General features: G+C 44.0%; 1 protein-coding gene across 1 annotated transcript; it reads right to left on the reverse strand.

The window, feature by feature from the left end:
* Window positions 1–44173: 44173 nt before the first annotated feature.
* LOC141097700 (nicotinamide N-methyltransferase-like) lies at window positions 44174–104020 on the reverse strand. Its single transcript, XM_073585079.1, has 4 exons — window positions 103863–104020; window positions 58151–58378; window positions 51839–52046; window positions 44174–46479 (listed from the first exon to the last, which is right to left on the reverse strand). Exons 2-4 carry the CDS (start codon window positions 58299–58301, stop codon window positions 46050–46052), a joined length of 789 nt encoding a protein of 262 aa, XP_073441180.1. The 5' UTR covers window positions 58302–58378; window positions 103863–104020; the 3' UTR covers window positions 44174–46049.
* Between the last annotated feature and the right edge of the window lie 40159 nt (window positions 104021–144179).

Consider the following 144179-nt stretch of genomic DNA (forward strand, 5'->3'; position numbering starts at 1 on the left):
GCAGGCTATTCCCGCTTGTTGATTGGCTATCTAACAGCAGCAACACATGAGAGACAGGGACTTGAACATTACGCTCGAGCACCCTGATACTTGACCAAGTAACGAGCGTGTCCGAGCACCCTAAAGCTCCAACGAGTAATGTGCAGTGACAAGCACGTTAACTCATCACTAGTCATAACTTGAAACTATGCCCCCATGGAAGAAGCATTTTGCGAAATGGCACTGTTGTGGTGAGAGCGCGTGGCAGCTGGGATTCACATAAGAAGCACTTTATAGGTATATTCTTTCACTTTATACATTCAGATTGACTTTCAGTTTGTATTTATTGGCACTGTTTGTATCATGAACTATTTAGCAGCCATTTCTTTATTCTTGCACTTTGCACTTTATTGTTTGGGCTGATTTTTCAATTGCACAGCTTGTATCATGAGCCAGTCAGTAGCCTTTCTTTACTAATGCACTTTGTGCTTTCTTATTGAGATTTGGCTTTTTCTTTAATATTCATTAATTTTGATGAATGTCTACATTATGCACTATGCACTTTATATGCCATTCATTATTTGATATTGATTTAATAGCCTGTTTTTTCTCAATTGAAGGTTGATTGTGATTATTTATTTATAATTTATTTGTTAAAAGAAATACTCACTTTGTGTTCCCATGCTCCCATAGTCTCTCTTCTTTTTTTGTTCCAGTAGTTTGATCCAATATTTTATTCAATTTTTTTATAATATATCAATAAAGATTAATTTTTTAATCTTCATACTTTGCAATTTATCGTCATACCTCCAGTGATATGTTGTTGAGGTTGTGTATGTAGATTTGCTAATAGACATTGTTGCTCCATTTTTCTATAAGTATAAGACCGTGTTAATATAACTTGAAACTAGTCTTATTCTGAATTAGGTTACAGTCTGTTTAGAAAGGATCGTAAAAATTAGAGAGGAGGAGGGGTTTCTCTTTATGTAAATAGTGAAAATAACTTGGCACTCAACTTGAGATGTTCTTAATCAGAAGACAAATTTTTATTAATGCAGTCTGTACAATGTTTCGGCCTATATGGCCTTCCTCAGTCCACCTGCTTAAAAATTGGTGGATAAGTAATGAAGCTTTGTATCGGCTCTTACTATAAATTCTGTAGTATGGAGTATAGAAAGTGTGTATTAAGACAGTTTCTGTGAATAGGCTTTGTTGCTATACATCAGGTCCCTGCCAATGTTAGGTTGGTGTGCTAATATATATAAGGCCCCTGTAATACATTGGTGATTCGTGGGTATGGGAACGCAGGACGCGGCTTCCACCGCCTGTCACGTCGCAGATATATAACAGAAATCATGGAAAGTCTACTACTAAGGCAGATAGCTGAAGCTGCAACCTATAATGATGTCCTTGTTATGGGGGACTTTAACTACCCGCATATTAACTGGGAAACAGAGACCTGCGAAACCCATAAAGGCAACAGGTTTCTGCTAATAGCCAAGAATAATTATCTTTCACAATTGGTGCAGAATCCAACCAGAGGAGCAGCACTTTTAGGTCATCGGTCATCTAGGAAATAGCAACCACAAATTGTACAGTTTCACTTGTCTTTCGCAAGAGGGACTTGTCAGGGAGTCACAAAAACACTGAACTTTAAGGCAAAGTTTTACCAGCTTAGAGATGCCCTTAATCTGGTTAACTTGGACAATGTCCTCAGAAATAAAAAAGAATGCAGATAATAAATGGGAAATGTTTAAGAGCATCCTAAATAGGCACTGTAAGCGGTTTCTGCCTTGTGGGAATAAAAGGACAAGAAATAGGAAAAACCCAATTAAGGGCGTAAACTCCTATTTTGGCCTCACTGGTGATCTGGCATATCTGACTCTGGGTCAGAACGAAAACAGCTACGACAGTTTTGGCGCCCTAACGTGGGACCGTGGAAACCAGCCTATTCGGAATCTGTATGTGGGAGTTTCCTGGGAGATTGGAACTGCAAAATCCAGCAGCTGCAGCAAGTGAGAAAATGTCTTCTTATATTGTTTTGCATTTGCAATCTCTCTCTGGGTCGCTACATATCTCTGGGTAAGGTGGTACAACACGGTTCAAAAGAACCTACATCACCAGTGAGCAGTGAGCATGTCTGTATAAGAGTTGAATAATAGAGTAATAAGATAATAATTGTCATCTGTATTATCTGTCAATCTGTTCTGGCAATATACTAATATACTAACTGGTTGTGTACTGGTGTACTGTGTAGCAAAGAGCCTGGGATAGACTCCGTGCAGTGTTGATTTTGGATTGGCAGTAAATCATATGAGGCTGAAAATTGTATAGGGCTTGTGGTTTTTGGTTTTTGTGGTTTTGTTGTTCTTGTTGTTTAAGAAGTTGGCTTTGGTGTTCTCAGAGTATCAGTGGCCACTGCTGTAGTTTCATAAGGTGTTAATTTTAAAGTGCAAAATAGGCAGGCTGTGTGAATCCTTGCATGTATGTCTATGAGAACCTCTGAATGAGATGAGAGATGAGTAATTGAGTATAAGGGATATAAATAAATCCCTGATCGATGAGGGGTTCCATTAGGTGTGGTACTCTGTATGTGACAGAGGACATTATTCAACTCACTTTGAGCTGAATTAGGCGGAGTGATTGAGATAAGGGATTTTTGTTCTCTTCTTTTTGTAAAATCAACTGACCACTGAAAAGTGAAAGAAAAAAAAAATCTCTGAATGAGCATGCATGAATGAATCATCACCATTCTGTGAAGGATGCAGAGGAGTTCTAGGGGTACTGAGTCAAGGGGCAGAGCCCTACAGAATTTTTTCATGGACTCCTAATATTGTTACCTTTCCAGTTCTTGTGGAAGGTCCAGGACTAGAGTTGAGCGACTTTTGGTTTTTTAGGGTCGCGTTTCGTTTCGTGAAACCCGACTTTTCTAAAAGTCGGGTCGAGCAAGATCGTCCGATTATAGGGAAAAGTCGGGGTCGTCCCGAAACACGAAACCCAATGTAAGTCAATGGGGAATAAAAGTCGGCAGTGAGAGGAGGACAGGAAACACACCTACAGTGCCCATTTGAATGCCAAAAGCATCAATTCTTCTTACTTAAGCTTGTCAACCTTAATTAACTTCATAATACAAGTTATGCACTGAAAAATGGGGGTTATTTGGCTAAAGTTGTGGGGGGGGAGGGCTGGCTGCAGGTTTTCATGTGCCCTGGGCGAAAGAGCGCCCCTTTAACACATACCACAACTCATCATGCTCCGATACAGCAGAGAAATAGCGGTATAGTACAATGAAAAATACCTCACTTTTTACATCTCATGACGAGGCCCATCTATTTCTCCATACAGAATCATTGGTCCCATATAATGTTTGAAACAGTATATGATGAGCTCCACATAATGCTACAGTATATGTTGGTCCCCATGGATGAAGCTCCACTGTCTTATGGGCCCAAATAATGCTCCAAACATAATGGGCCCCATTTCTAATGCTCTAGTGTATAATGGGCCCTGTAAATGCTGCTCCAGTGTCTGATGTCCACCTTTGGAATGTTCCAGTGTATGGTGGGCCCCATCTATCATTCTCCAGAGTATAGTGCTCCCCAAAAATTGCTGTCCCAACATTGAAAACAATCAAATAAGTCTCCTCGCTAGGGAATCCCTGTACTTCTTTGGATTCCTCGTCGTCCCCATCTTCCATCTCACTGCACAGTATTTCAACTTTGCAAGTGCTGTGATCCTGGGCAAGCAGGGGGGGCCCACTCGTTGGCGACGGCACTGGCACAGGGCCCATGATAGTACGGTGGTGTGTCTGATGGCGGGTGGGCCAAACCTGCACTTTCATCTGCAGCTTCCTCTTTGTCACCGTGTAAGATGGAACTGTATATGGGAAGGGTAACCTGAGTTTCATCAGGGTCAGATTCAGGCCGTGTAGCGTGCGAGGGGAATGTAGTGGTCTGGGTCAATGTACCAGCAGATTCATCGAGCAGTGGCTGGGCATCAGTGCACTTGTGTCGCCCCCAGGAGTACGGTCGCCACAGTGGCATTACCTTCCTCCTAGGGAGTGTGATGTCATGCTTGGGAGCAGCGAAGGATCTCTCTAGCAGGTTAACTGATTGGGCGGCGTTATTCCCACGAGTCATGACCCTCCAAACAGCGTTCATGAAGGGAAAGTGTTTGTTTTACGTGGGCAGTATGGTTGCAAAGCTGAACCTTAAAGGAATGTCCAGAAGGGCACCACCAGGAGTGGAGCCTACGGTTAAATTCGACTCCACCTGGGAAACCTCAACCATGCCAGCTACAGAAAAGATGCACACATTGCAAGCTTAATTCCGTTAACGAACGAGACTCCGTCATGCCCCGCGGTCCGAGTCCGGCTTACTAGAGGGACACATGAGGCTCTGGCACATGAGATTGGCCAATAACTGGTGTGTCATGCCCTTACATGTCCGTGGCTGCATGTGCGCTACACTGAAAAGGCCAGCGTTTGTCGCTTAGGCTGAGTTCACACGTGGCGTCTTTTTCGCGTTTCCGCGGCAGTTTTAACCGCGCGATTTTGCCGCGAAAACGCGAAAAATAAGCATCCCATGCATTCCTATGGGATTCCGCAATGCTGTGCTAATGCTGCGGTTTTTACCGCGGCGGAATCGCTTCGCGGTAAAAACCGCAGCATGCTCATTATTTTGCGGAATCGCGGCGATCCCGCACCCATAGGAATGCATTGTTCCGCTTACTTCCCGCATGTGGCTGTGCACACCATGCGGAAAGTAAGCAGAACAATTGTGGATGGTACCCACGGTCCGGAGGAGAGGAGACTGTCCTCCGGGCTTTGGGTACCATATCCCTGTAAAAAATAGAATTTAAAATAAAAAATATTGTTATTCTTACCCTCCGACGTCCCGCGCAGCCTTCCCGCCTCTCTCCACGCTCCCGTTCCCAGTAGTCCTTTGCGAAAATGTCCGCGATGGCGTCCAATCTCGCGGGATCGCGAAGTCTCGCGGTAATTCGCGCGACGTCATCGCGAATTACCGCGAGACGTCGCGTTCCCGCGAGAACTGACGTCATCGCGGGCATTTTCGCAAAGGTCTACTGGGAACGCCTGCGCGGGACGTCGGAAGGTAAGAATAAAAACACTATTTTTTATTTTTTTTACATTCTATCTTTTACTATTGATGCTGCATAGGCAGCCTCAGTAGTAAAAAGTTGGTCACACTCGTCAAACACTATGTTTGACGAGTGTGACCAACCTGTCAATCAGTTCTCCAAGCGATGCTACAGATCGCTTGGAGAACGCTAGCATTTTGCAAGCTAAATACGCTTGCACAATGCTAGTTTTCCGGCTTGAAAATCGCGGGAATTTAAAATGCGATTTTCCCGCGGACTGGAATTCCGGAATAATCGCGGTAATTTCCGCGAGAGTTCCGGTACGTGTGCACTTAGCCTTACAGGTGCAGATAACCCGCTGAACAACGTTAGTGATGGGGATCACTGATTACAATTATTACCCACGAACGATGATTTCCCAGTAAGTGCAGGTCAACCGCAGTTCCGGAATTAGGCCTAACCGTCATTCCTGAAAAAATGAAAAACTTACGTGTGCAAACCACAGGTGCTGTAGCTTGCTTAACAGCTCGCCAGCCGTTCTCACGCCCAGTATGGATTACACGTGATTGCACAAAGGTGAGAAAGGGTACCGTATCCCCAGATAACTTGTATGGATAGCGTACACATTCAAAATATATGTCTATACATCAGGAGGCAGGCTCAAATGGTGTCAGGCCCAGTATGGATTGCACGTGATTGCACAAAGGTGAGAAAGGGTACCGTATCCCCGGATAACATGTATGGATAGCGTACACATTCAAAATATATGTCTCGGGAGGCAGGCTCAGACGGTGTTAGGCCCAGTATGGATTGCACGTGATTGCACAAAGGTTAGAAAGGGTACCGTATCCCCGGATAACATGTATGGATAGCGTACACATTCAAAATATATGTCTCAGGAGGCAGGCTCAGACGGTGTTAGGCCCAGTATGGATTGCACGTGATTGCACAAAGGTTAGAAAGGGTACTGTATCCCCGGATAACATGTATGGATAGCGTACACATTCAAAATATATGTCTCAGGAGGCAGGCTCAGATGGTGTTAGGCCCAGTATGGATTGCACGTGATTGCACAAAGGTTAGAAAGGGTACCGTATCCCCAGATAACATGTATGGATAGCGTACACATTCAAAATATATGTCTCAGGAGGCAGGCTCAGACGGTGTTAGGCCCAGTATGGATTGCACGTGATTGCACAAAGGTTAGAAAGGGTACCGTATCCCCAGATAACATGTATGGATAGCGTACACATTCAAAATATATGTCTCAGGAGGCAGGCTCAGACGGTGTTAGGCCCAGTATGGATTGCACGTGATTGCACAAAGGTTAGAAAGGGTACCGTATCCCCAGATAACATGTATGGATAGCATACACATTCAAAATATATGTCTCAAGAGGCAGGCTCAGATGGTGTTAGGCTCAGTATGGATTGCACGTGATTGCACAAAGGTTTGAAAGGGTACCGTATCCCCAGATAACATGTATGGATAGCGTACACATTCAAAATATATGTCTCAGGAGGCAGGCTCAGACGGTGTTAGGCCCAGTATGGATTGCACGTGATTACACAAAGGTTAGAAAGGGTACCGTATCCCCAGATAACATGTATGGATAGCGTACACATTCAAAATATACACTCACTGGCCACTTTATTAGGTACACCATGCTAGTAAGGGGTTGGACCCCCTTTTGCCTTCAGAACTGCCTCAATTCTTCGTGGCAGAGATTCAACAAGGTGCTGGAAGCATTCCTCAGAGATTTTGGACCATATTGACATGATGGCATCACACAGTTGGCGCAGATTTGTCGGCTGCACATCCCTGATGCGAATCTCCCATTCCACCACATCCCAAAGATGCTCTATTGGATTGAGATCTGGTGACTGAGGAGGCCATTTGAGTACAGTAAACTCATTGTCATGTTCAAGAAACCAATCTGAGATGATTCGAGCTTTATGACATGGCGCATTATCCTGCTGAAAGTAGCCATCAGATGTTGGGTACATTGTGGTCATAAAGGGATGGACATGGTCAGCAACAATACTCAGGTAGGCTGTGGCGTTGCAACGATGCTCAATTGGTACCAAGGGGCCCAAAGAGTGCCCAGAAAAAATTCCCCACACCATGACACCACCACCACCAGCCTGAACCGTTGATACAAGGCAGGATGGATCCATGCTTTCATGTTGTTTACGCCAAATTCTGACCCTACCATCCGAATGTCGCAGCAGAAATCGAGACTCATCAGACCAGGCAACGTTTTTCCAATCTTCTACTGTCCAATTTCGATGAGCTTGTGCAAATTGTAGCCTCAGTTTCCTGTTCTTAGCTGAGAGGAGTGGTACCCAGTGTGGTCTTCTGCTGCTGTAGCCCATCTGCCTCAAAGTTCGACGCACTGTGCGTTCAGAGATGCTCTTCTGCCTACCTTGGTTGTAACGGGTGGCAATTTGAGTCACTGTTGCCTTTCTATCAGCTCGAACCAGTCTGCCCATTCTCCTCTGACCTCTGGCATCAACATGGCATTTCCGGCCACAGAACTGCCGCTCACTGGATTTTTTTTCTTTTTCGGACCATTCTCTGTAAACCCTAGAGATGGTTGTGCGTGAAAATCCCAGTAGATCAGCAGTTTCTGAAATTCTCAGACCAGCCCTTCTGGCACCAACAATCATGCCACATTCAAAGGCACTCAAATCACCTTTCTTCCCCATACTGATGCTCGGTTTGAACTGCAGGAGATTGTCTTGACCATGTCTACATGCATAAATGCACTGAGTTGCCGCCATGTGATTGGCTGATTAGAAATTAAGTCTTAACACACAGTTGGACAGGTGTACCTAATAAAGTGGCCAGTGAGTGTATGTCTCAGGAGGCAGGCTCAGACGGTGTTAGGCCCAGTATGGATTGCACGTGATTGCACAAAGGTTAGAAAGGGTACCGTATCCCCAGATAACATGTATGGATAGCGTACACATTCAAAATATATGTCTCAGGAGGCAGGCTCAGACGGTGTTAGGCTCAGTATGGATTGCACGTGATTGCACAAAGGTTTGAAAGGGTACCGTATCCCCAGATAACATGTATGGATAGCGTACACATTCAAAATATATGTCTCAGGAGGGAGGCTCAGACGGTGTTAGGCCCAGTATGGATTGCACGTGATTACACAAAGGTTAGAAAGGGTACCGTATCCCCAGATAACATGTATGGATAGCGTACACATTCAAAATATATGTCTCAGGAGGCAGGCTCAGACGGTGTTAGGCCCAGTATGGATTGCACGTGATTGCACAAAGGTTAGAAAGGGTACCGTATCCCCAGATAACATGAATGGATAGCGTACACATTCAAAATATATGTCTCAGGAGGCAGGCTAAGACGGTGTCAGGCACAGTATGGATTTGACGGCCCAGATTACACAGCGGAGGAGCAGGGAGAGGTAAAGATTGCAAATGCTGGGGCCCTGCCCAAGCAAGGGGGGCCCACTCGTGGGCGTCGGTACTGGCACTGGGCCCCTCATAGTACAGCGGTGTGTCTGACGGCGGGTGTGCACCACCACCGTCAGAGACACTTGATTGCACTATGAGGGACCCTGTGCCAGTGCCCGCGCCCAAGAGTCGGCATACCCACCTGTCCAGGGCAACGGCACTCGCACGGTGTCGTGCGCTAGGTGGTGACCCCGGCCATGGGGGGGGAGGCAGCACAGTTAGGGAGTTTTAGAAAGTGGCATATGTTGATGTTGGACATTCAGCTGATGCAAAAGGCGAAATAGGTCAAGTCCCAGGAAGAGGTGGACCAAAGCAAGCCATTTTTCTGTCACCCTATGTGTCATCAGGGGAAGGTGGGACAAAATCCTTGGAAACCCATGCATGGTTCATTTTAATGAAGGTTAGATCATCCACATTTTGGGTTGACAGACGGGTCCTTTTTTCTGTCAGGATTGATACAGCTGCACTGAAGACTCTTTCCGATAGCACACTTGCAGCTGGGCAAGCGAGCTCCTGTAAGGCATATTGGGCCAATTCAGGCCAGGTGTCCAGTTTAGCGGCCCAATAGTCAAAGGGGAATGACCTGTGTGGGAGAACATCGATATGGGAGGAAAAGTAGTTTGTTACCATAGTTGACAACTGCTGTCTCCTGTCACTTTCCATCGATGCAGTATTACCAGTTGTGTGAGCGGTATTTGAAAAATCAGTCCACAACATTGTCATGAAACCCCTGTCTCCAACGCCACTTCTGCTGTGTGCACCACGAACACCTCTGCCAAGCTGCCCCCGGCCCGTACGGCTCGTGTGAGAACCATCACCGCTGCTGTGTGCTGGGAATGCCTCAAGCAACCGATTTACCAGAGTTGCTTGTTTATTAGCCAATATTAGGTCAAGGTTCTCCTGTGGCATGATGTTTTGTAATTTGCCTTTATAGTGTGGATCCAGGATGCTGGCCAACCAGTAGTCGTCATCGTTCATCATTTTGGCAATGCGGGGGTCCCTTTTTAGGATCTGCAAGTCATAATCTGACATGTGGGCCAATGTTCCCGGTGTCAATGATTCACTGCGAGTGCTGGGTGGAGGAGCACTTTCTGGCAAATCCACATCCCTCCAGTCACGCACAAACCCTGTACCAGACCTTGCCACGCCAACATTTTCACTTGCCCCACGAGATGCATCCTCCTCCCCTAAGTAATCATCCCCATCATCATCCTCCTCCTCCTCTTCTTCCTCCACCTCGTCCAGGAGAGGTCCCTGAGCAGACAATGGCTGAATGTCATCAAGGATTCCCTCCTCCTCTTCCTCCTCATCAACATTGGCTGCAGACGCCTGCTCCTTAAGGTGCGTCAAAGTTTGCATGAGCAGACGCATAAGTGGGATGCTCATGCTTAGGATGGCGTCGTCTGCGCTTACCAGCCGTGTGCATTCCTCAAAACACTGAAGGACTTTACAGAGGTCTTTCAGCTTCGACCACTGCACACCTGTCAACTCCATGTCTGCTCTCAAAGTGCCTGGCCGTGTATCCTCCCACAAATGCATTATGGCCTGCCTCTGCTCGCACAGCCGCTCCACCATGTGCAGGGTGGAGTTCCACCTTGTTGCAATGTCGATAATGAGGCGGTGGTTGGGAAGGTGGAGCAATCGCTGCAGCTTCTGCATACGAACGGAGTGTACAGGCAACCGGCGGATGTGCGCGCACAGTCTTCGCACCTTCTGGAGCAGGGCTGTTAACTCCGGATAATTTTTGAGGAAGCACTGCACCACCAGGTTCAAGGTGTGAGCCAAGCAAGGTATGTGGCTGAGTTTTGAAAGGGCTATGGCTGCCACAAAATTACGGCCGTTATCACTAACTACCTTGCCTGCCTCAAGATGTACACTGCCCAGCCATGACTCAGTTTGTCGCTTCAAGTACTCGGCCAGCACCTCGGCGGTGTGTCTGTCGCCCAAACACATCATCTGCAACACAGCCTGCTGACGCTTTCCACTAGCTGCTCGATAGGGGGCCACATCGTGTGCAACAGTGGCAGCTGCAGATGGAGTGCTCGTACGACTGCGCTCTGTGGACGAGCTTTCGCTTCTGGAGGAGGAGGAGGAGGAGGAGGGTCGAACGCCTACAGCCAACTGTTTCCTATACCGTGGGCTAGGCAGCATTGTCCCACCACCGCTGTCCCCTGTGGACCCTGCATCCACCACATTAACCCAGTGCGCAGTGATGGACACGTAACGGCCCTGGCCATGGCGACTGGACCATGCATCAGTTGTGAGTTGCACCTTTCCGCTCACTGACTGCTTGAGTGCATGGACAATGCAGTCTTTCACATGATGGTGGAGGGCTGGGATGGCTTTGCGAGAGAAGAAGTGGCGACTGGGTAGGTCATAGCGTGGTACTGCATAGGCCATGAGTTCGCGGAAAGCTGTGCTTTCCACCAACCGAAAGGGCATCATCTCAAACGAGATTAGTTTGGCAATGTGGGCGTTCAAACCCAGTGTACGCGGATGAGAGACTGAGTATTTTCTTGACCTACTCATAGTGTCTGGGAGGGTGAGCTGGACTTGAGAGCTGCATATGGTGGAAGTAGCGGTGGACAGGGCGGACTGAGAGAGGGTTGATGATGGTGATGGAGTTGGTGTTCTTTCTGATGGCCTAGAATCAGTCTTTCGTTGATATAACAGTGGGATTCCCTGACTGCTGTGGCCTTGCAACGACACCTCAACATTTGCTGCTGTGCTAACCGGTGGGCTTACAGTGGGGGAAACAATGTAGCGTTGCTGACTACCTTCGTTGTGATCAGTTGCACATGTGGCACTTGAGGTTTGGTGTTGTGTCCACGCTTGCAAGTGCATGCTGGTTAAATGTCTAAGCATGCAACTGGTATTCAAATTTTTCAGATTTTTCCCTCGGCTAAAGGTCTTTGCGCACTTCTTACAGATAACCTTGGCCTGATCATGAGGATTTTGTTCAAAAAAGTGCCACACTGCACTCTTCCTACTTTGGCAGGCATTTTGCGGCCTAGCACGCTGTGATCTTTTGACCCTCTGGACAAGCTGTCCAGCAACTCTTTTTATGTTTGGAACCTGTCTTTGGAGTGCTACGGGCCTGCCAGATAACAGCTGTTGCGATGTCGATGTCTGCTGTGGATGCTCCTCATCTGAGCTATTGGAAGCAGCACCCTCTTCCCCCAATGGATGCCAATCTGGGTCAACAACTGGGTCATCCATCACCTCCTCTTCTATGTCATGTGCACCTTCCTCTGTGTCACCGTGTATGGTGGTATAGTGTGCGGGAAGGGGCACATGAGTCTCATCAGGGTCAGAATCTGGCTCTGTACACTGCGAGGACAATGTAGTGCTCTGAGTGAATGTACCAGCAGAATCATCCATCAGCGGCTGTGCATCAGTGCACTCCATGTCAGATTCATCTTGGCCTGGGTAATTCACCATTTCACTTGATAATCCAGGCATGGTATGTGAAAACAGCTCCATGGAGTAATCAGTAGTATGGCCTGCGTCATCCTTCAATCTTGGTTGGGGTGAAGGACACAAGGAAAGGTGTGGTTCATGAACATGAGCCTCCAATGACGACTCAGTGCTTTTACTTTTTACAACTGAAGAAGAGGAGGCGATAGAGCTGGAGTCAGCAATGTAAGACAAAACTTTTTCCTGATGCTCTGGCTTTAAAAGCGGTTTGCCAACTCCTAGAAAACTAAGCGTTCGAGGCCTTATGTAGCCAGACGATGACGCAGGCTCAACACCTCCTGCATTCGGTCCTATTTTGCTCTTGCCACTACCATCAGATCCACCACCAACACCATCATTACTAGCTGCCAACCCCCGCCCAATTCCACGGCCTCTTCCACCAGCCTTCCTCATTTTTGGTAGAAATGTAGACAAAATCCAACAAACTATATAGTAATGTAAAACAAGGTACAAGGTGTCTATAGGACAGGGGAGATTTTGAATCTCTGCGCACACTTTTGGACACTGGACACTTGTGGATTGTGTGAGGCCCAATGAATATCTGAGCGCTATGTGACAGGCTCGATGGCACAGCTGTGACCAAAGTGACGAGAGGATAAGGGAGATTTTGAATCTCTGCGCACACTTTTGGACACTGGACACTTGTGGATTGTGTGAGGCCCAATGAATATCTGAGCGCTATGTGACAGGCTCGATGGCACAGCTGTGACCAAAGTGACGAGAGGATAAGGGAGATTTTGAATCTCTGCGCACACTTTTGGACACTGGACACTTGTGGATTGTGTGAGGCCCAATGAATATCTGAGCGCTATGTGACAGGTTCGATGGCACAGCTGTGACCAAAGTGACGAGAGGATAAGGGAGATTTTGAATCTCTGCGCACCCTTTTGGACACTGGACACTTGTGGATTGTGTGAGGCCCAATGAATATCTGAGCGCTATGTGACAGGCTCGATGGCACAGCTGTGACCAAAGTGACTACAGGATAAGGGAGATTGGATTGCTTTAAAAAAAGCAGTTTGCGGAGCAGTGGGTAAACAGCAATGCCAGCCTGTCAGGAAGCCTTAAAAGGCAGCCCAACAACCAACACCACTGATACACCACAATATAGCCTCCCCTTGCACTGCACACACAGTGACTTGTGTGTTGTGCAGGCCAAATCGCTAGCAGCAGAAGCAGTTTTTTTGTCTTCTTCCCTGCCTAACGCTCTCCCTACAGAATCAGCAGCAACCTCTCCCTATACTGAGATCGGCAGAAGTAAGATGGCGGTCGGCGTGCACGCCCTTTTATACCCCCTGTGACGCCCACCAAAGCAAGCCAATCACTTGCATGCCCTTCTGAAAGATGGTGGTGACCCCTGCCTATGTCATCACGTTGCCCACAGTGTCGGTGGATCCTGGTTGGCTGTAAAAGAGTGCAAAACAAACTTTTGAAACGCGACTTTGGCGCGTAAGTCGCCGACCTCGTGGCCGACCTCATCCTAGGGTCGGGTTTCGTTTCATGAAACCCGACTTTGCTAAAAGTCGGCGACTTTTGAAATTTTTCGACCTGTTTCGCTCAACTCTATCCAGGACGGGTACGTTACAGATATTTCAATTTACATGTGAGATTGAATGAATTGAGTAATGATATAGCTCGTGTTATATGTGGTATGACATTGTAGAGTTTTCTGGAAGTATTTGGCCTGAAAAGGGCAAGGCGTGGTTACTCACATTATACAGTTATTTGCCCATACAGTGAAGTCCAATGGTCACCAGAGATTGATGAGGGTTTTGCAGAGATTGATTTTGATTAAGTCTAAAGAACTGCTGCATTCTATTACTGTGTAAAGGACACTATGTGGCGCCCCTGAGGCTTCAGTCACTACAGAGGTACTGCACCTTCTCCTAAGGTGTAGTGCCCCACCATCCAGGTAAGTTGGGGACTCCCTGCCACACTCCAACACCTGCATCCCACACACTGGATAGTTCAGCAGGGCCACATTGCAGCTTTAGGCTCGGGGCGTAGCAGAGCACCTTTCGTGGAACCCTGCTTCGTAACACGAGATGTGCTGGGAGGTGGGTGGAGTTAGTATAAAAGACTGGGAAAGATAGAATTACAAGTCAGTCCCTTCGGGGTCAGTCTGGGGTGAGTCCCAGAGAGTGAGTCGGACAGGAGGCCAGGCGGAGGAAAGACAGTCAGTCAGGAGAGGCTGAGGACTGGTCTTAGTGGAAGAGCCCCCGAGGAAAGGAACAGAGGAAGGAGTGCTGCAGCTGCCTCAGTGACCTGAGTCAGCTGGCACGGGAAAGGAAAGAGAAGGAGAGACATAGAACTGTAACCTGCATTTCCATAAGAGAGAGAAAGACAAGTGCGGAATGAAGTGGAGAGAGAACAGAGAGGAGGAGTGGGTTGGATAGGAACCCTGCCTATAAGTTCTCAGTGCAAGGCCGGGGCCCAGTCCCCGAGGTTGTATGGACACTTATGGTTCTGCAGCAGACACCGGTGGAGTAGTTGGCTGTAAATGCACTACTCCCAACCAAGACTTGGGACACAACAGCGAAATGGATAGAGAGCCGGGATTCAGGAGAAGGGAGTCTCTGAAGCAGGCTACAGCTGTCTGTCATACAAGTGAGAGAGTTGTTAGGGACATCTGAAAGGAGGAACTTCAGAGAACCATGGTACTGGAGCTCTTCACACTAAAAGGCGCTATAGAGGAGTCATTCAGGAAGGCACATGTTGGCGGGGTGCTGGCGGGGAGAGTCTTAACTTGCCTGGAGCTTGGCTGGGCCTCTGCCCCGGAGGACACGGTACCGAATCGGGCACCTGTGTGCACTACAAACTGTGAGTAAAGCTTTGAAACTGCAAGCTCTGGTGTCCTCCATTCATTCCAACACCAGCACCGCTACATCGGGGTATCAACATCTACACCATTCAGTGCCCCTTCTCCTCCATCGCACCTACACTGCCCTGGGGTTCCAGCTCTACCTGTGGGGAGCTATACCATCTAAGCTGCAATACACCATCAGCCCCAGAGGATCTTCAAGCAGCGTTGGCTTACCATCTTACTTGCCAAACACCACGGGTGGCGTCACAAACTTTCCATATAAACTAAATTACATACAAACATCACCGCCATTGATATTGGGGTCCAGGGCCACGGACCGGGTCACCGCTGCTGTGACACATCATTCCTCTGACAGCGGCCCGGTACCGAGTATCCCCACAGCCCTGGGTGAAGCCAGCGGGGGCGACCCAATTTTTGGCGTCACGAACAGGATGACGAGACCCGACACCATCGGGTTCTGTGTGCCTGAACTTTGTTGGACTTTGACTTTTTGAAAATGTGCAGAAGACCTGATTTAATAGACTGTAAAATGGACATTAGAAATGGCCTCTGGCACGGAGAAGAAGGGCGTGAAGAGATACGAGGCCCTAAGAAAAGACCGCAAAGAGTATTGGGCCTGCCCTGCCTGAATTACTATGTGACAGATACATGGCCCACCCCCCGAGGGGTTCGTATACTGGCTTGGTATGGAGGCGCTGGAAGAAGATGCCGCCCCCAGAAGGAGGGGCAGAAGAAGCCAGTGGCGGGAAAGGGGCCGAGGCAGGAAGAGGAATGCCAGAACACCATCTTGGAAAGCAAGGGAAGGAGGCCTGCGGAGCGCGGGGAAGTGCATATCCCCGGCGCCATGGCTGACGGCTCCAACCCTGACTTTAAAATGGACTGCCGGCAGCTAGCCGAAGAAATCATTGAACTGACTACCCGTCTGCAGCTGAGGCAGGAGGCCTTGAGGAAGCTGAGACGGCAGCACGCCCTGGAAGGGCCTACACTCGGGGAACCCCCTCCACCGGTACCTGCCGCTGTGGCACCGGACATTTTCTGGGCAGACCTTGCGGAGCTTGGAGCAGCTGCCATGCCCTCACCGGCGTACTCCGTCCCTTCTTTGCTGCTCGTACCGGAGGAGTTGTATGCAGCCCAGGGAGCTGAAGCGGGAGGAGAGGAGCCCCCGTCTGGACCTGGTGCGGCTGTGCAGGTCCCGCCAGCGACCCCCACAGAACCGCAACTGCTGTTGGCTCCTCCGCCATCCCCGGTATCTCACCGGGCGGTGCCTGCTAACACCACACCTGCACCGGAGCAGAGGCCACCCCGCCGGGAACTCCCAGATATATATCTCGGCCTTCCTAATGGGTTGATGGGGAGGAGGAAGACCCTGCTGCAGGGGGTACGGTTGGAGCCAGCGCGCCCGATCCGACATCTACAGGTCAGAGGGGGATCTGGATCATTTTGGGATGGTGATTTTGGGATTCCTTCACCGCTAAGTCCCCAGGCAGTTGCCTGTCAGAGCCGACAAGCTGCAGAGGCCCTAGGAGCTAGGCCGCGCACTGGAGCAGCGGGACTACCCATCCCCGAGGAACCGTGGGTGGGGATAGACATGCACCATGGGTTCCCTCTGCCCCAACTTGAGGGTCCTTTAACCAGAACCCGAAATCCAGATGAGGATCCCACGTCTGAAGACAGTTCGGTTTCCAGAACCCCAGGAGGGGACCACCATTAAAATATTTTTCATTTTCAAATCTCGTTGCCCAGGAGGGTTTGTTGCACCAGTTGTGCCTTTTGTTTGTTATGTTGCCTAGTTTTTGATTGGCAGCGTTATTTTCGAAATGGAACTAAGGAGATCATGAACGCTGAGTGATCCAAAACTTTATTGTAGATAGTTTGCACCTCTTTAGGTGCCCTTTCTTGGTTTTACATACAAAGACACTTTGCGATGATGTTTTTGCATGGACACTTTTCGAAGAGTGATGGCTACCTCAAAGGACACTGCAAGAGATCCTGGCTGGGAGCGGTGTCCAGCACTTACAAGAATATTTACAATGTTTTACTGAAAGAGTATTTGATAATGTGTTTTATGAGAAAGTTGATAATTAAGAAATGGCTTTTATGTAGTGAGAATTAGGAATGTCTGATATAGAGATGAGCAATGTAGATGAAGAATTGATAGAGACAGGTGACAGACCAGGTATTAGAGGTCAGTGTCTTGCATCTAGTAGAAAGAGAGAAAAATGAGAATAATGTGACAGAATAAGAGAAAAGTAATAAAGAAATGTGTTACAGAGAATAGCACTTTGAAAGTAAGAATTGCACTTAGAATTGAGAAATAATTGCACTGTTTTTTTTAGAATTTTAGATAGGATTGTTGGTAACGTTCAAGATGAGTACCTCCTATATTAGGAAGCTTAGAATAAGAAAAGTTTATTATGCAATATAAAATTTTTGTGGGTTTCTTTGCTGTATGCTGTGTTTTCTTGCAGCCCGCGGACGTGCTGTGTTTAACGGGGGGGTATGTGGCGCCCCTGAGGCTCAGTCGTCACAGAGGTACTGCACCTTCTCCTAAGCTGTAGTGCCCCACCATCCAGGTAAGTTGGGGACTCCCTGCCACACTCCAACACCTGCATCCCACACACAGGATAGTTCAGCAGGGCCACATTGCAGCTTTAGGCTCGGGGTGTAGCAGAGCACCTTTCGTGGAACCCTGCTTCGTAACACAAGATGTGCTGGGAGGTGGGTGGAGTTAGTATAAAAGACTGGGAAAGATAGAATTACAAGTCAGTCCCTTCGGGGTCAGTCTGGGGTGAGTCCCAGAGAGTGAGTCGGACGGGAGGCCAGGCAGAGGAAAGACAGTCAGTCAGGAGAGGCTGAGTACTGGTCTTAGTGGAAGAGCCCCCGAGGAAAGGAACAGAGGAAGGAGTGCTGCAGCTGCCTCAGTGACCTGAGTCAGCTGGCACGGGAAAGGAAAGAGAAGGAGAGACGTAGAACTGTAACCTGCATTTCCATAAGAGAGAGAAAGACAAGTACGGAACGAAGTGGAGAGAGAACAGAGAGGAGGAGTGGGTTGGATAGGAACCCTGCCTATAGATTCTCAGCACAAGGCCGGGGCCCGGTCCCCGAGGTTGTATGGACACTTATGGTTCTGCAGCAGACACCGGTGGAGTAGTTGGCTGTAAATGCACTACTTCCAAACAAGACTTGGGACACAACAGCAAAACGGATAGAGAGTCGGGATTCAGGAGAAGGGAGTCCCCGAAGCAGGCTACAGGTGTCTGTCATACAAGTGAGAGAGTTGTTAGGAACATCTGACAGATGGAACTTCAGAGAACCACGGTACTGGAGCTCTTCACACTAAAAGCCGCTAGAGAGGAGTCGTTCAGGAAGGCACATGTTGGCGGGGTGCTGGCGGGGAGAGTCTTAACTTGCCTGGAGGTTGGCTGGGCCTCTGCCCCGGAGGACACAGTACCGAAGCGGGCACCTGTGTGCACTACGAACTGTGAGTAAAGCTTTGAAACTGCAAGCTCTGGTGTCCTCCATTCATTCCCGCACCAGCACCGCTACATCGGGGTGTCAACTTCTACACCATTCAGTGCCCCTACTCCTCCATCGCACCTACACTGCCCTGGGGTTCCAGCTCTACCTGTGGGGAGCTATACCATCTAAGCTGCAATACACCATCAGCCCCAGAGGATCTGCAAGCAGCGTTGGCTTACCATCTTACTTGCCAAACACCACGTGTGGCGTCACGAACTTTCCATATAAACTAAATTACATACAAACATCACCGCCATTGATATTGGGGCCCAGGGCCACGGACCGGGTCACCGCTGCTGTGACACATCATTCCCCTGACACCGGCCCGGTACCGAGTATCCCCACAGCCCTGGGTGAAGTCAGCGGGGGCGACCCACACTATATTTCTTAAATTCTGATGGGAGGGATAAAGTATGCTGCTGTGCGATGGATGGCTTGTGTGATTCTCCTCTCCTATCTATGCTGAGTGTCTAATGGGAGGTGGCATGGAGCTGCGCTCAAAATTCTCTGTATTTCTATCCTTCGTGAGGTACTTGCTGAGAGATCTGTGGTTTATTTAAAGCAACAGTACTGTATAAAGAAAAAAGGGGAGAAAAGGAACTGTGCCTATTTTAAGGAAATTTGTGAAAGATTGTTTGATCTTTAGTGTGATTGAAAGATTGGTAAAAGATTCACCTGCTTCAAGTTGAGTGATTGATACGTAGCTAATTGTGGATCAACAAAGGAGGTAGCCGACTGTATGGCTGATAAAGTAGGTTAGAGGCCTATCACACCTGGGTCTTCTTCCTTTAGTCAGCAGGTTTTTTGTTGTGGGTGAGAGGCGAGGGCAAGGAGCCTTCTGGCTACACCTTGGCAGGCTCACTCTGACTTACTATGTGTGGCCTGTAAGACAAGGTCCAGGCACACTAGAAGAGCATTTCAGAACAGATGTGAGCTGTCTAAGTTGAAGCAGCCTTCCCACGTTCCATGGAGCTGGGCTGGAAGGAAAAAGGCCTATTCCTATTCTAGCCAGCTGATCTAATGGGTGAGAGGCAGAGAGCCTTCTCTTTACATCCTGTAGGTCTACCTGGTGAGAGGCAAGGAGCCTTCCCTCTACACCTTGGCAGGTTCGCTCTGACTTGCTACGTGTGGCCTGTAAGACAAGGTTCAGGCACACTAGAGAGGCATTTCAGATTAATGGTGATCTGTCAGGAGAAAAAGTTGAAGCCATGGGCAACTTTTTCTGTGTATAGTCGGTGCCCCCAATGGGATCCAAGACAGCTATGCAGATTGTAAAAGACAGAGAAGGAAATGAAGCAGTGAAAGATGTGGGACCAATATTGAAAAAGGCAAAAATGCCAGAGTGTGGATGTTTGGATGTACAGAAATGGCACAGTTTCAAAGAGGAGAATAGGAGTTGGATAAAAGATAAAAGGAATGAGCAGCAAGTGAATAAATGGTGTTGTGTGGCAGAGGAAATACAACAGTGTGGAAGTAAAGAGACTACAGTGGGACGTAAGGTGTATTATGAGTGTTTTGATGCACAAAAATCTATGACTGCTAGCGCCCCACCTCTGAATAATTAGAGATCGAGACAAGACAGTTGGACTTGAAAACACTGTGGTCAGCCAAACTTTAACTGGAGAAACACTTGTATGACCTGTGCTGCAACCCGACCTAAGCAAATTGCCCTAAATCCTGTCCGGACAAGATCACATGTAGTGACAGAGGAAGCTGACTTATTAGTGGGAGCATTGACCTTTGGGGAAGAACCTAGCAGTGGTCCTGAGGAAGAGGAAGCTGTGGAACAGCATGTCACCCCCACCAATCATCCAGTCACCTCCACTACCAGACCAATGACCAGAGAAACATCCACATCAAGACCGAGAAGGGTGACTAGAATAAGACAGATACAGGAGTATTATCCCTGGAGTCCCTCTGACCAGCTGGCTATGCTAAAACAGTTGCCTAACCCTGAAAACCAACCTTTCCCATTTTATAGACAAATAAAGGAAATACAGCGGGCATGGTACCTGGGCGGACCTAGAGAGCTTGGTGAGTTCAAAGGCAGGTGACGCACTAGGACACATAATTAAGGCACATGCAGATGTGGCAGAGGATCAAGCTCGGGGAATGGATGATAAATCTACACGTCTGGGGAGACATACTGTGAATCACTAAAACAATTGGCTATAGTGAAACAAATGGAGCAGTCTGTACTCTTGACTGAGGTGACACAGCAAAAAGGAGAGAGCGTAGAGATGTACTATGGATGGTTAAAACTGAAATGGACAGACATGGGGTACAGTCCCATAAACCCACTCGATGTTAAAATACTGGTAAATGCATTCATTGATGGTATGAGCAAATGCTTACGGGACGCAGTACAGCCAGCCAGACCTGAATGGAGAAATATAGATCCAAAAGATCTCCTGAAGGTGGCTAAAGGAGTTGAACAGACAAGGACAATAAGACGACCTGTCATGTATGCTGAAACACAAGGAAAACAGTGGAGACGTAGCAAGGGACCTAGGGACATAGAAACAGTGCTGGAATTGTGGTGAGAATGGGCACTACACCAACCATTGCAAAAACCCTATAAAGGAGAGTAAGCAGACCAATCTTCCACCTCCTCCACATACAGACTAGGAAACTGGCAACCCAGTGACAAATGTGTGCCCTGTTCTTGTCCCCTCCAGACCTGGTCCTGCCTTGATGACCACCATAACAATGCTGGGAGGGAAAGAGGCAGAATTTTTGATAGACACTGGGGCACCCGGGACTGTGGTACACAAAGATTTGATAATGCCAGGCATGATTACTAATGAGATTGTGGAATGAGTGGGGGTAGAAGTGACAGAAGCCCCTATGACTAAACAAATAAGACTAAAATTACTAGATAGCCAAGAGGTGCTTACAAAACTTATTGTTAGTGACAATACCCCTATGAATTTACTGGGAGCAGATGTGTTGAGTGCGATCCAGGCCACCATACAGTACTCTCCTGAGGGTATTACAGTCACAAGTCCCCTCTCAGATAAACATTTGTGTAAGATTGCAGCAATGGTGTATATGACAAAAGCAGTGAAACTAACACCTGACACCAAAATGTCTGAGGATGAGGAAATGGGACAAGTGCCAGACACTGTTTGGGCAAGGGGAAAAACTGATGTGGGTCAGCTGCCCATTCCCCCTGTCATGATTAAATTGAAAAAAGGAACCACTCATCCTTGTTCAAAGCAATACCCCTTGAGCCTAGCCAAATCAATGGCCCTGAGCAGAGATATTGAAGAGTATGTTAAGGCAGGAGTTCTGGTGCAAAGATCTTCCCCCTGCAACACCCCTTTGTATCCCATTAAAAAAAAAGAACCGAAGGGTTCCCCTGACACTTATAGAATGGTTCATGACTTAAGGGCTATTAATGATGTTACAGAAAGTGTGACCTCAATTGTCCCTAACCGACACACAATACTGTCACAGATCCCAGCAACGTCAACATGTTTCACAGTCATTGATTTGGCAAATGCATTTTTCTCTGTACCTCTGCACCCTGACTGTCAGTATCTTTTTTCCTTTACTCATGAAGGTAAACAATATTGTTGGACAGTCCTCCCACAAGGGGGAAAGAACTCCCCTACCATCTATTCAACAGCAATGGCAGGGGTCCTTGAGTAATGGCAACCACCTCACCCACAGATAGTACTTTTACAGTATGTGGATGACCTTTTGCTCTGCTGCCCGGACCAGATGTCCTGCAAGGAAGCTACAGTTTCCTTGCTATGTTTTTTAGCAGAAAAGGGCCGCAAGGTCTCACGTGACAAATTACAGTATTGCAAGCAAAATGTGACATTTTTGGGACATTATATTGCCGAAGGTACGAGACACCTGACTGAAGACAGAAAACAGGCAATTCAAAATCTCCCTCTACCCAGGTCACATCAGCATCTATGTACTTTCCTAGGCTTGGTGACCTACTGTAGGCCTTGGATAAGGTCTGCTTCACAAATGATGCAACCACTTTATGACTGCTTGTCATCAGACCCCTATGATCTCACTCAAGAAGCAATTGATTCCTTCCATTCTCTCAAACTGCTCATTGTGTCAGCCCCAGCTGTTATGAATGGGTCACCGAGGAGGACAACAAAACAAGCTAGTCACAGAAAACAAGAGAGGTTGGTAACTATGCAGATTGCAGATCCCTGATCCTAACCACACAGCTAGCAGCAGCCGTGGAGCGTACCTACAATGGTCCTAGACGCTTCGTCACAGCCGGAGGACTAAATAAGCCTGAAGCAAGAAAAGGGGAAAACTAACTGCCCCAGAGCAGACCCCAAAGGAAAGACAGCCCCCACACATGTATTGATGGTGAAACAAGATGAAAGCACAAACACTTGCAGGAAAATAGGCTGAGCAAATGATGGGGCCCAAACTAACTTGAAAGGACAGGAAAGGAAAGACACTGTCTGCAATCTGCAAAAAACCCTACAAAAATAAAGTCCAACACTTCTGATAGCAAAATTAACCCTGAAGTCACTAGACTTCTCCCACTTTATCAGCACTCTGAAATATTCTGAGACAGAGCAAAAAGAGGCCAATCTAATAAGGGACAAAAAGCAAATTGGCAAATACAGATAAATAAGAGTGGAAATTTAGTGCAGCCCCAGCTGGGGCTGGCTGACCGCACAAAAAACTGAATAGACCAACAAATTAAAGAGTGAACACTAGCAGAAAAACTTAGCTTTAGATGACTGGAGCAGGGCTGAAAACCAAGACCTGACAAGCCAGAAGGAATCACCAGCACCAGAATAGGGCGTCGGCTGTCTTAAATCCAGTCTGAGATTCCTGAGGTCCAATCGTCATCCTCATTATCAGGTGGCAGATCTCTACTGATTAAATCAGCCTCACTACCTCCCGTTACCACCAGAGGGAGCCCGGAAGGAGACCTCACAACTGGTGGAACAGAAAATGAACTCACAACACCCAGCCTTAGGCATTCCAAACTATGACCAGCCATTTTTCTTGTTTTGCACAGAGCAGGGAGGATATGCTACGGCAGTACTTACACAACAACATGGAGGGAAACAGAGACCAATAGCTTACTACTGAACACAATTAGACCCTGTGATCAGAGGGTCACCTACGTGTGTCCATGCAGTAGGAGCAGCTGCACTACTACTAGGAAAGGCATGTGAGATCACATTGACGTTTCCTTTGACAATTTATTCCCCACATGACATCCATTCCATACTCGTACAAGTTCAACCAAAACATCTGTCTATGGCCAGACAGCTCCGACTTGAATGCGCTCTACTAATTCTTGAGTATGTCACCCTCAAAAGGTGTAACGTTCTGAAACCCACCACCCTCCTGCCTGTGGATTCAGAAAAAGGGGAATTGGTGACCGTATTAGCAAGTGAGGAAGAATACTTTGACATGACGCATGAACATGACTGCATAGAACTGATGAGACAGGAGACAGTGGGTTTTGCACACGTTCATGAAAAACCTGTTCCTAATGCTTATTTTGAGTTTTTTGTAGATGGCTCCAGATACCACCAGGATGGACGATTCTACACTGGATATGCAGTAGTATCCTCACATGAGGTAATCCGAGCTGAACCACTCCCTCCTCACATGTCGGCACAGGAGGCAGAGTTGAAGGCACTCACTGAGGCGTGTAGAGCCGCTGCAGGTAAAGTCGCTAATATTTACACAGTTTTGAATTATGCATGGGGAATAGCCCATGATTATGGCCCTGTGATGGTCACGTGTGACTGGACACACCGCCTCCAGCAGGGTGAATTTCTCTGACACACGTAACCCTGGATACACCGCCTCCAGTAGGGCGAATTTAAATAACATAACGTGCAGCCGGATACACCGCCTCCAGCAGGCGAATTTCAGAATTACACGTGTAACTGGATACACTGCCTCCAGCAGGGCGAATTTAAATAATAAGGGGAAACACCAGGGAAAACAGTTACAATGGTGGGCCCTGCATTAGGGAACGGGGATGTGGAGACCTCCTGCACTCCCCTGAGCCAGTGTCCCTGCACTCCTAACGATCCCTAGGCCGGTTCCGCACCGGGCGCCGATCAGTATAACTTTAAACCCTAGCTCACCCTGCACCTAGCCCTTACTAGTGAGCTGGATGGTGCAGAGACTAATCCCACCGCTGCACTAATACACACATAAGGAAAAATTCACAAACAGGGATAACACCACTTAGCTTTGCTCTGTTGCTCTTGCTCCCAGCAACAGAGTCCACCTCCAGAATGCAGCTTTCCTCCAGAATCGCTGCTACTTCACCAAGCTTTGTCAGAGCTGCAAGGAACTCTCACTAGCTCCTTCCTCACTAGGACTCTGACTGAGCTGCCAGGAACTCTCTCTAGCTCCTCCACCAAGGATGGTTGAAATGACCAATATCACCAACAGTGATTGCAACACCTGACACTCTTTTATATGTAAGAGCCAGCAATCACACCTGCTTCATAATCACGGGCACTAAACTAAAGTAACCAGAGTGCAATGACCCTAACGGCCACCGGGGGCAAAACTAGAACTGAAACCACCACAGTGCAATGACCCTAATTGCCACTGGGGGCAAAACTAACCTTAAGCACACAGCTTAAGGTAAAAAAGGTTACTAGTGCTTTTATCTGTCATAATCCAACCTGGATCATGACAGTACCCTCCCTCAATGAGGGGCCTCTGGACCCTCAAGACCACTCCTCATCAGGGAACCATGTACAGCGGGGATGCCCAGATCCAGATTTCACCCCTGCAACTACCTGCATGTCAGGTTGATGACAAACGAGCACCGCTGGTATTGGCAATGTATGTTCTGGAGGCACCACACATCTCCGAAGCGCCGACCTGGGGAAAGAGTTGTGTATGTTTGGGGTTAATTCGAGATGGTAAGACTCCACAACACACTTCCACTGGATGTTTTTTGGTGGCCACCCATACATGCTCGTTCACACATAGGTCCGGACCTGAACGTTTATTGCCACACATTCGTTTGCCACAATTCGGTGAACTCTTTCTGGGATTGACAACAGAGGCGTCCCCCTGTGTCACCACACTCACACCCCCGCAATTCACCAAGGGGTACATCACCCTCCAACCCCTTCCACCATGAGGTCTGCGCCTCCCAGGGTTGGCTAATGGCGAGGGTTGAGCCTTGCCCCTACTCTCCTGCAGCACCTCAGCTGCTACCACTGGAGAGGAAGGGGACGTTTGTAGAGAGACGGCAGGGACAGTAGCCCCTAGGCAGCAGCCCTCACATGACTGCTCCCAGCTGACTACTTCCCTAGCCTGCCAATCTATTACCGGGTTGTGTTTTTTCAGCCAAGGGAGGCCTAAAACGATAGGTACTGGCATTCCCTCCAAGACATAGCATGACAAGGACTCCTCATGATGTCCTATACGCAGATGGATATTTTCTACGACTTGGGTCAAGCGCCCCTGGCTCAGTGGAACAGAGTTAATGGCCTGGACGCTTATTGGTTAGGCCGGCGTCCTACACCACAGACTATGAGTCTGGACAACCTGAGCATCCACTAGACTGACTTCTGCTCCACTGTCCACAAGCACAGGTATGCCCTCCGGTACCTCGCCAACAATCACCTCTGCTGACATAGTACCTTCTGAGGGCGAGGAGGAAATATACACTCCCAGGTCGTCTTCCTCCACACGACCAGGGGGACACGGCTTCTCTGACAGTACAGAAGTTTCGGCATCAGTGACAAGGACTAAATCATTAGTCTGCTCACTACAGGAATGTACCCCTTCACATTGGGGAACACCAGGCAGCACCATGGGGACCCCAACTCCACCCACCTGCCTGGGTACGTCCACCTGTATAAGCAAGTCCTGCTCCCCAGCAGGGACTCCATGGCACATCCTCTCCAAAGCCGTATATGGACCCTCTAGTTGAGGCAGAGGATAGACCTCAGACCCATAATTCTGCTGCAGGTGCTGCTGAAACACATCATTCAGCTCCTCACTAACCTCAGTGAGGGCCAGCAGCAACTGCTCACCGGTCTGCACCTGGCCCATGGCTCAACAGAGTAAAATGTTACGGTTGGTGATAATGTGATGGTCACGTGTGACTGGACACACCGCCTCCAGCAGGGCGAATTTCTCTGACACACATAACCCTTGATACACCGCCTCCAGTAGGGCGAATTTAAATAATATAACGTGCAGCCGGATACACCGCCTCCAGCAGGCGAATTTCAGAATTACACGTGTAACTGGATACACCGCCTCCAGCAGGGCGAATTTAAATAATAAAGGGAAACACCAGGGAAAACAGTTACAACGGTGGGTCCTGCACTAGGGAACAGGGATGTGGAGACCTCCTGCACTCCCCTGAGCCAGTGTCCCTGCACTCCTAACGATCCCTAGGCCAGTTCTGCACCGGGCACTAGGGATGGGCGAGTCTACTCGCTAGGACTCGTTACTCGGCGAATAGTAAGGGACTCGCTGGACTCGTTACTCGGCGAGTCTCCCAGTGATTACTCGCACAGTAACGAGTCCAATGCAAGTCAATGGCAATCCTAGTTTTGTCAGAGTTTTTTTTTCTCACTCGCTAGACTCGCTATATCACATCGCTGTCAACAGCGAGTCTGAGCGAGTCTACGAATCCCGAGTCCTGTATACTGGATTCGGGACTCGCAAATATAGAATCTGTTATGTTCCTACAAAGCTTCCGAGACAGCCTAGCATGTTAGGTCAGAAAAATTTTTAGATGGACAAGCATGTTAGCCAATCATATTCAGTAATGTTGGTTGTGGCAGGACTATGATTTGCTTCTGTCCATCGTGATGCCTATGTCATGTATGAGAGGCGAGGCTGTATATAAGCCTTTTCCACCGCCATTTCCTCTACATTCCTGAGAGATCTGAGATAGAGCAGGGTGAGGTAGATGCTTGAGCAGATCATAGGGATTGTCAGTTAGTGTAGGGAAACTTCAAGATTCCTTATATTAAACCCAAACAGCTCTTCTGAGAGCTACCAGGAGGACAGAGGAGTACTGTGTAGACTGTAGGCAGGCAGGCAGGGAGGATCAAGCCTTACAGTGCAGTGCACAGTGCAGGGACTAGTGTGCAGCTTCACTGCTAGGTGTCAGCACACACACTTACCCCGCCAGCAAGTGACGCCTACAGCACCACCTAACTCCATCTCGGTGACTGTGCATTTGTCAACAATGTCACAAAAACCACAATTTCCCAAAAAAGAGGTTGCAAAGGGACGAGGTCGTGGCCGTAGCAGTCGTGCCCAAGAAGGCACTGGTACAGGTAGACAGATGAGGATTGATAGAGCTACCTTTCTCCTGTCTAGAATTCCCAGTACTCAACAAAAACATGTCTTGAGGCCGGAAGAGCATGACCAGATAACATCTTGGATGGCTGATAAGACCTCGACCACTGGTTCTGGCAGTACACAATCGTCCTTGCCAACACAGTCTTTGTTTGTAAATCGCACATTACTCGCTAAGACTCGCTTCCCCATTCATTAACATTGGACTCGCTAGACTCGCAAAGAGTAGCGAGTCCCGGGCTCGGACTAACTAGAGTCAAGCGATTCCGAGTAATTTAGGACTCGCCCATCACTACCGGGCACCGATCAGGATACCTGTAAACCCTAGCTCACTCTGCACCTAGACCTTACTAGTGAGCTGGAAGGTGCAGAGACTAATCCCACAGCTTCACTAATACACACACAAGGAAAAATTCACAAACAGGGATAACACCACTTAGCTTTGCTCTGTTGCTCTTGCTTCCAGCAACAGAGTCCACCTCCAGAATGCAGCTTTCCTCCAGAATCGCTGCTACTTCACCAAGCTTTGTCAGAGCTGCAATGAACTCTCTCTAGCTCCTTCCACACAAGGACTCTGACTGAGCTGCCAGGAACTCTCTCTAGCTCCTCCACCAAGGATGGTTGAAATGACCAATATCACCAACAGTGATTGCAACACCTGACACTCTTATAGGTAAGAGCCAGCAATCAGACCTGCTTCATAATCACGGGCACTAAACTAAAGTAACCAGAGTGCAATGACCCTAACGGCCACCGGGGGCAAAACTAGAACTGAAACCACCACAGTGCAATAACCCTAATTGCCACTGGGGGCAAAACTAACCTTAAGCACACAGCTTAAGGAAAAAAAAGGTTACTAGTGCTTTTATCTGTCATAATCCAACCTGGATCATGACAGGCCCTATCTGGAGAAGCAGAGCGTTTCTTACATCAGCAAGTAAGCCCAATAAAAATGCAGAGCTGGTGAAACAATTGATGGAGGCATTGATGTTACCAGTCCAGGTTGGCATTGTCAAGGTAAAAGCACACCCAAAAGGTGACTCCGTGGAGGTAGAGGGCAACAGAAGGGCAGACAAGGCTGCTAAAGTAGCAGCAAGGTGGCCTAGGGAGCAGTGGACGGTGGCGAGGAGTCAGCATAGTTCAGCCACGTTGAGCCTAGATGTCCTGAAATCCCTCCAGTAACAGGCTTCCCAAACAGAGAAGGTACACTGGGGGAGACTGGGAGCTGAGCTGATCTCAAATGGAGTATGGGAGAATAAGGATAAATTGTGCCTACCAAAGTCCCTGTTCCCAATCATGGCACAAGCAACAAATGGCCCCACTCACGCCTCAAAAAGTCACATGTGTGCCATGGTAGATGCCTTCTGGATCTCTCCTGGTTTCAGTTACGCAGCCACGAAACTTGTACAATCATGCCTCATCTGTGCACAGCACAACCCAGGTAAAACAGTAAAAGTCACTAAGAAAGCGACACCTAGGCCTCTCTACCCATTTGAAGACTGCAGATTGACTACATACAGCTACCCAAGGTAGGAGTGTATGAATACATCCTAGTATGTGTAGATCTCTTCTCTGGTTGGCTGGAAGCCTATCCGGTAAAATGTGCAACTGCTAAAACGACTGCAGACAAACTGATGAAAGAACTGATGTGCAGGTATGGTGTCCCAGAAACCATAGAAAGCGATAGGGGTACACACTTCACGGGAGAAATAATGAGGGTAGTCATGCAGGTCCTGGGTGTACAGCAAGCAATTCATACACCATATAGGCCACAAAGTAGTGGGAAAGTGGAAAGACTAAATGGGACACTTAAACTGAAAATTCAAAAGGCCATGGCAGAGACAGGAAAGAGCTGGGTAGAGTGCTTGCCTCTTGCACTCTTTTCAGTCAGACACACTCCAAATAGAAATACAGGCTTGTCTCCTTTTGAAGTCCTGTTTGGTAGTGCACCAAAGACTGGTTTGTACTTACCACAGGTGCTACAAATGCAACACGAATCTATGACAGCCTATGTCCAGGCCTTACAGGAAAGACTTAATGTGGTACATAAACATGTGTTTTCATCCATTCCAGATCCTAATGTCAGTGCAGATGTGCATTAGCTGAATCCAGGCGATTCGGTGGTTATACGCAGACACATGAGAAGGAGCCTGGACTCACGATTTGACGGCCCCTTCCAAGTCCAGCTGACCACATCCACCTCAGTAAAACTTGAGGGAAAGCCCACCTGGATCCACGCCAGTCACTGCAAGAAGGTCCTTTCAACAGCAGAATGACTGTTCTCCTAATCACCTTGCTGGCAGTGACAGGATTACTGCACTCTACAGAGACACAGGATAAACTCTTAAATGCTGACTGGGACAGCAAACTTCTTTGACATCATGCTCTTCTCATAAAGGACATGGAAGGGCAAAAACCAAAAGACTGTTGGATCTGTATACACAGCCCAGTATCTGCAAGGACCATGCCGTACTTAGCCTTACCTCTGGAGTCATGAAAGGAATTAACCCCACACTGCATACACAATGAGACTTGGACTCAATCTAGGTTTTGGGGAAAAGATGTGCCCCGTGATATATCTGCCTCATTGGCTATAATCGGATGGGCTGATAATCCCTGGTTTCAGTTTAATATAACGCGGCCTAAGGTACAAATGTGGTGGTGGGAATATAATTCAGACATCAGAAATATGGTCGCCAGGAGGAGGACTGAAATCCCTCACTCAGACAACATTCTCAATGATGGACTGTGGTTCAGTCTTCAACACACTGGAGCAAATACCTGTGGTGAGGACAATAATTGCTTCCGTATATACACTCATGATCAAACCCAGGTTAATGAGACAGTGTACCAAGATGGTGTTGAAGGCTGTAAAGCATCTACGGGTAAAATAATAAGGAAAGAAAGGGGTAAATGTACATCTGGTATAAGTGGAAAACAAATGAATAATACTTGGTGTGCCCATAAGCCTATGTCAGGACTTTTGAGTTTATACCAATGTATACAAACCCCTGGCCACGTTTGTGTTCTCCCAGAAGGAGTATTCTTGGTTTGCGGACATCGTGCCTACAGGTGGGTGAGCCCAGACATAAGAGGAGTCTGCACTCTTGCCAAACTAACACCAGACACTTTCATAGTTCCTCATAGTAAAATAGACACAGCAGCAGTTTCAATTCATACTTTGTATAGAAGAGCTGCAGACAATAAGCCCAGGCCAAATGGTAGACATCTAGTAGAAATGGGGATAGCAAATAAAATATTCAGTAGTATGCTAATATACCCCTTCAATACAGATACAATTAATCATCGTTACTAACCAACATACTATAGTACTAGATTACCTGACAGCAAAAGAAGGAGGAATGTGTCAAATAATTGGTCCCACCTGTTGTAATTATATCGACCCTGCTGGAAATCTCCAGATCAGGGCCAGTATAGACAAAATAGGTGAACTTAGAGACCAATGGTTAAAACAACACAGTGCAAACAGAGACTCCTGGTGGGGTAACACATTCTCTTTTTTTAAATCCAGCAAATTGGTTTAATGGCCTAGCAGGATGGATTTTTGGCATTGTACAGACATGTATGCAAATTTTGTTGTTTTGCTTATTGTTTTATGTAGCCGTAAAAGCGCTAATATATGTATTACTTAAGCTACTGAATAATGTATGTGTGAAAAAGGAATCTAAGGCTGAACCTTCTGTAGTGTATCATAGACCCCATATAGCTATTGCTGATGGGGAAAGTGAGTGTCCACACTGAGGGTGGATGGGCGAAGCAGGTAGGAAGCCCGCTTATGGGTACTAGACCCATGAGACAGTAGTTCCTTTGTGGACATCAGCTGACCCTGTGGCAAAGGTTATACCATTTACAAAAGGGGGAAATTGATATAGAAGGGTTAATGGTTTGCCTTTATATCCCTTTAATTGGCTTTAATTCTTCAATTGCCTTTTGCCTTTCATTGCTATGTTTTTTATTCTGATGACACAGCAGACTATTAGTCTCTGCTTCAAGGACACTATACTTGTTATCATATATGTTCTCAATAGTCAGCAGCAACATGTTATGGGTACATGGTAAACATGGTATGACCCTGGGTTAAACGGTGGGGGCTACATGAGCTCCATAGAATTACATATTGTTGTAAATGGTCTAAAATATTTCATTACGTCAGATAAAGTGATTTGCCCATGGCCTGTGTGCAGTCTCTTTTGTCTCCAAGTGCTTGTAAATTAGGAGCGTTAACTCCTAATTTGGTCTCACTGGTGATCTGGCATATCTGACTCTGGGTCAGAACAAAAACAGCTACGACATGGCTAAACAAAGAAATAACGGGCAATTAACAGTAAAAAGAAAGCATTTAAACTACTAAAGCAGGATGGCACCGTTGAAGCTCTAAAAACTATAGGGAGAAAAATACTTTATCTAAAAAACTACCGTATATACTCGAGTATAAGCCAAACCCCCCCTAATTTTGTCTCAAAAATCTGGGAAAACTTATTGACTCATGTATAAGCCGAGGGTGGTGCTGCACAAGGGTTAATGGTGATCCAAAAAGATGGTCCATAGATAAATGCCCCCCATAAAATGCTGCACAAGGGTTAATGGTGGCCCAACAAGATGCTCCATGGATAAAAACCCACACAAAATGCTGCACAAGAGTTAATGGTGGCCCAACAAGATGCTCCATAGATAATTAACCCCCATAAAATGCTGCACAAGGGTTAATGGTGGCCCAACAAGATCCTCCATACATAAATACCCCCCTTATATTGCTGCAGAAGGGTTAATGGTGGCCAAACAAGATGCTCTATACATAAATACCCCCCATAAAATGCTGCACAAGGGTTAATGGTGGCCCAACAAGATGCTCCATACATAAATATCCCCCATAAAATGCTGCACAAGGGTTAATGGTGGCCCAACAAGAAGCTCCATACATAAATATCCCACGTAAAATGCTGCATAAGGGTTAATGGTGGCCTAAGAAGATGCTCCATACATAAATACCCCCATAAAATGCTGCACAAGGGTTAAGGGTGGCCCAACAAGAAGCTCCATAAATAGATGCCCCACATATGCTGCTGCTGCAATTAAAAAAAATAAAATGACATACTCACCTCTCTGTCGCTGGGGGCCAGGTGCTGGTGTCACAGCTTGCTCAGGCCCCTGGCACTGGCGAGACTTACCAGTCCCCGCTCCATCGCTGGGCGTCGCTCTGTCTCCTAGGTCTCTGAAGTGACGTTCAACAGAGGGCACGCACTGACTATGTTATCGCGTCCTCTGACCAGAATGTCACAGTCAGAGGATGCGGAGGACAGAGCGATGCACGACGGTGGAATGGGGACTGTTATGATTGGGTCACCAAGGAGGAGAGCAAGACCAAGCTAAGCCACAGAAAATCAGAGAGGTTGGTAACTAAGCGGATTTCTGACCCCTGATCCTGTCCACACATCCACACAACTAGCAGTAGCCATGGAGCGTACCTACGATGATCCTAGATGCCTCGACACAGCCGGAGAACTAAATAAGCCTAAAGCAAGAAAGGGGAAATCTAAACTGCCCCAGTGCAGACCCCAAAGGAATAGATAGCCCCCAAACATATATTGTCGGTGAGACAAGATGAAAACACAAATGCAGGTAGGAAAATAGACTGAGCAAACGATGGGGCCCACACTAACTAGACAGGACAGGAAAGGAAAGACACTGTCTGCAATCATGCAAAAAACCCTGCAAAATATGTCCAACATGTCTGATAGAAAAATACTGAAGTCACACGACTTCACCCACTATATCAGCACTCTGGTATATTCTGAAAGTAGAGCAAAAAGAGGCCAATCTAATAAGGGACAAAAACAAACTGGCGCAAGCAGTAACATAAGGATGGAAATTCAGCACAGCCCCAGCCGGAGCTGGCTGACCACACAAAACTGAAATAGACAAAACCAGATCAAATGTGAACAATAGCAAAAGAACACTGAGCTGAGAAACCAAGACCTCAGGAGGCAAGAAAAAATCACCAGCAGGGATAGAGGGAGTCAGCTGTCTTAAATCCAGTCAGAAACTCCAGATCTCCAATCGTCCTCCTCATTACCAGGTGGCAGGCTTCTGTTAATTAGATCAGCTCCATTACCTCCAGTAACCACCAGAGGGAGCCCGGAAAGAGAACTCGTGACCCCTCTGTCAATATAACCAGCTCCACTACCTTCACTAGTAACCAGAGGTAGGCCAGAAAGCGAATTCACAACATGGGACAGGTGAATATTGCTCTGCTCCTTGTCCTCCCCCGTCATACTCACCCCCTCCTGATGCATGGTCTCTTCAGCCCCTGCTTCTTTCATGGTCTTGGTGCCCCAGCTGTTCCTGCATTGAGCGGTCACGTGGTACCGCTCATTAAAGTCATGAATATGCGCATATTCATTAAATTAATGAGCGGTACCACGTGTCCTCTCAATGCAGGAACAGCTGGGGCGCCAAGATGATGGGGGAAGCAGGGGGTGCAGAGGCGTGCCAGGGGGGTGAGTATGATCTCTGACATCCCTGCTCCCTGTCCCCTGCCGTCCCCTGGTATATGACTCGTGTATAAGCCGAGAGGGGGACTTTCAGCCCAAAAAAATGGGCTGAAAATCTCGGCTTATACACAAGTTTATACGGTAATTAAAGCTGCCAAAAAGGAAATAGAGAAACACAGGAGATTAAAACTAATCCCAAACTGTTTTTCAACTATATCAATAGTAAAAGAATCAAAAGTGAAAGTGTTGGCCCCATAAAAAATTGTGAGGAAAGAATGGTTGCAGATGACGAGGAAAAAGCTAATATATTAAACACCTTCTTCTCCACGGTATTCACTGTGGAAAATAAAATGCTAGGTGAAATGCCGAGAGACAAAGAAAACCCTTTATTAAGGGTCACCAATCTAACCCAAGAAAAGGTGCGAAACCGGCTAAATAAGATGAAAATAGATAAATCTCTGGGTTCGGATAGCAAACACCCAGTAGTAAGAGAACTAAGAAATGTAATAAACAAACCATTATTTCTCATATTTACTGACTCTATAGCAGCGGGGTCTGTTCCACAGGACTATTGCATAGCAAATGTGGTTCCAATATTCAAAAAGGATCTAAAAGTGAACCTGGAAATTATAGGCCAGTAAGTCTAACATCTATTGTTGGTAAAATATTTGAAGGGTTTCTGAAGGATGTTATTCTTGATTATCTCATTGAGAGTAATTGAGTGCAATTTTGAGCCTGAGCGATCAATGGCTCATTGTTTTGGGCATGATGCAATATGAAAAATGTGTTGTTGGGGATTAGAGGTAATAGCGTCTTTCTGTGATGTGAGAAATGTACATTAATGCTGCTTAAGAACATTTAAATGATTGTGTATCTGTTCTGATTGATATCTTACCCCCTTTACTTGCAACTGCCTTTGCTAATGCACTATTATCCCGTACACTGTATACATCGGTTTGCAGATACATTTTTCTATTATTATTAAAACATTTTTTGTCTTTGGGGGGGATTTTTTCAGGGATAAATAAGTTATTACCCCTGTCTCCCGTGGCCATATGTTCTGACACCCTCTTTCCTCTTTCTGGGTGAGAAGTGTAGGGGTCAGTAAGGGTCAGCCAACGTGGAGCGGGGGCACCAGAGTAACGTAGGGTGTTAAAGCTCCGCTGTCAGGCAGGGAGACACCTAAATAGGGTTATTTAGACCCCTTTTCCTCCCAAAGCAAATGTTTACAAATCTGCCAAAAATTAGAGTTTTTTTCCAGTTACTATTCCTTACATTTTTGTCTTGGTGGTTTGTGGCATGGGGTTATTATCTATTATATTTTTGTCCCCGGCCATCTGTTGTACTCCAAGCTGATGTTATTTACATAGGAGTCAACAGGGTGATTAGGGAGAGCCGCCGAGGAGCGGTGGCGCCATTTGTGTATCAAGAGGGTTCCAACCTCCGCTGTCAGGTAGGAGAGAGATATAGGGCCCTATAGGGACAAATAGGTTTGTGACCCTCTACCTGACATTGGAATGACTCTCTAGTGTTTGTGGCTAGATCTTGAAAATCAGCAATAAGCCTATTTTTGTTTGCCTGTTTTTTGAAGTTTTGAAAACTTTTTAATGATTGGTCAATAAAGTATCTTTTAAGGATTGATTTTTTTTGTATATGAGCCGTTGAATAATTAATCCAGAATTATATTTATTAAGAATTTTTTTTCTTCACTGAGAAAATGTCAGTGACAAAGGCAGTCAATGAAGGCACAGAAGCTGTAATGAAAAGGGCTAGGATAGCCCTCTAGGTGAATAGATTCACAATCACAATTCACAATCTCGTGAACACAGCTACAGAACTGTATATGGTAAATAAGTCATCTTCAAGGACTTTTAAGATGTATAGGGATTTGTACACACTGTGCTGTGGATAAAGAAGGCAAGGGAAGCAGTTTCATCAGAGGCGTAGCTAGGGTTTTGGTTCGGGGGGGCAAAACTTTTGAGCGGGGCCCTAACCAGGTAACTTTGATTACAACTCAGTGACGCCCCCTAATAGTGGATGTAAGAGATGACTATGCTGTTACTGAAAATAATCTTTATATAAAGACCAGCATGGATATTACCGCCATATGGTCAGTGGTAAATACCAGTCCTACAGAACATATAAGTGATTACTGCACAGTTATAGTTGGTGTCTTACCGCTGACGTTCCTTCTCATGGAATCGTTCACTTTTCAGGTCTTTTCCATCTGGCCCAGACCGACATGATGACTCCTCCAGTCAGGACTTGGCTACAGAGATTACAACAAAGACACATTTCACTTCTCATATTCCAGCCCCATCACCATGTATCTCCAACCTGCACAAACCCCTCATCCTGCTGATACCCCAATACTGAGCCGCTGCTGCTATATGTGTCCCTATTACTGCACCTGATACCCCAATGCTGAGCCACTGCTGCCATATGTGTCCCTATTACTGCACCTGATACCCCAATGCTGAGCCGCTGCTGCTGTATGTGTCCCTATTACTGCACCTGATACCCCAATACTGAGCCGCTGCTGCTGTATGTGCCCCTATTACTGCACCTGATACCCCAATACTGAGCTGCTGCTGCCGTATGTGTCCCTATTACTGCACCTGATACCCCAATACTGAGCCGCTGCTGCCATATGTGTCCCTATTACTGCACCTGATACCCCAATACTGAGACGCTGCTGCCGTGTGTCCCTATTACTTCACCTATTGTGTGATTCTGTGTGACCTCTAAATTCTAAAGCAACCCTCTATAATATAGTAATGCTGGGTGCAAGTGCCCTAGAAAACAGTGCCCACATTTTGTCCCCTAGAAAGTAATATTGCCGTGTGAACCCCTTTGACAGTCACAGTTATCCGAGTTCCCCTATAACAATAAGTGCCCACTTTACATTTAATAATGTCCTGAGTCTCCCCCCTGTACAGCTCCCCTATACACAGTATAATGCCCCCTCACTGTATAGATACTGACCCCTTAGTATCCCCCAATGATGGATCCAACACAGTATAATGGCCCCCTCACTAATCTCCACATTGTATGATGACCCCCTCACTGTAACCTCCACACTGTATGATGGCCCCCTAGATAGCCTCCATATGCACCAGATAGTCCTCAATATAGTATAATGCAGCCCCCATAGGCAGACTCTACAGTGTAATTCAGCCCCCCATAGGCAGACTCAATAGTATATTGCAGCCCCCCATAAGCAGACTGTAATGTAAGGCACCCCCCTTATAGGCAGATTGTAATATAAGGCAGCACTCCCTTCATAGGCAGACTGTAGTATAAGGCAGCACTCCCCATCCCCTATTGGCAAACTGTAGTATAAGACAGCACCCCCCCATCCCTTTTAGAAACAGAGAGAGAAAGAACAGAGAAAGAAAGAAACAGAGAGAGAAAGAAAGATTCTATAAAGATACTATAGCAGCTCGGCTCCCATTGTAATGCCCACCCGAGTCTCCCGGTGCAGGACATATCATGATCCACTCACATGGCCGGCATCCCTGATTCCAAGGTGATCCTGCTGTCCGCGCTTTCAGAGGACATGGTGATGGATCTGAAGCATTCCCTGAAGTGCCTCCATGGTTTGGTCACAATCTCCTCCCGAAATTACCTCATTTCCACGTCCAGCACATCACTTCCGGTGGAACGTCATGTGCAAGTTTTAAAGTGCTCCTTGGGGCTCAGCCATGTACTCCTGTGTCCGTGGGAAAAGTAAGCTCCCGGCCGGGACAGCGTGACAGACTCTCAAAATCGGGACTGTCCCGCTGGATCCGGGACAGTTGGGAGGTATGAATGCTACCCACCATACACCTTGTACACGCATGGCTCCGCACACCTCATACACAAATGGTTCCGCTTTGTAGTCTTCATACACACGGCTCCGCTCCGTATACCTTGTACACACACAGCTCCACTCAGTACACACATGGTTCCACTCTGTAAACCTTGTACACACGCTGCTCTGCTCCACTCCGTACACAAACGTCTCAGCTCTGTAACACTTCGTACACACATGGTTCTGCTTCATAGACCCTGTACACACACGGCTCCTCTCCACACCCCCTATACACACATGGCTCTGCTCCATACACTTTGTACACACATGGCTCCGCTCCGCACACCCCATACACATGGCTCCACTCCACACACCCTGTACACACACGGCTCCGCCCTGGCACACCCCATACACACACGGCTCCGCACACCTCTTACACACATGGCTCTGCTACGCACACTCCTCACACACAGCTCTGCTCACCTCATTCACACAGGGCTCTGCTCTGCACACCCCATACACACGCAGCTCCACTCCGTACACCTCATACACACATCTCTGCTCTATACACCTTGTACACACACGGCTCCGCTCTGAACACTTCGTACACACATCTCTGCTCCGTACACCTTGTACACACATGGCTCTGCTCTGTACACCTCGTACACACATGGTTCTGCTCTGTACACCTTGTACACACACAGCTCCGCTCCGCACACCTTGTACACACACAGCTCCTCTCCATACACCTCGTACACATGGCTCTGATCCATACACCTCGTACACACACGGCTCCTCTCCGTACACCTCATACACATGGCTCCGCTCCGTACACCTCGTACACACATCTCTGCTCCGTACTCCTTGTACACACTTGGCTCCACTCTGTACACCTCGTACACACACAGCTCCGCTCCGTACACCTCGTACACACAGCTCCACTCCGTACACCTCGTACACACATCTCTGCTCCGTATACCTTGTACACACACAGCTCCGCTCTGTACACCTCGTACACACACGGCTCCGCTCCGTACACCTCGTACACACACGGCTCCACTCCATACACCTCGTACACACATCTCTGCTCCATACACCTTGTACACACATGGCTCCATTCCGTACACCTCATAAACACATCACAGCTCTGCTACATCCACACTGTAAACCCCTCCTGACCCCACACATAAACTTCACCTTATCCTTTACAAGCTCACATCACTGAAGCTACCAACACAGATGATGCCTATCTTCCCTCAAAGATCCATCCAGTGGACATCTTACATGTGTTATACTTTAATTATTTTTTCTGATCTGGCCCATCATGTAGCATGTACATAATGTTTTAGAGACATGGTGGCCCCCCAGAAGAAGCCATTGAAGGAGAAGTCCAAAGTTAGATTTGATGATCAGCATGTGTTTAACATTCTCTGAAAGGGGAAAAACTAAATTATCAATTTACACAGGAGCTCGGGCATTAAAGTAGTCCTGTAAAATGTTTCAGAAAGAAGAGGGGACGAAGTAGGAAAAAGAAGACGGTTCTGTGGATTCAAATGTAACATGTATTAGGGTTTGTTCTGTCAGGTCTCCTAGATTCTCTGGCTCCTCTCTGTTTTCGAGTCTGTGGCTGGAGTTATGGTGTTGTTGGAAAAACCTTCAGAGTGGTTTTCGGAGCACAGTGACAGCTCCTCGGAGGTGGCTATTCTGCTATTAATCTCTGAAAAGATTAGCTTTTTTTTCAGCTGGACATCCTGGCTTAACCACACTACAGTGGACAGCATAATTTGTTCCGGGTTGTAGGTTCTGATGCTGCCCAGGCGTCACTTCTGCAGAACAAACACTCCTATCATTACAGTGAATGAGATGATGTCTGAAGTGATCCATATGAGCAACTATTCATCTGGAGTCAGTAACCAGATGGGGAAAGGCACCTTACTGAGGATGTGAGAGGTGTCGGATGTGACTTTTAGGACTCATACTTCCTATAGGGGGCACTAGAGTTCTAGTCCTATTCCTCTCTGAAGAGAAAATTTGCATATATCTCAGAGGAGCATTGCAGCTTAAAGTCTGCTCATCTCGGCATGCTTAATATGTCACTCTCCGCAAGGAGAAATGTTACCGTTTGGTTTACTGTATAATGAATGCACTTGAATAATGCAAGGGGAAGGTTGATTTACAGCCTCACAAAATATGTTTTGGCTTTTTTGTCTGATTTATTTTCCTGATGTGTATAAAAAATTGTGTGCGTTTTTAACTTAAATTGGCAGTTTGGTAGGCATTTTGTGTTACAGACCAGTCTAGTGCTGCTTAATCCTTAAGAAGCTGCAATTTTACACCAAATTTATCTATTGTTTTTAGTTTCATTGTATTTTTTCCTTTAAATATATATGAACACTGTCAAACTCAAATACCGTATATACTCGTGTACAAGCCGACCGAGTATAAGCCGACCCCCCTAATTTTGCCAGAAAAAACAGGGAAAACTTATTGACTTGCGTATAAGCCTAGGGTGGAAAATGCAGCAGCTACTGGTAAATTTAAAAAATAAAAATAGATACCAATAAAAGTAAAATTAATTGAGACATCAGTAGGTTAAATGTTTTTGAATATCCATATTGAATCAGGAGCCCCATGTAATGCCCCATACAGTTCATGATGGGCCCCATAAGATGCTCCATACAAAATACACCCCATATAATGCTGCACAAAGGTTAATAATACCCTCATAAGATGCTCCATAGAATAATATGCCCCATATCATGCTCCATAAAGGTTATGGCCCCATAAGATGCTCCATAGAATATGCTCCATAAGATGCTCCAAAGATTATGCTCAATAAAATACTCCATAGATTATTCCCCCATAAAATGCTCCATAGATTATGCCCCATAAGATGCTCCATAGATTATACCCCATAACATGCTCCATAGATTATGCCCCATAAAATGCTTCATAGATTATGCCCCAATAAGATGCTCCATAGATTATGCCCTCATATGCTACCCCATAGATTATACCCCCATATGCTGCCCCATAAAATATGCCCCCATATGCTGCTCCACAGAATATGCCCCTATATGCTGCTCCCATATGCTGCTCCATAGACTATGCCCCCATATGCTACCCCATAGAATATGCCCCATATGCTGCTCCATAGAATATGCCCCCATATGCTGCCCCCATAAGATGCTCCATATATTATGCCCCCATATGCTGCTGCACAAAAAATGCCACACTCACCTCTCCTGCTCAGGACCTGGCACCTGAGATATTCACCTGTCCAGGGTCCATCGCTGCTCACCACTGTCTGCCGCTTCCTGTGTCAGTGGCTGTTCAGCCAGCAGAGGGCGCGGCGCGCCCAAACCACATCACCACGCCCCCTGCTGCCTAAATGTCACTGAAACAGGATGCAGCAGACAGCGGTGAGCTGCGATGGACCCCGGACATGTGAATATTGGATATACTTACCCCCTCCTGATGCAGTCTCTGCAGCCCCGCTTCTCCGACTACCACGGTCTCCGGCAGCTCTTCCTTCCTTCAGTGGTCATGTGGTACCGCTTATTAATCTCATGAATATGCGCATATTCATGAGTTTAATGAGTGGTACCACGTGACCACTGAAGGCAGGAAGGGAGACCATGGGAGAAGTGCGGGGGCTGCAGAGACCACATCAGGGGAGGTCAGTATAATCTCTGACACCCCCACTCCCCCTCCCCCACCGACCCCCAGGTATATGACTCGTGTATAAACCAAGAGGGGGACTTTCAGCCCAAAAAATGGGCTGAAAATCTCAGCTTATACACGAGTATATACGGTAAGTACTATTCAAAAACCCAATGCCACTAAGGGCTACTACTGAATTAATGCAAAATGAGAATAATTAAAACTATTAGTATGATACTAGCTGAAGAGCCCGGGCATAGTAACTAACTGTGGTTAGTTATAACAGATTATAATTATACTCCATCCCATAGTCCCATCCCCATATACCCATCATACATATCCACCATCCCATAGGCCCGTGCCCATATACCCATCATACATAACCTCCATCCCATAGGCCCGTGCCCACATACCCATCACACATCCTCCATCCCATAGGTCCGTGCCCATATACCTATCATACATATCCTCCATCCCATAGACAAGTGCCCATATACCCATCACACATCCTCCATCCCATAGTCCCATGCCCATATACCCATCATACATATTCGCCTTCCCATAGTCGAGTGCTCATATACCCATCATACATATCCTTCATCTCATAGTCCCATGCCCATATACCCATCATACATATCCTCCATCCCATAGTCCCATGCCCATATACCCATCACACATCCCCCATCCCATAGTCCAGTGCCCATATACCCATCACACATCCTCCATTCCATAGTCAACCATTATGACATCATAATGAGCGGCTGCAGGGCTTGCAACCTATGATGACATCAGCGTTGCCATGGCAACCATTGTGACATCATAATGAGGGGTGGGGCTTGATACGCACACACTGCTTCCCCAGTATGCAAATAGGGGCATTATGACATCATAATGAGGGGCGGGGCTTGACGCGCACACACTTTTTCCCCAGTATGTAGATAGGGGCAAAATTGTTTGGTGAATTGGAACGCGCGGGGTTAAAATTTCGCCTCACAACATAGCTTAGGACGCTCTCGGGGTCCAGACGTGCGACTGTGCCAAATTTTGTGGCTGTAGCTGCGATGGTGCGGATGCCAATCCGGGACATACACACATACATACACGCATACATACATACACACACTTGAGCTTTATATATTAGATATGAAGTATAGTGATGATGCATACTGATGTATTGCTGACAGGATTTAATCATAAGAATTTCTGTCTATTTTTTTCAACTGTAGTGAGTGGACAAGAAGGGAAGGATTTCTAGAAAATATTATTCTTTAGTGGGAAAGTGTTGTGAGCTCATTTTCGGGTTTGCCTCTGGCTTCTGGTGAGGGTTGTGGAGCTGGCTGTGCTGACAGAGGAGTAGTGAGTTCTCTATCTGGACTCCCTCTGTTGGTGAAGGGAGGTAATGAAGCTGATCTAAATGGCAGAGACCGGCCACCTGAGGAAGAGGTCTGCGATTGGACATCAGGAGTTTCTGATTGGATTTAAAGCAACCGACTCCCTAGTTTCTTGCTGGTGATTTTTCCTGACTGTGGCTCCTGGTTTCTAGTTTGGTTCCTGCCTTCCTAAAGCTAAGTTTTCTCTGCTATTGTTCATATGAGTTTTTGTCTGGTTTACTTAGTTTTTGTGCTCAGCCAGCCCTGGCTGGGACTGGGCTGAAACCCCATTTTGTCTCTGATCAGTTGATCTCTTTTGCTCTGTCTTCAGAATATGCTGATATAGTGATTTGAAGTCTAGTGACTTCAGGGCCTTTTTCTATCAGCCATGTTGGACATTTTTTTTGGCAGGGTTTTTTGCGTGATTGCAGACAGCAGCTTTTCTTTCCTGTCCTTTCTAGTTAGCGAGGGCCCCATCATTTGCTCAGCCTATCTTTCTACCTGTGTATGTGTTTTCATCTTGTTTCACCGACAATACATGTTGGGGGCTGTCTATTGCTTTGGGGTCTGCTCTGGGGCAGTTTAGATTTTCCCTTTCTTTCTTTAGGCTTATTTAGTTCTCCGGCCGTGACGAGGCATCTAGGACCACCGTAGGCACGCTCCACGGCTACGGCTAGTTGTTGTGGATAGGATCAGGGGTCTGCAATCGGCTAGTTACCAACCTCTCCGGTTTTCTGGGCTTAGTTTGCTTTTTGTTTTTTCCTCCTCGGTGACTCATTCATAACAAGAAAGATTTAGTTCATTTCCGTAAGATAAATTTGATTTTAATTAATCTGTTTTTTTTGTCTCAGATAAACTGAAGCTATTTATAGTCATGTTGTACCACTATGGGCAATACTATATGAGGTACTGCTATGGGTATAATAATCATGCCTATTTTCAGCATTGTCTTTACCTCATATAAATGAGTAATGTAAGATGTAATGGATGAGAAAGAGCATGATGGGGAAGATACAAGACAATGGTGCAATATAGGGAGAGCACATTTGACACAAAAAGCTAAGAGGTCATATGATAAATCAAGGTTTGCAAAATGTATTAAAGAAATAAAAATCCCACCCTAGTAAAAGACACAAACAAGTAAATGTGATTTGCTTAACTTTTTTTAATTATTCATAGAAAGTAAACAGAAAAAAGAACAATGCTAAAGCAAGGGATCCCAAAATGTGAAGCGCCCATGATGTCATTGATGAACAAGATTGATCAAGGCAATATTATTATTTGGGTTCAGAGGTAATTTAAGTTTTGCAAGTTGGAGATAGAATGATACTGTCTGTCAGAGGAAGTTCTTAAATCTGGATAGAAAATTGTGGTGGAGGTCCTTGTTAAAGGTGGGCAAGGTGGGAGCCCTTGGATTTTGGTATACTGCCTCATTGTGATTTCTGTGGAAAAGCTTTCACTGTCAATATACCAGTAATGGGGGCTCTGGTGTCATCACTGTGATAGGGCAGAAGCTGGGTGTGTCTCGATACCCTTTCTCAGCGCTTATTGTGGTTAACGACACATTTTCAGAGCTGAATGTGGTTCTCAAAGTCAGAAAAGTTGAAGAAATAGCTAAAAAATGAGTTATTGGTGAAATTTGTCAGTGAATGTCACCATGTGACTGAGAAATAGCAAATGAGCTCTTATACTGTTTAGTCTATGGGTCCCTATCTATCCCTGTCCCGAGGATTACCCCGGGTAGTAGGGATGCCTGGGACTTGATCCTCACTATACTCCTAAGTAGCACTAGTCTGTTAAGTGTATGGGGAAAACATAAACAAGACATACTGTGCAAAACAGGCACACAATCACACAGCACTTTCACAGTTAAAAACACTAAGGTATAAAAGTGTACAGCCTGTGCGGCAACAGAGTAACAAAATGACACCAAGGAAAAAGGAAAGGTTTCAACAAACACTGTTTGTGTGTCCACTTCCCCAGACCAGGATAGAAAAACTATAGCTGGCATTATTTGCATAGTCAAGCCAGCTTAAATATAAGGATAGCAGACATGACTATCTCAAAGCGTGTGACTTAAGTAGCACTTAGAGTTGATGCCTATGTCACCCTGCACTGATCATAACTATAAATTAAGTAAGAAGGTACAGTGTGAGAATCTGTGAAATGCACAGATCCTGACGCCACCATGACAGTTGGTGATACTCGCAAAAATCTCCTTGTGACAATAAGCTAGTCTTATGGCATGGTCTGTAACCCCCATGTCTCTTGTTCTGAACTATCTTCAGAGATGATTCATTTGGTTATTAATCAGCTGAGAAGATGATTCAGGAGAAGAGAGATACATCTTGCATAGATGCTTCAGAACTCCTAGTGCAAAACTACAAGCTTCAAACAAACAAATACGCTTTATTTGTTTAATCTCCTGGTTTACATCATTCACTACACATTTCAAAGCTCTTATCTTACATAGGGAACAGCTTGTTTACAAGGAGTATGGACACCAGAGCCTGGCCAAGTGCTACATACTGATGTAGTAAGTGCAGGAAAGGTGTTAAATCTGAACATCTCTGTCAACTCTCTCCAGCCTTTTTTTTATACAGCAGTGTTTGCTACTCCCCTCCTTCTCTGCTCCTGACCAAAATGCTCTTTTCAGTCCTGTAGTATCACAATCCCTCAGCCACCACCAGTTCTCTTCTCGTGTGCTTGTTCAAAGGCTCTGCTATATCTGTATGTGAATACAGTGCTAACAGTGTAGACTCAGAACAAACACTGCCAGACCATTAATGTGTTGTAGCAGGACAGAACTGTCTCTCAAGTAGGAGTATCCATCCAACAAGCCACTAGGAAGTAAAAAGCCAGCATAGCTCTGAGCTACTCAAGAGACAACTTGAGAATACTCATTTTACATGATTTTCTTTAAAACCTATAGGTAAATATGATTGATTATAGATGGAGCCCTGTTTAAAGCTTTACCAAGAAACTCTAGACATGGAGATAGACAAGAGAGATATTTTCTATTTAGACCTCACTCTCTTTGTGAGCTACGATGTATATGATGCCCTTATAGTCAGTATGGTCACTCTCAGCTGTTCTTTTCTTAACCTCACAATGGTCAATAACAAAACCTGATCCAACTAGAGCTTTCTTGGCAAACTCCTCATCATAACTCAAAGCATGGACTTTGTCTTTCCCAACTGTGTAATATGTTGTTTTTAAATCCCCAAGTATTATAAGGCGTCCCCCATGTGTCAGCAATCTTTCGAACTTCTTGAGATATTTAATATAATCATCTTCTTTTTTGCTGACAGTATCCAGGAGAAAAGCACTGACGATAGTATCTGCTGGAGGTAAGACCATAGGTTCTATTATGTTTTCTTTCTCAAGATCAATTTTCATAACATGTTGAGCTGCCGATCTCACTTTTTCTAATTTCTCCTGAAAGTTTTCACTGAAAGAAATAGGAAAACATAAGTTACAGTAAGAAAAATGTGTTTTTGTCATCATTTTCAAAGACTCATAAAGTGAGTGAAGTTTTGAAGTTTTTCATGGAAAGGGGATGCTTTTATTGGTACAATTTTGGGGAAGATGTAATGTTTTAATTGCTTTTAATAATTATTTTTTTCTGAACTTAGTTTCCAGCAGTGTGTGTTAAATAGTTTTTAAACGTATTTTTTTTACTTTATGAATAATTATACTTTTATGCATTTCATATTATGTCCTCTTACGGACGTGGCTATACCAAATATACATCTTTTTTATTTTGATTTTTTTTAACTTAGAAAAGCCATTATTCAAAATTTTTCATGGTTTTAAAATATTTTTACATTTTTTCTTAACTGGAAAAAATAGCAATTCTGAAATTTCATTTTTTTTTCTTTTTGCAGCTTTTATCTTTCAATAATGTTATATTTTTAATATTGGACTTTTATTAACACGGTGACGGAAAGTCTATTTTTTGTATATTTTTATACTTTTTTAAATTTCAAAGGGAAAAAGTGAAAAGTGATTTGAATTTTGATGTACTTTTATATTTTTATATTTTTTTTTTTACTTTTTATTCCAGTTTCCTTAGGGGGCTAGAACCTACTAAGACCACAGACACCTAAGAACACAGCTTGTGGCTGGAGTACCAAAACTGTAGTCACGGGGTCTTTAGCAGGGTCTCAACTACTTTGGCAACCCATATACCGATAAACAAATGGAAGCATATGCCAAGTAGTTTAAAAATATTTTAGCCTTTATTTAACACTTATTAACACACAATTTTAAAAGAATTTTTGCCACAAACCAGGTCAGGTATACCCATCATATTTAACCATATTTCAACTTCTCTCTCATATATCTAACTGTTGCAATATCCAGTAGCACTCGTGCACTTTAAAAGCTATATACTCCACTGATGTTATGTTATTTAACCTAGGAATTTATTTATTGCCAGCAGCAACATTCTGAATTAATGAGCACCAAGTATTATACTTTAACTTTGTGGATATATAAAATACGTGCATATATATTTTTGTGATGGGTAATTTGTTTTTTATACTGGGCTATGAGCAATAGTTTAACTAAAATTGAGCTTGATTGAAAATCCTAGTTCTCAGCTTTGAAAGATTCATATGAGCATTCTTGTTTTGTGACTACTGCTGTGGCAAACAATGTGGGCCTACTTATCCCTAAATAAGATTGCTATATATATATATATATTCTATAGGCCATTAATGGCTTTGACTCTAATGAGCAATCAGTCTAACTAAATTTGAGGTCAATATACTGAGTAATCTATGTCCTTTGCATACGTCGAACTTTATAAGCACCAATTGTACTAATAGTTGTGCTGTATATAGACAAACATTTCTTTTGTGGATTTTCATTCTTGTATGCTCTAATATTTATAAGGATACTAGCTGAAGTGCCCGGTGTTGCCTGGGAATAGTAACCAACTGTGGTTAGTTATAACAAATTAAAATGAATATATTGCACATAAAAACATTTCACATCATGTATTCAACACTACAGATTTGCAACACAAATTAACTAAACGATTACCCAAGTATTGATAGTATTTTATTTTCAACTCATTCAAGAGGCTTTTGATAAACAACATTTTTGGTTTTTTCTTTCGGTGCAAAGATGAACAGATTTTTGGCAGTTCCAACTCTTGAACAGACCACGTAAAGTTGACCATGAGAAAAGCATGGAGATTGCAAATCGATCCCTACTACATTCAAGGACTGTCCCTGAGCATTGTTAATGGACATTGCAAATAGCAGTTGAACTGGAAACTGGAGGCGTTTAAAATCAAAAACCAAATCAGATGGAATGAGTGGAATTCTTGGAATGAAAATGTCCTCTCCTTTGGCACATCCTGTTTCTGAGCTGTGTATCTAATCCTATCCTGTGTGATAATGTCTGCTGTGCTGTGTACCTACTCCTCTCCTGTGTGTTACTTTCTGCTGAGCTGTGTATCTAATCCTATCGTGTGTTACTGACTGCTCAGCCTTGTATCTAATCCTATCCTGTGTGATACTGACTGCTGAGCAGTGTATCTAATCCTATCCTGTGTGATACCATCTGCTGAGCCGTGTATCTAATCCTATCCTGTGTGATACTGACTGCTGAGCCATGTACCTTATCCTATCATGTGTGTTACTGACTGCTCAGCTGTGTATCTAATCCTATCCTGTGTGATACTGACTGCTGAGCCGTGTATCTAATCCTATCCTGTGTGATACTGAGTGTTGAGCCATGTATAAAATCCTATTCTGTTTGAACTGGAAACTGGAGGCGTTTAAAATAAAAAAACAAATCAGATGGAATGAGTGGAATTCTTGGAATGAAAATGCCCTCTCCTTTGGCACATCCTGTTTCTGAGCTGTGTATCTAAACTTATCCTGTGTGATAATGTCTGCTGAGCTGTGTACCTAATCCTCTCCTGTGTGATACTTTCTGCTGAGCTGTGTATCTAATCCTATCCTGTGTGATACTGACTGCTGAGCCGTGTATCTAACCCTATCCTGTGTGATACTGACTGCTGAGCTGTGTACCTAATCCTATCATGTGTGTTACTGACTGCTCAGCCGTGTATCTAATCCTATCCTGTGTGATACTGACTGCTGAGCCGTGTATCTAATCCTATCCTGTGTGATACTGACTGCTGAGCCGTGTATCAAATCCTATTCTGTGTGATACTGTCTGCTGAGCCATCTATCTAATACTATTCTGTGTGATACTGTGTGCTGAGCTGTGTATCTAATCCTATCCTGTGTGATACTGTCTGCTGAGCCATGTATCTATTCCTATCCTGTGTGATACTGACTGCTGAGCTGTGTATCTAATCCGATCCTGTGCGATACTGACTGCTGAGCCATGTGTCTAATCCTCTCCTGTGTGATACTGACTGCTGAGCCGTGTATCTAATCCTATCCTGTGTGATACTGGGCTCCCCCTGCAGTCTGTGTCAGAGGGTGGTGTTGTGAACTCTCTTAATCTGACTTTTGAGGCAAAGCTCCCTCTGGTGGATACTGCTTGTAGTGGAGCTGGTCAACATGATGTTAACCTATCAGCTGCAGAGGATAATTGGAGGAGTGGGGGTAGTGACTGGGACTACATAAGCGAGCAGACTTCTCTCAGTGGCTGCCGGTGATACTCCTTTCTTTGCTTATTGAGGATTTCTGTCTCCTGCCTGATCCTGCATTTTTCAGCTAAGTGTCATTTGCTAAACCCTTTGCATCTGATTTCGCATTGCTGACAGGGGTCAGCTTGCTCCCCCTGGGGCTGCTGGCTCCTGCCCTGTATTTTTGTATCTTGTTTGTTTGCTCAGTCCCCTGCTGTATTAGCCTGTTGCTAGCCGCCAGTTCACACCTGAGTGCTGATATAGAGGGGCGAGGTTGTGCAAACCTCAGTATTTTTGTACATCAGTCATGTTGGAATTGTTAGGGTTTTTGCATGATTGCAGACAGTGCCTTTTCTGTCCTGTCCTATCTAGTCAGTGCGGGTCCCTTCATTTGCTCCGTCTATTTTCTGTCTGTTTGTGCTTCATCTTGTCTCACCGACAACATATGTTTGGGGGGCTGTCTATTCCTTTGGGGATCTGCTCCGGGGCAGTTTAGATTTCACCTTTCTGTCTTTAGGCTTAGTTAGTCCTCCGGCTGTGACGAAGTGTCTTGGGCAACGTAGGAACGCTCCACGGTTACTGCTAGTTGTGTTGTTAAGATCAGGGGTCTGCAATCCTCTGAGCAACCAACCTTTCTGGTGTTCTGGTGGCACAGCCTATTGTACTCTCCTCCTCAGTGACCCATTCATAACAGGGTGGTCTGTGTTGGCACGGTAATAAATTGTGTTATTTCCAGCTTTACAGATGGATGATAACACCATAGAAATGATAAGAATAATAGGCAAAATTGTTTGGTGAATTGGAACGCGTGGGGTTAAAATTTTGCCTCACAACATAGTCTATGACGCTCTTGGGGTCCAGACATGTGACTGTGCAAAATTTTGTGGCTGTAGCTGCGACGGTGCACATGCCAATCCCGGACATACACACATACATACATGCATACACTTTTTCCCCATTATGTACCTAGGGGCAAAATTGTTTGGTGAATTGGAATGCGCGGGGTTAAAATTTCACCTCACAACATAGCCTATGACACTCTCGGGGTCCAGACGTGTGACTGTGCAAAATTTTCTGGCTGTAGCTGTGACGGTGCAGATGCCAATCCCGGACATACACACATACATACAAACATACACACACACATTGAGCTTTATATATTAGATTAGATTTTTAGCTCATTGTTTGAGTATAACTACACCTGTGTTTGCAGTTCCAGCTTTGCGTTTACCCACTAAAAGCAAAAATTATTTTAAAATTGTGTGTTAATAAGTGTTAAATAAAGACTAAAATATTTTTAATCTACTTGGCATATGCTTCCGTTTCTTTGTAGGTATATTGGTATTGTGGAAGTGCCTTATGTAGCTAGGCCATTGCTTTATTGGTTTTGTATACTATGGTAACTCACTGACCCATGATCCCATCACAGGGGCCTATGGGAGCATAGATCAGTGATCCTTGTGGACTACTTACTTTAAATGTCACTGTTAGAGCTTTCAGGGTTTAAAAGCAGTAATCAGATCTTAGTGTAGCTCCAGTTGCTGCTGTTAGAGGTAGTAGTGTAACAACTAGAATCCGCCATGTGAGCAGAGGACTCAGCTCCTGAACCTGCTCCATAAACAGACACCCAACATAGATTTGAGCTCAGTGGTGTCAACTAGATGTTTGGCTTCCAGTAGAAGAGAAAAGACTTGAATCCAACCAAAACTCTTAGATTTTAATAAAAGACACTTCTTCAAGTGATCAGTTTCATAATTTACACTGAGAAAACTCGTAAAGAGCTCTATAACTAATGCAACCATAGAACCCTATTTACATTGGGTCATCTAAAAAAAAACCCACTGAGCTTTAAGGCCCCGTCACACTAAGCGATATCGGGGAATACTCTGGCTTTGTACCTCCAATATACAAACCAAATGCAATGAATACAGAGCCCTACTCTGACAACCAACAACACCAATTACTAAATTACTGCACCTGTGAATTAAAAATTTTGATTGGAGTGGATAATTTTTTTTTTGAACTTCTGAAATTTTTTTTATGAATTGACTAATATTACGTAAATACTCAATTGCTGTTGGGAAAAGGTATTGTCTAAGCATTTAATAGATCTGGATTTGCTTAATGTCTCTTGTACAATAGCAACAATGACAATGGCAATGAGATTCCACCAATATTTGGACAAATACTTCACCTTTTTCCTTCTAGGTCTACATTAAGTTTTGCAGCATAATCCCAATCAAACGCTCCTGTATGTGAGTCTGCCCATCTTTTCAGCTCCAAGATGCATCTGTCGCTGACCTTCAGCACTATCATGTGCTTGAAATAATCACAGGCTGCAAATAAAGTCTGAACCATGGGACCAAGGCTGAGGTCAATCAAGATATCGTCTTTTATTTGACCTGCAGAAAAAAATCCAAATATTAAAACATACTGTATATATATGCAGCTGAACGTTTTTAAATTGTGATTCATGATCCCCTAATTATACATGTTCCAGCGACTAGTAGCAATAGGAATCCTATATAGGAAGCTACAATGCCAAAAGGTGATACCAAAACAATTTGTTCACCCTTGGCACAGGCCACATCTGCTCCAACAGTCAATTTAAAACCGGAGAAAAAGGAGCAAAGCGATGAAATGCAAAAATATCAATAAATTTTATTAGATATCATACAAAAAGTGTATGGAATCATAATGAAGTGCCAATAAATAAGCAGATAAACACACACCCAGCAGCCCCCTCATCCATCCAAGATGGTTCTTCACATGGGGATCAGGGGTGGTGATAATAAAAAAATCTTGTCACAGATGGAGGTCAAGTGGATCATCCAACTTGACACTATGACACCTAATGGACTTAACGAATTTTTGAGCTTTGCTCCATTCTTATAGTGTTTTCTTTTTTCCCTTCTCCCCCCCTCTCTTATGGGCATAATAATTATGCATCAATGAGTTCGTGATCTAATTCTCTCTAGTGGGCTTCCATTATATGGGACAACCTTTTGCACAATTGTTCATAGTATATTTCATATGGTTATATGGGTATATATTTATACATATTTAATGTATTCCTTTGGGGCAACAAAAATCTCTCCCCTGTCTTTCTTCCTCCCCATGTTCATGTCACTCTTCCCTTTCCTTCTGGCAGTGTTTTGTTTTTAATTGCTTTTAATTTATTTTAATTCTTCACTAATTTTTTTGTATGTCAATGATATTTTGTATTTATTGACCTTGAGGATACTACATTTCTCCTGGACCTTCGCTTTGTGCTATGCCCATCAAAACAGGATCCAGCAGTCTTTACAGTTGCGGGAGTCATGACCATTTACTGTTATTTGATATATTTGATATATCTGATACATGAGATTTGTTTATTTTTGTTATATTGTTGATATCAAATAAAATTTATTGATATTTTTGCATTTCATCGCTTTGCTCCTTTTTTCTCCGGTTTTAAAATGTTCCAGCGACTGTACGCACACCAAATGGAGAGCGGACATAGCAAGTTAAGGAGAGAGGAGTGCTGTGGATCCCGGGTGCTGCCGCTGACAAAAAGCTTCCAATTTCTTGCAGCGTGTTCATGAGTCGAACCTACCCCGTCTTCAGGCTCATGGAAGTTTTTTAGATTTACCGCCTGGATTAACCTTTGTCAGGGGCTCTTTCCTTTACAAACATTAATTATGTTAGGGCTGGTGGAAAGCACCAAATAATAAAATAATAATAAGGTGCATTCGCAGTCCACCGTGCAGGGGTGGTAAACTGCTGCTTAGTAATGGCGGAAGTATAAAGCGGTATACAAGAGGTCACACGTGGGTTAACATCACCCAGTGTGAACAGAAGCGAACTCTGTTACGACACAGAGCCACGCCACCGCTGAACATAAATGCCAGAGCCTGTTAAAATCCAGATCCTCACATTTGTCTCCAGAGGCTGTCCTTCTTCCCAGCTTCTGAGCATGCCCGTGGGATGAGCTCCCATTGGAGTTCAGGAGTCAGGTGCTCAGGTCCTGCTCCTGATTCCATTGGTTCTGCTCAAGGCTCTGGAGATTTCCGGCAGGTCCTGTACGCTATAAAAAGTGCGCATGGCCGTTCCGCCATGCGCTAGTATTTCATACTTGCTGCTGTGTGTTTGCTGATGGATGCTTGGACTGGTGAATGACTCATTAAATACCCCCTTCCTTGGTTATTACGTTTGTGTGAGTGTTTGAGTTCAGCCAGTATTAGCGCCAGACCCTATACAGACTCAGCGTTATTTAGGTTTTTGTTGGCAGCTCTGTGCATAAAACAGAGTCTGCTTTAGTGCACTGGGTGCAGCTAAAACCCTGTGCACATTACCGCCTGAGTGCCCTGCCTCTTTTAGCAGCGGTTACTCCATCTACTGCACGGTGGACCCCGAGAGGTGAACGCACTATATTTTAATTTTATTTAGTGCGTTCCACCGCTCATAACATAATACTAGCGCCAGGGTCTGGTTGGAGATGGCAGATCAGCAGCAATTGTTGCAATGCGTGCGACAGCTCGAGGCTCACTTGGCTACCCTTGACAGGGCCCTCGCAGTTTCGCAGGCAACAGATGCTGCTGTCCAGGCACTCACAGATGCGGTAGGGCGTATGTCCATGTTCGCCCTTGCTCCGACAGTTACCCTCCTCCCGTTACCCGAAAAATATTCTGGGGATGGCGCCTCCTGTAGGGATTTTATCAGCCAGTGCTCGATCCACCTGGAGCTGCTGGCTGTGCAATTCCCTATGGAGCGGGCCAAAGTGGCCTTCATTATATCCCTACTGTCGGGCAAGGCGCTGGAATGGGCTATGCCGCTATGGGAACGTGGTGACCCCGAGATTCGGACCGCTGTCAACTTGCTAACTGCCATCAAGCAAGTATTTCTCGGTCCGCGGGTCACGCACAACACGTCTCTGCAACTACTCGCCCTTACTCAGGGGTCACTCTCGGCTAGCCAGTATGCCGTTCGTTTTCGGACACTGGCGTCCGAGTTGGAATGGTCCGACAAGGCCCTTATCTCCATTTTTTGGCGAGGTCTAGCAGAGCACATGAAGGATGCTCTCTCCACTAGAGAGATCCCCACCAGCTTGGTGGAGTTGATTTCCATTTCCTCACATATCGACCTCCGTTTTTCGGAGCGCGGTATGGAGCGGGCTCACTCCAAGCGAAGAGCTGTTTCAGCTCCTACATTTTTTGAACCTCTAGAGCTGTCTGAGCTGGAAGTCCTACCCCCTGAGCCCATGGAGGTGTCTCGTACTAATCTCATTACGGACTCACCACGTATGTGCGGTTTCTCCGGAAGCCAGCCCCCCGCAATGGTCGGAGTCTGAACCGGTTGTCGAGACCTTTGTCCCTCCTCATCTTAGGGCTCAGGTACTCACCTGGGCGCATGCGTCCAATACGTCTCACCATCGAGGCTACATGCAAGTCTCGAAGCTCTTGGCCGGAGCGTATTGGTGGCCCCATAGGGCTTGGGACATCAAAAAATTTATCCAAGCCTGTACCGCTTGTGTTCAGGACACCCTTCCTAGGCGGAGACCGGTGACGGTCGCCGATTCACGGAGGTGCTCTGCTACAGCGCCCGCTCTCGTTATTTCTCAGGTTTCCCTTCTGAAACCTGGTGATCTTGATTCCACTAATGCCATCCAAGTGTCCCGGTTCATGGTAACACCTACCAGGACACTAAGCTCGCCTTTGGACGAGTTTGAGCCCTATGCCACTGTTGGGCACAGGATGGTGGACCGGAGGTTTCAGGAAGGAGGGGGCCCTAGGAGGGGGGTAATGTTAGGAATCTGGTTTCTACCATGCCTATGCAGCAATCCAGATCCTCACATTTGTCACCAGAGGCTAAGTCCTTCTTCCCAGTTTCTGAGCATGCCCATGGGACGAGCTCCCATTGGAGTTCAGGAGTCAGGTGCTCAGGTCCTGCTTCTGATTCCATTGGTTCTGCTCAAGGCTCTGGAGATTTCCGGCAAGTCCCGTACGCTATAAAAAGTGCGCATGGCCGTTTCTCCACGCGCTAGTATTTCATACTTGCTGCTGTGTGTTTGCTGATGGATGCTTGGACTGGTGAATGACTCATTAAATACCCCCTTCCTTGGTTATTATGTTTGTGTGAGTGTTTGAGTTCAGCCAGTATTAGCGCCAGCGCCAGCGCACCCAAGCTTCAGCTGTGCCAGCAGCTAAGCGTCCTGCACCGTGCTGCCAGCGTAGCGGTGTCTCTTCTGCGGCTCAGTTCACGCCACGCTGCGGTAGCAGCTGTTCCGGTGCTCGCAGTTGCGACGTCCCCTATCCTATTTTCTACGGTAGGTCTAGAGGGGATAGACCTGGTGTTTAAGGCTATTTCTGTGACCTTTTAATACCGTGTCCACATCACTGAAGTCTGTGACCCTATACAGACTCAGCGTTATTTAGGTTTTTGTTGGCAGTTCTGTGCATAAAACAGAGTCTGCTTTAGTGCACTGGGTGCAGCTAAAACCCTGTGCACATTACCGCCTGAGTGCCCTGCCTCTTTTAGCAGCGGTTACTCCATCTACTGCACGGTGGACCCCGAGCGGTGAACGCACTTTATTTTAATTTTATTTAGTGCGTTCCACCACTCATAACAGTAGTCACCACCTCTTCATGGCTAAAGAGAACACTATGTCAGGGTTTGGGGCAGTATGGTACTTGTGATATGCATGTGTTCTAGTGAATAAACAACTGTTGTTTTGGAAATCATGTATTCTTCATGCTATGGGGCAGTATGGAGACATCAATCATGTGACTAAAACTTTAGAATTGAGGCTTTTTCGATGCCGCTGCACCGCAAACAATACGGTAATGAGAAAACAAAACAGTAACTACCCATAAATGGTATCAATATAAAAATCAGCTCAGGGTGGAAAAAAACAAGGCCCTCAACTAGCCCCATTGACTTAAAATGTAAAATTTTATGAGTCTCAGAATATGGCAACACAAACTACATTTTTTAAATACATTTCAATTTCTTTTTTAAAATTGTAAATAAAAATAAAAAACAATAAATTATATATGTTGTACTAACTTTGAGAATCATGTTCTCAAGTCCTTTCATTGTAGAAACAATCGCAAAATTGCCCTTTTTTTTGCAATTTTGTCCCTCGTAAAAATTTTTTTGCCTTCCAATATATCACATGTTAAAATGTATGATGTCCATTAAAAAATACAACTCGTCCTCAAAAAAAAAATAACCGTCATATGGCTACGTTGATGGGAAAATTAAAAAGTTATGGGCGGCTTTTGGAAGAATGGGAGGAAGAAACAAAAGCACAAAAATGCAAAATCGTCATGAGAGGAAGCAGTTGAAAAGGATTAAAATGGTGATTGATCCAAACTCACTGTCATGGTTAGGACATGGTTAATGTATTGTTCTCACAGGGTTAACTTTTGCCGGCCTCTCTTTGGATCTGGGAGGGGTATTTATACTCACTCCAGACTAGGATTCCCTGTCAGCTATACTGTTATTCTGGCTGTGTGTCTGACCCCCCTGGTGTGCGTGGATACTGCATTGCCTGTTTGATTCCCGTGTATAACCCGGTCTGTCCCCTCACTCAGTTCTCTGTCTCTCATTTTGGTACTATTGTCTTCTCTGGTTCTGACCTCCTGGCTTGGCTATTGCTACTCCGTTACAGTTTGTCCCTATTGTACCGTCTATTGCCCGTTCTGGTTTTCTGATCTATTGCCACATCCTGACTATTCGTTCTGTCTAACCCTTTGGTACTGTCCTGATATCTTGCGCTTTGACCCGGCTTGATCTGTTTTACGTCTCTGTCTATGCCCCTTGGTAACTTGCCCCATAGTTACTTTTCTAGGAGTTTCCCTGTAGCTCATAGCTCTGTGGAGCTTAGGCCATGCCCCCAGCAGTCATGTGCTTCAGGTCCTGATAGTCTGAAGCACGCATCATCACCGCTGCTGCCCCGCTCCACAGGTATCTTTGAGCACTGTTTTTGTACTCAGGACACGCGCACTGGCTCAGTGAGCAAGTGCAGTGTGGTGTTCTTGTCACTCACAGAGAAGAAAAAATATTTGTCTTATTTATATTTATTACTTATTTGAGCTGTTTAAGGCTGTGTGCCCACGTAGCGTTTTTGAGCGTTTCTGCGGCGATTTTAAATGCGCGATTCTGCCGCGGAAATGCTCAAAAAAAGCATTCCATGCATTCCTAATAGAAAACGCACATGTTGTGCCAATGGTGCATTTTTTTACCGCTGCAGAATCGCTTAGCGGTAGAAAACGCAGCATGTTCATTAATTTTGCGGAATCGCCCGCGATTCCGCATACCATCAATTGTACGGGCAAAAACGCTTAGGAAAACGCATGCAAAAATGCTTGACAAATGGTTAAAAAAGCGGGTCAAAAACCGCATGCGTTTTCCTGGGAGCAGGGTGTGCGATTCTGCTCAGGAATATTCTGCTTGAGAATCGCTACGTGGGCACATAGCCTAAAACCAAATAACTATACCATAAAAAAGCTAAGATACATACCTTCCTTGAAAGTTTTTGTAAGATTTTTAATAGGAAATTCCAAGAAATCAGCACGCAAGTTCAACTTAGGATTATCTGACAAATATTCCTCCAGAAATTGTTTGGGATCAAAGCCATCTTCAGGATAGAACTTATAGGGTTTGGAATCCATTGTGTAATCTTGTATCACAGACGAGGTGGCTTCTTCTACACCGGTGCTCGAGGTCTTTATAATCAACAGAAGACAATCTACGAAGAGAGTTCATGTCATCGTAAATTCACATGGAGAATGTTGACTTACATTTTCCTAATAGGTAACTAGGGAAAGTATGAAGCCAGATCAGGATCTGTGCCTTTTTTAGACCAGCCAGAAATAATTTTTGGCAATTTGCAGTGACATCTAAAAAAGAGACAATGCTGTCGGGTTTGAAGAACTGATTGTGAGACCCTTTAACATCCTACTTTCCAGTGGAATAAAATTATCATTTAGTGTTAATAAATAGTTGACATACAATCACTCAGCATACCATAAAGTCATCATATAATAAAAAATTATGAATATAATATTTATGCAAAATGCATCTAGAGAGAAACTTAGCACTCAATTTTACAGTGAGCGTACAAAATTTTTTAATCTCAATTCAAATTATTTTAACGTTAATTATTGCAGATTGTGTAAAGAGACGAATTGCAGAGTGGTAGAGCAGTGGGAATGTGACCTCTGCCGCTGTGGTATAGCTCTACACCGTATGAAGGTCCAGATATAGGGAACGAAACGTTAAAAAATGTTGGATTTTTGTTCAAACATTTTGCTCATTCACTGCTCACTTCAGGGCCAAGTTTCTCTCTCTCTCTATATATATGCGGTCTGGACCCCTAGTCGAGCACCACATCTTTTATAGATGGAGTGATGTATATCTCTACAGTACTACAAATATAAATAACAAAAATAAAACAACTTAAAACAAAAAGAAAATCATCGTGCAACTTTTAAGTACATTTCATTTTTAACACTATAGAGCTATTGACTTTTTAATTTCCTTTTTCTATCAATTCTTCAATATGTCGTCTTCTTTGTAGGACAAGTTGTGGTTTCTACACATAGCATGTTAGGGTCCATGTTTGTTTGTATTTCATTTTTCTCAAATAACCCCCATTTTTCGTTGTCTTTTTAACACTAATCATGGATAACCTACAATAATAAAAGAATATCACCAACCCATTGTTCTACAACACATGACCACTCCACTACCTCAGCATTGCTCCCGAATACCCCAGTAAATACAAGAACCACTTGATATATAAAATAAATACAAGATATTTTTTGCATAGTTCATAAAATGCCTCAGACACGAAATATTAAAAATGGATGAAGTGACATCAAGTAATCAACTGATTCCTCATGATTTCTTTGTCTACAGAATGAACAATGTTTTTGTTTTATTAAGGTATTGTCAACATTTACTAACAGAGCATGATGATCAGGAGAACTGATCGTCCACAAACAACAAATCATGAAGAAATAAAATTTGGCACTCAACTCCTAAGGATCTTTTGCAAGAAAACTTTTAATGCTGTCCAAAATATAAACGTTTCGGTCATCAACCAACCTTCCTCAGTATACTGCAGTGTACAATATTTGAATAAAGAAATTGATACATCACAATGTCAACAAAAAGAAACAACAGAGAAGCTAATATACAAATCATGTTCTCTTATAAATAGAATGCAAAAAACACCGTGGATGTGAGGACAAAACAGGAATAAAGGGATAAGGAGAAACATACCCGACTGCTCCAATGAAATCTGTTTAGGTGTCAATGCCTAAAAATCGGCATCAATAATATAGTGATTGTATTGCTTATAGGGATGAAGGAAATGTAAAATGATGGTATAATGGTAAGTGGTCATACCTTTGATACAAATATAATGTACTAGATGGTGGCCCGATTCTAACACATCGGGTATTCTAGAATATGTATGTAGTTTATTTAAAGGGAATCTGTCACCCCATTTTTACCCCATAAGCTGGGGCCACCGCCATCAGGGGCTTATCTCCAGCATTCTGTAATGCTGTAGATAAGCCCCCGATGAAACCTGAAAAATAAAAAAAAACACATTAGATTATACTCACCGGGGGGAGGGTGCGGTGGGTGTCGCGGTCTGGTCTGGCGCCTCCCATCTTCATACAATGATGTCCTCCTCCTTGCTCCTCCCTCGGCTCCTGCACAAGTGTACTTTATCTGCCCTGTTGAGGGCAGAGTAAAGTACTGCAGTGCGCAGGCTCCGGGAAAGGTCAGAGAGGTCAGGCGCCTGCGCACTGCAGTACTCTGCTCTGCCCTCAACAGAGCCGATAAAGTACACGTGCGCAGGAGCCGAGGGAAGAGCAAGAAGGAGGACGTCATCGTATGAAGATGGGAGGCGCCGGATGGGACAGCGACACCCATCAGACCGGACTAAACGCCGGGGTGAGTATAATCTAACTTTTTTTCTTAGCTTTCAGGTTTCATCAGGGGCTTTTCTCCTCTCGCTGATTGGTTGCGCCCGGCCGGTCGTGACCAATCAGCGACCCGGGATTTCCGTTACAAACAACAGAATTAGACTATTATATAGTAGATAAGCCAAGGTCAGGCACATATCAAATATAGGGATGATATCTGGAAATATTCTGTGTGGAATAAATAAGAAGTAAGAGAGGGGCTCAAACATATATAAAGTGCTTGACTGCTATAATAGTAGTTGCAATCCTAACCTGTGAGGCGAGGAGATAATATAAATCCATAAAGGATGGTATCTGTCAGGCTGGAGATAAATGAATAAATTAATTTATAGGTAACGTATAATGGTGTGTATAATTATACATATAATGATAATAATGTTACCAGAAACAATCAATGATGTGTCACTCTAGCAGTGAGTGAGAGGCTTTGAATATCTGAAAAATAGTGGTGTAATGCCATATTAGGAGAGGTTAAAAAGACTGGTGTGTGAGTATGATCAAAAAGGTTTAATATTACCGGTGGTAGATAGTGGCCGTGCGCCCGCATCCAAAGGATTGCAACTACTATTATAGCAGTCAAGCACTTTATATATGTTTGAGCCCCTCTCTTACTTCTTATTTATTCCACACAGAATATTTCCAGATATCATCCCTTTATCTGATATGTGCCTGACCTTGGCTTAAACATTATATTCGTATCAAAGGTATGATCACTTACCATTATACCAACTTCATCCCTATAAGCAATACAGTCACTATATTATTGATGCCAATTTTTGGGCATTGACACCTAAACAGATTTCATTGGAGCAGTCGGGTATGTTTCTCCTTATCCCTTTATTCCTGTTTTGTCCTCACATCCATGGTGTTTTTTGCATTCTATTTATAAGAGAACATGATTTGTATATTAGCTTCTCTGTTGATTCCTTTTGTTGCAATTGTGATGTATTCATTTCTTTATTCAAATATTGTACACTGCAGGATCGCTTGATGACCGAAATGTTTTTATTTTGGACTGCATTAACAGTTTTCTTGCAAAGGATCCTTACTAGTTGAGTGCCAAATTTTATTTCTTCATTATATTAGCTTGGGAACCTATTTGAGCACCAACACAGCTGTGCCACAATATACTTTCTATCAAACAACAAATCATAACTCTAAAATATAAAGTCCCATAGCAATAATATATATATATATATATATATATATTTTTGTACTGAAAAGCTATGTACACCTTCACAAAGATTTTTTTTAAGATGCATTGCCTTTCAAAATGCAAAGGTAGGCAACTTTCTAAATAGTCTTTATTACAAACTTTCCACCATTATACTGATACAGAAAATATGTAAGTTCTTTGGAAAAATGTTGCAAATCTGTCAAAATTCCTTTTTCTAATTATGAAAGCTGTCAATGTTCTCTCCTCCCTTCTCTCTGGGTGACACCAGCAAGGAGTGGAAAACAGATCTCCACAGCATGTAAAGATGAGAAAGCATATGTAGTCTCAAGGAGGTCAGAGAAATGGGCTGTAGATGAGAGGACAACACATAAAGAGGAAATTAGTGCAAACCAGAACCTTGCCTGATGTATGAGCTACTGAAGACAGAAAGAGCCTGGATACATAAAGACCACACATACATTGTGAGCACAATTATTACACAATTTTTATTTTTACTTAATTTTATTATTAAACAACCACAGTGCTGTTAATCACTCCAAAGGGTTATCTGGTACATCCGATGCTGCTGTCAATAGTGACATCGACATCGAGGAGCATCACACAAGGAGGGAGCTCCCTGGCGGCTCCCATCAGCAGTGCAATTACACTGTGCTGATGGTCTCCATTTTACCCCCCGGCTGCAAGATGGCCGCGGGATCTTTCAGGGTCCTGCAGGGAAGGTGACTTGTGAGCGCCTGCTAAGGAAGGCCTGGATCACACATCCGTTTTTAGACGTCTGTCAAAATCCGCCGTTTTGCAAAAAAAAGATTCTGCCTTTTTTTTGGCGGATCCGTTTTTTTTCCCATAGACTTGCATTAGTGGCTAAAGCGGCTCCATCCAAAAAATGGATCCGTTAGCATCCGTTTGTGGCAAAACGGAAACGGATCTGTTTTTTCACACTTTGGCGGACGCCAAAAAACGGATATGTAAAACAGGCCTTAGAGTAAGAGCTGTCACGCCTCTTTCCCTGCCTGTTCGACGCTGCTCTGATGCCCTGCAGTGCAGAAACATTGCAGACTATCAGATCACATCACCAATTTCTCAGTATAAGGATGATGTCCCATAGTGTGACAATGAAAAAAAGTGAAAAAAAGTTTTTAAAAGTGTAAAATTATAAAGAAAAAATCCCCAAAGAAAACAAAAAAGAAAAAATATTAATCCAATAAATATTTTTTTTAAAGATAAATAAAAAAAAAATTGGGCACATATGTGGTATCGCCGCATCCGTAATGACCCGCTCTATAAAACTGTCCTGCTAATTAACTTCTTCACCGCAAAAAAAAAAACAAGGCAAAAAAACTATGCTTTACCATCAAAGCGCCGAACAAAAAGTGGAATAAAGGTGATCAAAAAGACGAATGTAAATATAGCACAGCTGAAAATGTCATCTTGTCTGCAAAAAATGTTTTTTTTTTCTATAAAATAGTGTTTATGTAAACGCTCCAAAACATAAAACAAGATATATATATATATATATATATATATATAGAAGAAAAAGAAAAAAAGGAAACAGCACAGTACATAGCTTCGGGTGCCTGGCCCCTGGCAGAAAGTCCCGTTCTCAGCCACAATCTCAATATTCATTCCAAATAAAGGCAGCACTCCATAGTAACTTTTCTCAAGTGATAGGCTCAGTTGAGCCGAAACGTTGCCTTGATATGTGGGCTGCATAAAACTCACCTTTCTCAAGCAGTGGGTGTTACAAAAAAGTGTCTTTTTATAGACCATATAACAATCTCTCAATTGTCAATCATTTTACAACACAAGAAATTACAGTTCAGTGCATACAATTTCTTTCATTATAGTCTATAGGCTCCATATATGCAAACAGTGCAAAAAGTGCTTTGTGCTCCATACAATCTTTATACTTTGCATTAAATCATCTTATTAGTGTTTTTGTGATTGCACATTTAGTCATACAGTATTATTAATCCCTTTGGTTTACATACCACCACATGGAGGACGCCATGAACATTGAAATCACTATATCTGGCGTTTCTGTAACTCTACTGCGCATGTGCTATGAGTCATCAGCTCTGTCATGCGCAGTCAGCCAATAGAAAAGCATGAGTGGCATTTCCTCTCTCGGCATCACCTCAAAGACGCCATATTGTGTGTGGCAGAAGGTCATATAACACTATTAATCCTTTATCACATCCATATTAGGTTTTTAACCAGCGCTTTTACATAAACCATATAAGGCCACTACTATATTAATCTTATGACACCATCAGTCACAATATTACTGAGACTCTTGAAAAAACGCTGTTATTTATATATAGGAAAAACGCTGTTATTTATATATAGGAAAAATGCTGTTATTTATATATAGGAAAAATGCTGTTATTTATATATAGGAAAAACGCTGTTATTTATATATAGGGAAATTCATAAGGCTGCAAATTTTCTTTAACTTGATATATAGGGATTTAATATTATATTGTTAATTGCCCTGGAGTCCCGGACAACAATGTCTGAAAATTTTTGCACAGTGGAAATACTTTTTATTTTTCTTTTTTTTTAATACAATCTCTCTCAAAGCCATTTTTTGTACCATGGAAAAAGAACCCATGGGAACAGGTGTCTTCAATTACACCGCTGAGGATGAGGAACGTATTATGGGTGCTATAGAAGGGGATGCAGCCTTCTTAAAAATGCCAACTGTAGCTGAAATGAATCGCAGGTATGAAAGTGATGTTAAGAAGTTAATTAATTTTCAGCTTCATTTGACTACTTTGGTTCAATATTTTAAGGAAGAAAAAAATCCAAGAGGCTTGAGGTCCAACATACGCCTGAATTTGCTGGAAATTCTACTTTTTGTGCAAGATTCACTATGTTGTCTAACAAATATGCTTTGGACATTATATTATTAAATATTGAATTTTTGCAAATGGAAATTAAGAAACTACAACTAGTGATTGGTGATAATGAAAAGAATATACAGAGTATTTTGAAAAATGAGGACTGGATCCTGTTTAAAGAAAAGGTGGATAAGGATTTGACAAAATCTTGAATGGATTTGGAAGAAGTGAAAAGAAAAAAATGGTGCAGAGATATGGAGGACTATGAGAGTGGACATGTTGACACTTGGCAGAAAAATAATATAAAACCAGCATGGAAAAAGAGGTCAGTTTCAGGATGGTCAATATAATGTTGCTGGTTCTGAATACCTTACTAATAATTTTGTTTCCTATAGATCTGGACAATGGTATAGGGGACCCCCCCGACGTAAAAGGAGAGGGGGTAAGCGTCACCACCGGAGCCAGAAGAAAATTCGAAAAGAACAGATTGCAGCCACAGAGACAAGCCGCCGTGAAGAAAAAGGACTAGATCTTGTAGTCAACATATCCAGCAAGGTATTGACTGCTCATCAAATCTCAATATTAAGGAAGGGTTTGTCATTTAGCCCATGTTCACACACTGATTGGTTTGGACTGCAATTAGATCTGGAGCGTTTTTTTAGGAATATTAAACTTAAAGAGTTTTTTTTTGTAAAAATTATGTGAATAAAATGAGGAAAAGTGAATTTGATTTATACCAAGTAGATTTAATAAATAAGGGTGATTTTCTTCCTCCTAGTAATTCGGCTGTTATAGAAGCCTTTGAAAAGGCGGTTAGAAGTAATATTGAAAATCTGAGGAATTTCAGGTCTGGGGGTTTTAAACATCCAAATGTTACAGGGGATAAATATAAGGCATTACAGGAACTTGTCCATGATGACGACATAGTCATCAAGCCCGCTGATAGGGGGGGTGCGGTCGTCGTCATGGACAAGATCAATTATTTAAATGAAATGAGACATCTTTGGATAATGAGGTGTATTTAATTATGGATAATGATCCAAAATTTAAAATAATGAAGAAATAAGAGAGTGTTTACAGGAAGCTTTGGATTTCCATATAATTGACCAAGATTTATTTTATTTTTTGCTAGTTAAAAACCCTCGTACTCCTGTATTGTATACGATTCCAAAAATTCATAAAACTCTAATAAATCCTCCGGGTCGACTGATAGTATCAGGGGTCGACTCCTTGTTCAGTAAAATTGGGATATTTTTGGATAAAATACTAAATCCAATTGCAAGGAGTTGTAAATCGTATATATTAGACATGATGGATTTTTTGAAAAAATTGGAAACAATTAAATTACAAGTTGAGGTGATACTGGCGTCATTTGACGTCGTGTCACTTTATACCTCAATAGACCGCAAACGGGGTCTTAGTTCAGTTAATGAGATGTTGAAATAGGCCGGATATACTGAAGATGGGAAGAATATTTTATTGAAAATGTTAAAAATAATTTTGACCCAAAATTATTTTTTATTTGGTGATGTATTTTTATAATCAAAGACGTGGTACAGCAATGGGGGCCAATATGTCCCCTGCTTATGCAAATATTGTTATGGGGGTCCTAGAAGAGAGCTTCGTCTATGTGTCTCCCCACTTCCAACATGTGTTGGTGTGGTGGAGATACATGACGATGTTTTTCTCCTCTGGACTGGCACAGAGGATGCATTGGATGAGTTTCATCGGTTTTTGAACACAATAGATGAGACAATCAAATTTACTTTGGTTTCCTCAAAAACACAGCTACAATTTTTAGATGTCTTAATCAACCAAGTGGGAGGTGAATTGATTACTACATTGTTTATCAAAGAAACAGACAAAAATAATTTATTGGTATATGATAGTCAACACCCACGGAGCATGGTAAGATCTATAACACTCAATTATTGAGAGTGAGGAGGATTGATAAAATGGATAGTGAGGTTGATGCAGTTATGGATAATATGATAAAAAAATTTGTGAACAGGGTTATCCTCAATGGATGTTGGAAAAAGTGAAGAGGAAAACTTTGGAAAAGGATAGGAAGGAGCTAATTAGTGGTAAATCAGATATTAATAGGAAAAGAGGTTTTTTAAAAAGAATCCCAATCATAACTACACATAATGAGGAAAGTAAAGATATATCCACAATTATGAAAAAAATTGGGGTATGCTGGGTAAGTGTTTACCACATGTTGAGGACCAACGGTACCACCATTGTTTGCATATAAAAGGAATAAGAATATTGGAGATTTTTTAGCTAGATATGACATTGGATCTTTAAAAAGGAATTTACAAGTTACACTAACGGGTAACAAGAGAACAGGTTGTTATCCATGTTTGTCATGTGTGAATTGTTCACTTATGTTAAAGGGTTAAACTTTTCAACACCATGAGACCTCAAAAATATATAAGATAAATGAATTTCTAACATGCAATTCTGATCATGTGATACATCTCTTGGAATGCCCCTGTAAGTTGTGGTATGTTGGGGAAACCACGTGGGATTTTAAGACCAGAATAAGCCAACATCGGTATACTATTAGAAAGAAGAAACTTGATTTGCCGGTCCCAAAACACTTTGTTGAGTGTAATCATACCGAGAGGGACTTGAGATTTAGAATAATTGATGTGGTCCCTGTACAGAGAAGGGGTGGGGATAGAGAACTCATACTTAAGAAAAAGGAATTGAAGTGGATCTATGAGCTGAATACATTAAGACCGAAAGGGTTAAATGCTGAATTTAAAATACATACTGTTATATAAAACTGTTCCTCTATATGTGTTGTATTGTTGACCTATGGATATATTGGGAATGATTAATTCTTTTTTATTCTTTTTTAGATGTATCACTATTCATAAGAGTGTTGAAATTACCCTGGTGAAGATATTAAGAACATGGAGGACGAATGGACTTTTGTTAAATAATTTTTTCTGGATGGAAAGCAATTTTTGTAAAGTCATTTTTTTGACTAAAAAGTTTTTGTGAATATTTTCTATATGGGTTCAGTCATGTGGCCAGCCAATTTTACATTAATTTGATGATTGGTGGATTGTTATGGCTGCGTGGATAACTGATATATATTGTCCTTAAGCCACTGGGGTGAATCAGGTGGCCTGATGAAGGTCATATGGCGCACATGAGTGGCTATTTGGATAAACCGGAAGCAACCTGATAAGGGTGTTGTCCGGGGCTCCAGGGCAATTAACAATATAATATTAATTCCCTACATATCAAGGTAAAGGAAACTTGCAGCCTTATGGATTTCCCTATATATAAATAACAGCGTTTTTCCTATATATAAATAATAGCGTTTTTTCAAGAGTCGCAGTAATATTGTGACTGATGGTCATAAGATTAATATAGTAGTGGCCTTATATGGTATATGTAAATGCGCTGGTTAAAAACCAAATATGGATGTGGATAAAGGCTTAATAGTGTTATATGACCTTCTGCCACACACAATATGGCGTCTTTGAGGTGATGCAGAGAGAGGAAATGCCACACATGCTTTTCTATTGGCTGGCTGCACATGACAGAGCTGATGACTCATAGCACATGCGCAGTTGAGCTACAGAAACGCCAGATATAGTGTTTTCAATATTCATGGCGTCCTCCATGTGGTGGTATGTAAACCAAAGGGATTATGAGACACTGTAATACTGTATGACTAAATTTGCAATCACAAAAACACTAATGAGATGAAGTTTAATGCAAAGTATAAAGATTGTATTGAGCACAAAGCACTTTTTGCACTGTTTGCACATATAGAGCCTATAGACTATAATGAAAGAAATTGTATGCACTGAATTGTAATTTCTTGTGTTGTAAAATGATTGACAATTGAGAGATTGTTATATGGTCTATAAAAAGACACTTTTTTGTAACACCCACTGCTTGAGAAAGGCTCAGTTGAGCCGAAACGTTGCCTTGATATGTGGGCTGAATAAAACTCACCTACCACTTGAAAAAAGTTACTATGGAGTGCTGCCTTTATTTGGAATGAATATATATATATAGTGGTGCTGTGACCACTATGTCCGGTATGGGGCGCTGTGTGGGTGTCCCAGGACGGGCCTACAGTCATATCCATTGTGGTAATGGGTATAGGATGCTGAAGGATCATTATGTATCTCAAGGTGGGTGGCCTTGAGATGAAGGCTTGCTCATGTGCTGATCAGCAGAGCTGATCTGTTGTTCCAATGTGTCAGGGAGAAGCCTTCAGATGATTGATGAGATGGGTGGGATTAATCATCTACAAATCCACCCATGGGTGTGTTTATAGTGTCATAATAAAGTATATGTGTATGAATGCTTGAAGGACCTGTGATGAGGTCATAGCCATGTGACCCGCTGGGCATGGCTACGGACCATATAAGGTCCAGAGTAGGTCACATGAGAGAGCGCATGGATCTGATTGAGCCATGTGGAAGGTCCCAGCAGGCCTAAGTGGAGGAAGGTGTGCTACCTTCCTGAAGACCACTTGCTGAGGCTGCTCACCCGGTGAGGCCTGTGGATATTGGCTGTATGTGAGGGCAGATAAGCCTCCTGTGTTTGCTGAGGCTCCAGGACTGAGCCTGAAATCATGGACACTTATGCTTGCTTTCGCCTGACCTAAAGACTATTCCTTGTGTTATGTGCTGCTTTATGGGTTATGAAGCAATAAACCCTGTGAACTTTTAAAAGGAATGTGCCTCCTGATTGACTCCCATGGCTCCTGAGTGAGTTGAATCCCTACTATATATATATATATAGTGCCTTGTGAAAGTATTCGGCCCCCTGGAGCTTTTCAGCCTTTTCCCACATATCATGCTTCAAACATAAAGATACCAAATGTAAATTTTTAGTGAAGAATCAACAACAAGTGGGACACAATTGTGAAGTTGAACAAAATTTATTGGTTATTTTAAATTTTTGTGGAAATTCAAAAACTGAAAAGTGGGGCGTGCAATATTATTCGGCCCCTTTACTTTCAGTGCAGCAAACTCACTCCAAAAGTTCATTGTGGATCTCTGAATGATCCAATGTTGTCCTAAATGACTAATGATGATAAACCCCTGAGGAATCCATTCACCATAATAAAGCAGCAGTTAATTTGGACTCCATCTGGCCTCAGTTCAGGGGTGTCCTTCCTTTCAGAATTGCACAAAACTGTGGTCAACCATGCTATTATGCATGACCCTAAAAAAAACGGACATTGCGAGATCACAGGTCCTTTGGCATCCACAGTGCGCCTGTGAGCCTAATCTTCAACCAGCGATCAGCACCAGCGACGACGAGCGGGCGCGTCGCTGTGTACCTTAGTTACCAGCGCGCTGATGCAGGGAGCTGGTAACTAAGGTAAACAGCGGGTTTCTAAGCACCGCACGGCACTTAGAAACCCGCTGTTTACCTTGGTTACCAGCTCCCTGCACCAGCGCGCTGGTAACTAAGGTACACAGAGGGTTTCTAAGCGCCGTGCGGCGCTTAGAAACCCGCTGTTTACCTTGGTTACCAGCTCCTGCTCGCTGGTTGTTGCTCTCCCACCTGCCACACGCAGCGATGCATGCTGGCCAGCGAGAGACCAATGACCCAAAAAAAGTCCAGGGCATTCGAGCACGATCAGCGATACCCGGCAGGGGGGCCGGTCGCTGATACCTGTCACACACAGCGATCTTGCTGGTGAGATCACTGTTGCATCACAAAACTTGTGACTCAGCAGCGATCTCGCTAGCGAGATCGCTGTGTGTAACGGGGGCTTTAGGTGTCAGTAGATTGCCTCCATCATCACTCGCTCTTACGGTACTTCTTCTGATATATCACTGGCACTGAGCAAGTGGCGTACGAGTCCCGCTCTTCTGGCAAAAAAACAAAGGACTTAAAATAGTGCTTGTACATTCAAGTGAAGCAGTGGTGTAAAAACAATCGTGCAGCCCCTGACCAGGTGCCCCCATGTTATATACATTTGTTTACAGCATACATTTTTTAACATTTACACATTTTTTAGCATTTTCCTCAGCCCCCAGACTGCTTTCAAGGGTCCAGCAGACAATTTTTCGCATTTTCCATTGATTATCATTGGACTCGCTATTCGTACCGAATGCCCGAGTATTAGGGAATACACGGTACGAGTATAGCGAGTCCAAATACTTCAGTTCTCGCTCATCCCTACCCATTTTGTGTGACATGACTCTATAATTAAAGGGTATAAAAATTAAATGTTTGAAAATTGTTACCACTATCATGAAGTGCAATATGTTGCAAAAAAAACCTTCTCAGAATCAGTGGTATCCATTCAAGCATACCAGAGTTATGAACTCATAAATTGACAGTGGTCATAATTGAAAAAATTGACCTGGTAAGGAAGGTGAAAACAGGCTTCAGGGTGAAGGGGCTAAAATTTTTCTTTTTATTTTAATATATACAAGGAATGTGATGTTTTAAGATTTTTTTATGATGTTGCTGGATTCTCCTCCTCCTTCTCCCACAGCTCATTTGCTTAGGAAACCACCCTGAAGCATCCATGCACCGTGCTGTCATCTCCGACATTTCTCAATCCAGTTAGCTGATGATTGCTTAGTCTTTTCTTAAACTGAATTAGGTTTATCTTGGATGCACTTGATTAATGCCAGGGAAGGTCGAGCTACAGCCTGCCAAAATATATTTTGTTCTTTTTTGTCTGACTTATTTTCCTGATGTGTATGAAAATTGTGTCTCTTTTTTTTTTTTTACTTTAAATCGACAACTGTCACGATTCATTTTTGGATTTGTGGCAGCTCTGGTTCCACTCAATTAAAACTTTTTTCCTTTCAGGCCATCAGGAGTTAATGTCAGTTTTTCCCCACTGGCGACCTGATGTTACTGCAGTGCTGCTTGGTCAGCTAATGTGGGTGGTGACCACTTCCACCATCCTTTAAAAGGTCAGCTGACTGTTGGTTATACAGGTCCTTTATGGAGATCAGCCTAGCAGAAGCAGCTCTTTGGTGTCTGCCACATTTGGTGTTAAGAGTCCTGTTGCTGTTGATATCTGCAGTGTGGAGCTTTTGCAGCAGTGCATATATGCTAAGTGTGGTGTTTTTTTCTCCTAGTCCCTTGTCGTGTTTGTCACTTTCCCCTGTGTGTATTATCTGCAGTGGCAAGGCTAGTGCTCCTTGCCGGCCAGTGCATTATCCAGGGCAGAAACAGGTGACACTAGGGATTAGGTTCGCAACTGCGGCGGGGGGAAAGACTCGCATAGGGCTTTAGAGGAGTGCAGGGACAGGCTCAGGCTGAGCTCAGATGGTGACCATCCTTCATTCTCTATTGCTAGGGCCTTCCTTTCACCTTTTCCATCCCATTGTGTGTCCGTTGACCGACAACCCATTGGGGTCGAGTCACACCGTGACAGCAATTGTTACAGACCATTTTAGTGTTGATTAATCCTTAAGAAGCTGCAGCATAAAACCAAATTTATTTATTGTTTTTATTTTAAATTTATTGTATTTTCCCCTTAAAATAAATGTGAACTTTGTCAAAGCTCAAATAAGGGCTATTCATGACTCCCAAAACTCCAATGTAACTAAAGGGCTACTGCTAAATTGATACAAAATCAGAATAGCTAAAAATATTAGTACGATATATCAAGTATGATGATGATTTATACTTATGTATGACTGACAGGATTTAATCATAAGAATTTATGTCTATTTTTTCAATTGTGAGAGGAAAAGGCAAAAAAACCTTAGAAAGTATGTAGTGGGAAAAATTACTTTATTTCCATTACGGTAAAAATAATTTTAATTTATCTGGTTTTTTTCTCCTATAAACTAAAGCTACTCAGAGTCATGTTGTACCATTATGTGTATTACTATATGTGGTACCACTATGGGTTTAATATTCATGCCAATTTTCAACATTGCCTTCATAGACACATATAATTGAGTAATAATGGGTTAGAAACAACAGGGTGGGGAAAAATACAAGACAACGGGCTATATAGTACATTTAGCACAAAGCAGCTTAGAGGTCATATAATAAATCAAAGTTTGTAAAATATACTGAGCAAGTAAGACATAAAGATCCCCCTAGTAAAGGACACAAACAGATAAATGTGATTTACTTCACTTTATTTGATTATTCATATAGCTCAAACAGAAATAGAGAACAATGATAAAGACTAAACTCTCTCTGCTCCTGACTAAAATGCTCTTATCAGTCCTGTAAAATTACAATCCGTATGCCCCCACCATCAGCATTTTGCAGAGCAGTTCTTGTAATCATGGCTCACACTGTCCAGAGCTGTGTGCTTGTGTAGACTAGGAACAAACACTGGCAGACGATTAATGTGTTCACTCAAGGAGTGCCTCCAACCAACTAGGAGTCAAAGAGCCTGCATAGCTCTGAGCTACTCAAGAGACAAGTTGAGAATACTCATATAACATGATTTTCTTTAAAATCTATAGATAAATATCATCGATCATAGATGAAGCTCTAGACATGGAGATAAACAAGACAAGTTTCTACTCAGATCTACATTTCTTTGTGAGCTACAATGAATATGACAGCCTTATAGTCACATATGTCATTCACAGCTGTTCTTTTCTTAACCACAAAGTGGTCAATAACAAAACCTGCTCCAACTAGTGCTTTCTTGACAAATTCATCATAACTCATAGCACGGAGCTTTGCCTTCCCAACTGTGTAATATGTTGATTCTAAATATATAATTCTTTAAGGCCCCGTTACACATAACGATGTCCCAGTGATCCCACTAACGATCCGACATGATGGGATCGCTGGGACATCATTAGGCTGATCGCTGGTGAGCCGTCACATAGACAACCCCTCCAGTGATCAGGACCAGCGAGCAAGCTGGTTACCAATGTAAACATCGGTTATCTAAGACCCGCGCGGCTCTTAGATACCCGATGCTTACATTAGAAATAAGAGTCCAGCGTCGCTGATCGCTGGTCTCTCACTGCCACACGCAGTGATGTGCGCTGGCCAGCGGGAGACCAGCGATCAAAAAACGGCCCAGGATGATGGAGCGCAACCAGCGATACCCAGCAGGGGGATCGGTCGCTGATCCTCATCACACACAGTGATCTCGCTGGCGAGATCGCTGTGGTGTCACAAAATCAGCGATCTCACTGGCGATATCGCTGTGTGTGACGGGGCCTTAATATAATGTGTCCTCCAGATTTAAACAACCTAGATAGCTTCCTGAAATATCCGATGTAATCATCTTGGTCTTTGCTGATAACAGCTATAAGTCAAGCACTGATGATACAATCTGCTGGAGGCAAGACCATTGGTTCTATCATGTTTTCTTTCTTAAGATCACATTTCACAACATGTTGAGCTGCCGATCTCTCTTTTTCTTCTTTCGCCTGAAAGTGTTCACGGAAAGAAATAGGTAAAATGAGCTAATTATTGAATGTTTGTTATCTCCTCTCCTTTCCAATATTTTATTTTATCTGTGGATTGTATGAAAACTGTTTGTATTACAAGTTGTCATTTTGAATGACACCATTCATTGTATATTATTGTCTACTGGAAAACAGGAAAAAAAAACTCCTACAGCAGATACACGGTTAAAGAAACACAATTCTATAATTTTTTTTCTGTTTCACTTTTATAACATTCATTGTGCAATAAGTGACCCGGCAACATACAGCTATAGGTTACTATGAATTTGACGATACCAAACTCAAAAAGTTTCTTTTTATTTAAGTGTAGAAAAAATATTCTGAAATTCATAGAAAAATAAATGTGTAGGTGTCATCATTTTTTAACCCCTTAACCCAAAAGGGTGGTTTGCACGTTACTGACCTGGCCAATTTTTACATTTCTGACCTCTGTCCCTTTATTAGGTAAAAACTTTGGAACGCTTCCAAGGATTCTGGTGATTCTGAGACTGTTTTCTCGTGACATATTGTACTTCATGTTAGTGGTAAAATTTCTTTGATATAACTTGCATTTATTTGTGAAAAAAAAGGAAATTTGGTGAAAATTTTGAAAATTTCGCAATTTTCCAACTTTAAATTATCATGCCCTTAACCCCTTTACCCCCAAGGGTGGTTTGCATGTTCATGACCAGGACAATTTTTACAATTCTGACCACTGTCCTTTTATGAGGTAATAACTCTGAAACGCTTCCATGGATCCCACTGATTCTGACACTGTGTTTTCTCATGACATATTGTACTTCATGTTAGTGGTAAAATTTCATTCATATAACTTGCCTTTATTTGTGAAAAAAAACAGAAATTTGGCGAAAATTTTTTGAAAATTTCGCAATTTTCCAACTTTAAATTTTGATGCCCTTATATCACAGAGATATGGCACACAAAAAACTTAATAAGTAACATTTCCCACATGTTTACTTTACATCAGAACAATTTTGTAACCAAAATTTTTTTTGTTAGGAAGTTTTAAGGTTTAAAAGTTGAACAGAGATTTCTCATTTTTGCAACACCATTTTATTTTTATGGACCACATCACATTTGAAGTCACTTTGAGGCTGTGTGCCCACGTAGCGATTTTTAAGCATTTTTGCCGCGATTTTCGGCGCGAAAACGCTGCGAAAACATTTAAAAATCGTGTACAGAACGCCCCCCATGCATTCCTATGGCATTCCGCACATGCTGTGCTAATGCTGCGCTTTTTTCCACGGCGGAATCGCATCGCGGAAAAAATCGCAGCATGCTCATTCTTTTGTGCGGAATCGCAAAGAATTGCCGCGATTCCGCACCCATAGGAATGCATGAGAATCACTTCCCGCATGAGGCTATGCCCACCATGCGGGAAGTTAAGCGTCTCATGTGCGGTTGGTACCCATGGTGTGGAGGAGAGGAGACTGTCCTCCAGGCCCTGGGCACCATACCCCTGTAAAAAAAGAATAACAAATAAAAAATCGGGGTATATTTACCTTCCGATGTCCCGCGCTGCATTCCCGGCCTAGCGTTCCCAGTAATGCCTTGCGGCAAGGCCCTGTAAAGACGTAGTCTCGCGTGACTCTAGTGGTCTCGCGAGATCGCTATAGCAACGCGAGACTACGTCATCACAGGTCTCGCAAGGCATTACTGGGAACGCTGAGGCCCGAGAATGCAGCGCGGGACGCCGGAAGGTAAATATACACCGATTTTTTTTATTTTTTTTAGCATTTTAACATTCTATCTTTTACTATTGATGCCGCATAGGCAGCCTCAATAGTAAAAACCTGCTCACACTTGTCAAACACTGTTTGACGAGTGTGACCAACCTGTCAATCACTTTCCAAGCGATGCTTCAAATCGCTTGGAAAGTGCTTGAATAACGCACGCGAAAATCGCGGAAAAAAACGCACGATTTCTGGGAAGGAGTCCGGTTTTTAGTGAGCGTTTTAAAACGCTACGTGGGCACATAGCCTGAGGGGTCTATATGATAGAAAATACCCAAGTGTGACACCATTCTAAAAACTGCACCCCACAAGGTGCTCAAAACCACATTCAAGAAGTTTATTAACCCTTCAGGTGCTTCACAGGAATTTTTTGAATGTTTAAAAAAAATGAACATTTACCTTTTTTTCACTTTTGTTCCATGGTTCTGGGAGAGGCTTCTTATAGCCTCAGGAAGCGCCTATCCCCGTCAGTTATACTTTCGCCCTTGGCATAGTGTGGTGACCCCTGAGTGTGATTGTGCTGTGTTCTTGTTTATCTGATACTCTGTGTACGACTCGGTCTGTTCTCTGGATACTGCTTGTTGGATTCTGCTTGGTACCTTCTATGTCTGTTTGGCTTTGACCCCTGCTTGGCTCCGACTATCTGTTCTGTCTCATCCCTGGTACTTTACTGCTATCTCTGTGTATGACCTCCATTTTGCCTGACTCTGAGTATTTCTGTATAGTGTCCTGCTGATCTCTGGAAGCAGGACGCTAAGCCCCACCCCTTGCAGTCACATGACCGTAGGTCCTGCTCTGCTTGCTAAACTTCAGCGTCCCCAGGTCCTGTTTGTCAGTACTTTCCGGCTGCACCTGACCCCGGGCCCCCCTACAGTGCAGGTGAGTCCCTGCTCAGCGGAGGCTGCACACCAGCGCTGACAGGACCCTGACATTATAACTGACTGGATCCCATACAATCTCTGGCTGAGCAAATGAAAAATCTGAGTCAGATGTTTCAGGGTTTATCTCTGGAGCAGCAAGCTCTGGCTCACTCTCAGCAGCAGGTTTCTGAGACAGTGCGGGGGGCTTTAGCTGCTGGGTCTCCGGGGGCTGGGGCGAGTGATGTTGCTTTGGTGTCCCCAGAACCACCTGTTAAACTGCCTGATTTCTTTTCTGGGAACAAAAAGGAGTTCAGGATCTTCATGGAGAGTTGCAAACTCTTCTTTAGTTTGAGGCCACGTTCCTCTGGGAACGAAAGTCAGAAGGTAGGGGTCATTATGTCTTTATTAAGAGGGTCCCCACAAGCTTGGGCTTTCTCCCTTCCTCCCACTGCCCCTGAAAAAGTGTCTGTGAATGTGTTTTTTGAGGCCCTCGGGCACATATATGATGAGCCTGACCGAGTGTGATTGGCAGAGGACATGGTGATGAGTGTCTGTCAGGGGAAACACTCGGCTGAGTGGTTTTGTACAGAATTCCGCCGCTGGGCCGCAGAGGTCTCTTGGGACGCCGCCACACTCCGAGGACTCTTTCGCAGAGGCTTGTCCGAGCGGTTACAGGATGCCTTGGCATTACATCCCCCACCTAACTCAATCGAGGACGCCATGACCCAGGCTGTCCAGATTGACCGCAGGCTGCGGGCCAGGGGGGTGATGCAGGCAAAGACTCCATTGTTCCCTAGTGGAAATGAGACTGTTTCTGTGCCCATGGACATAGGGGCTCTCTCCCTGAAGGAAAAGGAGAGACAACGCCGGAGAGAAATGCAGTTATGCTTCTACTGTGGTAAAACGGGACATTGGAAAAGGGAGTGTCCTGATTATCCATCCTCAACCCGGTTGATGGGAAACGACTAGGTCTGGGTAGTCAGTGGGGAGACTATTCAGACCCTCAGGTACCCTTTTCCTCATTTTCTAAGGTGTTGCTTCAGGTGGAACTGTTAGTGGACGGTTGTTGTTTTCCCTCTACAGCTTTTGTGGACTGCGGATCATCCATCAATCTTATTGAATCCCAATTGGTCACACGCTGTAAGATAGGGACAGTTAGACTTAAGGTTCCGATCAAAGTGGTGGCCATTGACTCCTCCCCCCTGACTAAAGAGGGAATTCTCTTTATGTCTGACTTGTTTTCGCTCAAAGTGGGCGCTACCCATGTGGAAAACTTAAGTTGTTTGGTTCTGGACAATCTACCTGCAGGATTGGTGTTGGGCATGCCCTGGTTACAACGTCATAACCCAGTCATTAACTGGAAAATGGGGGAGATTGTTCAGTGGGGTTTAATGATTCAATGTTATGTGATAAGTCTGCAGAATTGGTTGAACCTGTTAAATCTGTATCTGTGTCATCTGTTGAGCTGGAAGGTATTCCGGAGTACCTGAAAGAATTCGAAGATGTCTTCTCTGAAAGCGAGGCCGAGACATTGCCGCCACATAGACCCTTTGACTGCGCTATCGAGTTTGTCCCGCGGGCTATATTGCCTAAAGCCTGTCTGTTTAATTTATCTGGCCCTGAGCGCTTGGCCATGAAAGATTACATTGCTGAGAGTCTTCACAAAGGACACATATGTCCCTCAGTCTCACCTGTGGCGGCAGGGTTTTTTTTTTGTAAAGAAAAAAGATGGCGGTTTACGTCCCTGCCTCGATTTTCGTGAGCTCAACAAGATTACTGTATGAAATACATACCCCCTTCCATTGATTCCCGATTTGTGTAACCAACTTTCAAGGGCAACATGGTTCTCCAAACTGGATCTTCGGGGGGCATAAAATTTGATAAGGGTCCGGGAGGGGGATGAATGGAAAACTGCGTTCCTCACGACCGTGGGACTGTTTGAAAATTTAGTCATGCCGTTTGGTCTTACCAATGCCCCAGCCATATTTCAGAATTTCATCAACGTGGTATTCTCGGATCTCATTGGTCATTTTGTTGTTATCTACTTAGATGATATTCTGATATACTCTCCCGACAGTCAATCTCCTCTGAATCATGTACGAACTGTTCCCCAAAAACTGAGGGAAAATCATCTGTATGCCAAATTGGAGAAATGTGTGTTTTTTGTTCAAGAATTGTCTTTTTTGGGATTAATTGTGTCCTGTGAGGGTTTTCGCATGGACCCCAACAAGGTGCAGGCCATTGCGGATTGGGTGCAACCCCGAGAGCTTAAGGGTCTTCAGCGCTTCTTGGGGTTCGCCAATTATTACCATTTTCACAGGTGGTCAAACCACTCACAGATCTTACATGTAAAGGTGCGGATGTGATAAACTGGTCCTCACTCGCAAAAGAGGCCTTTGCGACCCTGAAAAGAAGCTTTATGTCTGCTCCCGTGTTAGTACAGCCAGATCCGTCCAAACCATTCGTCGTGGAAGTGGACGCCTCCGAGGTGGGGGTGGGGTCGGTGTTGTCCCAAGGGCATGCCACTCTAACCAACCTCAGGCCATGTGCTTTCTTTTCCAAGAAGTTCTCTGCTGCGGAAAGAAATTATGACGTAGGCAAATTGGCGTTTGAATAATGGAGGCACTTTTTGGAGGGGGCCAGTCACCCAGTTACGGTGATCACGGATCACAAAAATTTGTCATACATTGAGTCTGCTAAAAGACTAACGCCCAGACAGGCCCGTTGGTCACTTTTTTTTTCCCGTTTTCAGTTTACTATTACATTTCGTCCAGGGTCTATGAATGTCAAGGCTGACGCCTTATCGCGCAGTTTTCAGCCGGTGTCTGCCCCCGAGCCACCGTCCTCCATTCTTCACCCTGGGGTTGTGTTAGCAGAGGTCTCGTCTGAATTGGAACGGGAGATTCAGGGGGCCCAGTCGCAGGCTCCGGCGGCCAAGCCGGGGAGTAAGTTGTTTGTCCCAGAGCAACTTCGCCTGAAACTCTTGCAGGAGTTCCATGAATCCAAGCTGAGTGCTCACCCTGGTATTTCAGCCGCGCGTCTGGCGGTGGCTAGGATCTTTTGGTGGCCTACCCTTGGTTCGGACATAAAAAAATTCATTGCTTGTTGTGGGGTCTGCGCTCGTTCCAAAAGCTCTCATAGCTGGCCGGCAGGGGAGCTGATGCCCTTGGCAGTGCCCGAAAGACCATGGACTCACTTATCCATGGATTTTGTTACCAATCTCCCTCCATCTAAGGGATAATACGGTGGTATGGGTAGTGGTGGACAGGTTTTCAAAGCAGGCTCATTTTGTACCCCTGTCCGCACTACCGTCAGCTGAGACGTTGTCCAGGTTATTTGTGCAGCATGTGATATGGTTGCATGGGGTACCCCTGAATGTGGTGTCTGATCATGGTGTGCAGCTTGTGGCTAAGTTTTGGCGTGATTTCTGCAAAAAATTAGGGATGTCTCTGTCCTTTTCGTCTGCATACCATCCTGAGAGCAATGGTCAGACGGAACGCACTAACCAGTCCCTGGAACAGATCCTCAGGTGTCTAACCTCTCCTAGACAGAATGACTGGTGCAATGCACTGCCGTTGGCTGAATTTGCCTTCAATAGTCGGGTGAGTCAATCCATGGGTATGACTCCTTTTTTGATCAATTATGGGTTCAGTCCTCATTTTGGTGAGTTTTCTCGTCTAGACTTGGGGTGTCCCGGGGCTGAGGGCTTTGTTCAGCGATTACAGAACACGTGGGCAGAAGTCCAGCGGGGTATATCTAGGTCTCAGGGCAGGTATAAGTTTTTCACAGACAGGAAACGAACACCAGGGCCCACGTTTCAGGTTGGAGACAAGGTTTGGCTCTCCACGCGAAACATTAAGATGAAGGTTCCTTCAGCCAAGTTGGGGCCCAAATTCATTGGCCCATACAAGATTGTGGAAAATATCAATCCAGTGGCGTATAGGCTGTGCCTTCCACCCTCTTTCAAGATCCCTAACGTCTTCCACAAATCTCTACTGAAACCTTTCGAAACAGTCCGGGGGGACTCCGAGTCCACTGCTCCTCCTGTTTTGGTCGAGGGGCAGGTGGAGTACGAGGTTGGTCATATCGTAGATTCCAGGTGGGTGCGGTGGTCGGTACAGTACCTGGTTCATTGGAAGGGGTATGGTCCGGAACACAGATCCTGGGTACTGGCCCGGTTGATGCATGCTGATCGCCTAGTGTGGGCTTTCCATGCTAAGTACCCAGGCAAGCCTGGGGGTCCAGAGGCCCCCCGTTGAGAGGGGGGTACTGTCATGATCTCAGTGCGGGTTTGACTCGCACATGTGGGGTTAATGTCTGGAACCAGTGCTGATGACTGGCATTTCTGGGGTTAAAGCTTGTGATCCCAGTGCAGGCTTACCTGCACACCTGGGGCTTATGATTGTGGCCTCTCCCTGGTTCTGGGAGAGGCTTCTTATAGCCTCAGGAAACTCCTATCCCCGTCAGTTATACTTTTGCCCTTGGCATAGTGTGGTGACCCCTGAGTGTGTTTGTGCTGTGTTCTTGTTTATCTGATACTCTGTGTACGACTCGGTCTGTTCTCTGGATACTGCTTGTTGGATTCTGCTTGGTACCTTCTATGTCTGTTTCACATTGACCCCTGCTTGGCCCCGACTATCCATTCTGTCTCATCCCTGGTACTTTACTGCTATCTCTGTGTATGACCTCTATTTTGCCTGACTCTGAGTATAGTGTCCTGCTGATCTATGGAAGCAGGACGCTAAGCCCCACCCCTTGCAGTCACATGACCATAGGTCCTGCTCTGCTTGCTAAACTTCAGCGTCCCCAGGTCCTGTTTGTCAGTACTTTCCGGCCGTACCTGACCCCGGGCCCCCCTACAGTGCAGGTGAGTCCCTGTTCAGTGGAGGCTGCACGCTGACAGGACCCTGACAGAAATTACTTCAGGTCCAGTTTTTTTTATTTTACCAAGGGTAACCGGAGAAATTGGACTGCAAAAGTTATTGTGCAATTTGTGCTGAGTACGCTAATACCTGATATGTGGGGGGAACCACTGTTTCGGCGCATGGCAGAGCTCAGAAGGGAAGGAGCACCATTTGACTTTTTCAGGGCAAAATTGGCTGGAATTCAGATTGGACACCATGTCACGTTTAGAGAGCCCCTGAGGTGCCTAAACAGTGGAAACCCCCCAAAAGTGACCACATTTTGGAAACTAGACCCCCCAAGGAACTTATCTAGATATGTGGTGAGAACTTTGAACCCACAAGGGCTTCACAGACGTTTATAACGTACAGCCTTAAAATTAAAAATCACATTTTTTCCACAAAAATGATCTTTTCACCCTCAATTTTTATTTTCCCAAGGGTAACAGGATCCTAAAAGTTATTGTGCAATTTGTGAGTATGCTGATACCCCATATGTGGGGGTAAACCACTATTTGGACGCATGGCAGAGCTTAGAAGGGAAGCAGCGCCATTTGATTTTTTTGGCTGGAATTGGGATTGGACGCCATGCCGTGTTTGGAAAGCCCCTGATGTGCCTAAACAGTGGAAACCCCCCTCAAATACACCATTTTGAAAACTAGACCCCCCCCAAGGAACTTATCTAGATGTGTGGTGAGCACTTTGAACCCCAAGGGCTTCACAGAAGTTTTTAACACCCGGGGGTGAAAATAAAAAAATCATATTTTTTCCACAAACTTTATCTTTTAGTCCCCAATTTTTTTATTTTCCCAAGGGTAACAGGAGAAATTCGACCCCAAAAGTTGTTGTCCAATTTGTCCTGAGTATGCTGATACCCCATATGTGGGAGAAAACTACTGTATAGGGACACGTTGGGGCTCGGAAGGGAAGTAGTGGCATTTTGGAATGCAGACTTTGATGGAATGGTCTGCGGGTGTCATGTCGCGTTTGGAGAGCCTCTGATGTGGCTAAACTGTTGAAACTCCCCACAAGTGACCCCATTTTGGAAACTAGACCCCCCATGGAACTTATCTAGATGTGTGGTGAGCACTTTGAACCCTTAAGTGCTTCACATAAGTTTATAACGCCCGGGCGTGAAAATAAAAAAATCATATTTTTTTTCCACAAAAATGATATTTTTGCCCCAAATTTTTTATTTTCCTATAAAAAAAAGCAGGAGAAATTGGACCCCAAAAGTTGTTTTGCAATTTGTCCTGAGTAGGCTGATACCCCATATGTGGGGGTAAACCACTGTTTGGGTGCATGGCAGAGCTTGGAATGGAAGGAGCACCATTTGACTTTTTCAATGCAGAATTGGCTTGAATTGAGATCAGACACCATGTTGCGTTTGGAGAGCACCTGATGTGTCCAAACACTGGAAACCCCCCCAATTCTAACTCCAACCCTAACCCCAACACACCCCTAACCCTAATCTCAGCCCTAACCCTAGACCTAACCCTAATGGGAAAATGGAAATAAATACTTTTTTTTAATTTTATAATTTTTCTCTAACTAAGGGGGTGATAAAGGGGGTTGGGGTTTTGATTTACTATTTATAGTTGGTTTTTATATTTGGCAGCTGTCATACGCTAAAAGACTCTTTTTATTGTATAAATAGGTTTTGCATCACCACATTTTTAGAGCTATAAATTTTCCATATTTTGACCCACCAAGTCATATGAGGTCTTATTTTTTGTGGGACGAGTTGATGTTTTTATTGGTACCATTTTCGGGCATGTGACATTTTTTGATCGCTTTTTATTCCGATTCTTGGGACGCAGAATGAACAAAAACAAGCATTTCAAGAATTTCTTTTGGGGGGTGCGTTTACACCATTCCACGTGCGGTAAAATTGATAAAGCAGTTTTATTCTTCAGGTCAGTGCGATTACAGCGATACCTCATTTATGTAATTTTTTTATGTTTTGGCGCTTTTATGCAATGAAAGCAATTTTATATAAAAAATAATTCTTTTTGCATTGCTTTATTCTGCGAGCTATAACTTTTACATTTTTTTGCTGTTGATGCTGTGTGGCAGCTCGTTTTTTGCGGGACAAGATGACTTTTTCAGCGGTACCATATTTATTTATATCCGTGTTTTTGATCTCGCGTTATTGCACTTTTTGTTTGGCAGTATGGTAATAAAGCATTATTTTTTGCTTTGTTTTATATTTTTATTTTTTAAGGGGTTTGCTAAAGGGGTTAACTAATGGGACAGTTTTATAAGGCAGGCCGTTACGGACGCGGCGATACTACATATGTGTACTTTTATTATTTTTTTTATTTCTAAAAAATGAATTTATTAGGGAATTTTTTTTTTACTTATTTAGCAATTTTCTTTATAAATAATTTAAATTTTTTTTTTAAACTTTATTACACTGTCCCAGGGGGGACATCACTGTCATGTGTGAGATCGCTGATCTGACACATCACAGATCACTGTGACAGATCAACGATCTCACACAGGCACTGCAGAAGGCTTCCTCATGCCTGCGCTTTGCAGGCATGAGGAATCCAGCTCCCTGCAGGCCCCCGAAGGTCCCCACTGCCATATTGGATCAGGGGACCTGCAGGGAAGGAGGCCATCGCAGCAGCGCTGCACATCGCGCTGCTGCGGGGGTCTCAGGGAAGCACGAAGGGAGCCCCCTCCCTTCCGATGCTTCCCTAAACCCCGGTACACTGCGATCGTGTTCGATTGCAGTGTGCCAGGGGTTAACGTGTCAGGGGTGGTCCGTGACCGCCCCTGACACATAGTGCCCGGGTGTCAGCTGTGATAATCAGCTGATACCCGGCCGCAATCAGCGGCGCTCACCCCGTGAGCGCCGCTGATCGCTATGATGTACTATCCCGTCCATGGGCATAGGGGCCCGGGTCCCACAGACAAGATAGTACGTCAGATGTCAGAAAGGGGTTAAACACAGAGATATAGCACACAAAATACTTAATAAGTAACATTTCCCACATGTTTACTTTACATCAGCACAATTTTGGAACCAACATTTTTTTCGTAAGAAAGTTATAAGGGTTAAAATTTGACCAGCGATCTCTCATTTTTACAACACTTTTTTTTTAGGGATCACATCACATTTGAAGTCACTTTTAGGGGTCTATATGATAGAAAATACTCAAAAGTGACACTATTCTAAAAACTTCACCCCACAAGGTGCTCAAAGCCACATTCAAGAAGTTTATTAACCCTTCAGGTGCTTCACAGGAATTTTTTGAATGTTTTTAAAAAAAATTAACATTTAACTTTAAAAAAAAAAAAAATTACTTCAGGTCCAATTTTTTATTTTACAAAGGGTAAAAGGAGAAATTGGACCCCAAAAGTTATTGTGCAATTTGTTCTGAGTACGTTGATACCCCATATGTGGAGGGAACCACTGTTTCGGCGCATAGCAGAGCACAGAAGGGAAGGAGCGACGTTTGACTTTTTCAGTGCAAAATTGGCTGGAATTAACATTGAACGCCATGTCGCATTTGGAGAGCCCCTGGTGTGCCTAAACACTGAAAAAAACCCACAAGTGACCCAATTTTGTAATCTAGACCCCACAAGGAACTTATCTAGATGTGTGTTGAGAACTTTGAACCCCCAAGTGGTTCACAGAAGTTTATAACGTACATCCGTAAAATTAAAAAAATCATATTTTTTCCACAAAAATGATCTTTTGACCCCCAATTTTTATTTTCCCAAGGGAAACACGACCCCAAAAGTTATTGTGCAATTTGTCCTGAGTACGCTGATACCCAATATGTGGGGGTAAACCACTGTATTTATGCATGGCAGAGCTCGGAAGGGAAGGAGGGCCAGTTGATTTTTTCAACGCAGAATTGGCTTGACGCCATGTCGTGTTTGGAGAGCCCCTGATGTGCCTGAACAGTGGAAACCCCCCACAAGTGACCCAGTTTTGGAAACTAGACACACAAGAAACTTATCTAGATGTGTGGTGAGCACTTTGAACCCCCAAGTGCTTCATAGAAGTTTATAATGCCTGGATATGAAGATATAAAAATCATATTTTTTCCACAAACATGATCTTTTAGTCCCCAATTTTTTTATTTTCCCAAGGGTAACAAGATGTTGTCCAATTTGTCCTATGTATGCTGATACCCTCTATGTGAGAGAAAACTACTGTATGGGCACATGTCGGGGCTTGTAAGGGAAGTAGTGACATTTTGGATTTCAGACTTTGATGGAAGGGTCTGCAGGCATCATGTCGCGTTTGAAGAGCCCCTGATGTGCCTAAACAGTGGAAACCTCCACAAGTGACCACATTTTGGAAACTAGACCCCCCACGGAACTTATCTAGATGTGTGGTGAGAACTTTGAACCCCCAAGTGCTTCACAGTTTATAACGTAGAGCCATTAAAATAAAAAATATATTTTTTTCAACAAAAATTATATGTTCACCCCAATTTGTTATTTTCCCAAGGGTAACAGGATAAATTGGACCCCAAAAGTTGTTGTGCAATTTGTCCTGAGTAGGCTGATACCCCATATGTGGGGTTAAACCACTCTTTGGGTGCATGGCAGAGTTGGAAGGGAAGGAGCACCATTTGACTTTTTCAATGCAGAATTGGCTGGAATTGAGCTCAAACACCATGTCGCGTTTGGAGAGCCCCTGATGTGCCTAAACAGTGGAAACCCCCCAATTCTAACTCCAACCCTAACCCCAACACACTCCTAACCCTAATCCCAACCCTAACTCTAATCCTAACTTTAGACCCAACCCTAACCCTAGCTTTAGCACCAACCCTAACTTTAGCCCTCACCCTAACCTCAACCCTAACCCTAACTTTAGCCCCAACCTTAACCCTAATTTTAGCCCCAACCTTAACCCTAATTTTAGCCCCAACCCTAACTTTAGCCCCATCCCTAACCCTAATGGGAAAATGGAAATAAATACTTTTTTTATTTTATTATTTTTCCCTAAATAAGAGGATGATAAAGGAGGGTTTGATTTACTATTTATAATGGGTTTTTATAGCAGGTTTTTATGTTTGGCAGCTGTCACACACTAAAAGACGCTTTTTATTGCAAAAAATAGTATTTGCATCACCACATTTTGAGAGCTATAATTTTTCCATATTTTGGCCCACAGAGTCATGTGAGGTCTTATTTTTTTGGGACAATTTGACGTTTTTATTGGTACCATTTTCGGGCACATTACATTTTTTAATCGCTTTTTATTTGGATTTTTGGGACGCAGAATGAACAAAAACCAGCAATTCATGAATTTCTTTTGGGGGAGGGCGTTTATACCGTTCCGCATGTGGTAAAATTGATAAAGTCGTTTTATTCTTCAGATTAGTATGATGACAGCGATACTTAATTTATATAATTTTTTTATGTTTTGGCGCTTTTATACAATAAAAACAATTCTATATAAAAAAAATATTTTTGCATCGCTTTATTCTGCGAGCTATAACTTTTTAATTTTTTCGCTAATGATGCTGTATGGCAGCTCATTTTTTGTGGGACAAGATCACATTTTCAACGGTACCATGTTTATTTATATTCATCTTTTTGATTGCGTGTTATTGCACTTTTTGCTCGGCGGTATGATGATAAAGCATTGTTTTTTGCCTTGTTTTTTTTTGAAGGGGTTCACTAAAGGGGTTAATAACTGGCACAGTTTTATAGGGCGGGTTATTACAGACACGGCGATACTAAATATGTTTACTTTTATTGTTTTTTTATTATTTACATAAAGAAATTAATTTATTGGGGAATTTTTTTTTCTTAATTTAGGAATTTTTTAAAATTATTTTTACACATGTTAATATTTTTTAAACTTTTTACATTGTCCCAGGGTCGGACATTACTATGCAAAGGCAGTGTAAGAGGCTTCTCAGTGCCTGCTCTCAGCAGTCACTGAAAAGTCACCTCCCTGCAGGACCCAGAAGGACCCCGTGGCCATCTTGGATCTGGGGGCCTGCAGGGAGGAGGCCTTTGGAACAACTTGATCACATCACGTTGTTCTGAGTGTCTCAGGGAAGCTCGCATGGAGCCCCCCTCCCTGCGCGAGGCTTCCCTATGCCACTGGAACACAGCGATCACGTTTGATCGTAGTGTGCTGGGGGTTAATGTGCCGGGAATGGTCTGTGACCACTCCTGGCACATAGTGCCAGGTGTCAGCTGTGATAATCAGCTGACTCCCAGCCGCGATCAGCCGTGCTCCCCCTGTGAGCACAGCTGATTGGTATGACGTACTATCCCTTCCTTGGGGATTAAGTCCCAGGGCACATGGATGGGATAGTACGTCAAATGGCAGAAAGGGTTTAAGACTTGTACAGTTAGTGAAGACTTGCTGTTTTTCATGGCAAGCTGACACTTCAATTGGTGCAATCTTGGGGTAGATACAATGTTTTTATTATCTTTAATAATTATTTTTTTAAGCTTAGTTTCCAAATTGGGTTAAATAGTTTGCAAGCATATTTTTTTACTTTCTGAATAATTATACTTATTCAGAAAGTAAAAAAGGTGGCTATACCAAATATACTTTTTTCATTTACACTTTTTTAATTTAGAAAAGGCATGATTCAAGCTTTCTTTTTGCGCATTTTAAAATATTTATTATTTTTTTCTTAACTATCACTGAAAAAAATAATAATTCTGGAGTTTAATTATTTTTTCATTTTATAGCTTTAATTGTTAACGTTAAATAATTTTTATTTTTTTCATATAGCACTTTCATTAACACAGCTACAGAAAGTCTGTTTTTTTATTCGTTTTTTATATTTCAACTGTTAAAGGCTAACTCAGCAAGAGGCAGAAATGAAGACCAGTCCTGCTGCTGAGCCACCACAAAACATCTTAAAATTTGTTCTAACTATTGATTCGTCCTCTCTATCTGACCGTTTCAGGGTGATAACTTGTAAGTAGAGGAAAAGGACAAATCAATCCCTAACTTCCTGCAAAGTGCCCTCCAGAATTTACAGACAAATTGCAACCCCTATCAGATGCAATGCTTAACCCCTTAACGACCAAGCCATTTTGTAGGTTAAAGACCAGGCCTTAATTTTGAAAACAGACCATTGTCACTTTATGTGCTTATAACTCTGGAATGCTTCAACGTGTTATGGCACACAGGGTGCATGTGTTCTCATCTTCATTGTTGTGCTTCCAAATTGAATGTGAGGATTTACGGCCGGAGAAATCAGGACACAAATGCAAGCAATTGTCTCTCAAATGATTTCTGATTTATTTCCAGAAGTGTACAACCTTTTATAGCAAAAATCGAGCTGTCTTAGTATACTACATCATGGGGTTTTGTCCAAATTAATGATTATCACAATTTACTATTGATATCACATGTTCTATATTATTATCTTTGTTACTATATAATCATTATGCAAATGATTATTGCTTCTAGCCTAACCTAGCTTCAATGAAACTAGGTGGATTATACAACTTTCCGAAGTCCATGTCAGCATCAGCAAATCTCAAGATACATCCTGATACAAAATTGAGTCTTAGAGAATCAGAAAGATCTTAAAGCTACATAATTCTAGTATCAGGATGTATCTTTAGAGCAAAAGGAAAGGATTGAGGAAACAGATATTCTAACAATTTATCTGACTACGTAGTTTTTGGGTACACAAGAATTGTGAAATATTCTGGTGGTAATTGTTAGTTAATTCCCTATATTATTGTGTTCAAGATAGCTAGATATCACTGTGTTCACTGAAGACCCCTTTTACTCGGATATAAGGAGTACATATATACAGTTTTTACAGTCATATATTCAACTGTTTATAACCCCGTGAGAATTTGTTTTAAGATGCATACATATGTTTTTCAGATGTATTTAGAATTCAGATGAGAGAATGGGTGGGAGTAGTCAGTTGATATCTATAGGACAGATATGACCCATAGTGGAGTGAGGAAAGAAAATGTATGTTAAGAAACCCTCCGATCCCGATGGGAGGAGGATTAGATAAGAAGGAATGGAAGAAAGTGTTAATGAGTAGAAAGCAGCGTCCTAGCCTCAGGTATTATGAGTTCTTACAGGACCCTGAAGCATTTTATAAGATGGCAGAAGAAGTTAGAAAGCAGGCATGGGGGCGTGGCCTGGGCTCTGAGCATGTAGGCAGCAAGATTCTAAGCTCCAGGGGCGGGCTGGGCCGGGTGGCAGGGAGGCAAGTGCCCCCCGTGCCACTCCCCCAGCACCTCTACAGGGCCGGCCACACAGCAAATTGTGCGCGGCCATGCTCACTGTACTGTGACGCGGCTGGCAGCAGACACAGCTGCCGTATCACAGTGTATCATGATGGCCGCCGGCCGGGAGCTGTGCACCGCTATCGCCTTGATGGCTGCACAGCTCCCGTTGCCCACAGTCCCGCTCCCTCCCTTTCCACTTACGGGTCAGGCATGCACAATGACATCATCGTGCGTGCCGACATGTACCAGAGTCCAGACCCTCGAAGCAGAGAAGCACTGCTGGGGAGCGGTCGGCTGTGAGGTAAGTATGGCAAACTTTTTTTTCTTTATGAAATGAATTAAATGTGTGGGGGGGCTGCAAATGATGAATGGGGAGTGAGTGGAGCTGCAATTGATGAAGGGGGTGAGTGGGGCCGCACATGATGGAGGGGGGTGAATGGGGCCGCACATGATGAAGGGGGGTGAGTGGGGCCTCACATGATGAAGGGGGGTGAGTGGGGCCGCATATGATGAAAGGGGTGAGTGGGGCCATACATGATGGAGGGGGGTGAGTGGGGCCACATATGATGAAAGGGGTGAGTGGGGCCGCACATGATGAAGGGGAGTGTGGGGGCTGCAAATGATGAAGGGGGTCAGTAGGGCTGCATATGATGGAGGGTGAATGTGGTGCACATGATGAAGGGGGGTGAGTGGGGCTGTACATGATGAAGGGGGTGAGTGGGGCTGTACATGATGAAGGGGGTGAGTGGGGCTGCACATGATGAAGGGGGGTGAGTGGGGCTGCACATGATGGCGTGGGGGGAGTGGGGCTGCACATGATGAAGTGGGGGAAGTGGGGCTGCACTTGACGGGGTAAGGGGGATTGCACATGATGACTGGGGGGTAAGGGAGGTGAGTGGGGCTGCACATGATGAAGGTGGGTGAATGGGGCCGCACATGATGGAGGGGGGTGAATGGGGACACACATGATGGAGGGGTGAATGGGGCCGCACATGATGGAGGGGGGTGAATGGGGCCACACATGATGGAGGGGGGTGAATGGGGCTGCACATGATGGAGTGGGGTGAGTGGGGTTGCACATGATGAAGGGGGGAGAGTGTGGCCGCACATGATGAAGGGAGGTGAGTGGGGCCGCATATGATGAAGGGGGTTGAGTGCGGCCGCATATGATGAAGAGGGGTGAATGGGGCCGCACATGATGAAGGGGGGTGAGTGGGGCCGCACATGATGGAGGGGGGTGAGTGGGGCCGTACATGATGGAGGGGGGTGAATGGGGCCACACATGATGGAGGCGGGTGAGTGGGGCCGCACATGATGGAGGGGGTGAGTGAGGCCGAACATGATGGAGGGGAGTGAATGGGGCTGCACATGATGAAGGGGGGTGAGTGGGGCTGCATATGATGAAGGGGGTGAGTAGGGCTGCACATGATGGAGGGGGGTGAGTTGGGCCGCACATGATGAAGGGGGTGAGTGGGGCTGCACATGAAGGAGGGGGTGAGTGGGGCCGCACATGATGAAGGGGGGTGAGTGGGGCTGCACATGAAGAAGGGGGGTGAGTGGGGTCACACATGATGAAGGGGAGTGAGTGGGGCTGCGCATGAAGAAGGGGGGTGAGTGGGGCCACATATGATGAAGGGGGTGAGCGGGGCCGCACATGATGAAGGGGGGTGAATTTGGCTGCACATTATGAAGGGGGGTGAGAGGGGCCACACATGATGAAGGGGGGTGAGTGGGGCCGCACATGATGAAGGGGGTGAGTGGGGCCGCACATGATGAAGGGGGGTGAGTGGGGCCGCACATGATGAAGGGGGGTGAGTGGGGCCGCACATGATGAAGAGGGGTGAGTGGGGCTGCACATGATGAAGGGGGGTGAGTGGGGCTGCAAATGATAAAGGAGGGTGAGTGGGGCTGCAAATGATGAAGGGTGGGTGAGTGGGGCTGCAAATGATGAAGGAGAGTGAGTGGGGCTGCAAATGATGAAGGGTGGTGAGTGGGGCTGCAAATGATGAAGGGTGGTGAGTGGGGCTGCAAAAGATGAAGGGGGTGAGTGGGGCTGCAAATGATGGAGGGTGAATGGGGCTGCACATGATGAAAGGGGTGAGTGGGGCTGCACATGATGAATGGGTGAGTGGGGCTGTACATGATGAAGGGGGTGAGTGGGGCTGCACATGATGAAGTGGGGGAGTGGGACTGCACTTGACGGGGGTAAGGGGGATTGCACATGATGACTGGGGGTAATGGAGATTGCACATGATGAAGTTGGGTGAGTTGGGCTGCACATGATGAAGTGGTGGGAGTTCGGCTGCACATGATGAAGTGGGGGAGTGGGACTGCACATGATGAAGTGGGGGTTAAGGGGACTGCACAGGATGAATTAGGGGTAAGTGGGAATGCACAGGATGAATTGGGGGTAAGGGGGACTGCACATGATGAATTGGTGGGTAAGGGGGACTGCACATGATGACGGGGGGCAGCACATGGAGTAGGGAGTAAGGGGGACTGCACATGATGAAGTGGGGGAAGGGGACTTCACATGATGAAATGGAAGGGGGATAGGAGGCTGCAAATGTTGAAGGGGCACTGTAGATGAAGTGAGGGGGTGATAGGGGACTGCAATGGATGAAATAAGGGGACTTCAAATTAAAGTGGGGGGATTGCAAATGATGAAGTGGGGGAGAGGACGGGGGACTGCAAATGGTGAATTCAGTGTGAGTGACGGGGCACAGCAATTTAATTGAAGGTGGGGGATGAGGAGAGCAAATGATGAATTGAAGGTGGGGGCTGGGGAGAGCAAATGATGATCTATGGGGAGAACAAATAATGAATTTTGAGAGTGGTGGAGTAAGTGATGTATTGAATGTGGGGTAGAGCAGTTGATGATGAATAGAGGGTGGGAGAGAAAGACATGACAATGAATTGAGGCGTGAGGGACATGTAAATATAATGAATCGGGGTAATGGTTAGAGTGGGAGGTACATAGTGGGGGCGTTAAGGATGAAGTGCCTGGTATTGAATTGGGGGAAAGGGTACAGGTCCAATTAATTTATATAGTAAATGGTGAAAGTGGCTATTTATAGTTAGTGGGTGTACAGTGGCAGATTATAATTTATATTTGGAATGATGGGTAGCATAATAACCAATTATATATTGATTGTGGGTGCACGTCTGTATTCAGATGTGTAGTGTAGAAGAAACGGAAAAAGAGGGGAATGTGCTCTGGAAGTGGTGCTCTAGTAACTGTGTTATTTTACACAGGATCGAGTCCTGGCTGGAAGAAGTGAAGGCGGTCTGTGCTGATGAAAAAGAAAAGCAAAGATGAAGGACTTCAGCTAGAGACGTCACTGGTGAGTCAGTGTGTTACCTGTACACTGACAATATACACTGTATACTATATATAGAGCTCCTGTGTATAATGTCACTGGCAGTAGTGATCACTGTATTACTTGTACACTGACGCTATATACAGAGCTCCTGTGTACATTATCATTGGTGATCACTGTATTACCTGTACACTGACATTTTATACAGAGCTCCTGTGTATAATGTCACTGGTGATCACTGTATTACCTGTACACTGACAGTAACTACAGAGTTCCTGTATACAATGGCACTTAGTATTGTGTTTTTTTTATTAATGATCAGTATTGTAATATTCAGTCACTATGTGGTGGTAATATGTGGTCTGGTCATGGTGTGGCTCTATTTGTTCCTTGTATGTGGTATTATTTGGTCACTATGTGGTAACCACTATGTGGTTTGGTCAATATGTGGTCTGGCCAAGGTGTGGAGGTATTTGCTCCTACTATGTGGTATTATTCAGTCACTATGTGGTGGTAATATGTAGTCTGGCCATGGTGCGGCAGCATTTGTTTCTTCTATGTGGTATTATTCAGTCACTATGTTGTGGTAATATGTGGTTTGGCCATGGTGCGATGGTATTTGTTCCTTGTATGTGGTATTATTCGGTCACTATGTGCTGGTAATATGTGGTCTGGCCAAGGTGTGGCGGCATTTGTTCTTTGTATGTGGTATTATTCGGTCACTATGTGCTGGTAATATGTGGTCTGGTCATGATGTGACAATATTTGTCCCTTGTATGTGGTATTAATGGTTGTTTAAAAAAAATGTAAATGTATGTGACTCATTCCATTAAAGAAAAATGCATAAACATATATTTATTTTTAATAGTTTAGTGTAGAGTAGGGCCCAGCTGAAAGAGTCTACCGTGTCGTGGTATCAGCTTAAAAATTATTTTGTCCAGAACAGAAGCTGCTGGATATGAATGTGATCTGGTGTTTGATGGGAACTGTTAATATCTGATCGGTGAGTATGTGGTGGAGAAGTTGAGTTTTTCCAAGAGCGGGCGGTGGGACGGTGGAGGCGGAGCTGGTGTGGAACCTGGGCGAAGTCTCAAGGGAACCCCAAAATTTTGCCAGTATGGGACCCCGAAATTCCTAGTGGAAGCCCTGGTCTGTCTCATAAGCTGCAGACCGCAGCTTCCTGAGACTCCAGTGTGCTCACGCAGGCAGCGTGATTACATTATTGTCTCACGCCGCTCTGCGAACCGGAAGAGAAAATGGAGGCTGCAGTGCCAGGAATCAGGACGAGGTGAGTATAAACTTCTTTATTTTTAATATGGAGAACTGGGGCCATCCTTCTATATATATGGGAGAACAGGGGTCTATTATACTATATATATGGGGAGAACTGGGGCCATCATACTATATATATGGGGAGAACTGAGGCCATCATACTATATATGTGAGGGGAACTGCGGCCATCATGCTAGATATGTGGGGAGAACTAGGGCCATCATACTATATATATGGGCAACTGGGGCCATTGCACTATATTTATAGTGGGAACTGGGACCATCGCATTATATATACTATATATATCCCATATCTCTATAGTAAGCTCGGTTCTGCTCCTATTTCTCTGTAGTAAGCTTGGTTCTGCTCCCTTACAGTATCTGTAGTAAACTCTCTTCTTCTCCCATATTCATGGAGTAAGCTCAGTTCTGCTCCAAATCTCTGTAGTAAGCTCTGTTCTGCTACCTTATCTTTGTAGTAAGCGCGTTTCTGTTCCCATACCACTGTAGTAAGCTTGGTTCTGCTCTCATATCTCTGTAGTAAGCTCGGTTTTTCACCCATACCTCTGTAGTAAGCTCCGTTCTGCTCCCATATCTCTGGAGTATTCTCCGTTCTGATCCATATCTTTGGAGTAAGCTCTGTTCTGATCCTAAATCTTTGGCATAAGCTCTGTTCTGCTCCCATATCTCTGGAGTAAGCTCTATTCTGCTCCCATATCTCTGGAATAAGCTCCGTTCTGCTCCCAAGTCTCTGGAGTAAGCTCCATTCTGCTCCTATATCTCTGAAGTAATCTCTGTTCTGCTCCCATATATCTGTTGTAAGCTCGGTTCTGCTCCTATATCGATGGAGTAAGCTCTGTTCTGCTCCCATATCTATGCAGCTAGCTCTGATCTCTTCCCAGCCTATTTTTAAAGCCTGTTATCTACGCTGCTTTAATTGAATGACCAGAGATACGCAGGGAAAAAGAGGGCCACCGCAACTCGAGGGTCACTGCCTTGTGAATGCCCCCAAGGCTGAAAAGTGCCAGCAAGCCCCTGCTAAGCTCCCACTGTCACATTCTAAAGCTACAAAATAAGCGTGCATAGGGTTAACCAAAATAACCTTGCTGGACCCTATTTTACTTATGAATTTTGGGTGCCCAATTTGAGACAAAAAACAGGACTCTGGTCCAAAGAGGAATGAAGAAATAAGCTTTTTCAAGTCTGGACAGCTGCGGTGCAGCAGAAGCTGATGGACATCACTCCACATCATCTGCCCTCCTGTGAAGAGACCAGAGTGCCAGCACGGACTTTACTGAAGCCAGGATTGATCTGGAGGATCATTATTGGCACTGAGGACTTTATTTGGACCCACCCCAGTAAGGCACAATGTAAATCCAACAGTCTGCACAGCTTTCTGCCTGCTGTGTGTGGAGGATAAGGCTATGTGCACACACTGCGGATTCACCAGCGGATCCACAGGTAAAACCGCAGGTAAATTGACCTGCGGTTTTACCTGCGGATTGGCTAGCAGTTTTCCCCTGCAGTTTGACACCTGGACAATGGAATAGGTGACAAACTGCAGCGGAATCCGCAGATAGAATTGACATGTCAATTCTTTCTGCGGATTTAAAACCGCAGCTTTTCCGCAGTGAAAAAACCACAGCATATGCACTGCGGATTGTAAATCCCATAGACTTACACTGTACTGTACACTATCTGCAGAACTGCTGCCGATCCGCAAAGGCCAAATCTGCTGCAGATCCGCAGCAGAATTCACAGCGTGTGCACATACCCTTACGGTGCGGCTGTGGTGGAGGGATACAGACACCTGCATGTTCATCCCTGCTGATTTATGCCTGAGTGCCGCTGAATTCTGACTGCTGTAATATCGGGGTGAGGTTAGCGGGTACAGAAGAGCTTCCCTGGACATATTCTAGTGTGGCACGCTGAAGAGGAAAGCAAAGACACTGGCGAGGACTCTTTCTTTGCCACGGAGCTGAAGGGCGGAGGGAAACCACTGGACTTCTAGGACCAGACCCTGGAATCGGCCAAGAACAGCGCTATACAGCCTCATAAAGGACCGGATCAGAGGCGACTAGCTCCGGGAGAGTCACTAAAAACTGCTGAGGTGAGGCACAACTGAAATCTGGTCACTAGAACCGGACGCTGCACACTGATCACAGCCGCAATAAAACTCAATGGGAAGTAGTTCTGGCTGTGTCCAGCCTGTCAGCGTTGCAGAAAGCTGATGTCACAGGCCCTGCAGCACACAGCAAGCGGCCCCCGGTACTACAGGCTCAGCTATACTCCCGAACTGTGCGGCGCAGCAGTTAACCCCCAGAGTAATGGGAGAAGGATATAGACTGCAGGGAGGGCCCTCAATATCCCCACACAATAAAGGAATACTGACTATTCTTGTTCTGCACTTACCAGCGGCGCAGACTTATAACACCATAGTGACCACAGTTTCTGGCTGGTAGCCCCGGTGCCCTATACTCATCTGTGCAGTGCACCATAATAGAGGATTATACACTCTTCAAGCAAGGATCAGAGCTACAGTGGACTGCTTGCATTATTATTGAGGAATTGTGTGACTTTGGCGCTCTTACTGAGGGTTTCTCAGTTGACTCCTTTTCTGAAACTTGTTTTTAGACCATTTTACTTAACTTGTCTGATTGATCAAGCTAAAAGGGTCATAGAGCTGAGGCCAGGGAAGGCTGCGTGGCAAATTAAGATGCAGTCGGGCAGGGGCAGAATTAATAATAGCTCACACAGGGTGACGAGGCACAATTTGGGGGCATATTCAAAATCCTATGAGGATATCCCTAATGTGTTAAGCCCCACAAAATCTAGGTCACCTCTGAAAAGAGGTGAGCCAAAAATGCCTTATATAAAACAATCCCATAACCCTGCACCTGTCAAAGCTGCAAAAGGGGGATCAGGTATCAATAACCCATTGACCAAAACACTGCCTAAAACACAACCTGAAACACTTCAAAAAAAAAAAATTGGGGGGGACACATTAAAACTCCCCCTCCAAATCAGCCTCTCACGGAGCAAATGGACACTTCCAAATCAAACAAAAGGAAGGGCCCAGACGATCAGGAAAACACCAGGAGTCTTTCTTCTGAGGACTCCGAGAGTGTCTCAGCTGACTATACCCCAAACACAAGCCCTGAAAGGCAGAGGCCTAGAAGGGACACTGGAGGTCCATTTCTTTCATTTGAGGTTCCTCCTCCATCCATTAACCTGGGGGAATACAAGGGGTCCAATAAACAAGCCACCGAAGGATTCATGGCGGATCTCTTCCAGTTCTTCAGTGGTGACCTAAAAATTGGGTTTGAGACTCAGGCTAAGGACCTACAGGAAACTTGCAGGAATCTTAGCCAAAAGGTTGAGAAATATGAGGTAAAGATGGTTAAGGAGGAGAGGGACATAGTCTACCTCTCAAAGGAAAATTCTCTCCTCAAAACGGAGGTTATTTCCCTTAAAAACAAATTAATGGATCTGGAAGACCGAAGCAGGAGAAATAACTTAAAAATACGAGGTATTCCTGAGTTGGTCTCCCAGGCAGATCTTTTAGATTACACTAAAAATTTATTCAAAAAATCATCGCCAAAATTTACAGAATTAGAAGTAAATATTGATCGTATACACCACCTTCCCACGTCCAAAAGGGGTCCCACAGGAAAAGCCTAGGGACATTATCCTCAGAGTCCATTTTTTTGAAACCAAGGAGAAGGTACTAAAATCTCTGAGAGAGAGAGGTTCACCTCCAGAGCCATATAAAGATTTAAAGGTTTTCCAAGACTTCTCCAAAGAGACAATGGGCGCAAGAAGGTCCTTCAGAGATTTGACCTCTAAACTCAGGCTACTTTCACACATCCGGTGTTTTGTGTCCGGCGGCGTGTGGTGAAAAGCCGGACTGCCGAATCGGGGCTGCAGCGCTGACACCGGATTTACATGCGTCGCCTGATACGGCTTTGATCACATTTAAAGGAGCCAGCTGCAGAAAGGAGAGAGAGAGATTCACAGGGCACTTGTGGGGTTAAAACTCACAGTGTCCGGGCATGCGCTCTTTAAAAAGCTGTTCCGGCGCTACAACAAAACATAGCAGGGAACGTTTTTTGCAGACGCCGGACGGCGCATGTTTGCCATATCCAGAAAAAAACCGAGGCGCCGCATGTCCATCCGGCACGATGCGGCGATCATTACATTCTATGTGAAATAACCGGATCCAATTCCGGATCCGGTTTTCACAATTTTCGCCGCATCGTGGCGGATTACAAAAGACTGATGTGTGAAAGTAGCCTTAGATAGCTCAGAGTGTCATATAGATGGGGTTTCCCTATCAAGCTATTAGTCTGGTATAATGACAAAAACTACCCCATCTATACTCCACATGAGGGTCAGAAGTTCCTTAAATTTCTGATGGATGAACCAGCATTTAGGGATAGGGATTAGGACTGATTTTTATCTTATGTTCGAATTTACATGGTGTATACTATTAATTTCCTTCTCATGAATATGAATATCTTATGACCCGTATTTACAGTTTATTGATGTCACTGTGGGAACTTGCCACTTAATTTTTTCTCACTTTTTCCCCCACACTAAGGTGAGACACCAACTGGTTTGGAGTCCTCCAGGAGAACTCTCAAGTTCCTAATTTTTTTTTTCTGTATTTCACTGTTTTGCTTGTTTCCATTTTTCTGTTTTGATATTGCACTCTAACGATGAAAATCTTATCATACAATGTTAGGGGGCTCAACAGTCCGAATAAGAGGTATGCGGTATGGAAGGAGATCAACTGAACACGTGCCGAATTGGTATGCCTCAAGGAGGTTAAACTGGCCTCTGATCGACACCTGGTCTTCCAGCACAAGAACTTTCCACACATGTACAAGTCACTGTCCACAAAGAAAAAGGCTCCCAGGTTACACTGGGAGATGGCACCGTTCCTTTTCAGCTCATCAAAGAGATACCAGACTCATTGGGCAGGTTTCATATACTCATATGCTTACTCCATGAAAGGCCATGCACAATAGTGAATGTATACGCACCTAACAAGGGACACATTCGATTCTTGAACAAGCTAATTAAAAAAATAGACAAAGTCAAAACAGGCGATATCATCTTACTAGGCGATTTTAATATTGTCCCAGATAGTAGCATTGATTCATCATTAGTTCTCCACAAGGTTCCAGCTTTAAAAAACTGGTTCATTCAAAATGAGCTTTATGATGCTTTTCGTTGCTTGAACACATCGCCTCGTGGGTGTTCTCACCTTTCAGATGTACATAAGACAGCATCTAGAATCGATCTACTACTTACTAATATATTTACTTTAGCCAAAATTAAGGATATACGGTTCATGCAAAAGACCATCTCGGATCATACCCCGGTTCTCGCTGAGTTCCTCGTGGGTCCTCCCTCTGACAAGCCATTCCGCTGGAAACTTAACCCAGCCTTGTTATATATACCAGAGTACAAGCAAGAGATAGAAAACGTTCTGTTAAACTACTTCAAGGAAAATGTATCTGGTGAAGTAGATCAGTTAACGGTCTGGAACGCCCATAAGGCGGTCCTGAGGGGATGCCTTATGCATATCCTCTCTAAACATAAGAAGAGAAATAGGGAAAAATTTACAAACCTACAGGCCCAAATTAATGATCTAGAAAAAAAACAAACCAACTTGAAAGTTCCTTCCCAAATCAGAGATTTTGAGACTTAAGGCCCCATCACACACAGCGATCTCGCTAGCGAGATCGCTGATTTTGTGACGCCACAGCGATCTCACCAGCGAGATCGCTGTGTGTGACGGGGATCAGCGACTGGCCCCCCGCCCGGGTATCGCTGATCGTGCTCCATCATCCTGGGCCGTTTTTTGATAGTTGGTCTCCCATTGGCCAGCGTGCATCGCTGCGTGTGGCAGCGAGAGACCAGCAATCAGCGACGCTGGACACTGGTTTCTAATGTAAACATCGGGTATCTAAGAGCCGCACGGCTCTTAGATACTCGATGTTTACATTGGAAACCAGCTTGCTCGCTGGTCCTGATTGCTGGAGGGGCTGTCTATATGACAGCTCACCAGCGATCAGCTAGCGATGTCCCAGCGATCCCATCCATGTCGGATCGTTGGTGGGATTCCTGGGACATCGTTATGTGTAACGGGGCCTTTAAACAGAGTCTGAGATCTGAAATCTACCAGGAATGCGATGCATCCATCAAAGCATCTAGGTATAAATCATATACATCTCTCAACAAGCCTACCAGGTTTATGATGAGGAAATTAAAAAGAGAAAGAATTAAAAAAAGGATGATTCAGATTGTATCTCCCTCGGGTGACCCCAAAATTCACCCTAGGGACATTGTTAACTCGTTTGTAGATTTCTTTAAAAATCTTTATAACCTGAAAGATGACCCCCAAACACCGGTGGTTAACTCGAATTTTGTGGATTCTTTTCTACAGAGTATCGATGTACCAAGAGTTCATGAGCTGGACTTGAATTATGTCAATAGCCCTTTTACAGAGAGTGAAATAGTTGACGTTATCAAGAAACTGTAGTCCCAAAAATCACCAGGGCCGGATGGCTTCTCTGGGGAATAGTATAAATCCTTTTCAAAAATTCTGGCTCCACAGTTAGCTTCCGTCTTTGGTCTGGCATCCTCTCGGGGCGCCTTCCCAAAGGAGATGTTAGAGGCAAAAATTGTCATGATTCCAAAGGAGGGGGGAGACCCCGAGAGGATACAGAACTATAGGCCAATCTCACTCATAAAAAGCGATACTAAAAACTACTCAAAGATCATCGCAGACCGACTAAAAAACATCCTTCCATGTCTGTTGGTGGATGATCAAATAGGGTTCACAGAGGGGCTGCCAGGCCTCAAACGGGACTAGAAGGGTGTTGAACCTGATAAATTTAGCTAACAACTCGAGAACCCAAACCGCTTTTCTGGCACGGGACGCCGAGAAGGCGTTAGATAGACTAAACTGGCTTTATTTAAAAGCAACTCTCGCTGGATTTGGCTTCAACAGTCTAAGCCCTATACTCGGGTCCTAGTGCCAGGATCTATGCAAACAACTTCCTTTCTGACTCGTTCGACATTACTAATGGCACGAGACAGGGGTGCCCCCTGTCTCCCCTTCTATTTGTGCTTGCCATAGAGCCCCTAGCCGAAAAAATTAGATTAAACAATTATATTAAAGGCTTTGAACTGCCATCACAAAATTATAATTGGGTTATTCGCAGATGATATCTTCCTCACACTCCTTGATCCCACAAATTCCATTAAAGCCCTTTCAGATGAACTAGAAAAATTCTCTAGAGCATCCTATTTTAAGATAAACCCACATAAATCCAAATTTATAACTCTAAACATGAAACAATCTGAAATTAATGAAGTAAAGACTCAAACCCAGTTCATTTGGGAGGAGAAAGAGATTGTCTATCTAGGGATTAGAATAGCAGGATCAATCCAAGCCACAGTTAGGGCCAATTTAGACAGCATTATAAAGACTATTACAGGCAATCTATACTTTTTGGCTCAGCTAGAGGCTTCCATTTTTGGGAAGATACTGGCAGTCAAAGATTTATCCTTCCCAAAATTTTATATATATTTAGGACTTTGCCAGTTAGCTTTCAACGCCAATCCAGGAGGTATGGGGAAATCTGGAATCAAAAAGGTGGGGGATGTTTTTAGTGGAGTGGAGTTCTTGAAATTCAGTGAGATCAGGGCTAAATATAATCTACCGTCATCTGAGCTGATCTTTTACACCATGTTCAAAGACAGAATTTGGAGCATCATAAAAGGGAAGACTTTAAATTATGAAATGCTATCTTCACTGCTGTGCAACCTTAAAAATAAAAACCTCTGGAGTCTGAGAAATTTGTATAGATCTGTCGTCAAGGACCTAACGAGCGACAAAAACGTATATATGAAGAGATGGGAGTCCGATTTAGGTGCTGATATCCGTCTCGAGAATTGGAACGATGCCATCAAAATCACTTACAATTCCAACATATCAATGGGTCTTCACGAGGGTTACTTTAAACTGTTAAATAGGTGGTACTATACCCAGACAAGGTTATCACATTTTAACACAGAACTATCTTCCTTGTGCTGGAGAGGCTGTGGACATCAAGGGAACCTCTACCATATATTTTGGGGTTGTTCAAAAATCAAAAACCTCTGGTTCCAGGTCACACAGCACATTAACCTCATTGCTAAGGACTTCACAATTACGTCTGAAAGAGCACTCCTTTCATTAGACGTGGAACAATTTGATGATTCGGTAAGATACATTATTATACACATCCTCTTAGTGACTAAGACTATGTTAGCACAATGGTGGAAGAAAGTCAAGGTTTCTAAGTTTTCGGACATACTTGATAAGATAGGCCAACATAGCGATTTAGAACGTAGATTTGCGATTAACAAGAATCACATCCACAAATATACAAAAAAATGGAAGACTTGGAACAACAAATTCCATATCAAATAGACCTATTAAGAGGTATTATATTTTAAAGCCAAAACATGGCCGTTGTAGTACCGGGATGTTGTATCTCCTTCCAAGAATGTTACCCCATAATAAGGATTGGCGATTTTCTGTTCCTTTTATGTTGTTATTCGCTATATGCTATTTAATGCCTATTTGTGGGTTCTCTAGTTTTAAATTTTTTCTGTACCTGTACAAGGTTCTTTACTTCCCATTCCCTTTCCTCCCTTCCTACCTTCCTTCAATTACCCTTTTTAATTATTGAAAACCAATAAAATTATTTGAAAAGAAAGCAGGCTTGAGGAGAGGAATATAACAAGATTGCTGAATTTTATGCAACACAAGTAGTTACACAGGAAGATTTGTGAGTTGCAATATCTGCATTACATTCATTTATACTTCCTATATACATTCCTGATGACTGGACATGTGCCAGCTGTCAAACGCCGAATGCAGAATATCGTGAGACTTGTTCTGACTGTCAGATGACCATCCCAAATAGCCTTACCTTGTTTCCAACTATCTACATAGACAGCACGTCATGCTACATCCTGTCCAGCATCTACTATAGCACCATTAATTAATGCAGTTTATGAAAAGAATACAGAACAGGGAAGACAGGAATCAACAACTCAGACTGATAATTTACAATATTTATCGCTATATGGTGGGGGGACATCATCATCATCATCATCATCTTTTAAGCCTCAAAGCTTATACACAATCTATTTCACGCAAGGACTCCTGGAAATACCAGGAGACACTCTAGTAAGCAGTTTGCCAGACACCCCCATTCTCCAGGATGTCATGCAGGGAAAAGGAGAACCTGTGGCTAGTTTCTTCCATCAATGTAATAAAAAGTTTCTGGATTTTAGATTTGAAATGCAAATTAGTCCCCAGTTGGAAGAAGCTTTGACACCCACCAATATTGAGCTCCAGATTTTAATAGGGTACTGGCATACTGATTCCACAACCCATGAAAGTACATATATTTTTACAGTCCACAAAAATATAAGAGAAACAACATCTCTCACCCAGATAGAGGTTGAGGATACTCCGCTCAAATTCCTGGTGGGTCCCGATGCAGTCAGAAGTGTAATCAGGGACATTGATCTATCTGCTGCAGATGTATGCGGTCTTTTCTCTTTATAGGACATACCTGTAGATTATGTGGGCGTTGAACTAATGGCACTGATCCCAGACTCATTATGGGCATGATGCCCTGAATATATTGGCAGGCTCAAAATCCAGTTTCTGAAATTGTAGCTGAAGCCAGGAACTCTGCTACCAAGGAAACCGCAATACCCACCCTCCATTTCACAATCTGCAATTATTTTTTAATCAAGTTCTGCATGATACATGACTTGCGTGCTGTCAATGAAGTCATAGTACTGGACATATCTATGGTGCCAAACCCACACACTCTTGGTTTTACTTTTAATCAATTCTATTTATTTTTCTATGGTTTACGGTGATTGACCTGGCCGATGCCTTCTTCAGTTTACATCTACATGCTGCAAGCCAGTACCTGTTTGCTTTCACACATGAGGGCCAGCAATATACTTGGACTATGATGCCTCAAAGGGCACAACATAACGTCTCTATGTTCACCCGAGCCATGACCACGGTCCTGGAGCCCTGGAAGAGGACACATCCCGCTGCCACTCTTTTACAGTACATGGATGACCTCCTTCCCAGACTGAAGACAGCCAAGCCAATACTGCTTTTCTACACATGCAACCTTTTTATAACTATTTTAAGGTTAACCAAAGAAGGCATCAATGGGTTTTATATGCTAAGCTGCAATCATATTTTTCCAGTTTTAGGACTGCCAGGCTATACCGGACCATTTTGTCTGTTTGTCATGAAGAAGCCTAACCATGCAACTGGAGTCCTGATACAGCTTCACGGAGGAAGACAACACCCTCCTGGCTACTACTCTCCAAGACATGACCCATTGGCTCGTGGAGTCCCAATCTGCATGAGAGCCATGTTTGCAACCCACCTGCTTCTGGACAAGATATCTGATGTTATTCTATATTTTTGCGTAATGATTATATAGTTATACTGTATATATAGTAGCAAAGATAATAATATACAGCATGTGAGATCAACAGTAATTTGTGATAATCATTAATTTGGAAAAGACCCATGATGTAAAGCACTGAAACTGCCCGATTTGTACACTTCTGGAAATAAATCAGAAATCATTTGAGATACAATTGCATGCATTTGTCCTGATTTCTCCGGCCATAAAACCTCACATTCAATTTGGAAGCAGACAATTAAGATGACAACACACGCATTTTGTGTGCCATAACACTTCCAGCTTCTGACTGATGTGTTCATTTCAGAGATGAAGGCTGAAGAGGAGGAGGAGGAGGTGCAGGATCTGTAGACTGTGGGGGCAACCCTGATTGAGGGCCCGCAATCCTCGGCATGGGGAGGATGTGTTCCATGCCAAGGTCCGACTGGGTCCCGGCTTCCACTATGTTAACCCAGTGTGCCGTCAGTGAGATGTACCATTCCTGCCCACAAGCACTTGTCTACGTGTCCATTCTTAGGTGGACTTTCCCAATAGCAGCATTGTTGAGAGCACGGGTAATGTTGTTGGACACATGCTGGTGTAATGCCGGTACGGCACAATGGGAGAAATAGTGGCAACTGGGGACTGAGTATCTTGGGACGGCCGCTGCCATAGGTTGTGGAAAGCTTCCGTCTCAATGAGCCTAAAAGGCAACATTTCGAGCGCAAGCAGACGAGAAATGTTCGAATTAAGTACTGTGGCCTGTGGGTGTAAAAAATGCGTATTCTTGTAAAATACTCATGACTAATTACCAGATAAAAATATAGTGGTTTATTTGGATTCTTCCATCAAAGAAAAGATTATTACAGAAAAACATAAAAATAGGTGCATGATTATAAAGAGATTGTCCATTAGTTCATAGCATGTATTCTTCTTTCTCTGGGATCCCACATTGCAAATGGCGTTCGTCTCTGTTAAGAGCTTCTTACGTAGTAAAGTTACATACCAGCTGTCCGTAATGTCATGGCCCAGCACAGATGACTCCTCGAATGAGTTTCATGGTGATAGGGAAGGAGAGAGCGAGCGCCACCTCTAGAGCAAGCCATGAATCGTACGTCTCTTAAAGCACGTGATCTCTGTATATATGGAGTTGACCTTTTACCATGAGCTAATCTTACATATGTAGAGGAGTTGACATTTACCACTTGCTAAAATAGCACATGCAGTGTCAGTGGAAGACAATGTCCAGTACAGAACTGAGTGTAATAAGAAATTAACGGATTATTAATATTTAACAATTCCCCCTTTTGAGGGAGACAGACATTAATTGGAACCCTCAAAATATAATGAGATCTTCTTTCTTCTTTTCTTCTTTGACAAAATAGTTTAATATCAATAATAATATCAGATTATTGCTATACGAACTCAATGACATAATTGATGTGAATTCATGTTATGGTAAGCCATGAACAATATTCATATAAAATATGTATAATTATACTTCCCTAAATCTAAATTTAAGCCTCTCAGGTCCAGTCATCATCATCTGATGTCATCTGGTCTTCATTTTGATATCTTCTGTCTTCTTCTTGGTTTTTTAAAAACAGTTTTTCTATAGCATATAGATGTTGTAGGAATCATGTGTCATGTATCAAATCAAAGCCCATAAATTCAAATGTTGATAAGAAAACAAAGTCTATAGATGAAATGCAGCTTTAATATCTGTGCAGTGTCACCTTTACAAACCTGGGCTTACATTGGCTCGCCTTGGATATTCTGGAATCCTCCATCGGCACTGGTCTTTGAACAGGTGTGATGTCTTTGGTCAGCAAAGCAAGAGTTAAAATGACTCTTCCTTGCTAAACATAGCACCATAACCAGTCCTCAGCCCTAATGCACAGGACACATGTCAGGGTTGTAGCTTCCTGACAATTACCTTCACCAGCTTTTCATCGAAGCTTTACAGGTGATTGAAAACCTCTGGAACTTGGTAAGAACGTGATAACACAGTTTATCTCAGCATCATAGGATCATCGTCCTCTGGTTGTCAGGTTAGACATTGCAATCGTGGCTCTCAGTGGTGGATGCTGCACTTGTGACTGTCAGTGGTGGATACTGAGCTTGTAATTAACACAGTCTATTACTCAGAAATCATAGCTTTGTTACCTTCTGGGACTTCTGGATCACATTCTTCTTCTTGCAACTGGTAAGAATCAATTTAGAAATATGAAAAGTCTTTATTAACGTAATTTCAGTATCTTGCTTGAAGTCTTCATTCCCTATTCTATACCAAACCTGGTAATTTTCCTAACCTATAATATCACAGCATACCATAGCAATCAGTAATATCCATATAATTATTATCAGAATTTGTACCATATATGGATTTCAATGTTTGAAATAATAAAATAATAATAAGTTATAATACATTATTATCCATATTCTTCATGTGATAGAACATTTTTTATGTCATGGGGTAATCACCTTTTTCAACCCATAGGTGTCAGTGTGTTTTATTTAACAAGTGTTTTCATCTTTATTAATAAGGAATATATTTATTATACTAATAATATGTAGGAATGTATAGCCATGAACCAAAATAAGAATATATGAGTGAGCGAATGAATAAAAGAATTGTTGCATATAACTCAGAACTGAAACATTTTCCTTTGTAATGGAACCATATCCTCGCTATATTTAATGAAGCAATATTCTCATAATAGATATTACTTTATTAAATATTGATGGGTTTTTTTTTCCTGATTGACAGAAAAAATAAAAATTTAAGAATTAAAATAAAAATAGAATAATAAAAATTGAAAATGCAAAATAAAAATAAGAAGAAAAAATAAGAAGAAAAATAAGGCCTTTATGTTGATACCAAATGCAGAGTAGTTATGCCCTCAGTAACATATACCCTTAATATTTCCATGATCTGGACTATTTTATAATTGTCATAAACTTGTGTTACCAAAACATTCAAATTATGCAACTTTGCATATAATACTCTTCTCAGTATAAAGAAATGACTCTTTATAATACTTAATGTTATTATACCCAATACTTATACCATTGTACCTTATTAATATTTCTTTTTTATTAAAATGTGTGAAGAAGAGGTATTAATCAAATGTGATGATGTAGTCAGGATCAAAAACACATTTCCCCCTTAATACCAAAAAATATTGTTTTATGAAATAATTCATTTATGAAAACCAAAATTAAAAATAATTAATTTATAAATTGTGTAAATATTATACTTGCTGTTTTAAAAGGAATAAATCCATTTATTTGTCTGAAGATGTGTAACCATTAAAAATTAATTTGAATACCATAAAATCATCCTTTGGAAAAATTAATTTAAATGTAGATTTTTTTCATAAACCATTTTGATGTGTGAATGCAAGAAATTACTAAAGAGCTATAGGAATATATGTTGTGTAGATAATATTTCTTTATATCTTAATATTCTAATAATTTAACTGATCTGCATATTTCTCCTAAAAACAAAGTTTTGTTTTTTTTCTCTTGCATACAGAATCCTGAGGCCTCATACACATCAAACATATCACATTACTCGCTTAGCAGCTGCTCATACACTCAGTCATCTGTCACTCAGACTGTGTCACATATAAGTTTAAACCATATTATCCCACATACAGAGGTATGATGAATACATGTATTTTAACCCAAATTATCCTAATTATCATTGCGCATTGTAAACTATTAAATTTAGTGTCTTAATATTTCTTTGAATATTCCCCAAATACACATAGCATAAAAATATATATGTTATATAAGCTATACTTAAAACTTTAGGCCTGAAAAAAAAAATTCCTTTGATTTGCAAAAGTTGAGACCCCCTTAAAAATTTCACTAAGGCTACAGGGACATGGTATACTGGTATATTTATTATTAGAACAAAGTTTAAATTTCACATGCTGTGGTTGTCATTCATGCCATGCAGTAAAGGCATCCACACAGAACATTTAAAATGCAATTAGTTATTTTCTTTTAAGGGTTAGATATATAAAATCATGCAATTATTGCAACTTCCTGTGTAAATAAAGGCATAAATCCTTGTAAGAGAATTTTTCCCAATTAAGTCCTGCTTTGAAATGAAAATTCTAAGGAAAAATAAAAGATAAGGTTAATATCATATTCATAATTCTAAATATTATTACTGATGTAGATTTTAATTTTCACTAAAAAATACAGTTCTACAATCTCTACTCCTACAAACACTCTATATATACTGTATGAATATGTATATCTACAAAACTATAGAACTACAGAATTATACTCTATATAATAATTACATATAACTGATTAATACATTATATAACACTTTTACACAACATATAATTACTTTTTTAGCCAATTCCTACACCCACACTTATCTCTCTGCAAAAAATATCCTGAAAAGTTCTTGCCATTTTGGAACAGATGGATTGTCTGAGCAAAGTGTTCAGTTTATAGCCCATGATGTCACTCACCACCTGCTTCTGTCTGTCAAATTCTGCCTTCTTTTCTACAGAAAGAAGATCAGAACTTCGAATTTTTCTTGACTCAATCTGTGAAGTTTTTTCGGTGGTCCTTTGCATAATTTCATACGGTATAAAGCGTACGTGTAATTTTCATCATTCTTCATAGATTTGATTACTTAGTTTTGGAGGCTTTGATACAGGCTTCTGATAAGATTTTACTTTGCCTGTCTTCACAAAATTAGCACGATTTATCCTCCTTTCATGATTTTCATGCTTTCTGGCAAAATCAAGGGATTGCGCACATTCAAATAAAGAATCTTTTTGTGACGCAATAACACGAGATGCAGGATTTAAAAACCAGAATTTGCTTACAAAAGTCTTTATCAGGGACTGTGTTTTGACATTCTCCATGACCGTTCTATACAAGCGGTGAAATATAGACTTGAATGTGTAGGTACATTACTTCCGACCAATCCTTAATTTTTGAAGAATATCAATATCTGGATGATTTTCATTTGATGCACAAAAAAATCAAAATTTTTAATCTGTCTTTATCATTTAAGTTCTCATGTGTTTCACCAGATAACTTTAAAGATAATCTCCTAGCAAATTTTACAGGGATCCACATTTTAAATAACTGATTCCTTTCCTCGTTACTCAAATCAAATTTGTCAACACAGCTTTCAAAAACCTCAGAGTTTCTACAAACATGGATTTTGTTATCATATGCAAGGAATGATTTTGCATATGTTTAACAAATTTTTCCTTACTTTACTTCGGAGTTGGGCCTCTGAGTGATCTATTTTTAGTGGTATGTCTTTCCCTTGTACGGCATCTACGTCAGTTCTGAAGTCTCCTCCTACTTCTCCATCTTGTTCCACATCTGCAAGGTCACCTTGAATGGCTGCTACAGACACTTGATTACAGTCTTGTTCAATCTCCCTAACTTTATAGCCAATCTCGGGAACATCTGCACAACAATCATTTTTGGATTTCTCTGACACAGATCTATGAAAAAAATCTACCATCTGTAGAATATTTTTTAATTTCTCTCTTTCTCTATTGAACGACACCAGCTTAGAATCTAAATTCAGATTTTCCACTTCACATTCTGCATATAAGCTGAGCCATAAAACGTTTAAATTAGACTCGTCTACAGACTTAAATTTCAGTTTACTCTGCTTAGAAAAATAAGTAATGACATCCATTTCTACCTTGAAATATCTCAGCTTGTAGTTCCTTTGATGGACAACACAACGCTGGGCTCTTGTCTTCACACGTTTACCTTCAGCACGTCTGGCACTTGTAGTACTTCTCAATCCATCTGGCAATTCTTAGTCCTCACTTCTAGGTTCTGTCTGATTCTTGTGAGTAGTGGAGTTCCTGATAACTTGCACATATGACGTTAGCAAAGTTCAATCCCCTTTTGGGCAAGTTGAGGGAAATCCGCAAAAAGTACAAAAATTCAGATCTGGCTGGCTCTCCAATGTAAAAAATGCGTATTCTTGTAAAATACTCAGGACTAGTTACCAGATAAAAATATAGTGGTTTATTTGGATTCTTCCATCAAAGAAAAGATTATTACAGAAAAACATGAAAATAGGTGCATGATTATAAAGAGATTGTCCATTAGTTTATATGAAGAGGAGGAGGAGGAGTTGCAGGAGCTGTAGACTGTGGGGGCAACCCTGATTGAGGGCCCGCAATCCTCGGCATGGGGAGGATGTGTTCCATCCCAAGGTCCGACTGGGTCCTGGCTTCCACTATGTTAACCCAGTGTGCCGTCAGTGAAATGTACCATTCCTGCCCACAAGCACTTGTCTACGTGTCCATTCTTAGGTGGACTTTCCCAATAGCAGCATTGTTGAGGGCATGGGTAATGTTGTGGGACACATGCTGGTGTAATGCCGATACTGCACAATGGGAGAAATAGTGGCAACTGGGGACCGAGTATCTTGGGACGGCCGCTGCCATAGGTTGTGGAAAGCTTCCATCTCAACGAGCCTAAAAGGCAACATTTCGAGCGCAAGCAGACGAGAAATGTTCGAATTAAGTACTGTGGCCTGTGGGTGTAAAAAAATGCGTATTCTTGTAAAATACTCAGGACTAGTTACCAGATAAAAATATAGTGGTTTATTTGGATTCTTCCATCAAAGAAAAGATTATTACAGAAAAACATAAAAATAGGTGCATGATAGTAAAGAGATTGTCCATTAGTTCATAGCATGTATTCTTTCTCTGGGATCCCACATGGCAAATGGCGTTCGTCTCTGTTAAGAGCTTCTTACGTAGTAAAGTTACATACCAGCTGTCCGTAATGTCATGGCACAGCACAGATGACTCCTCGAATGAGTTTCATGGTGATAGGGAAGGAGAGAGCGAGCGCCACCTCTAGAGCAAGCCATGAATCGTACGGCTCTTAAAGCACGTGATCTCTGTATATATGGAGTTGACCTTTTACCATGAGATAATCTTACATATGTAGAGGAGTTGACATTTACCACTTGCTAAAATAGCACATGCAGTGTCAGTGGAAGGCAATGTCCAGTACAGAACTGAGTGTAATAAGAAATTAACAGATTATTAATATTTAACAGTGGGGCATTGGCTGGGTATTTCCGCTTGCGTTCCAATGGGGTATAGACAACTGAAGGCTGGACTGGGACAAAGACATGGACGGGCTTGATGATGGTGCTGGTTGACTGTGGGCAACAACAGGTGCAGGGCCCAAGTCATCTTCACAGGCACAGAGAACTGGGGATTGGCTTGTACGCAAAACAGTGGAAGAAGCAGTGCTGTCACCTGCAGACAATGTTCCTGGAGTCTGGGGGTTCGGCCCACAAAGTCGGGTGCTTTGCTGCCATGTGCCTAATCATGATGGTGGTGGTCAGGCTGGTAGTTTTGCTACCCCTGCTGATGCGGGCATGGCAAGTGCTGCAAGTGGCCTGTTTGGGGTTATCAGCAGAGTCTTTAAAAAGTAACCAGACTTGGGAAGATCTAACAGTTGGAATGGCAACTTCCATCCTGTTGGTGTTATGGGGAACGGATTCATGACTTCTGTCTGTGGCCACCACATTGCTTCTTCCTACCTGTTTGGGTGCCTCCTTCCCCATGTGTGCTGCTGTCCTCGCACTGCATGTCCTCCTGCCAGTTTGGGTCAGTCACTATATCATCCACCACCTCATTTTCCACATCCGCAACCTGCTCCTCCTCCTGACTTTCCAGCAATTATGTCTCATCATCATCCACCTCTTGTGACAGTGGCTGTTCAAAGATTTGTGCATCGCTACATGGAATATCATCTTGCCTCGCTTCAAGTGGAGTGGGCGAGAGGCACGAATCTCCAAATGGAAAACTGAACAGCTCTTTGGAGTGTCCGAGTTGGGATCAGTTGTCTCAGGGCACTCGGCATGGTGGGAGGAAGGAGGATAAGGGTGAGTAACATCCGGTCCATACTCATGGCTACTCAGACTTGACCGTGTGTAAGACATGGTGGTGTTGGTGGTGGCTAAGTGACTGGAAGCATTATCCGCTATCCAACCAACAAATGTTTCACACTGATCTGGCTTCAATAGTGGTGTGGTGCGGTCACCTAGAAACTGGGACAGGAAGGTCGAGCGCGAAGTGGGTCTTTGTTGTGGCCCACTTTCAGCTTGGCCACGGCCTCATCCTCTGCATGCACCATTAGCATCACGTCCACTTCCCCGTCCCGTGCCCCTTGCTTTGCCCATTTTAAAAAGGTTACTGAAATATTTTAAAAGCTCAATACAAATGGATATATTTGGAGAAAAATTATGTGATCAGTATGCCTGCAAAGCGAAGATTTTTCCACCACAGATACACCAGGCCTCAGCCTGAGATAACAGACTGTATTAATTTTTTTGGAGGTTTTGTGTTCACTTTTGAAACCCCAAAATAATGAGTAGGTCAAGGCTAGCAGGCAGAACTATCCAATGTATTCCTGCAAAGCAAAGATTTTTCCATTACAGATACACCAGGCCTCAGCCTGAGATAACAGACTGTATTAATTTTTTTAAATTTTTTGGCTAAATAGTGCTGTATTTAACCAAAAGTGACAGCCAGGCAAAAAAAAAAACCAGCCATAAAATGGCCAAAAATTGAGCACGCACAGATATTAGCTAAAATGGAGATACCACACCAAAAAATGTGTGGCCTGTATTCCAATTACACCTGGGGCTAGCTATATATGGCTAATATATCCCACAGGTAACATAGTAACATAGTAACATAGTTATTAAGGTTGAAGGGAGACATTAAGTCCATCTAGTTCAACCCATATCCTATCCTAACTTGCCCTAACATGTTGATCCAGAGGAAGGCAAAAAAACCCCATGTGGCAAACAGTAAGCTTCACATTGGGGAAAAAAATTTCTTCCCGCCTCCACATACGGCAATCAGACTAGCTCCCTGGATCAACGCAATATTAAGGAAACTAGTGTATATACCCTGTAATATTATACTTTTCAAGAAAGGCATCCAGTCCCTTCTTAAATCCCTCCTCGTGATCCTCTATAACATTTTTTCTTTTTATTGGTTGGGGTGAGAAAAATATATAGAGGATCACGAGGAGGGAGAAAAAAAGAAAGGAAAAATTGTTGCAACACAGAAACTAATATAAACAACTGTACCAATATATTTAATTTATCATCTCATAATTTAACAAAAGATTAAAAATCACTCCTCGCCAAAGTCGCGTTTCAAAAGATACTTTTGCGCCCTTTTTCAGCCAATCAGGAAGAACGGACACTGTGGGCAACGTGATGACATAGGCAGTGGTTACCACCATGTTTGTGAAGGGCATGCAAGTGATTGGCTTGCTTTGTGTGGCGTCACAGGGGGTATAAAAGGGCGTGCACACCGACCGCCATGTTACTTATGCTGATCTAAGAAGAGGGAGAGCTGCTGCTGCTGCTGATTCTGTAGGGAGAGCGTTAGGCAGGGAAGAAGATACCAAAAACTACTTCTGCTGCTAGCGATTTTGCCTGTACAACACACCAGCTACTGTGCAGTGCAAGGGGAGGCTATATTTCAGTGCATCAGCTCTGTTGGTTATTAGGCTGCCTTTTAAGGCTACCTGATAGCTGAATTGCTGTTTTCACTCTGCTGAGCAAACTGCTTTTTTCAAAGCAATCCAAATTTTATTGTTTAGTCCTGGTGAGTTACTGAGCTTTCATTTTTTCACACACCGTACAGCGGTACACAGTACAGTACCGTGTACCGGCTGTTATCACGGCCAAATTGAAGCTATCTGTGTGTGACTCTGTAAGAAAAAGCCGAGGAGTTTGTCCATTCTTACAGACCTACACGCTAGGGAGATTCCAATTCTGCCCAATTCTATATACACCTTGTAGTTAGTCATACACTAGGCAATTTCTGCTTGTCACATTGCGGTGTAATCTGTCCTGGGCCAGAGACAATAGTTCAGCGGACAAATTTAAGCTGTGTGTGACTCTGTAAGAAAAAGCTGAGGAGTTTGTCCGTTCTTACAGACCTACACTCTAAGGAGATTCCAATTCTGCCCAATTCTATATACACCATGTAGTTAGTCATACACTAGGCAATTTCTGCCTGTCACATTGCGGTGTAATCTGTCCTGGGCCTGAGACAATAGTTCAGTGGCCAAATTGAAGCTATCTGTGTGTGACTCAGTAAGAAAAAGCCGAGGAGTTTGTCCGTTCTTACAGACCTACACTCTAGGGAGATTCCAATTCTGCCCAATTCTATATACACCTTGTAGTTAGTCATACACTAGGCAATTTCTGCCTGTCACATTGCGGTGTAATCTGTCCTGGGCCAGAGACAATAGTTCAGCGTCCTCCAATCTACATTGAGATTCAAATTCTCACCAATACTCTATACAGCTTTTGCCTTCTCATACACCAGCCAATTTCTGCCTGTCACATTGCGGTGTAATCTATACTGGGCCTGAGACAATAGTTCAGTGTCCTCCAATCTACATTGAGATTCAAATTCTCACCAATACTCTATACAGCTTTTGCCTTCTCATACACCAGCCAATTTCTGCCTGTCACATTGTGGTGTAATCTATACTGGGCCTGAGACAATAGTTCAGCGTCCTCCAATCTACATTGAGATTCAAATTCTCACCAATACTATATACAGCTTTTGCCTTCTCATACACCAGCCAATTTCTGCCTCTCACATTGCGGTGTAATCTATACTGGGCCTGAGACAATAGTTCAGCATCCTCCAATTTACATTGAGATTCAAATTCTCACCAATACTCTATACAGCTTTTGCCTTCTCATACACCAGACAATTTCTGCCTGTCACATAGCGGTGTAATCTATACTGGGCCTGAGACAATAGTTTAGCGTCCTCCAATCTACATTGAGATTCAAATTCTCACCAATACTCTATACAGCTTCTGCCTTCTCATACACCAGCCATTTTTTGCCTGTCACATTACGGTGTAATCTATACTGGGCCTGAGACAATAGTTCAGCGTCCTCCAATCTACAGTGAGATTCAGATTCTCACCAATACTCTATAGACCCTTTACCTTTTTTACAGTACCATATAGCTGTTGTTATTTTGGGTACCTTTTTTAAAAAAATGAAGACGTATGGTGGAAGAGGCCGTGGAAGTGGGTGGGGATTGCCAGCTGGTCCTGATGGTGGTGTTGGTTGTGGTGCTTCTGCTGGTTGTGGCAAAAGCACAATAGCACCTAAGGCAGGAGGTGGTGAGCCAGCGTCATTGTCTGGCTCCACAAGGCCTCGTAGGCTCCCTTTTCTGGGAGTAGGTAAACCGCTTTTAAAGCCGGAGCTTCAGGAACAACTTTTGGCTTACATTGCTGACACATCCTTCAGCTCTATCACCTCCTCTTCTGAAGTTTCAAAAAATAAAAGCACTGCGTCGTCAGTGGAGGCTCCTGGTCAGGAACAACACCGTTTCTTGTGTCCTTCACCCCTACCAAAAGTGAAGGATGCGGCAGGCCACACTACAGATTACTCCATGGAGCTCTTTTCTCATACCATGACTGGGTCATCAAGTCAAATCGTGAATTCCCCAGTCCAAGATGAATCGGACATGGAGTGCACTGATGCACAGCCACTGCTAGATTTTTCTGCTGGTACATTCACTCAGAGCACTACATTGTCCTCGCAGTGTACTGAGCCAGAATCTGACCCTGATGAAACTCAGGTGCCCCTTCCCGCATACTATACTACCATACACGGTGGCACAGAGGAAGGTGCACATGACATTGAAGAGGAGGTGATGGATGACCCAGTTGTTGACCCAGATTGGCATCCATTGGGGGAAGAGGGTGCCGCTGCCAATAGCTCAGAAGAGGAGGAGGAGCATCCGCAGCAGGCATCGTCATCGCAACAGCTGTTATCTGGCAGGCCCGGAGCAGTCCAAAAACGGGTTACAAAAACCAAAAGAGTTGCAGGACAGCTTGGCCAGACGGTCAAAATAGCACAGCGTGCAAGGCCTCAAAATGTCTTCCATAGTAGGAAGAGTGCAGTGTGGCACTTTTTTGAACAAAATCCTAATGATCAGGCAAAGGTTATCTGTAAGAAGTGCGCAAAGACCTTTAGCCAAGGGAAAAATCTGAGAAATTTGAATACCAGTTGCATGCTTAGACATTTAACCACCATGCACTTGCAAGCGTGGATGGACTACCAAACCTCACGTACCACATGTGCAACTGCTCCCAAAGAAGGTAGTCAGCAACACTACATTGTTTCCCCCACTGTAAGCCCACCGGTTAGCACACCACCAGCAGCAAATGTTGAGGTGTCATCGCAAGGCCAAAGCAGTCAGGGAATCACAATGTTATATCAACGAAAGACTGAATATAGGCCATCAGAAAGAACACCAACTCCATAACCATCATCAACCCTCTCTCAGTCCGCCATGTCCACCGCTAGTTCCACCATATGCAGCTCTCAAGTCCAGCTCACCTTACCAGAGACTATGAGTAGGACAAGAAAGTACTCATCCTCTCATCCATGTACACTGGGTTTGAACGCCCACATTGCCAAACTAATCTCATTAGAGATGATGCCCTACCGGTTGGTTGAAAGCGCAGCTTTCCGTGAACTCATTGCCTACACAGTACCACGCCATGACCTACCTGGTCACCACTTCTTTTCTCACAAAGCCATCTCAGCCCTCCACCTTCATGTGAAAGACCGCATTGTCCATGCACTCAAGCAATCAGTGAGTGGAAAGGTGCACCTCACAACTGATGCATGGTCCAGTAGGCATGGCCAGGGCCATTACGTGTCCATCACTGCGCACTGGGTTAATGTGGTGGATGCAGGGTCCACAGGGGACATCGGTGGTGGGACAGTGTTGCCTAGCCCATGGTATAGGAAACAGTTGGCTGTAGGTGTTCGACCCTCCTCCTCCTCCTCCAGAAGCGAAAGCTCATCCACAGAGCGCAGTCGCACGAGCACTCCATCCGCAGCTGCCAGTGTTGCACACGAGGTGTCCCCCTATCGATCAGCTAGTGGAAAGCGTCAGCAGGCTGTGTTGCAGATGATGTGTTTGGGCGAGAGAAACACCGCGGAGGTACTGGCCGACTACTTTAAGTGACAAACTGAGTCATGGCTGGGCAGTCTACATCTGGAGGCAGGCAAGGTAGCTAGTTATAACAGCCGGAATTTTGTAGCAGCCATAGCCCTTTCAAAACTCAAATACATACCTTGGCTCACACCTTGAACCTGGTGGTGCAGTGCTTCCTCAATAATTATCCAGAGTTAACAGCGCTGCTCCATAAGGTTCGAAGACTGTGCTCGCACTTCCGCCGGTCGCCGGTACACTCCAGTCGTATGCAGAAGCTGCAGCGATTGCTCCACCTTCCCAAGCACCGCCTAATTATCGACGTTTCAACAAGATGGAACGCCACCCTGCACATTGTTGAGCGGCTGTGCGAACAGAGGCAGGCCGTAGTGCATTTGTGGGAGGATACACAGGCAGGCACTTTGAGGGCAGACATGGAGTTGACAGGTGTGCAGTGGTCGAAGCTGAAAGACCTCTGTAAAGTCCTTCAGTGTTTTGAGGAATGCACATGGCTGTGAAGCGCCGATGATGCCATCATAAGCATGAGCATCCCACTTATGCGTCTGCTCATGCAAACTTTGACGCACATTAAGGAGCAGACGTCTGCAGCAGAGGTAGATGAGGAGGAAGAGGAGGAGGGAAGCCTTGATGACAGACAGCCATTGTCTGCTCCGGGACCTCTCCTGGACGAGGTGGAGGAAGAAGAGGAAGAGGAGGAAGAGGATGATGATGGGGATGATTATTTAGGGGAGGAGGATGCTTCTCGTGGGGCAAGAGAAAATGTTGGCGTGGCACGGTCTGGTACAGGGTTTGTGCGTGACTGGAGGGATGTGGATTTGCCAGAAAGTGCTCCTCCACCCAGCACTCGCAGTGCATCATTGACACCGGGAACATTGGCCCACATGTCAGATTATGCCTTGCAGATCCTAAAAAGAGACCCCCGCATTGCTAAAATGATGAACGATGATGACTACTGGTTGGCCAGCATCCTGGATCCACGCTATTGTGGCGCCCCTGAGGCTTCAGTCGCCACACAGATGTTGCACCTTCTCCTAACCATCCAGGTAAGGTGGGAACTCCTGACCACACCCCACACCTGCATTCCACACACAGGATAGTTCAGTGGGGCCACCTAACAGCTTCAGGCTGGGGGTTAGCAGAGCACCCCTCGTGGAACCCTGCTTCGTAACACGAGATGTGCTGGGAGGCGGGTGGAGTGAGATGAAACATAAGAGTGGGAAGAGTGAGAGTTAGTGGCTAGTTGGTTAGAGGAGAGAGAAGAGAGAAGATGGGTGTCTGAGGGACGTGCTGCAGCAGGTGCCAGTGATGTGGGCTGCTGGCACGAGAAAGACAGAGAAAGAGACTGATAAGATTGATAACCTAACCTTCCATAAGAGAGATAGAACAGATCGGAACGAAGGAGAATAGAAGGACGGTGGGAAGCTGGTTGAAGAAAGATAGAGAACCCTACCAGTCCAGAGCGCAATGGCCGGGGCCCGGTCCCCGAAGTTGATTGGATCTTTATGTCCGGCAACAGACACCGGAGGAGTAGTGAGCCACTAACGCCTTGCTCCCCTCATAGACTTGGGACACAACAGCAATTGAATAGAGAGCCGGGACGCAGAGAGGAGTCCCCGAAGCAGGCTACAGCTGTCTGTCATACAAGTAAAGACTAGGAACACCTAGAGAGAGGCATTCCAGGGTAACTAAGTACTGGAGTGCTTCGCACCTAAAGGCGCATTGGAGGAGTCGTTCAGTAAAGGTACATATTGGCGGAGTGTGGAAGGGAGAATCCTATCTGGCCTGGAGGTTGGCTGGAGCCCTGACCTGGAGAACACAGTACGGAGGTGGGCGTGTGTGTGAACTGCAAACAGTGAGCAAAGCCTTGGAACCGCACACCCTGGTGTCCTCCAGTTATTCCGCACCGTTACACCTGAGTACCTGCACCTACAACATCTACGCCGCCCCGCCATTACTACATCTACACTGCCCTGGGACTACAGCTCCGCCTGTGGGGAGCTTTACCATCTAAGCTGCGCATACCATCAGTCCCAGAGGATCTGCCCACAGCGTCGGCCTAACATCACACTTGCCGAGCACCACAGGTGGCGTCACAAACTTTTCCATATAAACTATATTACAAACATCACCGCCATTGATATTGGGCGCCCAGGGCCACGGACCGGGTCACCGCTGCTGTGACACGTCTCCCCTGACACCGGCCCGGTACCGAGTACCCCGCTGCCCTGGGTGAAACGAGGGCGACCCACTATAAAGGCAAATTCCAAAACATAATGCCACAGGAGAACCTTGACCTAATATTGGCTAATAAACAAGCAACTCTGGTAAACCGGTTGGTTGAGGCATTCCCAGCACACAGCAGCGGTGATGATTCTCACACGAGCCGTAGGGGCCAGGGGCAGCTTGGAAGAGGTATTCGTGGTGCACACATCAGAAATGGCGTTGGAGACAGGGGTTTCATGACCATGTTGTGGACTGATTTTTCAAGTCCCGCTCACACGACTGGTAATACTGCATCGATTGAAAGTGACAGGAGACAGCAGTTGTCAACTATGGTTACAAACTACTTCTCATCCCATATCGATGTTCTCCCGCACAGGTCATTCCCATTTGACTATTGGGCTGCTAAACTGGACACCTGGCCTGAATTGGCACAATATGCCTTACAGGAGCTCGCTTGCCCAGCTGCAAGTGTGCTATCAGAAAGAGTCTTCAGTGCAGCTGGATCAATCCTGACAGAAAAAGGACCCGTCTGTCGACCCAAAATGTGGAAGATCTAACCTTCACTAAAATGAACCATGCATGGGTTTCCAAGGATTTTGTCCCACCTTACCCTGATGACACCTAAGTTGCCAGAAAATGACTTGCTTTGGTCCTCCTCTTCCTCGCACTTGCCCAATTTCAACTTTTGCAGCAGCTGAATGTCCAACATCAACATATGCCATTTTGTAAACCTACCTAACTGGGCTGCCCCCCCCCATGGCTGGGGTCACCACCTAGCGCACCCAACCGTGCGAGTGCCGTTGCCCTGGACAGGTGGGTGGGCCGACTCTTGGGCGCGGGCACTGGCACAGGGTCCCTTATAGTGCAATCAAGTGTCTCTGATGGTGGGGGTGCACACCCGCCGTCAGACACAAAGCCATACTATGAGGGGCCCAGTGCCAGTACCGACACCCACGAGTGTGCCCCCCTTCCTTGGGCAGGGCCACAGCATTTGCAATGTTTACCTCTCCCTGCTCCTCCGCTGTGTAGTCTGGTCTGTCAAATCCTTCACTGGGACTGCCACTACAAATTTGTTGAACTGATAGATGATGGTTAAGACGTAGCTATGCCCTGTCCCGCTGGCTGGGCTCTAGCTTCAGATGATCAATGGCTTCCATTTCATATGGACCTCGACTCACAGTGACATGCAGTGGTGGTTTATCATCAGCTTTCACAGTTTTCCTACTCACAGACGCGTGACATTCCGGCGGCGCACATTTTTAAATGTGCTCTCTCATGCCAATCCCATAGAATCGCCTGTGGCCTGTGGCTTCTGTCTTTTGCACTCCAAAGTTACGTGACAGATCATGATAGGCAGTGAGCAACATGTTTACATCTCTCCCTGTGATTAAAATTTGATGGAGATGAGTAACGCTGATGGGATCAACGGTACTGCAATACAGCACCACTTTCTTCACAAAGTTATGTTTTCGCTGTCTCCACACACAAATTAATTGAGGGTCAGCATCGCCTCTGAGAATTGTGATGGCAGTTTTTCCCGTGATTGTTAATTCCTAGATTTCTGCAATCACTAGACTTTATGTCAGTAATTGTATGCATCTCATTTCCTATTTCGGAGAGGCTGGACTGTCTTACTGAGACAGAAATATATATGAAGATTTAAAAATACCACCAAAAGTGTATACTGGTGTAAGCTTCAAAAACAATTCCTTTTTTCTACTTTTTAGATTGTTGTTGTCATGGTCCAGTCCGGAGTTTATCTTCTGCTGTCTTCACTCCAGACTGGTCATGCGGGGGTTAATCTTCTCAGCCTCGTTCTGGAGCTAGCTGGGCTATTTAAATCCCTCACAGCCTGCTGACCAGTGTTAGTGATAGCTCAAGCTTGCAGTTTAGAGCCGCTGACCCTTGTACCCTGGTGATCCTCCTGCCTCTGACTGATATTCACGTGTATGACCCGGACTGATTTCTGACCCCGTCTCTTGGTATTCGTCTCTGCTGTTACGTTCCCTCTCTGGCATCTGACTCCCTGGCTTGTACCCCGACCACGTATTTCGTCTCACGTTTTGGACCCCGTGCTCATGTTCTGGCTTTCTGACTCTCGGCTTTGGTATTTTGACTACGTGTATTGCTGCTCCTTCTGGTACGTCTGCTCCTGTTAGTTTCTGACTCGGTTCGTCTGACTATTCTCTCTTGTTACCTGTGCTGTTGCTCAGGGTTGCTGCTCTTAGTGTATAACCTCTCTTCCCTCACCAGCTCCCCCTGGTGGAGGTTTCACTACATTATCACTAACCACACATTTAAACGGGATTTTGCATTTTTTTTTTTCTTTGGCCATGGATCTGCTGCATAACTTGGCAGATCAAGTGTCCAGTTTGACGCAGATGGCGCAGGACTTTTCTGTGAATCTTCAGTCCCTTGTCATGTCTCAGACCCTCTTACAGAAAGAACTGACTGAGACTATTAAGACCATGCAGGGAAACACCTCTCATATTGTTTGTCCACCAGGTGACTCTGTAGATGTTATTTTGCACTCTCCTGAACCCTCAGTTAAACTTCCTGACACATTTTCTGGCGAAAAAGATAAATTTTATATATTCAAGGAGAGTTGTAAATCATGGTTTTCTCTTAGACCCCGATCGTCTGGGGATGAGACTCAGCGGGTGGGGATTGTTATCTCCTTACTTAGGGAGGGTCCCCAATCCTGGGCTTTTTCGTTGCCCCCTACTGCCCCTGAACGGATGTCGGTAGATAGGTTCTTTGAGGCCCTAGGACTTATCTATGATGAACCGGACCGTGTTAGGGTGGCAGAGGACACTATTTTGGGTCTGGGGCAAGGGAAGCACTCAGCCGAATGGTACAGCTCCGAATTTTGTCGATGGTCCACTGAGGTGTCCTGGGACGACTCTGCACTGAGATGTCTGTTCAGGAAGGGACTGTCGGATTGCTTGAAGGACGCTCTGGCTCTCCATCCACCTCCCAGTTCATTGGAGGAGGCTATGACTCAGGCTATCCGTATGGATCGGAGACTGCGAGAGAGAGGTGTTACTCAGCGAGGGGTTCCGTTTTTCCCTGCTAACCCTGATGTTTTGCTTCCATTTGAACCTATGGAGGTGGGAGCCACCAACCCCCAGGAGAAAGAGAGGAGACGGCGACGTGATGGAAAATTGTGTTTTTACTGCGGAGATCCCGGACATTGGAAAAAAGACTGCCCCTCCTGTCCTCCGACTAACAAGCAGCTGAGTCTGGGTGATAATCGTGGAGGTCACCCAGACTCTCAGGTACCCTTTTCTTCCTTTTCAAGAGTACTGCTAAAGGTGGAACTTGGTGTTGAGAATGGCTTTTTCCATACTTCGGCTTTTGTAGACTGTGGGTCATCCCTGAACCTGATTGACTCTAAGCTGGTGGCTCGCTGTAGATTAGGGACAGTTAGGTTGGGGACTCCCTTAAAAATTGTGGCTATTGATTCTACACCACTCACTAAGGATGGTCTCCATTTCAGTTCTAAAGAATTTACCCTCAGGGTGGGAGCCCTACACCAGGAGCGCATGTCATGCTTTGTTTTGGATAACCTCCCTGCTGGCCTGGTGTTAGGGTTTCCCTGGTTGCAACGGCATAACCCAGTTATTGACTGGGGGTCCCGGGATATTGTTAAATGGGGACCTGGGTGTTCTGAAAATTGTCTTGCTACTGTGTCTATGTCATCCGTCAACCTGGAGGGTATTCCGGAGTACCTAAAGGGTTTTAAGGATGTGTTCTCCGAAAAGGAGGCTGAGGTTCTACCACCACACCGCCCATTCGATTATGCCGTGGATCTTGTTCCCGGTGCCAAATTGCCCAAAGCCCGGCTGTACAATCTCTCCGGCCCTGAGCGGGCTGCTATGAAGGAGTATATCTCTGAAAGCCTCCGTAAAGGGCATATACGGCCATCTGTCTCTCCCGTGGCAGCGGGGTTCTTTTTTGTAAAAAGAAGGATGGTGGTTTACGCCCATGCCTCGATTTTCGAGAACTGAATAAAATAACCATAAGAAACGCCTACCCTCTCCCACTGATACCTGATTTGTACAATCAATTGTCGGGGGCCAGGTGGTTCTCTAAGTTGGACCTCAGGGGAGCATACAATCTCATCCGTATGTGGGAGGGGGATGAATGGAAAACTGCGTTTCTCACCTCTGGGGGTCTGTTTGAAAATTTGGTTATGCCCTTCGGTTTGACTACCGCACCAGCGGTATTCCAGAATTTCATTAGCCATGTTTTTTCTGATTTTATTGGACGTTTTGTAGTTGTTTATCTTGACGATATACTTATATATTCTTCTGATAGACAAAGTCATATGGGTCATCTTCATGCGGTTCTCCAGAGGCTCAGGGAGAACTCGCTCTTTGCCAAATTGGAGAAGTGTTCATTTTTTACTCAAGAAGTGTCCTTTCTAGGGGTCATCCTGTCCGCTGAGGGGTTTCGTATGGACCCTAGGAAAGTACAGGCCATTGTGGATTGGGTGCAACCCAGAGATCTCAAGGGTCTTCAGCGATTTCTGGGTTTCGCCAATTATTATAGAAAATTCATCAAGGGGTTCTCTCAAGTGGTCAAACCCCTCACTGATCTCACCCAAAAGGGAGCGGATCTTAAAAACTGGTCAGCTCCAGCTGTGGCGGCGTTTTCTTTGTTAAAAGAACGTTTCATGACTGCTCCGGTACTGGTGCAACCTGACTTCTCTAAACCATTCATTGTAGAAGTGGATGCCTCTGAGGTGGGAGTGGGGGCTGTGTTGTCCCAGGGGCCCACCACATTAACTAACTTAAGACCCTGTGCCTTCTTTTCTAAAAAATTTTCCTCTGCTGAAAGAAATTATGATGTGGGTAACCGAGAGTTGTTGGCCATTAAATTGGCTTTTGAAGAATGGAGGCATTTTTTGGAGGGGGCTGTCCATCGTATCACTGTCATTACAGATCACAAGAATCTGTCTTACATCGAATCCGCCAAACGTCTGACTCCGAGACAGGCAAGGTGGTCACTTTTTTTTTCCCGATTTCAGTTTTCCATCACTTTCAGACCAGGTTCCAAGAATGTGAAGGCGGATGCCTTGTCTCGCAGCCTAGATCCGGTATCGCCTCCGGAGCCTCCTTCCTCCATTCTTCAGCGCGGGGTGGTGGTGGCTTTGGTGTCCCAGAGATTGGAGCAGGAGATTCGTGAGGCCCAATCTCTTGCTCCCCCGTCCATACCTGAAAATAAGCTCTTTGTGCCTGTCCAGTATCGGTTAAGAGTGCTTCGGGAGTTCCACGACTCAGCTCTGAGTGGGCATCCAGGAATCTCGGCCACTCGTAAAGCCATCACTAGGCTGTTCTGGTGGCCCTCGTTGACTTCTGACGTCACTGGTTTTGTGTCCTCCTGTGAAACTTGTGCCCGCACTAAAGCCTCCCACAACCGGCCGGCCGGGGAATTGGTGCCACTGCCAATTCCGGATAGACCGTGGACTCACCTGTCCATGGATTTTATCACCGATCTCCCACCCTCTAATGGCAAAACCGTGATCTGGGTAGTTGTGGATAGGTTCAGCAAACAAGCACATTTTGTACCCTTAACGGGCCTTCCTAATGCTGAGACTCTATCTGGGCTGTTCATTGAGCATGTGATTCGGTTGCATGGTGTGCCTGTCAGTGTGGTGTCTGATAGAGGGGTGCAATTCGTGTCAAAATTCTGGAGAGCTTTTTGTAAAAGGCTGGGCATCAGTCTGACCTTTTCATCGGCCTACCATCCCGAGACCAATGGTCAGACTGAAAGGACCAATCAGTCTTTAGAGCAGATCCTGCGGTGTCTTGTCACATCCAGACAGGATGATTGGTGCTCTATGATACCTATGGCGGAATTCGCCTTCAATAATCGTGTCAATCAGTCTACTGGTACTTCTCCTTTCTTCTGCAACTACGGGTTTCACCCTCATTTTGGTGAATTCTCCAGACTAGATTCGGAGTGTCCAGGGGCTGATTCAGCCTTTTTGCGGTTGGAGGAGGTTTGGAGGGAAGTTCAGAGAAACATTGGGGAGGCTCAGGGAAAATATAAGTCTTTTGCAGATAAACGACGCTCGGTGGGGCCGGCTTATCAGGTGGGGGATAAGGTATGGTTATCCACCAAAAACATAAGGCTGAGAATTCCCTCTGCTAAGTTGGGTCCCAAGTTTATTGGTCCATATGAGATTTTAGAGGTGATTAATCCTGTGGTCTTTCGCCTGCGGTTGCCTCCGTCATTACGGATTCCTAATGTGTTCCACAAAGCGCTTCTGAAGCCCTCGGTGCCTTCCTCTGACGAGTCTCCCTCGCACCCGCCGCCTGTTATGGTAGATGGGCAGACCGAGTACGAGGTGGAACAGGTGGTGGATTCTCGTATGCTCCGTCGTTCACTTCAGTACTTGGTCCATTGGAAAGGATACGGTCCTGAGGATCAGTCATGGATGCCGGCGCGTTCGGTCCATGCCGATCGGTTGGTCCGGGCCTTTCACGCTCGTCATCCAGGGAAGCCTGGGGGTCCAGTGGCCCCCCATTGAGAGGGGGGTACTGTCATGGTCCAGTCCGGAGTTTATCTTCTGCTGTCTTCACTCCGGACTGGTCATGCGGGGGTTAATCTTCTCAGCCTCGTTCTGGAGCTAGCTGGGCTATTTAAATCCCTCACAGCCTGCTGACCAGTGTTATTGATAGCTCAAGCTTGCAGTTTAGAGCCGCTGACCCTTGTACCCTGGTGATCCTCCTGCCTCTGACTGATATTCACGTGTATGACCCGGACTGATTTCTGACCCCGTCTCTTGGTATTCGTCTCTGCTGTTATGTTCCCTCTCTGGCATCTGACTCCCTGGCTTGTATCCCGACCACGTATTTCGTCTCACGTTTTGGACCCCGTGCTCATGTTCTGGCTTTCTGACTCTCGGCTTTGGTATTTTGACTACATGTATTGCTGCTCCTTCTGGTACGTCTGCTCCTGTTAGTTTCTGACTCGGTTCGTCTGACTATTCTCTCTTGTTACCTGTGCTGTTGCTCAGGGTTGCTGCTCTTAGTGTATAACCTCTCTTCCCTCACCAGCTCCCCCTGGTGGAGGTTTCACTACAGTTGTCTAATCCATACTGAGAACACGGAGATTTTAAATGTTTAAACTATGCTATATATACCTGCTATCCAGTGATAATGTACCATTTCTCACCTTTGTCCAATCACGTCTAATCCATACTGGGCCTGAGACCGTCTGAGCCTGCCTCCTGATCTATAGAAATAGGTTTTTAATGTGTAAACTATGCTATACATACCTGTAATCCGGTGATACATTACCCTTTCTCACCTTTGTCCAATCACGTCTAATCCATACTGTGCCTGAGACTGTCTGAGCCTGCCTCCTGATCTATAGACATAGGTTTTTAATGTGTAAACTATGCTACATATATACATGTTATCCGGTGAAACTGTACCCTTTATAAACTTTCTACAATGTTGTCGTATCCATACTGGGCCTGAGAACGGCTGCCGAGCTGTTAAGCAAGCTACAGCACCTGTGGTTTGGACAAGTAATTTTTTCATTTTGTCAGGAATGCCAGTTAGGCCTAATTCCGTAATTGCGGTTGACTTGCACTTTCTGGGAAATCATCGTTCGCGGGGAATAATTGGAATCCCAGATCTCCATCACTAACGGTGTTCAACGGGTTATCAGCACCTGTAAGCGACAAAAGCTGGTCCTTTCAGTGTAGCCCTGGACATGTAAGGGCATGATAGACCTGTTATTGCTCGATCTCGAGTGCCAGAGCCTCGCGTATCCCTCTAGTAAGCTTGACGCGTACCGCGGGGGCATGCCGGAGTCTCAGTCGTTAACGGAATAAAGCTGAGAAATCGCTAGCACAACTACAAACGGACATACTACACCACACACAGAAATGACAAAGCTTGCAATCTGTCCATCTTTTCTGTAATTCGTATGGTTGTGGTTTCCCGGGTGGAGTCCAATTAAGCCACAGGCTCCACTCCTGGTGGTGCCCTTTTGGACATTCCTTTAAGGTTCAGCTTTGCAATCATACAGCCCCCGGAAACCAAACACTTTGCCTTCATGGACGCAGTTTGGGGGTTCGTGGGAATAACGCTGCCCCATCGGCAGTTGCCATAATTTATTGGTGGGCAGAGCGACGGTATATGATCGTGTTCGATTTCAGAATTTTTTTTTTTTTTGGTTTGTATTTTACATTTTTATTCCAGCCTTTCTTGACTTCATAAGGGCATGACAAGCCTATATCTGTGTCTCCTCCACCTCCTCCTTTCACTCCTCCACCTCTTTTCTAAATGTAGTTGTCCTTTTCCATATGTTATTTTTGTCTTCTGAACATTTTGTCTGCTTTGGGACACCTTTAAAGGTGTTTTGTTATTGTTTTCTATGTGTTTGTATGTGTTTGTGTTTGCCTGCCATTGTTTTGAATGGGGTTCGACGGTGTTCTTTGAACGTTCGACGAACAAGATCTTATATTACACTATTGAATATGTTCGTCCCATATTTTTATTCAGAGGTTGTAATGTAATATATCGATTTAATCTTAAGTATATTATGTATGGGATCTGAATATGTGATATGTATTTTGTAATATGTTACTGCAATTATTAAAGGTTTTTTTTTTTTTCTTTTATATTCATCTTTTTCATCTCACATTAGTAGTATATATATCTCCCTTTTAAATTATATATGTTATTTATGTTGTGTTGTCTACATTGACTGTTTTCTTTCCATATTTGGCTCTCCCACCATTACCATATCGGGAGCTGCTTTGGAGCAGTCCACACATGTGCTTCTGATTTTTGCAGGTGGGAGAATCCAATAAAAGGAAGTTGGTTGCATTTAATGTCAGAACATGATTAAGACCTGAGGCGTCGAAATGCGTTGTTCTGCAGTCATCCGACTGATATGCTGTACCTGCTGGAATTTTAATATGCATTGGCACAATAAAATGGATTTTTAGTTTTCCATTTCTTGCGCTGGAATTTTTCCTTTTTCCTTTCCACAAAAGTTAAAGATGACACATTTGTTTTGTATTTTAGGCTAAAAAGTAATACACATTGTAATTTTTTCACATTTTAAAAATTACAAAAAGAAAAAAGGTCTGATGCTAAAGTTTGGGCACCTTTGGAGATTTGTGTGCTCAGATAACTTTGACCAAGGTTTCAGACCTTAATTAGCCTGTAAGGGTTATGGCTTGTTCACCCTCAATGTTAGGAAAGGCCAGCTGATGCAGATTCCACAGGTTTAGAAACACATAGCCTCCTCTAACCTTGTGCGAAAAAACAGCCACCATGGGTTTTTTTAAGCAGCTGCCTAGCACTCTGAAAATGAAAATGGTGGAGGCCCACAAAGCAGGAGAAGGCTATAAGAAGATAGCAAAGTATTTTCAAGTTGTCATTTCCTCAGTTCAATATGTAATTCAGAAATAGCAGTTTACAGGAACAGTGGAGGTCAAGATAAGGTCTGGAAGGCAAAGCAAAATTTCAGAGAGAGCTGCTTGTAGGATTGCTAGAAAGGCATATCAGAACCCCCACTTGACTGCAAAAGACCTTCAGAAAGATTTAGCAGATTCTGGAGTTGTGGTAATTGTTCTACTGTTCAGAGACACCTTGTCAAATATGGCCCTCATGGAAGAGTCATCAGAAGAAAACCTCTCCTGCACCCTCACCATAAAATTCAGCATCAGAGGTATGCAAAAGAACATCTAAGCAAGCCCAATGCATTTTAGAAACAAGTCCTGTGAATCGTTGAAGTTAAAATAAAACTCTTTGGTCGCAATGATCAAAGGTATGTGCAGAGAAAAAATTGCATAGAATTTCAGGAAAAGAACATCTCTCCAACCATTAAGCATGGGGATTGATCAATCATGCTTTGGAGTTGTGTTGCAGACAATGGCACAGGGAACATTTCACAGGTAGGGGGAAGAATGGATTCAATGAAATTTCAACAAATTCTTGATGTAAACATAACACCATGTGTAAAAAAGCTGAATTTGAAAACAGGATGGCTTCTACAAATGGATAATGATCACACACATCAAAATCCACAATAGACTACCTCAAAAAGCGATAGCTAAAGGTTTTTCAATGGCCCTCACAGTCCCCAGATTCGATCATCATTGAAAATCTGTGGTTAGCCCTCAAAATAGCAGTGCATGCAAGACGACCCAGGAATCTCACAGAAATGGAAGAATTTTCCAAGGAAGAATGGATGAAAATCCATCAAACAAGAACTGAAAGACTCTTGGCTGGCTACTAAAAGCGTTTACAAGCTGTGATATTTTTAAAAGGGAGTGCTACTAGGTACTAACTATGCAGGGTGCCCAAACTTTTGCATTGGCCTGTTTTCCTTATTGTAATTTTTAAAATGACAATATATAATTTTTTTGGCCTAAAATACAGAGAAAATGTGTCATCTTTAACTGTTGCCCATTTAGAGATCATTCCATCTTCAACTTGCTTAACTGGTCACAATAACAGTAATTTTGACCAGGGGTGCCCAAAGTTTTACACGCCACTGTATATAGGGAGATTGACAATTATCCTTTGACTGAATACGCTTCTGATACAGTGCCATATATCTGATGTTATTTTGGGTCTATTTTCTGCAAAATTTTGAAGTTTGGTGGAAGAGGCCGCGGACGTGGGCGTGGGGGGGCCAGCTGGTGCTGATGGTGGTGGTGCATCTGCTGGTAGTGGCAAAAGCACAATAGCAGCTAAGGCAGGAGGTGTTGAGCCTGCGTCATGGTCTGGCTCCGGAACGCCTGGAAGGCTACCTTTTCTGGGAGTAGGTTAACCGCTTTTAAAGCCGGAGCATGAGGAACTGGTTTTGGCTTACATTGCCGAAACAGATTCCAGAAAATATGCCCACCTCTTCTGAAGTTTCAAAAAATGCAAGCACTGAGTCGTCAAGTGCTGGCTCCTGGTCAGGAAGAACCCCTTTCCTTGTGTCCTTCACCCCCACCAAAGGTGAATGATGCAGCAGGCCACACTTCACATTAGTTCATGCAGCTCTTTCTATCATACCATGCCTGGGTTATCAAGTCAAATCGTGAATTCCCAAGTCCAAGATGAATCAGACATGGAGTGTGGGTGGCCAGCCAGGGCAGTGGGGTTAATTGGTACCAGGCCGGTGTCTCACAGGGATGTGTCACGGTGGTGGTGACCCGTTCCGTGGCCCTGGGCGTCCATGCAAAGGGGTGAATTACGTTTATAGGTGAATGATACATGACGCCACCTGTGGTTTCTGATTAGATTGACCAGCGCTGCAGTGTCGCTTCTCTGGGACAGGTGTTGTGGTGCAGCTAAGATGTAGAAGCCCTGCACAGGTAGGGCCGTAGTCGCAGGGCAGATGAAAGAGTTGGTAGATGGTGTGCAGTGCAGGATGTAGCAGAGCCGTGCGCCAGGCGCAGGAGAAAGATGACAGACACAGTCATGCAGCTCCTTTACCTGTACTTGGTAAGTGCCGTCCAGTACCCAGAGTACAGATGGAGAAGGAGTTGGTCAGCCTGGAAGCCAATTTGAAATTCTCTCTCTGCAGATAGGTAGTGTGGCCTCTGTTCTAGCGCTTATCTGAGGTATTTTCAGTGCTGAGTTCAATGAAGTTCCCCCTGTTGACTCTCTTTTGGAACTTTCTCGTATGGCAGGCAGCCGTAGCCTTTTCCTTCTGGCTCCCACACGTCGATGCTGGGGCCTCCGAACCTTAGTTTACAACTGCTACTTCCTCCGGTTTCGGCTGCAGGAACGTCAGTGTCCCTACAAACTTGGAGACCGGAATCCGGACCATGCGCTCCAGCTAGTAGTGAGCCTTAACTCTGCTCACCCTCCAGCTCCCTTTCTCACGTCCACACACTTCCCCTTTCCTGCACAGAGTGCCCTAACTTACTTCCTCCCGACCACAGAGAGCAGCTTCTCAGCAGTCAGGTTCAGAGGTCTCCCTGCTGGCCTGGAGTGGGAAATGTGTTGTGTGTTGGTTGAACTGCTAGAGAGATCCTTCATTGCTCCCAAGCATGACATCACACTCCCTAGGAGGAAGGGAATGCCACTGTGGCGACCGTACTCCTGGGGACGCCAAAAGTGCACTGATGCCCAGCCACTGCTAGATGATTCTGCTGGTACATTGACCCATACCACTACATTACCCTTACACCCACCGTCAGACACACTGCCACACACCGCTGTACTGTGAGGGGCCCTGTGCCAGTGCCGTCGCCAACGAGTGGGCCCCCCCTGCTTGCTCCGGATCGCATCACTTGCAAAGTTGAAATACTTACCTCTCCCTGCTCCACCGCCATGACGTCTTCCGCGTGTCCTGACAGTGATATTCTTATCAGAGAGCGCAATCACATCACGTCTGTATGCCCTCTGCCTAAACAGCCAAGTGCAGTGAGACGGAAGATGGGGACGAGGAGGAGTCCAGACTAGTACAGAGATTCCCTAACGAGGAGACTTATTTAATTGTTTTCAATGTTGGGACAGCAATTTTTGGGGAGCACTATACTCTGGAGAATGATATATGGGGCCCACCATACACTGGAGCATTCCAAAGGTGGACATCAGACACTGGAGCAGCATTTACAGGGCCCATTATACACTGGAGCATTAGAAATGGGGCCCATTATATATGGAGCATTATTTGGGCCCATAAGACAGTGGAGCTTCATCCATGGGGACTAACATATACTGTAGCATTATGTGGAGCTCATCATATACTGTTTCAAACATTATATGGGACTAATGATTCTGTATGGAGAAATATATGGGCCTCATTACTCTCTATAGCGCACTATGCGGTGCCCATAATACTGTATGGAGTAATATACTGTCCGTTTTTGGAGCTATTGGAGAATTTAAAATCGATATCAGTCTTGAGATGTAAAAAGTGAAGTATTTTTCATTGTACTATACTGCTAATTCTCTACCGTATCGGAGCATCATGAGTTGTGGTATGTGTTAAAGGGGCGCTCTTTGGCCCAGGGCACTTGAAAACCTGGAGCCAGCCCTACCCCTCCACAACTTTAGCAAAATAACCCCCAGTTTTCAGTGCGTAACTATTATTATGAAGTAAATTAAGGTTGACAAGCTTCAGTAATAAAAATTGATGTTTTTGCCATTCAAATGGGCACTGTAGGTGTGTTTAATGTCCTCCACTCCCTGCCGACTTTGCTTCCCCATTGACTTGCATTGGGTTTCGTGTTTCAGTCGGCCTTTGACTTTTCACGATAATCGGCCGATTTCGTTCTACCCGACTTTTGAGAAAGTCGGGTTTCATGAAACCCAACTCGACCCGAAAAAAGGCAAAGTCGCTCATTTCTAGTTCCAGTCATTTTGATCACTTTTTAGACCTCCAGACATTTATTAGAAAGATTACGTTGAAAAGACTCTTTCTCATTGAAAATCGCAAACTTTCTGACCATCCTAATAGTACTATTATTACTCCTACAGGATGATGATCAATTTCATCTGGATGTCCCAGAACAATCAAATTTCAATCTATCTTAAAGTAGAGGGCATCACATTAATGTGTTTAATGATATTTTTTCTAAACATCTCTGGACCAGATATCACCTCCCTACTAAACAGAATCCCTCAATGTCTGTCTGCTATTTCATCCTTCTTCTCCGCTAGATTTCTAAAACTTAATATGGACAAAACAGAATTAATCCTCTTTCACCCATCTGATATGACCCCCCCAACAGACCTATCCATTAAAGTAAACGGCTGCCCACTCTCTCCAGTCCCACAAGCTCTCTGCCTCGGGGTTATCCTTGACACTGATGTCTCTTTCAAACCACATATCCAAGCCCTTTCCGTTTCCTGCCGACTTCATCTCAAAAATATTTCATGGATCCGTACATTCCTCAACCAAGAATCTGCAAAACCCCTAGTCCATGCCCTCATCATCTCCCGCATTGACTACTGCAACCTCCTGCTCTGTGGCCTCCCCTCTAACACTCTCGCACCCCTCCAATCTATTTTTAACTCTGCTGCCCGACTAATCCACCTGTCCCCCCGCTATTCCCCAGCCTCTCCCCTCTGTCAATCCCTGCACTGGCTCCCCATTACCCAAAGACTCCAGTTCAAAACCCTAACCATGACATACAAAGCCATCCACAACCTGAGTCCGTACATCTGTGACCTTGTCTCCCGGTACTTACCTGCACGAAACCTCCGATCCTCACAAGATCTCCTTCTGTACTCCCCTCTTATCTCCTCTTCCCACAATTGCATACAAGATTTCTTCCGCGCATCCCCTCTACTCTGGATCTCGCTACCACAACATATCAGGCTTTCGCCTACCATGGAAACCTTCAAACAGAACTTGAAGACCTACCTCTTCTGACAAGCCTACAACTTGCAGTAACCACCGATCCACCAAACCGCTGCACGACCAGCTCTACCCTCGCCTACTGTATGCTCACTCATCCCATTGTAGATTGTGAGCCCTCGCGGGCAGGGTCCTCTCTCATCCTGTACCAGTCGTGACTTGAATTGTTTAAGATTACTGTACTTGTACTTGTATGTATTATGTATACCCCACTTCACATATAAAGCGCCATGGAATAAATGGCGCTATAATAATAAATATTAATAATAAATAATAATAATAATAAACAGTTAAAAGAAATTACCGTCGCTCCAAAGAAAAAAACAGGAGATTTAAAATGAACCTCAATAATGGTGAGAAAATAGCTTTGAAATCCCTGGCTGCTAACAAAGAAATCGTAATCAGGGCAGCTGACAAGGGTGGGGGCATTGTGTTACAAAATCGAGTTGATTATTGCAATGAAGCATTTAATATTTTATCCGATACAAATTATAAAAAAAGTCCTTTAATGTGCTCACTGATATTGAACACAAATATAATGAACTCATCACGAAAGGTATTAATCTGGGGATTTTTTAATAAAAAAGAAAAGAAATTTCTTCTGGTAAAAAATTCGTCAGTCCCATTATTTTATCATTTACTGAAATTACATAAAAATCCCACTAATCCGCCAGGTAGACCCATTATTTCGGGGATTAACTCCCTGACTAGCAATCTATCGGCTTACATTGATAGGATCATGTGCACACACGTTTGCGATCTTGACAGCTACCTGAGGGACTCCACGCATTTAATTCAACTATTGAAAACTGTAAACTGGGACAACAATTTCATTTGTACATTAGATGTGTCAGCTTTATATTCAAACATTTCACATGATATAGGATTAATATGTTTTGAAAGTTATCTAATTAATGATACTCGATTATCTTCCAGCCTGAAATTGTTTTTATTGAAAGGATTGGAATTTGTTTTAAAAAACAATCACTTTTGAAGGGGTACTCTATCACCAAACTATGGGCACAGCGATGGGCAGCAAAGTAGCATCTACTTATGCAAATTTATTTATGGGGATTTTTGAAAGAATTTTTATTTGCATTAATAAATGGTCCACTTAGATTATCTTTTATAAAAGATTCATTGACGACCTCTTCTTTATTTGGAACAACGTCAATAATGATATTAACTCCTTTATTGCAGAAGTAAATAGCAATAATTGGGGTCTGTCCTTCTCCCCATCTATAGCTCAAATAGTATTAATTTTTTAGACATTACGATTTTTTTAAAAGAAAATGTTATTTTAGCCAAAACTTTTTTTAAAGAGGTTGATAAAACTAGCTATATCCATTATAAAAGTGGACATTATGCAAAATGGCTCAACAATATACCTGAGAATCAATTTCAGAGGATAAGGAAAAATTGGAGCCTTGATGATGACTTCAAACAACAGGCTAATATTTTGAAGGATAGGTTTTTGAAGCAGGAATATCCTAATGAACTTGTAAAAAGAGCTTTTAATAATTCACTAGCCAAAAAACATGATGTATTGATTAACAATATAAAATCTAAAGAATCCTCTAATAATCATTTTTCAATTAATTTTATAACACAGTACAGCTACCAACACAAGGAAATCAGAAAAGTCCTTGAAAAAAACTGGCCCATCTTACTAAATAATCCGATCATTGGACAACATCTACCCAGAAATCCGGGTGTAACATTCAGGAGAGCTCGCACAATAAAAAACATTGTAGCTCCCAGTCGGTTAAAACCCTCTGACAGAGTAATGCATGTGAATAATGGTATTAATGGTGTCTTCAAATGTGGTTTTAAGAATTTTCTGTGTTGTCACGTTATCAAACATTGTGCGGTTAATTTTGTATCCTCTGTAACAAATGAAACCTTTCATATTAAGCAACATATGAATTGTATGACAGATTTTGTCATTTATCTGATAACCTGTAAATGTGGGAAACAGTATGTAGGGAGAACCATGCAGGCGCTCCACCTCAGATTGAATTCACACCGCTATAACATTAAGGCCGGGGTCACACTAACCGACGCAAAATGCGGTCCGTATTTTACATGCGTAATACGGATGAATGACCCCTAAATAGTGCTCCGTATGTCATCCGTAAGCAAGGTGTGGTCGCGTATTTTGCACATGTCGGCATCCGTATGTAATCCGTATCGCATCCGTATGGCGAGATTTTCTCGCAGGCTTGCAAAATGGACATTTAACGGTTTTGAGGCTTGCTAACTATTTAAATCATTAGCCTGCACCCTATTTATTGACTCATGAAAAGGTGGCTGCCTCCATTCTGTCCATTTGTGACCTTGCCTTGACTAGGTGTACTGCTGTTGTATGTGCAACATGGCAGACAGTCTGACTTTCAACACAACTGAGCAGGTTCTCTTCAACTGGCTTTTGTCACGCCGCTTTGGTCAACCATACCCACGGATAGTGGATCCGCGGAGGAGACGCATGTGGGTCCTTCCACTTTTGAGGCAACGACTCACAAGAGGTCATTTTCACCGCCTCTATTCTTCTCTGCGGGAAAATCCTAAAAAATTCTACCAATACTGTTGCATGAGCCTTGCAACATTTGATCTACTCTTGGAGACAGTACGCCCTGGGATAACCTTTCAGGACACAAGGATGCGCAAAGCTATATCTGCAGAGGAGCGACTTCTATTCACATTACAGTATGTACTACACAACCACATTCTCTATGTTCATGATGTGTTGCCCAAAGTATGTATTTTTGGCTTCTTGGACTAAGTTTAATGCCCTCATCTTATTCCAGATATGTTTAAGCTTACACACCAGAATGTTATGTGTAATATGTACTGAATATCACTTAGTCATTGTGCGACAAAATATATGTGTGTTAGTAGATCAGAATTACTAACAAGTTTGGCATGTATATACCTGGTATTTGGTTAATTTGTGCATTCTAAAATGTTCCATTTCTGTTGTTCTTCAACTTCCTGTCCACTGGCCTGTCTTCTGCCGCCCTCCACCATGATTTTCTCATTGGAATATCTACCATTTCTGGCATAGTCAGGTCAACATGTAGTCAAATATGGTCAACACTACATCAACTCGTCATGCCCCAGCCCAGGATGGAAGACTGTTTGAGGCTATCAAGGGACTTTGAGGAGGAATGCCAGTTTCCTAATTGGATTGGGGCCCTTGATGGCAAACATATCCGGGTGCGTAAGCTGGCGAACTCTGGCTCACAATTCTTCAATTAGAAACAATAATTTTCTGTTGTATTGTTGGCTCTGGCCGACTCTCAATACAAGTTTATAATTGTTGACATTGGGGCCTATGGAAGGACGAGAGACTCTAGAGTCTTCAATACTTCCATTATGGGTCAGCGGCTACGCAACAACCAGTTGAATCTACCACCACCACGCCAGCTACCAGGATCCACTCAAGAATCAGTCCCTTATGACCTTGTGGCAGATGAGGCTTTTCAGTTAACGTGCAATGTCATGAGGCCATATCCCCGGCGCAACCTGGACCACCAGCTCAGAATTTGTATCTTGCGCCTATCACGTGCTCGGTGACTGGTGGAGTGTTCCTTTGGCATTCATTGTCCAAAATGATGGGTCCTCCAGTCTGCCATTCAGCTGAGTGAACAAAATGTAAATGAAGTAATTAAAGCATGTGGCGATGCCCATAACTTCACCAGAATACATGATTGTTCCTTCTCTGCTGGTGTTGTGCGTGGGTCAGACAATGTATGTAGGGCGAGACCACCTATCAACCCTCAACGTAGAATGCTCTCTGGGATCAAAGTGCCTGATATTTTCACAAATTACTTTATGTCACCTGAGGGGGAAACTTCTTGGCCAGAACATGCTGTGTCTATGTTGTAAATGTTTCTTTTTGGCCTTTGGGAAACTATATATATTACAACCCCTTATGTCTTTTCTCTGTTTAGAAATCAATGTGCAAGCATATGGCAGCATGTCGTGATGTAAGTGCATCATTGATAAAGACAACAACAATTGAAAGTGCAAACTTTTTATGTATCCTTTTTTTAAAGGCCTTGTGAAGCCTTATGTTACTTAGCAAAATGGCCAGAATTGGCCTTAGAACACAAACAAATTTTTCAAATGTTAAAATACAGCATTTAACCACAAAAACACACAAAGTTATAAATTGTAGTATGTAGGGGGTGGAGAAGGCGGCAGCCCAGCCTGTGTTGCCTGATGGCTAGTGTGGCCACCTTGGGCCTCGGCCTGTGTGGGGGCATACTCTTGCCCATGATGGAGGTAGTGGGCCGGCTCATGGTCTTGAGGTGGATACTGGGCACTATATTGGTGATGACTCTCCTGTTGAGGCTGGTAGGGCCGTGAGTCTAAACCACCAAAATGGCCATGTCGTCCCCAACCAGATTGGGACCAGCCTCCAACATTGGCTGGGAACAAGTGGCCATATTGGTGTGCTGGGTTATACCCTGACATTTGGGAATGATGTTGCCAATGTTGGGAAGGGGGGGAGGGGGTGAGGTGTAGGCCCACGTGCAGGAGGATCCTCAGACCTTGATTGAGCAAGCACTTGGGGGTGTGGGTTAAGACGCATGAGATTCCTGGGTGACAGCTGCCACCTCTCCAGAAACTCAAACAGCTTATAAGGGGTATTGGGGGGTGTGCTTGCGTCAATTAGGATATGAATGAATCCTCGCACACGTAGCCGCACCTCACGGGGAAGGGAACGTAGATAATGGGCAAGGCTGCGTGAGTACTCCTCCTCCCCATCATCAGTGGCAACTCTGTTACGGGAATTTTGGGCCTCTGTATCCACATTGGTCATGGTATCAGTGGCAGGGATATGGCGCCTTTGTCTACGTCGCCTGGATGGCACAGCAGGCTGAGGGAGCCCTCTAGACAAACAGTTGGGCTGCTGCTGTTGCCCTGTTCATCATGGATGTCAGGTGGTGATGCAGCTGATGGTCCTTTTTGTGGCTCTGTTCCTGGTAGTGGTGTTTCTGGTAGTGGCCCAGGTTCTAGGGCAGGATCAGGTTGAGCCGGAGAAGTGTGGAAGCTCACAAGATGGTCCAGACAGCTCTACCCCTCCACCTACAGGATCGATGGCCTCTGATTCAGACCCTGTCTCCCTTTCATTGATGTTAGAGTGAGTTCTGTGATTAAATATTGTTGGAAGATAACATGGACAATCTATGTATCATAGGAATCACTGAACTCTATATTGAGTTTTTGAGAGCTGAAACCAGATACAAGACTGTGTACCTGAGAAGGCCTATGTTCTTGTGTGTTGTCCTTTTGTTTTAGACATAAGATAAAAGTGCATCTGCATACAAAATGAATACTGGCCCTCCAACATAATAGAAGATATAGGTGCACACTGTGGAGGTCTTGAATGAATAGCCTCTATCCTGTTTGTGACCTATAGTTATCTACATACGTCCACAGCTCCTGTGGGTTTCCATTACGAACCAGTGTTCCTGAGATAGACATCCTGTCTCCGGCCTATGGATATGTATATTGATACACAATGTCTGTGGTGTTTGGAAGATAAACTATTGTTCTTCAGATGGACATCTAGTCTTGGCCTAAACTGAATACCCTCAGGCCTTTTGACACCAGGACTTTATCCTAAACCCAAGGACGCCATCTACAGGTGATGCCTGCTACACTGACAGTGATTGACACATTAGCCAATGATGGGACAGTAGTAGTCCCATCATCCGGCTAATGTGTTGAATGTAAAAAAAAACCCATACTACATACATACTACATATATACATACATACATACTACATATATACATACTACATACTACATATATACTACATTCATACAACATACATATATACTACATACATACAACATACATACTACATATATACATACTACATACATGCTACATACATACAACATATATACAACATTCATACAACATACATACATACATGCTACATATATACAACATACATATATACTACATACTACATACATGCTACATATATACTACATTCATACAACATACATACATACTACATACATGCTTCATATATACTACATTCATACAACATACATACATACTACATACTACATACATGCTTCATATATACTACATTCATGCAACATACATACTACATACAACATACATACATAGTACATACATACTACATACATGCTACATATATACTACATTCATACAACATACATATATACTACATACTACATATATACTACATACAACATACATACATACTACATTCATACAACATACAAACTACATACAACATGCATACATAGTACATACATACTACATACATACTACATATATACTACATTCATACAACATACATATATACTACATACATACATACATACAACATGCTACAGAGATACAACATACATACTGCATACAATACATTCATACAATACATACATAGACATACAGTACATATAACACAGAGTACATACTCACCATTACTTGTCACTTTGATCTCCGAAGCCAGTGTCATCTAAGGAAAAATATGAAAATAACAAACCACCCAAATACTCACTGATCCGCAGAAATCCACGAGTGAGTGTCTCACACCGATCTCCCGTGGAGAGCAGCAGCATCAGCTGATGCGACCGCTCTCTACGGGGCTCAGGAATCCAGTGTCGGGAGGTAGGTATCCTTCCACACTGTATTCCTCCGCCACTGTAAAAAAAAATAGTCCCTGGTCTCACTTTATGGCAAATGCTGCGTGGGAATTTTTTCACACAGCAATGCCAAAAGTGAGACTAGGGACTATTTTTTTACAGTGGCGGAGGAATACAGTGCGGAAGGATACCTACCTCCCGACACTGGATTCCTTGAGCCCCTAGAGAGCGGTCGCATCAGCTGATGCTGCTGCTCTCCACGGGAGATCGGCATGGGACACGCGTGGATTTCTGCAGATCAGGGAGTATATGGCTTGTTTGTTATTTTCATATTTTTCCTTAGATGACACTGGCTTCGGGGAACAATGTGACAAGTATTGGTGAGTATGTACTCTATTTTATATGTACTGTATGTCTATGTATGTATTGTATGAATGTATTGTATGTAGTATGTATGTATTGTATGAATGTATGTTTGTTGTATGTATGCAGTATGTAGTATGTATGTATGTTGTATGTCTGTAGCATGTATGTATGTAGTATGTATGTAGCATGTATGTAGTATATATGTATGTTGTATGAATGTAGTATATATGTAGCATGTATGTAGTATCTATGTATGTTGCATGAATGTAGTATATATGTAGCATGTATGTAGTATGTATGTATGAATGTAGAATATATGTAGCATGTACGTAGCATGTATGTATGTTGTATGAATGTAGAATATATGAAGCATTTATGTAGTATGTATGTATGTTGTATGTAGTATATATGTTTTATGTAGTATATATGTATGTTGTATGAATGCAGTATATATGCAGCATGTAGTATATATGTATGTTGTATATATGTAGCATGTATGTATGTATGTTGTATGAATGTTGTATATATGTAGTATGTATGTAGCATGTATGTAGTATGTATGTAGTATATATGAATGTTGTATGAATGTAGTATGTATGTAGTATGTATATATGTAGTATGTATGTTGTATGTAGTATGTTTTTTTGTTTGTTTTTTTTACATTCAACACATTAGCCGGATGATGGGACTACTACTGTCCCATCATTGGCTAATGTGTCAATCACTGTCAGTGTAGCAGGCATCGCCCGATGGGACTTGTAGTCCCATCGGACGATGCCTGAACACACACAAGACCCCCGGCAGGCCCGCACAGACCACCGGCAGCCGGCACAAGCCCCCGGCAGGCCCGCACAGACCACCGGCAGCCGGCACAGGCACCCGGCAGGCCCGTACAGACCACCGGCAGCCGGCACAGGCCCCCGAAAGGCCCATACAGACCACCGGCAGTCAGCACAGACCCCCTGCAGTTGGCACAGACCGCGCATCATGATGCGCACAGACCGCGCATCATGATGACGTCATTTCAGCAGCCAATCACAGCCATGCCAATAGTTAACATGCCTAACAGGATGTGCCCACACTTCTGAGGATTCCCATTGGCTGAATCAAATTGAGCAGGCTGATAGCTTTATGGGAACTTCCGATTCCGGTATCAGATACGAAAAAAGTATCGGAAGTCAGTATCGGAATTCCGATACAGCTAATATCGGCCGATACCCGATACTTGCGATAGTGGAAAGCTCAACACTAATCATTATACTTTGCTTCTTTTCCTTCTCGCAAAGCAATTCGCTGTTCCCTAAGTTTTCATCTTTCCTTATATTCCTTGAGGTTATCTTCTAACTCACAATTTTGGTAAATCATATTGTCTACCTCATCCCTTAGATTTTCACATTCACAACTATGATCTTCAGCACTAGCAATAGCCATACTGACTTCCTGTTCAATTTTGTCCACATCACCTCTTAATTGAGCTTTCTCTGAATACCAATGCAATTCCTTTTGTTCTGCAATTCCTTTCACTTTCAACAACATACACAAAACATTTGCTAACTTCTCTTTCTTTGCTTTCTTTTTTGACAATTTACTTTTGTTCTCACTTTGCCCTTCACATTGCTTCGTTAGGTCATTAAACTGATGTGTCAATGCATCATCTTCACAAGTATTAAACTGAGCAGTGGCATACTTTTCAATAAATTTACTGACTAAATATTTCCATGTTAATTATTTTCAACTATTTCCACAGAAGACAAACAAAAATAAATCAACTTAACAAACCACAATACAGAAACCAGTGAATATCACTTCACTAAAACAGGGACTCAGATTGAATACAATCTTCCCTCAGGCAGTCAAAATCCAACACTAGAGTCTTGTGACTTTACCTATATCTGACTGACAGTATCTCATGCACTTGATCAAATACAGATCCAAGATCCAGGCCAAGAGTGATCTCCTATTGAAGCATAAGGCTACTTCCCCTTAACATGAGATTTAGATTTTAACCTCTAACTCACTTTCTTCTCAGAGATGTCTGGTTTTATCCTTTAGATCTTATGAGAAACTCAATCAACAGGGTGCTACCCTAACTTTACCGGCAAAAATTCAGCAACACTTAAACAAACACATACCAATAGGCCTAAACTTAACAGAAAGACATTAATAAACATAAAATATAATGCATGTATAAAATCTAATTAAAGGAGTGTTTGCTTACCAATTAAGCGCGTCCGCTCACTGATGAAAAATGTCACAGAACTTCCGGTCAATATCTCAGGCGTTCCAGTTTGCACAAACCAGCGTGTTACTTGTTCACTGATAAGATATTCTCCTTGGGTCTGTTTCCTTGAAGAAGGGATTTCTTGTCTGGTCTTAAAATTGGATTTTCTCCGGCACTTGGATAAAGCAGTTGGGAACTTTGGTTCTGCGTAGATAATTGTTTTTCCACGATCCGCTGGGGTGCCAAATGTTGGAGGTGGTTTCCCGTCCTGAATATTTCCTATATAATCAATAACTCAAGTTTGGGAGAATGACAAAGATATTTAATGACAAGTAAAATAAGATAGCAATAAGACAATTCAAACATTAATCAGAACCTCCCACTCCCGTCTCCAAGACTTTTCATGTGCCGCGCCAATTCTTTGGAATGCACTACCCAGGATAGTACGATTAATCCCCAATCCCCACAGTTTTAAGCG

The sequence above is a fragment of the Dendrobates tinctorius genome, unplaced genomic scaffold (genome assembly GCF_039654945.1).
Source record: "Dendrobates tinctorius isolate UK_male_01 unplaced genomic scaffold, ASM3965494v1 ptg000086l, whole genome shotgun sequence".
In the NCBI taxonomy this organism is placed as follows: Eukaryota; Metazoa; Chordata; class Amphibia; order Anura; family Dendrobatidae; genus Dendrobates; species Dendrobates tinctorius.

Coding starts and splice junctions, on each gene's coding strand:
- LOC141097700 (XM_073585079.1), bottom strand. CDS start 58,301: ATGGATTCCAAACCCTATAAGTTCTATCCTGAAGATGGCTTTGATCCC. Junction 52,047..58,150: donor TACAAAAACTTTCAAGGAAG/GTATGTATCTTA, acceptor TTTTTTCTGCAG/GTCAAATAAAAGACGATATC. Junction 46,480..51,838: donor GTAGACCTAGAAGGAAAAAG/GTGAAGTATTTG, acceptor TATTTCTTTCAG/TGAAAACTTTCAGGAGAAAT.